Below are 108871 nucleotides of genomic sequence, written 5' to 3' on the forward strand. Positions count from 1 at the left end.
AGAGAGGTCTAAAGACATCAACTGGTAACTTCAATTCATAAAATACAGTGCCAAGTAAGGTTCTTTTGGCTTTTTCTCTTTCTTTGGGTATTTTGTTTGGAGGTTACAGTTTAAGGATAAGGTTTCTAGTTCAATGTATTTTTTAGGTTCCCAACATCAACCCTGAAGTCTTACTTTTCACACGAGTAACTTTAGTAGTGTTTTATGTAACCCTCCTTTTAAAGTCAGGAGTAGCAGAAAGTCTCCTTAAATGACAACAGTGATTTTCACTTTTTAAAAGGCATGTCCCTCAGTGGTTCTTCCCATCCGTCCCCTGCTTTGTGAGGCAAAGCTCTCGACAAAACACCCAGGGAGTGCACCAGTCAGTGCCCTCATTACCGTCACCACATCCCCTAAAATCCGTGGTGGCTCTGGGTTCCTCCAACACTATCTCAGTGAAGATAACCCTGCCTGAGAACTCAGAGCTCCTTTTCACTCCTGCAAGGACCTAAAATTAGGAGAGGGTCTCTGAAGGTGACCAGGAAGTTGGCCTGTGTTCACTGTGGAGCAGTTTACATGGTGAAGGGCATTTCCTGGATGGCTCCCACTGGAAGAAATGATCCCCCTCATCGAGGTTAAGTGTCACTTCTGATAGAAGCTCTAAGTCCAAATGAGTTTCAATTACGTATGATTATAGAGACCTAATATTACAACATCTAAGTGACCCTCACCCCCAGAGCAGCCAGTCTGGGAGAACACATCCACAAATAACAATGCTCCGTAGGTGATAAAAAGAATCTGTCTTTGAAAACAGTTTTCTGAGTTTGTGGCATTTTGAATATTCTGAAGGATGGTAAATCTCTCTCCTTCAAGGCTGCAGTTCACTCTGCTAACAATTCAGTCATCCAAGAGCAAACCTTGCAAGCCAGGTGCTTTGGTCAATGTGGATACTACAGATTTTCATCAACAAAGCGAGTGACCAAAGAATAACAACAAATTTTGCACAGTTCATAGACTTTTGCTCCAAAAGTGAGTGCAGGGGGTGGGAAAAAAAAAGTATTCAGACCCAAAGCAACATGTTTGGACGAGTATCTACTATTTATTGGCTGATCTGCAAAGCGCTGTGCTACACATCACACATTATTTCAGCTGTTTCTCACAGAAGCCCTCTGAGGTAGGTACAGAGAATGCAACAGTTTCAGAAAAATAAGCTGCTTGCCCCGATCACACTTCAAGGGACAAGTCAGTCCATAATATGATCCTAATCTGTCTCACACACCAGTACAACTCAACAGGGACAAAACTCATCTCCATGTATGAAAGATCCGTGTTTTCCAAGAGAAGCAGAATCACTTCATTTTATCATCACAGTAACAGTGGCATCACTGTCTGAAAAAAAGGTCTCTAAGCCATTCTTCCAGTTTACTGATTCTGCTAAAATGTCCTCAGAAATGGCATTATCAGTGAAGCTGCCCAACAAGCTCTCTGAAACAAAATGCCCAGTGAGATGGGACTTTATTTAAATTTAGTGCACATCACCCTTCTAGGACTTCAGGATGGAGATATCCCCCTGCATTGACAAGTATAACATCAGGTTTAACATTACCACTGTAGTAGTAAGACAGGAAAAAAACTTAGCCTTTCTCAGGAGCGGATTAAATACATTATAGTATATTCGCTCAGTACAACCTTCTGCAGCCGAAAAATGAAAGCAGTCCTTTGTCCCTTCCAGACGGCCATGTAATGATCCCCACTGGGGAAGACTCTGCATACAGCTTTTTATCATTTGTATAAAACCCCCATGTATGTGTGTGTATTTAAGCACAAAATCTTTCCCAAAAGGATACAAGAAACTAGTGACAGTGTCTGACTCCAGTGGGAGGAACTATGAGCTGGAGGATAATACAAATCACTTTTGTATTGACCCAGAGGAAAGTTATGTATTTAAACATTTTTTTACAACTAAAAAATTTTATGGACTGATTATGCATTGAAAAATTACAAAAGTAATTTCTGATTGCAGGAGAAAAACACAAAGTCTTATGAGAATCACTCTAAAGTTATAATGTATACACTTTTTTAATATAAAAATGCAGAAAATTTCCTTTATAGACAGTTTCTCATAGATCTATCATGTAATGTCAAAAGTATCTGTAATCGCATTAACTATGATTCTCATGACTGAAAAGAGATTGATCAAATACATCTAGAAAAAACAGGCACACTAGATTATGAATTCTACTGAAGACAAAGAACATTATTTTAAATACTTTTAAATTCCCCAATTCCTGATAGGATTCTCAGAACACAGTTTCTTGGTTAATGAATAGTAAATTGATTTATTGGTGAAATTAGCAACTATGGAGCTTCCTGATGATATAAAATCAGTAGATAATTCACAGAAACTAGCTTCCAGATTTTCATTTTAATTACTACTGTGAAACAACATAATTTAGTACCAAATGTTTAAAAACCCATTATAATTACCAGACTCTGAAATACGCATCATTTGGATCTCATCAACTACATAAAATTCATCCATTTTTCTTTTGAAAAAGGTAGTAGAAATCCCAAAGAATAAGGGAGAGACTACTAATTAAAGGTATGATAACTAATCGAGCACCATGCTTTCATTCTCAGGACCTCCCAAGAGGCTGGAAGGAGGAAGGAAGTAGTGAGGATGTTGGAGAAATAAGGGTTGCTCTTAACTTCTGGCCCCTTTTGTGCTGTGAGGCAATGCAAGGTCTAGCGAAAAAGAAAACTGTGGAGGCTGGAGATTAAAACAAAAGCTTTTGGTTCAAATGGTAAAGGAGGCCCTGGAGAGCAGTAGACTCAGTTTATCCAGAAGGCAGTGCTGGAGTTGGCTTCAGCAACTAGGGGGTTTCTTCTTGGCGTCCACGTCCTTTTTAATTTCTTCAAGTTTTTTAGCCAGGTTTGGTATCTTTAAAGAGAAAAGAGAATATCATCATTTTATGTCTACTTAGTCAGTATTTTTTCATTTTTCTTCCTCTAAAGTGAAATGGCTTCTTAACTTTCCTCTAAAAGAAACCTGATAAACAGCGGTGTTTCTTAACCTCAGAATTGCCTAAGAAAGATCCCTCCCTCCCCAAAAGTCAGACCCTGAGTTCTACTTCTGTATACCCACTGAACTCCCTCAATCCAGTGCCAAGCAAAGTTGTTCAGTTCAGTTCAGTCGCTCAGTAGTGTCCGAGTCTTTGCAACCCCATGGACTACAGCACACCAGGCCTCCCTGTCCATCACCAACTCCTGGAGTTTACTCAAACTCATGTCCATTCAGTCGGTAATGCCATCCAACCATCTCATCCTCTGTCGTCCCCTTCTCCTCCCGCCTTCAGTCTTTCCCAGCATCAGGGTCTTTTCAAATGAGTCACCTCTTCACATCAGGTGGCCAAAGTATTGGAGTTTCAGCTTCAACATCAGTCCTTCCAATGAACACTTAGGATTGATTTCCTTTAGGATGGACTGGTTGGATATCCTTGCAGTCCAAGGGACTCTCAAGAGTCTTCTCCAACACCACAGTTCAAAAGCATCAATTCTTTGGCACTCAGCTTTATGGTCCAAATTTTCTTTATAGTCCAAGCAAAGTTGTACATGTAAACAATAAATGTGACATAACTTAACAAGCACCTGCCTAGAAGACCACATGACTCCAGTTTAAGGATGACAGTTAATTCTCTTTGTCACACTAAAAACTTCACTACAAATCAAAAGTTAAAATCATGTCTTCTTTCCTTGTCTCCTTAAAAGAAACATTACATTTCAGGATTCCCATTCATGGGCAGTTGTGTCACCTGATTTTCAACTTACACATCTGTAAAGTGAAGCTAATACAACTCCCTACTTCACGGAATTCTGTCCTTACATGTGTAGCACTAAATGGATCCACCTCCAAACTACTCAGTCATCTCTACAGCCGGGTAGCAGGGACTGGAAAGACTGTCCAGTGAAGTCTCACTTTACGTGATTTTCCACAGAACTGTAAGACTCCCAACAACATTACTCTGCGCTAACAAACACAGCTCACGGTCACCATAAGACCACCTAAACTGATGGGATTTTGTTCTCTTAGGGTGAAATGTAGGTCAGGTGCTTCTGTGAGTTCTATTTTTTCAGACAATGGAAAATCTTTCTATAAAATTCAGGACTTTCCTCTCAGACCTATGGACCACCTTGTTTATGCTGGAAGGCATACTTTACTTCAAGAAACACAAGTTACTATACACTAGGTATGTGGAATCAAGGAAGACATGAATATGGTCACTTACGTCATAGTTCTGAGCCAGATACATTCCCACCACGTTGCCAAGAGTAAATCCAAGCTGTAAGAATAGAATAGGAAGAGTCACACTGGAGACTGAGTTCTGTGCCACCTGATACCAACCAGACGACATGGACAGTGTTCTTACCAAACCAGATGACACAGAGAGTATTCTCCTAAGGAACTCAGGACAGTTAGAAGACCTTAGTGCCCAGTCCAGAGGAGTGCATAGCATGAAGTTCACATCTTTCTTCTATAAAATAGGCATGGAAATATCCTCCCACAAGGTTAAATAGTATATGGTAGAACTAAACACATCGACCTTACAAAGACTTGGCTGTAAGTTCTAGAAACTCAAGCCAAAATCTGATTTTTGTTAAGAGCCACAGTTTGGTATTTTTTTAATGGGGGGTGGAGTGGTTATGAGATTTGTTATTTCTTGCTACATCAAGTAAAAAGTATCCAATTTTAAAAAGTATCTAGCTATATCATAGAATTTTAGAAAATGAAGGGACATTCACAGTTCAAGCTTTTCAATTTTTAAGAGGCACCTTGTCTAAGACATGAAGTAACTTGTTCAGGGTCTTTCATCACAGGAGCACAGGACAACCTAAAGCAGATTCACACTCAAAAACTAAAATATACAATGACAGAAAGCAAGAGACTGTCACACAACTGAAAGAGCGTATGGCTTAGCTCTCTGGCTTGGGTGGGGTCTAATGGGCAGGGCACTTAAGACCTGCAGAGACCACAGGTCCCCCAACCAGCTCTGAATCAGTGGCAAGAGACACATGCACAACCTTAAGAGAACTCACCCCACTCCAGTACTGTTGCCTGGAAAATCCCATGGATGGAGGAGCCTGGTAGGCTGCAGTCCATGGGGTCGCTAAGAGTCGGACATGACTGAGCGACTTCCTTTCACTTTCCACTTTCCTGCATTGGAGAAGGAAATGGCAACCCACTCCAGTGTTCTTGCCTGGAGAATCCCATGGATGGAGAAGCCTGGAGGGCTGCAGTCCATGGGGTCGCTTCAATCAGACACGACTGAAGCGACTTAGCAGCAGCAGCAGTGTTTATCTCACTGGGTGACTGTCTTCCTGAACAAAAACTGCTTCATGAAAATCCCTGCACACCAAAAGAGCTTCAAAGTTCCTTCAGCTTGGAGTTTTAACGATGATCTATAATTTCCTGCCTTTCCTCCACCCTGCCCTCAGTGGGCTTCCCTGGTGGCTCAGATGGTAAAAAAAATCTGCCTGCAATTCAGGAGAGCCAGGTTCAATCCCTGGATAGGGAAGATCCCCTGGAGATGGGAACGGCAACCCACTACAGTATTCTTGCCTGGAGAATTCCATGAACAGAGGAGCCTGGTGGGCAACAGTCATGGGATAGCAGAGAACTGGACACGACTAAGCATCTAACACTTTCAACCAATAATTTAAAATGCCCAACTGAACACATAACTTCTAATTTTATAAATTTGAACTTGCAACTGATTTTTTATTATTTTCTTTAGTTACTGTAGCTCCTAATAAATACACAGCAGAGGTTAACATAGAAAAATAAAGCATTGCACTTAGCACCAGTGGTTGAATTATCTTCAAGTTGGAGACGCATATGGAGACAGAACACAGCTGGATCCTTTCTAAGCCTTAAGCTTACTAAGGTTTAAACACCCATAATTTAAATGGGTTTGTTAGTAAGAAGCAGAAAAGAGACTATCAAGTCAAAACATACACTGTTTTCTGAACATTTGATTATTCAAACATAGCTTGTGAAATACTTTTACCAATGTGGCACCAAGAAGCCAAATGATTTTTTCCCACGCCCATGGGTTGAAACCAGGAAGTAAGAGGTTTTCCAAATCCAGAAAGAGTATTAAATTTGCTTAAAAAGAGAAGGGGGAAAAATCACCTAAGAATGTTAGCTCTAACACCAAACAGAAAGAACAGAAGGTTGAAAAATTTCAAGAAAAATAAATTGTGGTTCTACACTATCTAGCTGTGTACCTTCAGGCAAGACACTTAACCTCCTTGGTGCTATGCTGATTTGAGGCTTCTGACTTACAAAAAATTATACTAACCATCTTCCTTCCAGCTTCAAAATTCTAGGATTCTTGGTTCTTACCAAGTGTGTCTCAAAATGAATAAGGCAAATCTAAATATGATTTCATTTTGGCAATTTCACTAGCACCAGGGCAATTAAAAACAAAAACAAAAAAAAAACAGTTATTTGAAACACAAAACAAAAATCATGGGTCTCTAGACAAGTCATGAGTCTCTGGACAAGTCATCCAACTCGTTTCAAAATACTGCTATGTCTACCAATGGGATATTGTGAAACTACATACACAACTTAGAGAAATGGTGCACATGAAGAGAAGCTGGAGGAAAATGTATGACAGTAGAAAAGCATTTGTATGTTGTTCATGGAATACTCGATAGGCAAGTTTAGAGAGGTAAGAAATTTTAATCGGAATAAATAAAGGATTAAAAAAAATAACATCTGTATCTGAGGAACGAGGTGGCACCCCACTCCAGTACTCTTGCCTGGAAAATCCCATGGATGGAGAAGCCTGGTAGGCTGCAGTCCATGGGGTCGCTAAGAGTTGGACACGACTGAGCGACTTCACTTTCACTTTTCACTTTCATGCATTGGAGAAGGAAATGGCAACCCACTCCAGTGTTCTTGCCTGGAGAATCCCAGGGACGGGGGAGCCTGGTGGGCTGCCGTCTATGGGGTCGCACAGAGTCGGACACGACCGAAGCAACTTAGCAGCAGCAGCAGCAGCAGAGCTCAGGTCACGAATGAGCCAGAAGCCTCTCCACAGGGCAGGAATGCTTAACTTCCTCCAAGTCAAGACCTGGAGGCCTCCTCAGTGGTCCATCCGGATGGCTGGATTCTATCGCCACGGCCCCCCCACCCCCTACCCCCATCCCCAAAGTACTCCCTGCAGAGAAGATAAGCAGAAGGAAGGGAGTGCCTTCCTCCCAAGCTCAACACTAAATACATCCTGATTATGTCCTTTCTGCAATGATTCTGAGACTCTAGGAATATGTAGCTGCTTCTCACAAACATATTGGGGACAATAAATGGTAAAACACCAGAAGTTTGGGAACTGAGGAGTGACATGAGCAAAGCTACGTAGAGGACAAATGGGTGAGAAGAAATCTGAAAAGCATCCTCCCAAATACATCTGGCCTCTAAAGGTTTTGATTGAAGGATTGCAGTCCCTTATATACCAAAAATCAGTTTCATATCCAGCCCTGTGACAAGATTTCAAAATGGTCTCTTTTCTTAAAGAATTTATATGATGTACAGAAAGAAAAGCTACAAGTTAAGCACAATATTATAACAACAGACAGGACCCTGCACAGGACCTTGAATGTAACAGATGCATGAAAAACCAGAACTGGGTCATGCATTAAGTAACAAAATGAATGACACAGAAGTGCTTCTTTTAAGAAACCATACCTGAAAGAGATCAGTGTACCTCAACTTGTTATTAAAGGCTCTAAAGATGCTAAGGAAGTGTTAAAATTTAAACTGGCAAAGGGACGTGACTCTGGAGAATCAAGGTACAAGACAGGAATGACAATGTGATGACCTGAATAAAAGAAATAGGCCCAATGAGAAAAGAAGATTTGAACAAAAAATGGAGAGAAATACCAGTATGGAGAGCCAGGTGGGGCTAACTGATGGACTTCAAAAAACCAGCAAGCACGTTTAGTTCTCATGCCAAAGGGTAGGAAACCACTGCCTGCTCTTTACCAGCAGCAACGTGATGAAGCACCATTCTGTCAGCATTCACCTGACAGCTGTACCCAAAACAGCGGAATAGAGAGACAAGCAGAGAAGGCAAGCAAACACGAATGGTTTTTCTTCTTAAAAATCAAGATCAATGGAGTAGAATAAAGGGTCCAAGAATAAACCTTTACATTTATGGTCATGTGATTTTCAACAAGGGTGCTAAGCAGCCAATGGGAGAAGGATGGTCTTTGCAAGGAACGATGCTGGGACAACTGCATATCCACATAAAAAGGAACAAAGCTGACACCTACTTCACATCACAAACAAAACTTAACTCAAAAGGGATCAAAGACCTAAATATAAGAGCTTAAACTATAAATCTCTTTTAAAAATGGATAAATCTCATTTTGTCAAAATTTAAAGTGTTTGTGTTTCAAAGAATACCAAGACGGTGAAGACAACCACAGAATGAAATATGTGCACATCATGTATCTGATAAAGGACCTGTGCTCAGAATATATAAGGAACTCTTGACTGAATGATAAAAAGACAACCCAATTTTAAAATGAGCAAAGGATTTGAAGAGACATTTCTCCAAAGAAGAAATACAAACAGCCAACAATCACATGGAAAGATGCTCAACATCATTAGTCATTAAGGAAATGCAAATCAAACCCACAAGGTGCCTCATTACATCCACTAGGACGACTTGAATGAAAAAGATGAGCAAGTGCTGGCAAGGAAAGGCAGAAAATGGAACATACGCTGCTGGTGGGGATGCAACCTGATGCAGCCACTATGGGAAAGTCTTGCGAATCCTCCAAAAGCTGAGCAGAGTTACCATCCGATGCACCAATTACACTTTAGGGTATATAAGCCATAAAACTGACACAGGTATCTACACAAAAAAACTTGTACATGAATGTTCACAGCAGGAGTATTCTTAATAGCCAAATGGTGGAAACAACCCAAACGTCCATCAACTGGTGAATGAATTAACAAAATGTGGTGTATTCATACGATGCAATATAGCCATAAAAAGGAATGAAGCACTGATCCATGCTAAAACATGGATGAACCCTGAAAACATTATGCCAATGAGAGGTAGTCAGAAAAGACTACATATTATATGATTTCACTAAAAGAAAAGTCCAGGACAGGCAAATCCAGAGAGACACAAAATGAGTTACTGTCCAGGGTTGGGTGTGAGGGGAATGAGAAATGAATGCTAATGGTATGGAGTTTCTCTGGGAGGCAATGAAATATAGTTGTTGTTTAATCACTAAGTCATGTCTGACTCTTTGTGACCCCATGGAATGAAGCGTGCTAGGCTTCCCTGTCCTTCACTATCTCCCAGAGTTTGCACAAACTCATGTCCATTGAGTCAGTGATGCCATCCCACCATCTCATCCTCTGTCAGCTCCTTCTCCTCCTGCCTTCAATCTTTCCCAGCATCAGGGTCTTTTCCAATGAGTCAGCTCTTCACATCAGGTGGCCAAGGTATTGGAGCTTCAGCATCAGTCCTTCTGATGAATATTCAAAGTTGATTTCCTTTAAGATTGACTGATTTGACCTCCTTGCTGTCCAAGGGATTCTCAAGAGTCTTCTCCAGCATTACAATTCAAAAGCATAATTTATTCTTCAACGCTCAGTCTTCTTTACATTCTGTCAGATCCATAAATGACTACTGGAAAAAACATAACTTTGATATATACAAACCTTTGTCAGCAAAGTGATGTCTCTGCTTTTTAACACTCTCTAGGTTTGCCAGGGCTTCCCTTGTGGCTTAGCTGGTAAAGAATCCGCCTGCAGGAGACCTGGGTTTGATTCCTAGGTTGGGAAGATCCCCTGGAGAAAAGAAAGGCTACCCACTCCAGTATTCTGGCCTGGAGAATTCCATGGACTGTATAATACATGGGGTCACAAATGGTAGGACACAACTGAACAACTTTCACTTTCACAGGTTTGCCATAAATATCCTTCCAAGGAGCAAGTGTCTTTTAATTTCATGTGGAGCCCACGAAAATAAAATCTGTCACTACTTCCATGTTTTCCCCTTCTAGTTGCCATGAAGTGATAGAATCGAATGCCATGATCATAGTTTTTTTTTTTTGAATGCTGAGTTTTAAGCCAGCTTTTTTCACTCTCTTCTTTCACTCTTATCAAGAGGCTTTTTTTAGTTCCTCTTCTATTCCTCCAATTAGTGGTATCACCTACATGTCTGAGGTTGTTGATATTTCTCCCAGCAATTTTGATACCAGCTTGTGATTGATCCAGCCCAGCATTTCGCATGATGTATCCTGCATAAAAGTTAAATAAGCAGAGTGACAATATACAGCCTTAACGTACTCCTTTCCCAATCTGGAACCAGTCCTTTGTTCCATGTCTGGTTTTAACTGTTGCTTCTTGACCTGCATACAGGTTTCTCAGGAGATAAGTAAAGTTAGATATAAAAATTAGATAGTGGTGATTCTTGCACAAGTCTGTGAACATACCACTAAATCCAACTGTATGGTTTGGGAACTACATTTCAAAACTATTAAAAAAAAAATAAAGTAAGATTTGGGACTTTTCCGGCAGTCCAGGGGTTAGGACTCTACCCTTCCCCTACAGGGGGGCAAGGGTTTGATCCCTGGTTGGGGGACTAAGATCCTGCATGCAACATAGCCCAGCCAAAACAAACAGTAAGAATGGGTAGAATATCAGCTATATGGGACAAAATTGAGAAAATCAAAGACAACTTTGAGGTTTCGAGATTGGACAAAAGTTTAAAAAGAATGGAAATGTCAGATGAAAAAATGAGGACCATTAGACTAAGGCTTTGTTTTGTATATGAGAGGTCTACTGAAAATGTTGTCTGTCAATTTTTTTTTTTAAATATATAGACACATGAGGGGCTTAGTTACAACACTGTATCTCTTAACATAAAGAAGCACCAAGTCCTAAAAAGCAGAGAGTCAACTTCGAAGCAATCTGACTCCTCTGGATGATGCTCAACTCCTGCCCCCAACAAAAAGTTGCTATGTGTGTAGCTCCATAAATAAAGCTACAATTTTTATCTGGAAATGGTTACTGGCAATAATTCAGAATGAATACTACCTGACATGTCTGAAATAAGACCCATTAAATCACGTATTCAAAAAGTACACACCCAAACCAAGTTACAACATAGAATCTGAACCATCTTATATTTGCCAAGAAGGATTTATGAAATCTAAAAATAATCTGATTGTGTTTAGCAAATATAACTAGCATTCAAAAGGACACCTAAAAATGTTTCACAGTCTCAGATGAAAAAAACTACACACTGACAAGAAAACCAAAAGTATACATTATCTGACATTAATAAAAAGATAAACCGACAATTTTACTTCTCAAGCTTAGTCTCAGCTATAGAAGCTGTCAGAGGATCTCTCTGTTCCAAGGAAGCAGGGGAAAAAGTTACCTTTTTTGCGCCTTAGTCTTTTAAACACTCAACACTTGGTGTAGAGATAATCATCAAATGTTTAACAACTGCTTCAGTAACAATAAAACTCAAATTCTACCCCCCTCTACTAACACTACATAGAAGTACATTATTAAGGTGTAAGCTAGGGTTTATATTCTATACTTTTCCTTAAAGAATGAAGAAAGAAAAACAACCAAAAAAAAAAAAGCTATTAATTCTTCAATTGAGCCAGTAAATTAAACAGAGACATTCATGGAAGTTAGCCAGTAACACTCTGAATAGCAGGGCATCAGGTAGAACTGGTGTGACTATTCTCAAAGAAGCTAATTCAAATATTCAAATATCTTATGAATATCTGACAGTAGTAATCAAGTAAAAAAGGAGTATCTAATTATAAATAAATGAAATCAATCCCAAAGTACTAAGTGCCATTTGCTTGGGAAATCTAACTATAAAGTATGTTTCCTCTTCCTGTGACCTTTATGATCTATTCTAGAAAGGCAAGACAAAATAAAATATTGTACATCAAGAGGCAGTAAACAAAACACAGCGCATCAGCAAATGATCTGAATGGGCCACACAGATTAAATGCCTTGTGTTAGAAATCTAATTCATATTAACATATTAAAGGAGAAAAGTCATGATCACTAGATGGGGAAAAAGCACAATAAAATTCTATTGCCTATCTCAATAAAAACTCCTAAGAAATAGAAGTGACTGAGTAGAGTGAAAGTCGCTCAGTCGTGTCTGACTCTTTGCAACCCCATGGACTACACAGTCCATGGGATTCTCCAGGCCAGAATACTGGAGTGGGTAGCCTTTCCCTTCTCCAGGGGATCTTCCCAACCCAGGGATCGAACCTAGGTCTCCCGCACTGCAGGCGGATTCTTTACCAGCTGAGCAACAAGGGAAGCCCAAGAACACTGAAGTGGGAGGCCTATCCCTTCTCCAGTGGATCTTTTCGACCCAGAAATCAAACCGGGGTCTCCCACATTGCAGGTGGATTCTTTACCAACTGAGCTATCAAAAGAGTTCCATGAATCTGTTAGAAAATATAAGAAACACAAACATCCTACTAAAACCTGAGAAGCATTTCCACTCAAAACAGAAACAAAACTAGGACATTCACTCTACTTCTACTACAAGGCCTGACTTGAGAGTCAGAACAGGAGAGCGGGAAAGAAGTGGAAAAGAACACAGAACTGTCATTTTTGTCTTCCCTGGAGATACGAGTGCCTTCATAGTACTGCCTTCTCCGATTCACTGCGAAGTGAATCTACAAACTACTGGAGCTAAAAGGCAGACAAGGATGCTAGGTACAGAATCAATATTATCATTAGCACTTCTATACATCAGCAACAACTAATTCAACAGTGGTGAAATTGAGTCATCCTAAAACTAAGTACCCTTGCCTAGTTTATGATTAACCAACCTCTTTATCCAAAACTTCATTCCTGGCAACTCAAGACTCTCTGAGTCTGCCCATGTGTCTATCCACACATAGTGTACTCTTTTTCCTCCTAATCAACACTTGACTTGTTTCACTACAAAAAACAAACAAAAACTTCATCCCGTTTTCTTGTCCCGTCTGACCTCAACCCTGTGCTAAATGAACACTAATCAACCAGTGTTAGATGACTAAAGTTGTTGCTAATGCTGTCATTAATAAAACAAGGTCCTACTGTATAGCACAGGGAACTACAGTCAGTACCTTGTGATGAACCGTAATGGAAAAGAGTACAAAAAAGAATGTTTATTTGTATATATGTATGGCTGAATCACTTTGCTGTACAGCAGAAATTACCACATTATAAATCAACTGTACTTCAACAAAAATTTTTAAAATAGTATCATTAATGTACTAAAAGTGCTACTGTCAATAACATCATTAATGTACCAAAACTGGTGTTGTGCATATCATCACTAATATACAAACTCAGGTTCCTTCTCCAGGATAAGATGAGCTAACAGACTCCTGAGTCACAGGCCACAGAACTGTAAACCAGGGACAACCCTGACACCAAAACTACTACTAAGAAAGGTCACAGAAACATCATAAGACAATGGCCCCAGCTTCTTTGTTCTCCCCTCTTTAAAAGCCCCACTCTCAAAGACCAAGCTGGAGCAGATCTGAGCCTTGTGCTTGGTGCCCTGTAATACAATCCTTACTTTGCAGCAAACACTGCTGTCAGAGTTTAGTTTTCTGTACAACAGGCACACAAGCCCTCTGCTCAGTTATAATGTAATGATAAAAAAGATGTCACATGAGCCAACAACAAAACTAAAAAGGCACCTAGGCATACTGGGTAAAACTAAACACAGTAAAAGTGAAACAACAATAAAAAACTACTAAGCAGAACTAAAAAGTACCTAGAAAAAGCAAGACTATCACTAAGAAATTAAAAAAAAAAAAAAAAACTGATGAAAGACCCTAAATAAATGGGAAGATGGATCACAACAATGTAAAGCTTTCAAGAGTGAAGTCATCAGGATGGCTTATGGAAAAAGGTGGGAGCTGGGCCACTAAGAGGAGCTGTGAAGGGAAGAAGGCGGATAAGGGGGAAGTGGGACGACGTGACAGCAGCAAGGTCCATACCCTGGGGTGGACCGGTGAGATTAGCCCAGCAACCCACGTCAGAGGATACACGTTGAAGGGCGGTGGGAAAGGAAACCTTAAAAATCAAGTGACAGTGGTCGTGACTTGATGGGGAAGGACACAGGGACCTGCCACAGTTTCCGAGCACGTGAATAAGACAGATCATCCTGGATGCCTACTCTGGCAGCTGCGAGACAGGACAGAACCAAGGGGTTCAAGGGAAACACAACGAACCAGAGGCAACAGCCTTGCTATTCTACGGCCGATCAGATTATACTGGGAGTGCTATGTTTAAAAAAAAAAATTCAAAAACCAGAATATTCAGAGAAGGATGACCATAAGAAAGAGTGGAAGAAGTAGAGATGGACAGCCTCAAGACAAGACTGGTGGGAGCAGGGAATTAGAGAGCAGCACCAAGGTATTTTTCTTAAACAGGTAAAAGGTCGTCATGTGAACTAGAACTGCTTTTTAACATCAAAGAGTAGAACCAGGTAAGAAGACACTGACCAAAAGTGCAAGAGCACCTGAGAAAACGGAGAGCCTGCTGTAACTGGAGGTGACTGGATATGAACTGGATGCCTCCTCAGAAGCAGACTTCAGCACTTAAGTCTTAAGACTTATTCAACTAGAGAATCTAAAATAATTTCTCTAACTCATACCTAACTAGGCTAGTGCAGCCAGTCCAAGGATGGAAGGAAGAAGACCTGCTCTACAAACCTGGCAATGGAAACACAGAGACAGAACTTGTCCTAAGGTAAGTAATGAAGACTTGATGGCTTAAAGCAAAAATAACTCTGAGTGCTTACTATGCGCAAGGCAGCATTTTAACTCCTTTTCAGGAATTAATTCATGTTCTTCACAACCCTGTTAAAGCAGGTACTATTGCTGTTCACTTTATGTTGGGGAAACTGAGGCACAGAGCAGTTAAGTAACTTGCCCAAAAAATATACAGTACATAAATGTGCCAGACACAGCAAGTAAATGACATGAAGAATGAAGGAGAGAACTAAGTCGAGATTATGTCAATATTTCAAGTTAATGAAAGCCAGGGCTAGGGGAGAAAGAAGTTAGGTGTGGAGTGCGGGGTGGGGAGGGAAAGAGGTAACGGGTCCCCCACATGTTGGGTCTAAGAGGGTTGGACAAGAGATGTTCAGGAGGCAGCTGATGATGGGGAACTGAACTCAGAAAAAAGGACTCAAGGTAGTTTTGGAAGCGGTCAACGGAGGTGAAGGCAAAGCATGACAAGGAACACGTCCCCTAAGGGTGTTAAAAAAAAAAGTCAAGGTCTGAGACCTGAGAAACACCCAGAAACCAAAAGAAGGGAACAGCAGCCAGTACAAACCGGAGAGCTTAGATAAGGCAATTTCCCAACTGGTATGCCGAGATACTGCTGCTCTCGGCCCTTGGAGCAGCCAGGACCCGGGGCTTGCCACCTGTACTCTGTGCAGCTTCTTTCAGAAAAACAAGTCCCGGGTGGTACACTGTGTGAGAATACTGAAAAGCGCTGAGACGCGGGATCCAAAAGCTGAGGAGGACAGATTAAAGAGGAGGAATAAGAGTAACAGAGGCTGCTCCTGCGAGAGAGAAGAGAACCAACCCATCACCCCATGAAAGTTCAGAAGGCAGCACACACAAACCATCAGCAGAGCCCATCACACCAGGCTTCCCTCGAAAGGCTTCGAAAGCTTCCTTAAATCAAACCGTGGCTACACCATGCTGGAAGTGAGGAGGCCACTGCAGTAAAATCAAGGTGGAAAGAGGCGCCAGGACCACAGGAATAAGTTTCGACATGTACGGGATGGATAACGGGCAAATACTGTAATCCAAAGAGAAATGAGGAATGAAGAGAATATATTAATATAAGCAACACGATCAGGTGCAGTGGTCCTCAAATGGTGTTCCAGGAAATGACAACTGCAGGAAACATCTTGGAGGGTTCCGAAACGGGTGGTGACAATACACCCTCCAAGATATTTTCTATCCCATTACTTTCCAAACCTGTTCAGCACGACCTTTCTGAATCCATGTCCTTCCAGTTACCAATGAGCTACAGCTGAAGTAGGAGACTCAAGGACATCATCTTACACTTTGGGGCCCATACTGTTTTTAACCTGAGTGCTTCCTACAACTATAAGGCAGTAATTATTTCTACTGACTCCTAGTCAGGGCACTGGAGAAACTTCCAGAGGTGTAGCCATGTCTTGGTTAGGCAGTTCACTGTCAGGGATACCCTCTTTTGGTCTGTAAGATTGAAAAATCAACTGCCATCTCAAAAAGGACAGAGGGACACTTTTTCTTCTTTAATCTCTTTGATAAAGAATATAACAATTGGAACGAACACAACATTGTAATTACTCTCCAATAAAAATTGAAAAAATTAAAAAAAAAATCATCCCAAACTGGGAAATAAAACAAAAGGACAGCATCTCGTTTCAGCATGCTGGGGGGGCGGGCGGAGAATGTAACATTTGGGAAAGTATCTCATTCCAAGAGTACTCAGTTTCCATGGGCCACCTGGAAGGTTTTCAGAATACTCGACTCTTATCACTCAGAGTTTAAGAATCAAGTTTTGAAGGCACAAAAGCCTGGGAAGAAAGACTCTCAGGCTGAAATCCGGCAAGTCCTCCTGAAACCTTCAACAAGGCAATCTTTGCCAGAAAACCTGTTTCTAACTTAAGGAGAGCCATGAAAAATAATTTGCTTACTCACGGTAACACTCATTTTCCCCCAGAATGAGCATTCTGGAAAAATTACTTGTTCACCACGGCCTGACTCACGTATGTCAGCAACCAGCTATCCTCAGTCTGGAAGCTATAAAAGGTCTGAGGAGGGCTCCCTCGGTCTCTAACTCCGGCGGCTCACGAATTTCGAGTTTATTCCTGGCCCTCCTGTGTTCTCAAAGATGGCAACCAGCAGGGCTCCAAGCCGCGGACGGGGTACGTGTTTAAGTCGGGGGTGGGAGGGCCGAAAAGTCATTAAGGAGCCAACACAAGGAATGCACACAAAGCACGCGTGGCCCATCATACAACACCTTTGAAAAAACACCTACGCTCTGACACCTCAAAAGTTTTAGGGACTTGAACGGCGTCAGAAAAATGGTGAAAGGATATGAGTGAGGCAGAACAAAAACACCCACCGCCCACCCGGACAGGCGACGAGCAGGAGCCAGGGTTTGCGGGACCCACGCCCAGGCACCCCCAAGGCCGGCACGAGGCGGGGCGTCCGGAGCCCCCGAGAGCTCTGGGCCAAGCTCCGGGTCGCTCCTCGGCAGCTCCACTCACCAAGAACTGGAGCATAGTGTCGGAAAAGTGGGCGCAAACAGCGGCTGCAGCTCCGAAAGCCGTCGGGACCTGCCTCCCCCGGCGCGATGGGCGGCGCCCGCGGCCAACTTCCGGCTCACGCCCCGCTCCGCGCCTCTCGCCTTGCTTCACCCGGAAGCTGTTCCTGGCGCCCCCCGTAGTGGAGCACCTGGGGATCACCTGCTGAACTGCGAGGTGGCGAGAGGTCTGGCGAGAGGGCGCTGTGGCCCGGTAGGAGAAAGTCCCAAGGCCCAAGTCAGGCTGGAAGCTTTGAACATTCAGATTCTAGAGCCCAGTCCTCAAATACCGCTTCTATAAACCTGGGTCGGGGCCCAGTAGTCTGTGTGATTACCGGCATCCCAAAGACCAGTCTTTGAACTCCCTGACCTAGAAGGACCACAGGCAAAGCAGAATCACCTGTGGAGTTTTTGCGGTATACTCCACTGGGGCTTCCCAAGTGGCACTAGTGATAAAGAAACTGCCTGCCAATACAGGAGTCTCGAGTTTGATCCCTGGGTGGGGAAGACATGACAACCTGCTCCAGTGTTCTTGCCTGGGAAATCCCATGAACAGAAGACCCTGGTAGTCCACGGGGTCTGTAAAGAGTCAAACGCAACCTACTGATTAAACAACCACAGTTTATCAAAACTAAAACCCTAATAACTAGGAAGAATGTACTCACCTCTTTTTGATTTTCTAATTCCAGCAAACTAACACAGTAAAAGCAACACATTAAGATCCTATATTTATTTAGTATTGTTGAGGAATGGGCTGCGCTGATAGCTCAGTTGGTAAAGAATCTGCCTGCATTGCAGGAGAACCCAGTTCAATTGCTGTAGGGAAGATCCCCCGGAGAAGGGATAGGCTACCCACTCCAGTATTCTTGGGCTTCCCTTGTGGCTCAGCTGGTAAACAATTGAATAGATGATCTATGCTCCAAAAAATGATTGAGGAATAGGTGGCCTATGCTCCAAATGCTTTAAAAAACAAAAAACAACCATCTAAAATCTTTTTCAATCTCCTTTAAGGCTTTGCTGAAGAGCACAGGAAACATCCACATCCACCAGCCTCTCTCCCAGTGCCCCAGGGAACAATGCTGAGTCAGGTGTGCACCCTGTTAGCCTCCCCCTGTTATATTTATTACACAAACAGCATTTCTTGTCAGCCTTCAAAGCAATATACAGTACAGCTGCAGTTCTTCCAGCTTCTCTTTTCCACACACTTCTCCACTGCCCTAACTTCTGATCCCCATTCTGCTGTTAATTTTGGAAGAAATGGTGGCAAAACAAAATAATGCTCAGTAAATCCCAAATCTTAACTATCCCAAACTAGCTCTCTGTCCTATGGAAGGCTTCACATATCAGAGGGTTATAAAATGCTTTGATTCTGTGCCTCAGGCTCTTTCCTGATATTTCTGTGTTCATGCCTGTGTGCAACATGATAAAGCTTACCATATGCCTGATTAGTGGAGCAACAGTCAGGCTTACTGGAGAAGGAAATGGCAACCCACTCCAGTATTCTTGCCTAGAGAATCCTGTGGACAGAGCAACCTGGTGGGATGTTGTCCATAGGGTCGCACAGAGTTGGAAACAACTGAAGCAACTTAGCATGCATGCATGCACTGGAAAAGGAAATAGCAACCCACTCCAGTGTTCTTGCCTGGAGAATCCCAGGGACAGAGGAGCCTGGTGGGCTGTCATCTATGGAGTTGCACAGAGTCAGACATGTCTGAAGCAACTTAGCAGCAGCAGCAGTCAGGCTTACTATGTCTTGGACCAGTTACTTATTCATTCACATCTCTCTAAAAATGCTCTTTATTAACAGGATGCTTTGCAGTTAAAGATTGATGTTTGTCAGTGTTAGGCAATAGATTAATTTCAAAATATAACAATGACAAAGTCTTTTTTAAATGCCTAAAATGTCATGGACATTTTATTAAGAAAACAAATTATAGAATTAAGTATTAATTTTCTGCCACTACTTGAGGGTCAAGACTCTTTCCCCTCTCAGCAGTCTCTTCTATATACTGGGCTGAAATAATTGGTGACTGGAAAGTGGGCCATGGACTTTCAGATGATGTAGTCACATGCACATAAATACTACCAAGCAAGAAATAAGAATGCTAACAGCGGTCACCCTATTAACTATGTGTAAAATACAGGTAGATGATTAATTTGAAAAATTCCATAATTATTTTAGGGAATAAATACAAGTGATTATTTCATCATTTACATGCAGGAAAGAAAAAAATACCTTTAGAAAAGGGATGCCTTGACTTTGAGACATTTCTGTAACACACTGTATTAAGTATACTTTTCTATTAAAAAAGCACTATCATAAAACGTGTAATACAGCTACAAAGGAAGAAAAAATAGAGGTTTTTCAGACTATGCCTTTAATTTGGCATTCAGAATAATACCCCTGGGAAAAACCAGCACTGGGGAAGCACTGTTTGTTGAATTCCTGATAATGCTGACCATTTTCGAGATAAAATTTCAAGAGACTGACCACGTGTTTGTTTTTTTAAAAAGTTTTTTTTTTTTAAACTAGTGAGCACGGCACCAGGCAAAGAAGTTTACAGAAAAGAAGTCCATATATAAAGAAAGAAATATCAAAATATCTTCTGGTCATAATTTAGAAGGAAACTATAAAAAGGAGACAGTTTTCCCCAATTTGTCTCTTCCTCAGAAGAGTATAAGCACAGGCTCTCAGTTCCGTGATATCCTCAGCAGGCCTCGGATGCGTCTGACGAGAGCTTGTATGAAACTATAGCGAGATCGCACTTTTGAATACAATCCTTCAATGTCCAGAAGTTTCTTCTGTAGTGATTCTCCAAAAGCGCTGATAGCGTCAGCCAGAAGCTAGAGGTAACACAGGTGACACTTCATGATCAAGAAGTCTCAAATATTCCTTTTATTCTTTGTCTTCCTATTTAAAATACCTTTGAATTTTTGTAATGTGATCCTTTCTCAGATGCCAAATTAACTCAACATTCACATTTTCCACCCTGAAGTTTATTGGTATAATAGTAACATTTTTCCTTCTTGTTTAAGTACATACAGTTTTAGAATTGCTTTAAATTGCAGTTAACTGTTGATATATGGAGTTTCCAGACCATAACGCCTATTAATTACTGAACTCTTAACTACTTTCTAGGCACTACCCTGGCATCTCACACATGAAGGCCTCATTTAATTCTGACAAAACACTTCAAGGTTGAATTATCATTTCCATTTCTGAGCTGAGGAAATGGAGGCTCAGAGGCTAAGAAAGTTGCTCTGAGTCACAGAGCCATTAGGTTGCTATCCCAGAATTCAAATCAGGTCTTTGCATGCAACTGTGAAAACTATTATCTTACTCACATACCAGGCTTTCCCTTTGTACTTGCAAAAAAAGAACAAGAGTATGAGCACAGAACGTTACCTGGTCTATATCATGCTGGCTCACTGTAGTTAGCCCACTTCTAAAATCCAGATTGCTTTCCGAAGCGAAGGAATCTAGAGATAAAAGACACAAACTAGGTTTGCAGGTGTGTCTCCTCCACAGAAGAGAAGAACCCAATGACAGTGAACCACAGTGTCTGTGACCAGCATGGGTCAAAGCTGAGGACTCTCTTTTAGCTTTCAGTAAATGGAAGCCCCTAGGAAGCATTTCGATGTTCCAAGCCAGGGTTCTCAAGCTTTCCTTCTGGTTCCTGCCACTTAAGGGATCCAATACATGCTCATTAGTCACAAAAGATCCCTTTTAGCAATGAGCAGTGTGGCCAAGGCTGACCCATTTCCACTCCTCTGGACCAGAGGACTCTGGACCTGTGTCAGCCACGAGAGAAGCTGAGGAGCAACTGAAGACAGCCTCTAAGATGCTCTTGTGCTCTGCACAATTTCCCATGGACAGGAGGGAAATACAAAAACTAGCTATGCCAAGTAACTAAGTAGTTACCTAGTACATGCTTTGTAACCAAAACAGTCAAAAGTCGGTTGAGTGTAACTAGATTTTCAAGGTGCTAAAATGTGTAGGCTCCGTGGTTCTGTAGTGAATCCGTGGTTCACTAATTTTCAGAATACAGTTTACCTTGTAGCCTTCTGCTTTTAAATAAGGACCTGGAGGCAAATAAGGAATCCTGAGAATCGGTGGGTGTGCAGTGTAACAAGTAGTACTCCAGATGGCGCCAGAGAATAAACAGGCAGGTCTCTATGATGACTACAGCGGAGAGGCCAGATTCAAGGAAAACAATCTCATCACATGATTTTACAAACCAGTTTCTGAGACTGCACCATTCAGTGATGTACCCACAGCTTCAGTCTAACAAGCTGGTTGTAAGGTCTCTCCAGAAAGCAGCAAGCTGTGCTGAGAGGAAGGAGATCAGGCCCTGGGGTGCAGTGCTAGCAGAGCCTTCAGTGTCCTTATCTCCTGTCTAGACACAAAGTATCTGCATATATTATGAGTATTACTAGTTATTCTAAAGAGTAAGAAAAAATTTTCCATTTAGAAATATGTCAGGCATTTAACTAGAAAACAATAATAGTAATTATGTCCCTTTCCATTTGGTTCTGATACCCAAATAATGTGAGAATAAGAGTTCCTACATTTGAAGATTCCCTTAGAGGTCACCCTTCAAGCACCCTGCAGTCTCAATGACTGCATTAAGGATACAAGAACAAAGGGAAAGCAGTTTAGCTCGATTGTTGATCAGCTTCACCAAACGCCGTCTTGCTAGAACATATTTCTGGGCAGTGGAGATTTTATCAACACCAGCAGGCATCACTGACTGACACAACTTAAAAAAAAAAAATCAAACACAGTATTAAGAATGACACATATTGTAAAAAAAATTTAATGAAAATCTATTATAAGCAGTCATTTGTGATAAGTACTGTGAAAAACATTCAAGTGGATTTAAACATCCTTGACAAGAGTTTAGCATCTAGTTAGGAAGCTAGTAATTTAAAAAAACAAGAGCCAAAGAAGCAGTTGAATTCATAAATGAATGTTCATCTGTGGCTTTTTGAAAAAGTCCAGTCCCTCAAATAGATGTTTCCAATCTGTTGATGGGCCAACCAACCCTGAATTTCCTGTCAAATTAAAACAAAACGAAACAGTGCATTTTCAGGCAGTAAATGCCACACTGCCGTGGAGAATATCTGTAACAGCCATCAGGTATCTTCTGAAGAAACTACAAATGAGACTTGTAGAGTGTAACAAATGTACGATCATAAGCCAGAAACTCCCCTGGTCCCTCTCCCATCTGGCATACCTGCAAGCACAACAGGTCAATTTAACTGCAGACCCTGGGTGTGGCGCCAGGCGTGCTGCGGGGGTCTGGGGAAGTGCCACGTGCTCTACTGTGACACTGTAGCTCCTGCGAGTGCCAGCGTCACCCGTAAGCCACACACGAAGGGGAAGGGCTGCTGGAGGTAAACCACTCAACTTCGGAGATCACCTGAGCCCACTCAGTAACACCTGCCCCCACCTGTACTTGCTGGCTGTGTGGCTTTGAGTAAACCCTCTCCCAGTGCCTCAGTTTCCTCATTTCAGAAAGAGGAGGAGCAACAATATCTGCCTCATGTATTCAGGTGGCACGTGGAGCTCAGGGCTGGGCACATCATGAACTCTGACGTTCCCTAGAGTTATCAGAAGGATGCAACGAGGGAGTGGGCTCTGACTAGTCCAGAGGGCGACATGCTATAATTTGGAAAAGCTGGTGTGAGCCAGGAATGGCAAAGTGGATCAATAACCAGGCTGCCACACAGGCCGCCAGGAGGCCTCAGCACTGGCCGCAGGGCGTTCTACAGTTCAGCTGTGCCAAGTGGAAGGAAGGTGGGCTGCTTAGGGCGCAAGCTCAGTAACGCAGCCTCTGCAGTTACAGCAAGTGCCAGGGAATGGTTCTGGGTCATTGAGAGAAGGGGTCAAGTCTGACAGGCCATTCCATTTGTCTGAAAAATTCACTTAACAGATACTGAAGTTGTGGGAGGGACAGAGACATCTTACCTAAGGAGATCACTTCTAACTGAAAAAGCATCTGCAATAGAAACCTAAGTTTCTCAGCACAGATGTTTATAGTATAAATTACCAAACTCTTTATTCAAACGCCAACTGCCTTTCTACTGAGAAAAGCAGGTGGTTTTCTTGAACAGGTGCAACTTTCGGTCACTCAGTCAAGTTTCTACACTTATGAAGTGTGGTACTTAGGTGAGGGACTCTTCTTCAAGCCACCACAGAAGAGTCATTGGAGTTCCTTTTGTCTCACTGTATGCATCATCTTATCAGTCTGACACTGGTCCCCTGCCTTATCAGGTAAAGCACTGGTTTCTCAGACGTCTCCATTGCCCATTATTAAGATTCATACCTCTTTTATCTCATCTGGGGGAAGCTGCTCGACGTTCTGTAGCTTGTTGACACTCCGTCGATGACTGTCGTAATAGCTGAAGAAATCATTAGCGCTCTGTCTCAGCAGGTAAACGATAATGCCCAAACCAGGCAGGTGCCAGTATGGAACCACTGGCACTTGGGTATCTAATGGAGTTGATAAGAAAAAAAAACCAATGTTCTACCTACAGCCATTTTATATGAATTTCAAATGACCTGTTTTTTTAAAAAAAGGAAAGCCCAGGAATTTAAAGGCATGTAAACTATTATTAAAAACAATCCAGGACTACTTTTAAACACCACTAACAGCTCAAAGGTGTGGTTAAGAGCTACTGTAATGAGGTAGGTACATAAGGCTAGAGCCTTGAGACAATAAGTAAGTCTGGCTGATGGACACTGAGAAAGCTTACCCTTTACTGGGTGAAGACCTCTTTGAGAACTCTATGGAAGCTATACGCCTATACACCCATCTCTCTACCAGCCCACCACCCCATATGCACAGATACAGCTTACAGTTTCCTGACCCCAGGTGAGTAAGTCCTGCTTCACCCTATGGCTTTACTTATATGAATTCATTTCCAGTCTGCATCTTTCTGGTTGCTGAGTTCCCAGCTCAAAATCATTCTTCCAAACAGACAAGTAGAATACTAACTCATAGCTAAAAAACAGATAACAGAATTTTTAAAGTTTAATTCTTCCACCACAATAGTTCCATTTGGCTAGCAAAACAAAACGATCTGCCTTTTACGTGACCACTTTCTGAAGAAGGTGGAAAGGAACAATGTGATGCTGGAAAAACTGTCTGTAGAGGGAAGAAAAGCTAGAGAGCAGTAGCGTTATTCTAGACATGGTCTGTGTGGTACAAATAAAGCAATTTCCTCTTGCAACGAAGGGATTTCTTTGAGAAACACCTTAGTAATTTCAAGTTTAATTTGAGACAAACTTTGTTTAATGGCCCCAACTGCCATGAATACTGAGGGAGAGATCTATACTTGCTTCCTTCACTGCCATCTCCCTGAACTTTGCTCCAAAGTCGGATCTCACAGACCTTCACATGGAGGGAAAAAGAAGAGTCCTCTGTCAACGGATTTTGCCTAGACTCATCTGATTTGCCAGGTCTCCTTTCCCAGTCTTCAGTGAGGATGTGACAATCTTTATGACACAGGTCATCACAGAAAGCCTTCTCCTAGTGAAATTAGGTATGCTGGTCCCGGATAACATTTGTGAGACCTCGACTTGATAGGAAACTATCCACAAATATGATGGTCTAATGCTGAGCGTATTTCAAATTTCTTCAGGAATTCTTATACAATAATTTGCTCCAGTCTAGAAAATATTCAGAGGCACCAGACTTAGACATCAGATGAGGATGGCTCATGAGATATTTAATTACAGAAATAGATTCTGCGGGAAAGAGAATGAGGTCAAGGAAATAGAAGTGCTACAGGAAAGGGTTCCTTGATCACAAGGAACAGTAAATATACTAGAGGATAACAACAATACAAGAGCAATAATAAAAATAATAATAGCTAACACTGACGTGCTGTCAGGCACTGTTCTAAAGCACTTTATACTTATTAACACATTTAATCCTTACAATAATACACTAGAGGAGACCTTGTTATTACTTCTACTTTATAGACAAAGAAACTGAGTCACAAAGAGCTAGGTCATTTTTCTTAAGTCACCTGTAGAACTGGGATTCAAATCCAGGCAGTTCATCATCAGGCTGTGCTCTTAACCCTAGGTTAACCACTAGGTTAAACTGTATCTCTGTAACTATTCTAGAACCTACTGAATATCTACCCATTTATATGCCTAGAATTGGCAGAAAAGAATATGCTTATTAGTCCTTAAAAAAGTCTGAAGAAAAATAAATCCAAATTTATGTGGTCAATTGATTTCTGACAAAATGTATCAAAGTAATCAAACAAAAAGATAAATCTTTTCAGCAAATGGTACTAGACCTGGACACAGGCTCATCACTAGTCATCAAGGAAATGCAAATTAAAACCATAATGAGATATCACAACACACCAAGTCCAACAGCTGAAACTTAAAAAGACCAACAAACCAAGCACTGGCAAGGATGTGGATCAACCAGAACTCTTTACAAGGCTGGTGGAAATACAAAATGATTCTCATTCTGTAAAACAGAATGGCAGCATCTTACTTAGTTAAACGTATCACACAAGCCAGCAATTGCATTCCTAGGCATCTGATCAAGGGGTATGAAAACATATGTCCACATTAAGATCTATACCCAAATATTCATAGCAGCATTATTCACAACAGTGAAACATCTGGAAATAACCCAAATGTCTATCAACTAGTGGATAGATAAATGCATATGGAATACCAGCCAGAAATAAAAAGAACAAAATAGTAATACACACACATGAGTGGATTTCAAAAACACTGAGCTAAATGAAAGATGTCAAAACACAAAAAGACTACATGTTGTATGATTCTATTTATATGAAATTCTGGAAAAGGCAAAATAATAGACACCTTGACCAAAGGGTCAAAGGAAACAATCAAATGCAAAGGGACAAGAAGAAACGTCAAAGGATGAGGGAATTATTCTATATTTTAGCTGTGGTAGTAGTTCCATACTGTATAAAATTACAAAAATTACTCAAACAGTCCACCTAAGATGGGTGAACTCTGTTGTATTTAAATAATACTTCAATAAAATTCTCTTAATTCCATTACCTAGGACATTTATAACAGAGTAAGACAAACCCTAAAATGATTCTCAGAAATCTCAGATAGAATGTTTCTTGAAATTACCATCAGTCCATCACAATACAACCACCAAGATCCAAAAGGGCTTTTGGCCTTTGAGTGTCCCATGGAAAACGGCTTTAACCAATCCATAATCCTGCCTTAGACTCCTAACCTTCCCTACTGGGTCATTTGGAAATCACAGGCTACATGAGCCTACTAAGTATCTAAATTTTACTGTGCTATGGTATGGCACATACCATACATTGGTATCATACAAAATCCAATTGAGATACTAAAAATTCAGTTTAACATGATTTAACATATAAACTATCTGCAATATTTTCACACTTCTCACCTAGCTAGCTTAGTCTCCAATCCCAGACTCTATGGGGTCTCACACACTATATAAAACTATCCTCTCCCCACATGGCTCTTCCAGATTCATTCTCAGAAAATCTTAAATTTCTCTATTCTTTCAAGCTCTCCAGCCGTATCCACAGGTCTGACAACAGTAACTCCTTATAACTTCTTCTTAAAGAAGTCGATTTAAAAATTCCCCATTCATTACTGGTTTAAAAAAAAAAAAAGGTGCACCTTACTGGAGCCAACTAGAGGTTCTCATAATCCTAGCAACTTAATTCCTCAAATACAGAAAGAAAGAAGCAGCTCACCTTGGCGGGGCCCATCTCTGTTAATGGTTTCCGAAAGGCTAGGGGTGAACAGACACACAGCATGCTGGAAGGTAGGGGAACTCTGTAACATGAGTGATTGGCAATATTCCATGACATTGGCACAAATCTACAAAGCAAGAACAGCAGTAACAAAAATATCAGCTCCCCAAATGCCTCATCTCATGGAAATCCAGATGTGAAGGAGAAAAAAATTAAGACCAATTTGTAAAATTACAACAAAGTTACAAATCAATTTAAAAATTATCCACATGTACTGTTTTTCTCAAATATTTCCAGAAACGTTAAAACCTTAAAGAATAGTTACATAACTGTCACTCCTCTTACCTGCTGCATAGCCAGTTCGATCTCATCTTTCCTGCTCACTCTATCTCCCTCCACATTATCATCTTGAAATTTAAACTGACGCAGTTTGTCAGAGCCACCAAAGCGACTTAGTAGTCCTAAGCACTGGCGCTGAGGAAGGAAAAGACAAAAAATGAACAAAAGTTCACATCTAGCTGGATATGTTTAAAGTCAGTGACCTTTCTTGAGGGAGATAAAGAAAAAACTCAGCTCAGTGGAGAGTTAAATCCTCCTTAATGTTTCTGATTTCTGATTTCCAACTATGTCAACTATAAGTTAATAATACTAAAATTCATCTTTTTGCAAATGTATTTACTTGGCAGACAACTCATTAAAAGAATATTATTTTTTTTTAGCAGTTAACACTCACTAAAGTCTAAGTGTTTGCCCCAAATTTTTTGTATCATACCAAATAATTCCTTAGTAGACACCCATTAAATAAACACCAATCAATAAACACTGAGAAGCAAAATGAGATGGTGAACAGAAGCAGATCCGTGATCATTTTGTCTACTAAGGCTCAAATTTAAAGGCTCTGACTCCTGTGGCTTCTTCTGGAGATGTCATCAAGGAGTTGGGAACACAGAGGTGACCTTGGCAGATAAAATACAAAGGTCATTTGTTTGACATGTTGGTACTTTTCACCTGAGAATACAATCGTTCCTACAGTTCTCAGCAGGAAAGGACAAGCTTTGCAAAACTGCAATATGTCCAAAATCAGAGATGTGGGTTCCAATTGCAGGCACATGACTTTTTGCTATTTGTCCTGGGACTAGTTACTTAACTTCTTCAAGCCTCTGTGCTCACATTTCTAGAGTGATAATAGCAATTTTCACCTTGGAAGTTATTGTTTGGATTACCTGAGACACTGAATTATATTTAAAGTGCTTAGTATAGTGTTCTGCGCACAGGATGTGCTCAGTCGTGTCTGACTCTTATGACCCCATGGACTGTAGCCCACCAGGATCCCCCGTCCATGGGATTCTCCAGGCAAGAATACTGGAGTGGGTTGCCATTCCTTCTCCACCGCACATACTAAGTGCACAATAAAAATGTGTTTGAAACACTGGTATTACATATACACACACACCTATATACACATATATACCTACATGTTATATAATATCTACTTTAAACTCATGTTGGAGTAAGTTTGGATAAGGCAAAACAGACTAAGGAAACTGTAATATAAATTTATTTTGTCAAAACAGCTGTATCTATTTTGACAACTTACAACTGGCTGTTTGCTATGCTGACAGATAAAACAGATGCAGCAACACATTTCCAGAGGCCACCTTATGAAAGATGCATCAAAAATATTTTTTCATCCCCACCAATTAAAAACATTAGAAGACTGAGGAAAAAAAAAAAATCCAGAGTATTTTGGTCTGGTTACAGACAACACAAGCCCTTCTGGAGTGCTATCTGACAGTGACTCAAAATGTACTACTTACAGACCCTGGGTCCCAGAGATAACAGTAATATCACATAAAAATGTATACACTAAAAAGCTGATGGCAGCATTTTTCTTTTGGAAACTTGAAAAACAGTTCATGAAAAGAGGACTGGTTATGACAATTACTGTATAAAAACAATGGAATATAAATTCTACTATATAAATATAATTCTTCTGAGGCCCCCAAAAGTGAAGATGTCTAGATCAAAGCAGGCCAGGAGGCTCCCAGAAGGACTGTGATAAAATACTGAATTAATAAGCTATCTACTATGTTTGAATATATTGAAAGGAGACTACACAACTGGAGGAGAGTTTGAGAATAAATCAGAAGTACAAAAACCAAGCAAATAAAAACAAACAACATTTACTCACTCTAAGGAAAACATAATGTTTAGAAAACTAACATATGGTCCATCCATGGCTTATTTATAAATGACATTTACACAGTAATAACAATATAACACTAAATGTTAATCTAATCAAAATTATGATATGATTTGTTGAGTTGGGGGTGGGGGCATGTTATAAGAGATACACATATCATATGGAAGAATAGGAGTAAAGAGATCAAAATTCTTATCCTCTTTGATGGAAGGTTGATAGATGATTCTTAAAACTGGAAAATTAAATAGTAGCAACATAAGCAAATTATTTAGAGATATGAAAGATTCAATTAAAACCATTGCTGGGTTTACCCAAATTAAGGAAGCTATAAAAGGATCAGAGAGGATTGTTGTATTTTATTATAAGTTTTACTACTGCTCTTTAAAGATGTAAGAATCAAAAATTTTTTTAATTTAGAAAATAAAAAAGAAGTAAAGAATCAGCTACCTGGAATCTTCCAATATGTCCCTGTAGCTCCATTAGTGATCCTTCATTTACATCAACATCAAGTTCACTTAGTATACCTAAAAAATTTAGAATGTTTTTAAATGTAGTTTTGTAATTGACAAAATATAGACATTAAAAAACTAGGAAGAGTAGTTTTACTCTTTCACATTCTTTAATGCATGAATAGACACAGACTCTGCCATGAAGGAGGTTTGAGAAATATCTGACAACTTTACAGATTGTTAAGTGTACCACCACACGTTCAGTCATATGCAAAATAAATCTAGATTGGATCAGTGATTCAAAAGTGCATTTTAAAAAGTCTTTTGAAAAAAACCTATTTTTTATTTATAAATATAAAACAAAATTTTCTAAACTCCACAGTTAATTACTTTCTCATGAAACAGTTCAGAATATACAAAACACTAAGAATGAAATGCATTCCTTTTTTTTTTTTAATTCTTCTATGCATCATTTGATTTTTTTCCTTTTCCCTTAAGCAAAGTATAACTTACACATACAGAAAAAAGCTTCCATTCAATTTTTCAGTTTGGGCCCACTACAAAATCCCTAAATTAAGCTGATCAACCTTTTATAGTACCATGGATTTCCTTTATTTCTACTGAGCCCTCCAAGTAAACCCATGGGCCATTATTCCCATTGGTTTATTTCTTTGTTCCATTACTGCAGCCATACAGAGAACCCAGGTGACCCTGTCCTAGCCACCCTAACTTTCTATGTGTTTTCACAATCCTTTTAACCCATTTCTTACTTCCAAGCATACGCTTCATAGCACATAACCCAGAACCTTATCCTTTGTTCCTCGTAATGACAAGCTCTCCTTTTTAGATTTCCAAGCCCGTCACAGACCTACAGAGGACACTCGCATATCTGGCAGGTGCTGTCACGTTACCTCACCTGCACTCCCCTGCTCCACTAGATCCAGTCCCTTCCCATCCTCCACCTCCACTTGGAGTCTGCTCCCAAATCACTGTATTTAATTATTTTCTAACATTACTCTGCCATAGAGGATTTTTCCTCACTATTTGAAAATGTGTTCAGGTCTCCCTTGTACGCCAAAACAAAGCAAAATCAAGCAAAAACCTCATTAATATCAAATTCTTGAAATATTTTTTCTACATTTGCTGCTTCTGATTTTTATGCCATCCTTTCCCATTTTAACCTCTTGAGAGTCAGAGTTTGCACTTAACACTTTGGCTTTTTCCTGTTTCTCCTTAACCTTTCTTATCTTTTCAACCTGCCTTGCTCTTCCCCAGTTCTTTCATTCCTCCTGCTGACTCTATTTAAAGACAAGCAATTTTTAGATTCTTTTTTTTTTTTACTGCACCACGCGGTGTGCAGAACTTCCCCAACCGGGGATCAAACCCGTGTCTCTGCAGAGGAAACACAGTTTTAACCCCTGGACCACTGGGGAAGTCCAATTCTCAGATTCTTAAGACTTCTGCTACAAAGCGTCTCAGTACTGTGGACCATATGTATCCCCTCAACTCTAAAACACTTTACAGAATATCCATGGGTCACAGATAAAAAATTAACCTCCTAAGTACTTGAGAAGGTACAACGTATCTGGTACTGGGCTAGCATTTTAAACAAAAACATAGGATGAAATTGTAGGATAATACAAAACCATGCATGTAGCCAAGGGCTGAACTGGGAGTAGGGTAACAGGAACATAAATTCTTTTCAAAAATGATTTCAAAACATTAGGAGGTACTTGGCATTATCTTTTAAAATTATTTTAAAGAGTATATACCAAGTCTACCAGCTCAAATATACAAAAATGTATATGTAAATACATACATACAAAGTTATTAAATGCCACACTATTTGAAAATTTTAAAAAGACTGGAAACAGTCAACATGTCATAGAGGTTTGGATAAATACCTCAGAACTGGAAAACTATTCTGCCAATTAAGGAGTGAGGTGGGAACTATATATGCTGATGAAAAAAGTTCACCAAGACATAATGGGCACAGGGGGCGAGTTATAGAGCAGTGTGTATAGTATGATTTCATTTTGCAGGGAGGAAAAAATTTTTACACCACATACAGAGAAACCACCACAAAAATAAAGTATAAACTGATAATCGGTTCTTTCCAGGGAACAGGGATTGCTATGTCAGAGTGCTTTTACTCTATTTTATTTGTTTGAATTTATCATGAGCATGTTAAAATACGTTGAGCTTTTCTGAATGTAATTTTAATATGGTGACAGGGTCAAATGGGCTTTTCTGAATGTAATTTTAATATGGTGACAGGGTCAAATGCAAAATTCAGAATGTTTCAAGTATTTTTAAAAAGCAATGAAAGGAAATTCATCAAAAAAATCACCTTGCCAGAGTATCTGATAAAAGGCTCATGGCTTCTGGATTAAGATGGCAGAATGAAGTAGAATCACAGAATGTCCCTTCTACAACCAACCTACGAATAAATGAAATTCACCAAAAAAAGGAAAGGCGCCACCGTATACCACAAATACTGAAGAATGGTGGTGGTTAAGGGAAAAAAAAAGATTGAAAAAATTCCAGGGGAATAAGTAACATGATTCATCGCATGACCCTCATCCCAGCCCTCAGAAGCAGTACGGAGGAAAGAGGGTAAGCCAACAAACTCTTGCAATTTACAAAGAAGCATATTAGACTGATGATGTAAATTAAGTAATCAGGAGAAATCCAAGTAAAAGCCATTAGGAAGAGAACCACTATACAGCACTATGGGACCACAGTAAAGGCAAGTAGGCTGGCCTGTCTTGGCATCATTCAAGGCCACCGGAATGAACTGGGGAAATGACCATAATAAGCACACAGGACTAAAACACGACAAGGTGAGGTAGAGTTGACCCTGGGATCTCCTCAGAATGAGCACAGGCTCTGAGTACCTTAATAAACACTGCACTCAACCCTGCCAAACTCTTCCGCCCAACATAAAGGGTTCAGGCACAGAGGAATGTCCAGAGAGGAAAAAATCTTGGGGTCATTGCGGCAGAATCAGGGGTTGGCCTCAGACTTCTCCACAGCAACGTAAAAATGGAGGCAGAATAGCTGAGTAGTTAAGCACACAGGCTCAGAAGCCACGGCTCCTGGAAAGCCCTACAGCATTATCCGTGTGACTTGGGACAAGCGAACCTCTCTGTGCCTCAGTTTCCTGACCTGTAAAAGCTGGATAATAAAGGTTCTAACTCTCAAGACTGTTGTGATGATTATATCAATTAACATGCTAAGTGTCTAAAACACTACCCAGCATATAAATGCTTAAAAATGAGTTATTGTCATTAATATTAGGCCATGCTGTCATTCAAGAATAAGGCAATCTTCAGATGCTCGTAAATATTAAAGAATTCAAGGAATATTATATATTTTTTCTTGGGGAAGAGGACCTCAATACAAGTTAAAAATTCCAAGAGATAAATCAAAAGAAAGAACTCAGAAATGGTGAAGTTGTAAGAGGAAAAAAAAAACAACTGGTGCATTTCTATGAATCCAGTTAAATATACAAGTAAAATTAAATAGCTGAAGGTATTATGGTTCCAGAACTGAATGAAAATTATATTTACTTCACAAAGTAAAACTATAAATAAACATAACGTGAGGGGGGAAGAAGCATAAAATAACTCACACTTAATCTTTCACATGGAGTTAGTTGATTCTGTCTAAAATTCATACGTAGTAAAACAAATTTTTTTAATGACCAAATTATCTTACTGATTTATCATAATCTTTTCTTAATCATAGCGATCTTTTAAGAACTAACATCTCTTGTAGGAACTAACATCTCTTGTACACCTGTATTAAAGGAAAGTCTGTCTAGAATTCATCAATGTCTTCAGTTTCTCTTCAACTAGTTTTTCATCTGTAAAGTTTATGTAAAATTAAATAGCTGCTTTCTAAAACTGCATGCAAAAGGCATCCCATTTTCATATATTATCTCTATATGTCTGTTTCTTTCCACCATGCCCCCTCACCCACCAATACACACATACACATCAGACACTGGCTAAAAAGCTACTTACTGAAAGTTAACATTTGGCAATTTCTAGATAATGGGATTTGAGCGTTAATTACTTTAACTTTCTGAATTTTTTATACTGACCATAAACCATTTTTACAAACATATGACTTCACAAAAGGTAGTTAACTTTGTTAGTTCCAATCTCAAATAAGTCATATATAGCTGCAAAGTAATAACAACCTCATTCTACTAAGTGTATGTCTATAAAGCCATTGTTTAAAAATTCAACATAATCAACTCACCAGGAAGTGCTGCTTTACTTATGATTCCCGTCAGCAGAGCCAATTCCTGCAAAGACCCTGCACTAATGTCCTGACAGCGCAGAATTGCTTGTATGGTATCTGAATGAGAGATGAGAAACTGCAACACCTACCAAAGAAAAAGAGAGGGAAAGGAAAAAACAGAGGTGGAAGAGTAGAAAAGTATATTATAAATTTATATCCATCGGTTTAATAACACTGACGCAATAATGTAATGTAATGAAGAATATTAGATAAACAGTTGTCCTTTGTATTTACATAGTTTATTTCTTCAAGAAGCCAACATTCGTAAGAAAGCTCAAGATAAGGATTATTTCCAAGTTTAGAAATTTAATACACTTAAGAGCTATTGCAGAAGAGTATAAAATAAATTGGAATGACTGCATAAAAACCATTATCTGACCCGTACTTTATTTTAAAATTTTTGTCTAAATGGATCTAGAACATGAATTTAAAATGAATGTGTATAAAAACGACTTTCTGAATTCAAGCTGGCTCTATGAAAGTCTGACTAGTGTGATACGGGAACAATCACATAAAAGCTTTTGTCTAACTCTCCTTTTGATATGGTGAAAATAAAGGCGATACAAACCTTGACCTCCAAACTCTGCCCTTCCAGCTTAGCGTTTAACAGTGTCCCATAACAGAGGACTCTACTCTTTTTCACACCCAAACATCTTCTCAACTAGATTACAGATGCCTCAAAGGCAGGGACTACACCACAACAGGTTGAACATTTGAATCTCTCAGGAATTGTGCCCCTTTATTTTTTCAATATAGATTCCTGGCCTCAGCCCATCATTGCTGGACATGCAACTCAGTAATCTGTATTTTTTAAAGAAGCTATTCGGGTAATTATGCTATGCTCAGGTTAAGTTTGGTCTTATTTCACATCTACTAAAAAATATTAATCTCAATAAAGTAGAAGGCAGAGTCTTTGCATGTTAAAGAACTAACTCAAAGGCCACATATGAAAGGGATAGAATGTCACCAAGACCAATGCTGTATAAAATCAGGTGCCGCACTAGAAACAGCAGCATTCTATCTTGGTGAGGCAAGCCTAAAGACTGATGGCAGGGAAAGCAGATAAAATCACCATAAATTATTAGGACACAGTTTCTGAGAGTATCATAAGAACAGAGCAATACAATAAAAAATGGCAGATTCATGAATGATAAGCCAAATTAACTAGCGAAAGGCTAAATTGTATATTGCATTATTAAAGAAATAAAGAAACATATTTTTGAAGATTTCCCTGGAAAGCACTGAAAATAATATCACAACTAAATGTAGCGATACCATCTATCTTTTGTATTTTCTCTAAGGCCTAATAAAGTGTATAGCATTCACTAATAAATACGCGGTTAAATTACATTTTAGAAATCAGTTTATTTCTATCACAGTAACTGCTTCCTTCTATAAAACAACTGATTTAGATCCCTTGCTTCCCATCTCACTATTCTATTAATTAGCTGAAGTTCAGAGCAAAGTACATGGGCCTAAGGAAATCTATGTGAGCTGTCCATCTTCTGCATTTGTAAAATAAAGGTTTTGTACCTGATGATTTCTGCACTAAGGTTCCTCTTACCTGCCCTGCTGCCTGCAAGTGCTGAGCCATGCTGGACGTAAGGATGACCTGGCACAAGCGAAGGGCTGGAAGGAGAATCTGGCGGTATCGGTCTCCTGGAGTAGGGATGAACACTGGGGGGTCTCTCATGCCAAACACGCTTGATTCACACCCAGTCGACAAGGAGACAGCAACAGTCCAAGAGTTACGGCACATCCCAACAGTCCCTGACCACCCCCACGGCAAACAACCACAGGCGACTGATTAAGATGCGACGCTACTAACGAGGACTCTGTATCCCACATGTACAGTGAAGACAGTTATGTGAATCTTGAAAAAAATCTTAGTAAAGAAGACAAAATTCCCCAAACATACTTATTCTATTCTAAATGTTCCCTTAAGCCATAGAGAAACAGAAACAAAAGTTGCTTTCTCCAAATTTCCCTCATGTACACAAAGCCAAAAAGGAATCTACATTGTCTATTATATAAAATAAAACAAGATTTTAAAACCTAAAATGAGGTTGTAAAATAACTTAACCTTTAAGTTTAGGTCTCAGAACCACTGTATTAATAAACTATTTGCTTACTGTGAATATTTTATTTAAATTTTTGGACCAAATAAAATGATTGCCTGTTGAGAAGGGAATGAAAGCAGAATATGGAAATAAAAAGAGATAACAGAAAGGCTTTCCAAAGATGGGCAATAATAACACATCATGAAGGGAGGAATATAAATAACTTAATCCCCTTCACCTAAGTTGAAAGTAAAAACTCACATGTTTAAAACTTCAGAAAGTGATGTTAATTTTTCTCAAAGTAAAATATGTCTATAGCTAAACCTGAAAAACTCAAAACATGCAATTTGGCAATGGATCTTTTGAAGCAAATTACTAAAACTGAAATAATGTTATTTGATAGTAGGCGGGTAGGCTACATATAGGCTTAACAATGTCAGAGCCACGTAGACAAAAAAGAAAAAACATCCACATTCAAACTCAACTGAGAAATCTGCTAGTTTGGAACTTAAAATAATTTCGTTTGAAGCTTTCAAATTAGCAAGCAGTTGGCAAAATGTTAAAATGAGAAAAACATAAAATATTACTCAAGTCATCAAGAAAAGAAAATCCACCACAAATTATAATTTCATTACAGGACTTTAAAAGACAGTATAATGGAAAATATGTACTTGCACTAAACAGAACAATCAAGTTTGGAAAAGTAACATCTACTAACAAAATGCTCTCCCATCTTCCTCTTATATCACTGCTCTAAAATAAAAAGCACTCGCCTCCCAGGCGGTGCTAGTGGTAAAGAAGCTGCCTGTCGGGAATGTAAGATACACATGTTCAATCCTTGGGTCAGGAATATCCCCTGGAGGAGTGCATGGAAACCCACTCCAGTATTCTTGCCTGGGGAATCCCATGGACAGAGGAGCCTGGGGGCTATAGCCTATGGGGTCACAAAGAGTCAGACACGACTGAGCACGCAGAAATGTCTCTACTCACTTTTACCCTGACTAGCAACTTTCATTTATTAGCATCAAATGGCAGGGGGGGTATGACCAAACAAAACCATCAAGATGAGAGTACTGCTCAAACAGAATTATAAAGGGCAAAATTATGTTTGAAAATCTTTTTCCTTAATGAACCTTTACTGGTAATTTAAAAAAAGCCAAATGATACAGACACTTACCCCTGTGGGTCCATTTCTGGGCGCATGTCATAGACTTGGCACTGTGCCAGCCTCACAATCACGCCAGACCTCAGCAGCTCTAAAGCACCCTGCTGAATCTTGGCCACTCTTGTGAGAAATGCCTAAGAAGTTACAGAACAAAATTCATCAGTACAGAGATCGCAGTCACGGGTCTCATTTAAAAACGAGGCTTTCTCATAGCACATTTCTTCTTTAAGTTGAAGTATAGTTGATTTACAATGTTGTTTTTATTTAATTCTTGGCCACACCCTGAGGCATGTGGGATCTTAGTTCCCCGCACCCCCTGCACTAGAAGGGAAACTCTTAACCACTGGACCACCCCACCATAGCACATTTCTAATCTGTAATCATTGGTGACTAGCTAGGAAGGGGCACATTATACCTCTATGGCTTCCCTTGTGGCTCAGCTAGTAAAGAATCTGCCTGCAATGCAGGAGACCTGGGTTCAATCCCTGGGTTGGGACGATCCCCTGGAGAAGGGAAAGGCTACCCACTCCAGTATTCTGGCCTGGAGAATTCTATGGACTGTATAGTCCACGGGGTTACGAAGAGTTGAGCATGAACAAGCGACTTTCACTTTCACCACAGGATCTTCATGAGGAATAAACGGTAGAGCATATCTGAAGTGCCACACAGGCCTTGCGTGGGTTACGCATTCAAGTAAAATCATCACATGGGCTTATGCAGGGCAGGAAAGACTGTTTTGCTCACAGCTATATCTCTACTACCTCACGCAATACCTGGCATGTAACAGATATTTAACAAATAACTGTTGAATAAATGAAGGAGGGAGGGAAAACAGAATTAATGAAGAATCTAAGATTTTAGTGCTTCTCTTATTGTGACATTCATGGTATTTTTAAGCAGGAGGAAACAGAAATTAAAACAAGATTTGGAGGAAAGGAAATTAAATATATATACTAGAGTGAAAAATCCTGTGCTTAAAGTAGAGCCAGCACATCTACAGTGGAACTTCCTCAGGCAACCGGCACAGGCTGACTTTCTTCGGGAAGGTCATGCATGCTCACTCTCCTCCTCAGGGAGCACTGAGTGTCACATGGATCTGGCATCACCAGCAACAGGAGTGAGTGAGCAGCAGTCTCAGCACCCAGCCAGCCTTCATAGGACCGTTTCAGCTCAACTCCGCACGCTCAGAAGATGCATTCCTAGCACATGTACCCAAATTTAAAACTATTCAGAAATGATTATGGCAGGTATGATAAAAATATTAGAAACATAGGCCATGTTCATTTTCTTTAATATAGCTTTAACCTCAACAGGAAATGACCTGTTGATCTAACCTCAAGTGAACACAAAGCCTTACCATTTTGGATTCATAAGTATATAGGGCTTTTAAAAGGGGAGGCTGTGGAGTGAGTAAGCTCTGCAAAGTACGGTCATCTTCTACCAAGCTGTCCACCAGCACCTTCAGATAGCCACTGTTAGACAGATACAGGAGCCACTGCTGCTGCTTATCCACGGAGACAATTCGATCAAGGAGAGCCAGCGCCAGCATCTGAAGGAAGAATAAATCAAAGTCCAAAATGTGGAGATGGCTACCAAGTCAACAACAGTAACTCCCTTTACCTGGAAATGTTTAGAAGTTTTCTTACAAGGAGAACTGTTGCATGCAATACAACTCTCTCCTTTTTTTTTTTTGAGAAGTTGAAAGCTATGTATCCAGAATCTTGATTTATTAATAAAAGGAAAATGTTCAGGGTAAAGCTACATTTCTGAAACAAAACCTAACACATTAAAATAATAGCATTAAACATATTTTAACAGAATCTAAACATTACTTGTTGGAGGAAAGGAGGAAATTGATTTTTAAAAATAGCATTTTCCCCAATGAAGTGTTACATGCTCATTATAGAAAACACAGAAAACAAACAAACAAACAAAAAAATATATGGAAAATACACTAACTGATAAAGACCACTTTGGCCTATTTCTTCCCAGATACTATGTTTTTAACATAATTAAGAGCACACTACATGATTCAAAAGCTATGTGATTTTCCACCAGTAGGAAATTATCTTCTCAATATATTATCACCAGTATGACATAATATTTTAAAGATACATAAATGTAAATATTTCTCAAAAAAGAAGAACAAGATATATTCAATATAAAAGCTATTTATCCCCATTCTCTTATTCAAGGATCTTTATTAACCAGCACCTCTGCTGTTTCTACCAGTATAAGGCAAATCTCAAAATTAGCAAAAAGATTATTCTGAGGGCCCAGTCTGAACTAATAGGGATTATTAATGTAAGTGAACGAAACATATGAATAAACAAAATATAAGTTTCAAATTAGAGTAAATAAGAAAATTCACTAAAATATATTACAGAAAATAATTCCTAGTATATAACATCCATTTGAAAAGCTGATCCAACTTATGCCTTAATACAAAGTCAAAATATCTGTCCAAGTACAATACTGAGCAGGAGTTACTGTACCCTTCCAATCTCATGACCATCACAAGCATCTCGACAGACCACTTCCATGAGGGCGGCACCATAGCTCTCGATGATGGCTATGTTTTCTCGCTGTAATTTACTAAACACATCTTCAGGGGCAGTCAGCCTTTCCCACATGGTTTTCTTGGCTAAAGGGTTACAAAAGAAGACATATAAAACACTCCAGCAAAAAAATAGCTTGCTAACTGAATAATTACACCTTATACATTTCCATTAATGCCTGCGCACAAAGGCCCATCAACCAATGAGTCTGGGCAGGTAAATTTCAAGAATACAATGCATTATTCCATGCATATACACTAAGATAACAATGGCATTAGGAAAAGGAGAAACTATCCTTAAAGAAATCAAAATGAATTAGAGGCTCCAGGAGAACCAATTCCTGTATTTATTCTGCTAATTGATCTGGTTTTATCTTTTATTGAGATCTATGAGAATTTGGCTACAAAGGATCAGGTACAAAGTAGACAAAGATCTGCTTCCAAAAAGCAGATATTTTATTCTTTTATACTTTTTAATTGAAATACTTACTAAAAAGGAAAATGTATACTCATTATGAAGACAACTTAAATTTAATTCAAGGTACAATGGTAATTAAAGATAGTATTATAAACTTTACATAGATTTCTGGAAAAAAGTTTCATAAATATACTATATAAAGCAATATAGCTGAAACTAACTTATGATTTTCCCCAACTAGGATAATGGCATCAGTTTTCAAACTGAGGAAAAATTCTTAAGACAGGGTGCTCAGAATGGAGAATAAAACAAAGCAGACATAATCATGAAAAATAATGCCACAATGTGGTCTATATTTCACTATAAAGTCTGCAGCAGGCAAATCTTCAGAGTTTTAATATTTTTCCCTAAAATATTTTCACCACTACTTTAGTTTTATTTTAGTCATATTTCATGTCCAATAGTGTCAAAGGAGGGTATGAGATTATAAATCTTCTCAATCATGTCACTTCCTTAGGTCATCTGGTCCCATCTACTTTTCTATTTCACCTCCTTCCATTCTCCACCTCCACACTACCACCACACTAGCCATTCTGTCCCTCAAACTCAGCACTTACTTCAGTCTCAGGATCTTTGCACCAACTGTTCTCCATATTCTTCCCTAGATTGTAGCTTGGCTACCCCAGCCTCTATTCAATATCACTTCCCCAAATACACCCAATACTCCCTCCTCCCCCATCCCCCACACAACATATCACAGTACTATTTTATTTTCTCCACAGTACTTATTTGCTAGATTTACTAAAATAACGTTATTTGAGGGGGAGATGGATTTCCATGCTTATTCCCTGTCTCCCCACATTGACCACATCAAACATAAGCTTATTAACAATGGGATTGTGTCTTGTCTACTTAGCACACAAGTAGAAGCTCAAATACTAATCATTGACTGATCGACAGATTAAAGGAAAGTTTAGAAACTCTGCTCCAGGGAGGCCACCAGATGCCCTCGGGGGGGAGTTCCATGGTGAAAGGGTTCTCAGGAGCCTAGTCTGAGGAGATACGGCTTCTCCTGTTCTACACACAGAACTGCCACAAAATTATGTGAGTTGAGAATTTGGGCAAGTCTGAAAGCCACCGCTTTACAGGTTTAATGCTTTTTAGCCATGAATTCCTTAGTTCAAACATTATGATTGAAATGAGGGTAAAGAGATGCTGGCATATCACTCTAGAGATTCTTCCTCAAAACCCCTGAGGAACCCCTGCAAGAACCTTGGGGCCTCATAGTGAAATCTGAAAAACAAGGGATTACAGAAGATCAGTTAAGTATCCAAGAAATATTTGATTTCAAACTGTGAACAGATCTCAGAGTTCCAATATTGACAGCACTACCTAGAAATAAGAAAAATCTAATTCTTTCTTTAAAACGGGTAACAGACTTGTGGTTGCCAAGGAGGAGGGACGGAGTGGGAATCTGAGATTAGTAGATGCCAACTATTATATATAGAATGGATAACAACAAGTCCTACTGTATAACCCAGAGAATTATATTCAATATCTTGTGATAAATCATAATGGAAAACAGTTTTTAAAAAAAGCCCTTTCTTTAAAATCTTCATTTTTTAAGAAGATAAATTAATTCATTAGAAGTCACCAAAATGATTTCTTCTACTCAATCTGTCCCTTCTTCCAACATACCATATAAATCACTGCCACACATACTTTCCTAAACTACGAACTTATCAAGTTACTCAAAAATGTTAAATGTCTATTGCTTCATTCTACTAGCTCTAACACTATAGTTTCATTTCCAAGGTCATTAATAATACGGTCCCATCATCTCAAATTGGCTTAATTTGCTATCAACCCTCTCCCCTGCTTATGGCCTGATTCTTTACTCCCTCCTAGTCTGGGCCTCACTGAAAAGCCCCCCATTTATTCTTATGTAAATGCAACCTGACCAGAAAAGTCCAGCAAAATCCTTCATTTCCTTTCTCCTTTTAAATCCTATAAAACTTGTAATTTATAATTGGGGTTGGCAAACTAAGGCTGGTGGGCGAAATGTGATCTCCCACCTGTTTTTGTAAATAAAATTTCAATGTAACATAGCATATGTCTCTGGCTGCTTTTGCACTATAATGGCAGAGTTAAGCAGTTGCAGCAGAGAGCACACGGCTTGCAAAGCCTAAAATTGTTACTATCTGGCCCTTTACAGAAAAAGTTTGCAGGCATCCACTCTATATCATCCAATTTAAAGCTTATTGTTAAGCCTTAAACTTATATATATAAGCACATATACTTAAACATATATATAAGCACATATACTGCCATTTCTACTAGGATATAAGATTTTATGAAAGCAAGAACCCAATTCATGCTTTCTGGAACAACTTAAAAAACTTAAAACCACCAAATGATTACTAATTTTTGTTTGTATTGTGAAAACTAGAAATAAGCTAAGGGTCTAAAAATGGGTAGGGCATTTGCTAAATATCCATAAGTGGCAAAATCCATAGAGGCATTAAAATGTTATTAAACGAGAGGGGAAAAGCTCATAATATACTAAGTAGAAAGAAAAAGGAAGATACAAATAAATCAATACAAAAAGATAGTTGGCTATAACCAAAATGTCCTGATAGCTATCTTAGAAGGGTGGAGTGTGTGACTTTTCTCTTCCTTTCATTTATTAGTATGTGGCTATAACCAAAATGTCCTGATAGTTATCTTAGAAGGGTGGAGTGTGTGACTTTTCTCTTCCTTTCATTTATTAGTATGTCCTAAATTTCCTTCAATCAACATTTATTTTTAAATAAAAAAGAAAAGCTAGATGCTATTTTTTTAAATACCTGATTATTTTCAGTCAGGTTCTAAGGTCCTAAGATCTGACTCAAGTTGTAAAACAAAAGGAGTGGTGAGAAATGTACATCTAAATTCACATCAAGCAAAAAGTTTGCACCTACTACACACCAGCTGTAGTTGGTATTTTTAAGTCACTTATTGGAGTTGGATTCAAGAGAACAGAGTCAACAACAGGCAAGATTCTCTATGAAATCCTTTCAGTCGCACCACTTCATGACCAAAATCACAGGTGTACTTAAACTATGATTCTAGATCATATTAACACCTAGACCATAAAAACTGAAAATCTCACAGTACGATTCTCAAAACTTTAGTAACAGCAATAGATCATCTTTTCTAGTCTCCTTTAAAAAGATGACTGGATACTATAATTTCATAAACAAAGAACAAGAAAATTCTTATCAAAAGTCACAATAGCCCAAAAGAATTATGAGCAGAGCAGAAAATTCATCATTCTTACTATAATTTCTGATTCTTATTTACTGAATACTATCAACTTGTCAAAACTAAAAAGAAAAGCCAATTTAGAAGAAAATAGAACATATGAGAAAAACATAATAAAACTACTTAAAATTGCAACAATAATTTTAAAATAAAGAATTCAAACTGACATCTTCCATACAGCTCATCAATCAATTACAAATTAAAGTTGAATGATAAGCTCCTAGAGAATAAAAAGTTAAAAACGAATCTGGTTTAAAAGCAATAAAATCCATTTTACGGAAATTAGAACAAAACAGTCAAACAGGGCTAATCTCAGAAATTAAAGAGGATGCACCTCCACACTGAGGTGTTAACATAACTTTATAGGTTGGCTTTATCAACTTTTAGTGAAAACATTAATCTGATTAAAAATATGCTGAAAATATATATCTTTGTCATTATCAATCTATTTTTAAATGTGAAATGTTTTTACAATACTAGAGTTTAAGAAACAGTTCAATAAAGAAATCAAGAATATAATAATTGTGGTTCATATTAAACATTTAAGCTCTGGTCAGATTATCCACCTTTTGTTTCTAGTGGTCACTGGTAGAAAAGAGAGAAAATAAAAAGTGAAAAGAATAGAGAGAGGTATTTATGACAATAATAGCTATCAGGAATTACATATGCAAAAGAAATGTCAGATTTCAACTACACAGTTCTTAATTAGGGAAACACATAAGATTCTCCAAATAATTTTGTCAAAAGACATATTCTTTGGTTTCTCCCCAGATATACAGCATTGCCAGCTCAAGGCGATAGGATCCACCCATAAGGATTTTCAAAAAATTAACTGTATGTTTAAGAGACATTTGAATTTCCTTTTCCTTAAACAGTCTGCTCATATCTTCTGCTCATTTTTCTGTTGGGTTATTGATTTGTAGATGCCCTTTACTTATTAGACTTCCCTGGTGGCTCAGACGGTAAAGTGTCTGTCTACAATGTGAGAGACCTGGGTTCGATCCCTGGGTTGGGAAGATTCCCTGGAGAAAGAAATTGCAACCCACTCCAGTACTTTTGCCTTGAAAATCCCATGGATGGAGGAGCTTGGTGCAGGCTACTATCCATGGGGTCGCAAAGAGTCGGGCACGACTGAGCGACTTCACTTCACTTATTAGAAATTAGTCACGCATGAAATAAGTTACAAATATATTGGTGACATTTTCTACCAAATTACAGTAAGGAAAAACTACAGATTACAAAAAGATAAAATAAAAAGATGAAGATGTGATGTTCCAAGATCAGAAGAATTCTGTTACAAATTGAGAAAACTGAATTCTAATTCTCAGATGTCACATACAACCAAGTCACTTAACCTCTCTAAGTCAGATTCCTATTTTACCAAACAGGGAAAATGGCTGCCCAGTATTCAATATATATGGTTATGTAAAAATAAAGTAAAAGTGGTATGAAAAATTAAGTATGTAAACATTAAAATTCACTTTTGGTTTTAAAACAACAGAAGGTATGTACAGTGTCTTGCACAACAATATGTGCTCAGTAAGAGTTTTTAAATTTAGTATTTCTAATTTGAAAATTAAAAATACTAGTATCTAGAAAATACTTTGCTACCTAAAACAAGTCAAAATAAGCAGTAATTATGACTAAGAAAAAAACTAATTAAGGGATAAAACTGCTCCAAAAACAGATCATTTGAAAATTAAAAACAAAGGAGAATTTTCTTTTATGGTCACATTGCTTTTACCACATCTTGGTAATAACTTCTTATAAAGCATGTTATAAAGCTCCACCTAGTGGTTATGTGATGATTTTTGCCAATTCAACTAAATCCAATGCTAAAATTTTTGTAAATCAAGAGGAAAATGGGGGAGGTATGCTGGCAGATTATCGCTCTTAAAAAGCTCCTATTTGTTTAAAAACTTTCTCTGAAGTATTATTTTTAATGACCTAAAACTACTTTTGTGCATCATTTATGCCAGTAGGACATTCCCATAAATGCATGATCTGGCTATTACTACCTTCTAAGGATATTATACAAAAAATATAGCCAGTAAAGAATAATATGAGATAATCTGAGTCTTATACACAGAGTGTATAAGAATATAAGTGTTTTTAAGAATCTGTATATAAAACAAATACTTATGAAGGTTATAAGAAGGTGCCTATGACAAGTTCTTAAATATCAGTGTTAAGTCTGGCAGAGTATTAAATCTTTTGAACAGTTAAAAACATTTTCCAAACATGGCAATCAAAGAATATATATAATTACTCTTATTTTAAAATGCTAATTATATGGGAATTCTGTGGTGGTCTAGTGGTTAGGACTCCATGCTCTCACTGTGAAGGGCCCAGGTTCAACCCCTGGTCAGGGGACTAAGATGCCACAAGTGAACAGCATGGTCAAAAAAGAAAAAAATACACACACACACACACACACACACACACACACACTCTCTCTAACTACAGTTTACAAAGCCTCTATCGTTATTTTAAATACGTAGACCTTCTGAGCAAGAAACTCAGCTCTGTGACATTTACTCAAGAAAACCTTCACATTAAGTACAAAAAGACTTATGTATACTATTGATGAGAGTTTAAACTGGTAGAAAGCCATTCGGTAGAATCTGTTGAAATAAAAAAATGCACATCCTCTTTCACATGCAAATTCCACTATAAAGTATCCTTCTTGAGAAATATATAGTCATATAAAAGAATATTTGATGCAGCATTTTTGTAATAGTAAAAAATTAGAAACAATTTAACTACTTATGAATGAGGCAAATGATTAAATGTTACTTCTATACTAAACTAAACTAAAGAGCCTCTTGATGAAAGTGAAAGAGGAGAGTGAAAAAGTTGGCTTAAAACTCAACATTCAGAAAACTAAGATCATGTCATCTGGTCCCACCACTTCATGGCAAATAGATGGGGAAACAGTGAGACTTTATTTTTTGGGGCTCCAAAATCACTGCAGATGGTGACTGCAGACATGAAATTAAAAGATGCTTGCTCCTTGAAAGAAAAAGCTATGACCAATCTAGATAGCATATGGTTTTTCCAGTAGTCATGTATGGATGTGAGAGTTGGACTATAAAGAAAAGAATTGATGCTTTTGAACTGTGGTGTTGGAGAAGACTCTTGAGAGTCCCTTGGACTGTAAGGAGTTCCAACCAGTCCATCCTAAAGGAAACCAGTCCTGAATATTCATTGGAAGGACTGATGCTGAAGTTGAAAGTCCAGTTCTTTGGCCACCTGATGCGAAGAACTGACTCACTGGAAAAGACCCTGATGCTGGGAAAGATCGAAGGCGGGAGGAGAAGGGAGCAACAGAGGATGAGATGGTTGGATGGCATCACTGACTCAATGGACATGAGTTTGAGTAAACTCTGGGAGTTGGTGATGGACAAGGAGGCCTGGCGTGCTGCAGTCCATGTGGTCACAAAGACTCGGACACGACTGAGCGACTGAACTGCCTTGACTTCTATACTGCAGAATGACAGCTATTTTAAAAGACATGTACTTTTAATGGGACCAGAATGAGCAGGAGTTAGAAAAATATGTAAGCTAAAGTAGTATTTGAAGGTTTGTGCTTACATTCCTTTTGTACTGTTTCCACTTTTTTCCTCTTTTTTAATGTGGCTGCCCCAGGTCTTAGCTGCGGCACACAGGCTCTTTAGCTGCAGCATGTGGGCTCGAGTTCCTGACCAGGGATCAAATCCGGGCGCCTATATTGGCAGTGCAGAGTCTTAGCCACTGGACCACCAGGTAAGTTCCTATTGCCACAATTTTACAAAACTAAACATTTTCCTTTGACTTTATAGTAAGGACTTCAATGACTCCGTAAAGACTCATTTATTATAGCTTTGCTTAGCCAAAAGGTCAAAAGGTGATTAAAAAAAAAACATTTGAAGTAACCGATCTCTAAAAACAGAAAAGATTAGCGCTTACCCACTTCTAAGGTGTCTGGCTCATCCGGCCTCTGGGCAATCTGCAAGTAGTAAAGCAGGGAGCCATACAGGTGCGTCCGCACTCGCTGGAATCCACCGCCTAGGAAAATACAGCAGAGTAAAAATCTTGTTTCAAATTAAAGTTAAAACAAATACAGAAGTCGTAATTTGTAGAAAATTTAGACGAAAAAAGAAAAACCTGTCTTCAAAATGAAGTCTAACAGTTTCTTCAATATGATGTGAAGTGAAGAATCTCCAATAGAAGCAAACCCCACCAGTGGGTTCTCTGTGGGTGGAGGTGAGGTGAACGAGCTATCGAGACTGAAAGCACAATGGACCTCTCCAGGCCCCAAGACTAAGGGTTGCTTCTGCTCCGTGCGAACGGCTTGGCTCAGGTGAGCAGTCAGGGTGAACACAGCACCTGCTACCACAGGCATTAATTCCTGCGCTGCTTCATCATCCAGGATCTTAAAGCAGAAAGACAAACCACAGTGAGGGCCCTGCTTTCAGCTACAGTCATTAACATGTCTTACACATGCAGCTTCTCAACTACCAAAGAATTTAAAACTGCAATTGTACTATTCAAAGATAAAAGCTAATACATAGAAAGAAATTTAAATAGGATGCTGAGTAAAATGTTCTTAACCAGAAGGGAGCCCTAGCAGAATTCCCCAGAGGTTTTTAATGGAAATTAACATAATGGCCTCCCCACTAGAGCCTCCCATTTAATAGGTCTAGGGTAGGGATCTGTCATGTAGATTTTTTAAAAAGCTCCCTAGGGAATTCACACACACACACACACACACACACACACACACACACACACACACACACACTGTTTGAGAGCCATTATTGTACAGTTACAATAAAACTTTCCTTAAGGAAAGTTTTAACACTGGCGTTGCACAACTCTATTGACTCCAAATCTAAAATGGAAAAAAAGGTGGGGTAAACTATATATTTAAATGGGATCAAAATTTGTTCAGCAGCATACAGTAATTTAGGAAACGTCACCTTATCATGCACATCTTGTAAAAGATCACGAATAATCAGTTGGCGATCCTCTGCTTGAATGAGGTCCTGGGGACAGGCTGTCAGGATAATTTCTACCAGCTGCCTCCATGACTCCAGAGCATGCCGTTTTGCATGAAGACACTGCAACAGTTTGTTTCTTCCTACAACGTACTGGAGTATGGTGCTAATTTCCTACAGCCGCAGAAATTGAATTGCAAGGTTAACACTAAGACAAAGTCTTACCAATAGACTGCTATTTTTAACCCTGTCAGTTAATCTGAAAACATTTACAGTATCCTCTGGAAACCTTCCCATGCCTGCTAGACAGCAGATTAACTTTTTATGTTACACTGGTGGCCAGAATATTATTATTTTTCATAAAAAATAATAAAGCTCTGTGTGCATGTGTGTATGTTTAAGATAGGTGGCAGAGGTGATGTGGGTGGAAATGAGTTTTTCACCCCATCTTCTTTCTTCTTTCAACTGTCTATTATACTTACTCTGTAACACTGGTGCTGCTGCTGCTAAGTCGCTTCAGTCGTGTCCAACTCTGTGTGACCCCATAGACGGCAGCCTACCAGGCTCCCCCGTCCCTGGGATTCTCCAGGCAAGAACACTGGAGTGGGTTGCCATTTCCTTCTCCAATGCATGAAAGTGAAAAGTGCAAGTGAAGTTGCTCAGTCGTGTCTGACTTGTAGCGACCCCATGGACTGCAGCCTACCAGGCTCCTCCGTCCATGGGATTTTCCAGGCAAGAGTACTGGAGTGGGGTGCCATTGCCTTCTCTGACTCTGTAACACTAGAGTTCCCTAAAACCCAAGTTCGACAGCACGTTTCCTCGATGTGTCTTCTATTTCTTTGCCTCTGGCTTTGGCCTAGCCAGCTGTGTTTCCACATATGTGGTCCTTCCCACTGGATCTCTGACCCCGTAGCTCTCCATTTGTGATGACAAGTGACTCTTCCCTCACTGACTGGGAACAAGTAAAATCTATTACACAATATGAAAAGGTTGTAAATCCTCAACTAGCTTAGCAGAAAAGATATGGTTTTTATTCTGGCCTCCAGACATTAACTTCAGTTCAGCTTTTAACATTACAAAGTCAAAAGTGAAAGACTCCATTTCTATCAGATCCACTTCACAATTGTAAAAAGCATATCAGAACTCTCAAAGAGGCAGGATCCAATCATGCCTGTGAAATGATTAGAAAAGTCTGTGCTTAATTTGCATGTAAAACACATATTAGAATATCTTGGGTCATGCTGGCTCAGTGTGACGAACTCCACTGTGTATCTGTGTATATGAATAGAGCAAAATGTGAATGCTTTTAACAATAATAAAATGGCAATGATGGGTGACTTTTAATTTTTAAATAGTTTCCTAATAATGAATTAGAAGTCAGTTCACTGTTTTGTCATCTAATTGGCGATTTAAGTAGCTTAAGGAGTTAAAAGTGTCAGCAGGGCTTACATCCATCAGGAGAGGTCTCTGTCCTATGGCTGCCATACCCTGAAGGGCGTTCACTTCGGCCACAAGAACTCTGTGAAGAAGCTACATAATTGAGAGAAGGGAGAAAAATAAGATCATTCCCGACATTGGTACAACAATAACCTAGCAGTTACTTTAAACTGCCCTAGAGGGGAAAGTTTCAGATAACTTTATATATAATTTAACTGTGGTACCGTCCAATTTCTGTCAAAAACAGGAGGGATCCCTCACATTCCAGAAAGTAGTACCAAAGAGTCTCTGTGGCAGGAAAGTTGGTCCAAATGCACAGGATATCTTCTTCCTACTAGTCAAGTCATTACCACCTACCTGGTAGAGAGTTAAATAATTAAAACCACCCCAGAGTGACAGCTGGGTGGCATGACTACTAACACAAAGGAGACAGGAAACCTGACAAAGAGATAAAATTAGTGCGACCTATTCAGTTTTCTTTCCTTGCTGCTTGAAAACTGTAAACCACTGTCTAATAAACCAACACCTCTATAAGAAAAAAAAAAAGTTATTTTTTCCTAATGACTCCAAGACTGAACCACTTGATACTGCACACACTCTAAAGCAATGCTCACCTTGACATTGCAGACTGTCTGTCCCCGTAAATTCTTGTGTTCACAGTTAGCAATGACTTGTTCAATCTGGGCCCGATCAAAGAAATCCAACTGCAAAGGCTCAGGGATCTCCTGACTGAAGTCAATGGAGTCGAGAATATTGAGAATTTTGCGACGTACTAGAAATAATGAAAAGTCGTTTTATTTTAGCTGGGACATTGAAGAGAAAAGCAAACCACAGTACTCCGCTCACTCTCAAAGACAGTACTATATCTATGTTCAGAAAGGGCCTCAGTCTGGAAATTGAAGATTGTATTGAAATCTAAATTGGATTTTATTTCTAACACATTCATTTGCAAAAATGTTTTTCCCATGCTATCATCTTGCTATAAAAAGTTTTTTTTGTTGACAAATAATTTTTACATAGCTTTTCAACATCAGTTCAGAAATTGCAGATACAGGCATTAATTACCTCCTGAAATTTTAATCAATTTAATATATACATATCTAGCTTCCCTTGTAGCTCAGTCGGTAAAGAATTTGCCTGCAGTGCAGGAGACCCGGGTTCGATCCCTGGGTTGGGAAGATCCCCTGGAAAAGGAAATGGCAACCCACTCCAGTATCCTTGCCTGGAAAATCTCAAGGACAGAGGAGCCTGGTGGGCTGCAGTCCATGGGGTCACAAAGAGTCGGGCACGACTGAGCGACTAACATTTACTTACTCACTTACAAATTTATTACAAATCCAAAGAGCTTCACCTTTTGTAGAAGTGTCAAAGTGCAGGAACCCAGAGACAGATCTATTTTCATCTTCCATGCCTCCTTCCCCATCTGTTGGAGCATCAGTAATAAAAGATCAGAAAAAGAACACATTCATAAAATTTATTTGGAAATAACAAATATCAGGTTATTTTATTTCTATGTCATTGTTTCTAGGTCAAAGAGCCCCTTGCAAATGGATAATTAAAATGCAAAGATGACGAGAACTTATCAACAGCATTCATCTAATTCTTTCTGTTTCTATCAGATCCACTTCACAATTGTAAAAAGCATAATCAGAACTCTCAAAGAGGCAGGATCAATCATGCCTGTGAGATGATTAGAAAAGTTTGTGCTTAATTTGCATGTAAAACACCCATTAGAATATCTTGGGTCAGGCTGGCTCAGTGTGACGAACTCCACTGTGTATCTGTGTATATGAATACAGCAAAATGTGAATGCTTTTAACAATAATAAAATGGCAAAGACGGGTGACTTTTAATTTTGTGTTCTCAAGGGAAAAAATTCTAAAGGCAGAAAGAACACGTTTGGCCTACAATCACAGACTAACCATAAGATTCAGATTTGCACTTGCGTTCACAAAGACCAGTCAGCAGCACGACAATACAAATGCCAACATGCACATGTTCACCTGAGTAGGGCTTCACTGGCATGTCATCCAGCAGGAGGTGCAGGAGCCTCTGGGTGTGTGAGCGCTGGCGATTCAAAGAAGTCACCCTTAGTTCTATTGAGGCAGTCTTCATCAGCCATGACATCTGGTTCAGCATAGATATTTCATATTCTGGAATTTAAATATATATGTTTAGTTTCCCAGTATATGACACAAAATCAGAACAGACATAGTCTGTAACTTGTCAGTATTTTCCCATGTAACATAGTCAATGATTTATGAAACTATGCACCATAATAATTTGTCACTCTGTAAAATTAAAAAAGAAAAAAACAGATGCCAAGAGAAAAAATAAGCCAGTGTATGTCTATGAAAGGTAAGCAAAAGCAACTGAAGAACAAAAGAGAATCAAGTTTCTGTTGCTAGAATAACTTCACACAGATCTAGAGAATTCTGGATCTATCATAGTTTGACATTAATAGAGAATTTAATACTTAAAAAGATAATCCAAGTACTTCTCAACTATTTATCTTGGCAAAAAAAGACTACCATAAAATTTGATTTTTATTTCAGAAAAAAATACATCTTAAAAACTAAAATAAATACATAATTTGCATAATTTTAAAATGCATAATTTTCTGCTATCTTGAGATTATCAACACCATTTTGGTCTAACATATAGTTAGGATTGGGAATCACTTATACAATAAAAGTTTTTGAATCCGATGTTATTGTAATATGCCTGGCTTTGAAGTCCTAAATTATGAGTTTTATAAACATACAACGCTACTACTACTGCTAATAATAATTATAAGCAAAGCTACATCAATATTTACAAAGTAGATAGCAAGATAGGCAAGATAGGAACTCTTTTTTCCAATTAGGAATGAAAAAGGGTTTCTTAAAAATCTTGTTATAAACAATATATTGGGGTTAAAAATAACATATACTGATTATGAAAATGAAGTCAAACTCTTCTGCCATTAGGTAATTCCCAAGTCTCTCACACCATACCCTAAGAAGTAAAGCAGGGGCTTCCCTAGTGACCCGGTGGTAAAGAATCCTGCTGCCAATGCAGGAGACACGGGTTCCATCCCTGATCTGGGAAGATCCCACATGCTGACAAGCAACAACACTTGGTGCCATAGCTACTGAGCCTGTGCTCTAGAGCCCTGGAGCTGCAACTACCGAAGTCCTGGCACCCTAAAGCCCTTGTTCCACAACAAGAGGAGCCACCTAGTGAGAAGGCCCACTCACCACAGCTAGAGAGAAAAGCCCTGCAGCAGTGAAGACTCAGCACAGTCAAAAATAAATAGAAGCTTTCTAAAAAATCCTTAAAAAGCAAATCAGAGTTGACAATTACTAGTAATGGCAACTTATGAAATCTGTGAGCCTAGAGGTCCTAAAACATAAAGACGATACAAAAAAACTTTTAAAAAACCTCAATAAAACGATTACTGGCTAGATATAATACGAATGAAGAAAATTGTTATAAATTGATCAAAAAGAAAATTACATAAAATAGAATCCTATAAAACACAGGAAGCCTGGGTAACTGTGTGACCAGGTCAATAAACTAAAGGTATAGTTTCTATCATAATTAGCTTCCTATTTTTCATTTAAAGACCTGATCATACACAAGAAAACAAAACACAGATTTTTACAAAACAATTTCACTCAAAAAAATATCCAAATTTCTGAAATCTTATGTAAATATTTTCTTAAACACAATTTTAAAATTTTGATAGTAAAAATTCCATCCTTAACAGGCTATTTGAAAATAATTTTATGCTGGCAGTTAAAACATCAGGTTTCTCAAGCACAAATTACAAAAACAACACAAGGGAACACAGAAGCAAAGTAATAAAATGAGGACAGAATTCCACAAATTCTAAAACTGCTACCCCAGTTTAGTTCAGTTGCTCAGTCGAGTACAACTCTTTGCGACCCCATGGCCTGGCAGCACGCCAGGCCTCCCTGTCCCTCACCAACCCCAGGAATTTACCCAAACTCATGTCCATTGAGTTGGTGATGCCATCCAACTATCTCATCCTCTACCATCCCCTTCTCTTCCCACCTTCAGTCTTTCCCAGCATCAGGGTTTTTTCCAATGAGTCAGTTCTTCATATCAGGTGGCCAAAGCATTGGAGCTTCAGCTTCAGCATCAGTCATTCCAATGAATATTCAGGACTAATTTCCTTTAGTATGGACTGGCTGAATCTCCTTACAGTCCAAGGGATTTTCAAGAGTCTTCTCCAACACCACAGTTCAAAAGCATCAATTCTTCAGCACTCAGCTTTCTTTATAGTCCAACTCTCACATCCATACATGACCACTGGAAAAACCATAGCTTTGACTAGACGGACCTTTGTTGGCAAAGCAATGTCTCTGCTTTTTAATATGCTGTCTAGATTGGTCATAACTTTTCTTCCAAGGAGTAAAAGCCTTTTAATTTCATGGCTGCAGTTACCATCTGCAGTGATTGTGGAGCCCAAAAAAATAAAGTCACCCACTGTTTCCACATCTATTTGCCATTGAAGTGATGGGACCGGATGCCATTATCTTAGTTTTCTGAATGTTGAGTCTTAAGCCAACTCTCCTCTTTCACTTTCATCAAGAGGCTCCTTAGTTGTTCTTTGCTTTCTGCCATAAAGGTGGTGTCATCTGCATATCTGAGGTTACTGATATTTCTCCCAGCAATCTTGATTCCAGCTTGTGCTTCATCCAGCCCAGCATTCCACATGATGTACTCTGCATATAAGTTAAATAAGCAGGGTGACAGTATACAGCCTTGATGTACTCCTTTCCCGATTTGGAACTAGTCTGTTGTTCCATGTCCAGTTCTAACTGTTGCTTCCTGACCTGTATATAGGTTTCTCAGGAGGCAGGTCAGAAAGTCTGGTATTCCCATATCTTTCAGAATTTTCCACAGTTTTTTGTACTCCACACAGTCAAAGGCTTTGGCATAGTCAATAAAGCAGCAGCAGGTGTTTTTCTGGAACTCTCTTGCTTTTTCCAAGATCCAATCAAAATTTGATCTCTGGTTCTTCTGCCTTTTCTAAAACCAGCTTGAACATCTGGGAGTTCATGGTTCATATACTGCTGAAGCCTGGCTTGGAGAGTTTTGAGCATTACTTTACTAGCATGTGAGATGAGTGCAATTGTGTGGTAGTTTGAGCATTATTTGGCATTGCCTTTCTTTGGGATTGGAATGAAAACTGACCTTTTCCAGTCCTGTGGCCACTGCCGAGTTTTCCAAATTTGCTAGCATATTGAGTGCAGCACTTTCATAGCATCATCTTTTAGGATTTGAAATAGCTCAACTGGAATTCCATCACCTCCACTAGCTTTGTTCATAGTGATGCTTCCTAAGGCCCACTTGACTTCACATTTCAGGATCTGGCTCTAGGTGAATGATCACACCATCGTTATTATCTGGGTTGTGAAGATCTTTTTTGTATAATTCTTCTGTGTATTCTTGTTACCTCTTCTTAATATCTACTGCTTCTGTTAGGTCCATACCATTTCTGTCCTTTATTGAGCCCATCTTTACATGAAGTGTTCCCTTGGTATCTCTAATTTTCTTGAAGAGATCTCTAGTCTTTCCCATTCTATTGTTTTCCTCTATTTCTTTGCATTGATCACTGAGGAAGGCTTTCTTATCTCTCCTTGCTATTCTTTGGAACTCTGCATTCAAATGGGTATATCTTTCCTTTTCTCCTTTGCCTTTAGCTTATCTTCTTTTATCAGCTATTTGTGAGGCCTCCTCGGACAACCATTTTGCCTTTTTGCAGTTCTTTTTCTTGGGGATGGTCTTGATCCCCTCTTCCTGTACAATGTCACGAACCTCAGTACATAGTTCTTCAGGCACTCTATCAGATCTAGTCCCTTAAATCGATTTCTTACTTCCACTGTATAATCGCAAGGGACTTGATTTAGGTCATACCTGAGTGGTCTAGTGGTTTTCCCTACTTTCTTCAAGTTAAGTCTGAATTTGGCAATAAGGAGTTCATGATCTGAGCCACAGTCAGCTCCCGGTCTTGTTCTTGCTTAGTATATAGAGCTTCTCCACCTTTGGCTGCAAAGAATATAACTGATCTGATTTCGGTGTTGACCATCTGCTGATGTCCATGTGTAGTCTTCTCTTGTGTTGTTGGAAGAGGGTGTTGACCAGTGTGTTCTCTTGGCAAAACTCTATTAGCCTTTGCCCTGCTTCATTCTGTACTCCAAATTTGCCTGTTACTTCAGGTATTTCTTGACTTCCTACTTTTGCATTCCAGTCCCCTATAATGAAAAGGACATCTTTTTTGGGTGTTAGTTCTAGAAGGTCTTGTAGGTCTTCTTAGAACTGTTCAACTTCAGCTTCTTCAGCATTACTGGCCGGGGCATAGATTTGGATTAACTTCTTTAGCATTACTGGTTTAGGCATGGACTTGGACTTGTCTAAATGCTACCCCAAAATGTTATAAAATTAAAATCACTCAACACAGACTTTACACATTTGTTTTAATAGTAAGGGAGAAAAATGTCCTACCTTTGTTAGAAAATGGCAAATGCTGCAATTGAGAAAATAAGAAGTCCTGGCTGGTTCTCAAGTACCTCATAGTAGGACCAGACGTATCAGAGCATGCACATAACTGGTAAATCACCTACAGAATTACAGTAACATAAGAAAATCCCCAAATCAGCTTTTTATATTACAGATTTTAATAAAAAGGTTGAACTTAAATCTACTAAGTGGAAACTAAGAACCATAAACAACTAAAGCAAAAAGGATAAACACATGTATATATAAAACAAAAACAGAGTAACAAGCAGTTCTTAGCACACTAACTCAAAATATACTGAAATACAACTGGAGAATGCTAACAACATTCTTAGAGGACTAATCTTAAAATCACCCTAAATATATTAACATATATACATGTAGTTAAATAGTAAGTTTTAGTATTTTAACTATTATTAGCAGCAAATTACTCGGAAGTAACTTCTAAAAACCAAGGTTATATATTAATTAGTTGATATAATTGTTGGGATCTAAGAATCCCTTGTGGGAATTTAATCCTATGTATCCCCAAAGAGCAATGGTTCAGTATTCACCAATTCAGTGTTCTCTGTGACTTTATAAAATTAGTAACAACTGAATGTAAATTCAATACAGATCTAGAAACACAGTCTTAAGAAAAATACAAAACAGCAAAGCATAACTAAAGACATTGAGTAAAGCAGAGCAAAAAAACTGGCAACAACCTAAGTGTAATTTATATTGTAGCACATAGAAAGTATCTCCCCTCCCTCGGTGGGAGGGAAGAACACAAAATTGTAAATATATATTTAATATATACAAGGAAAAGACAGGAAGGGAACACAAGGTAAAGCTTAAATACTTGCAGACATATGCTTGTCTTTCAAACAGCCTTGATATTATATTGTTTTTGACACTATAAATACTGAACTTCTCAAAACAAAAGTTATTCATATTAGATGTTAAGTTAAGAAGATACAAGAACAGATGCTCCAAGATATGGGGGAGGTAATACTGCTCGAGGGAGAATGACAAAGAAAGTGAATTCCAAAAGCATGACAAACCACTCTACAGGGGTTTGCCTGACACCCTTCCTAGTTTCCAAGACCAAGTAGGAAAACTCTCCACTGGTCAAGAGAAGACAGCAAAGACACAAGGCTCAGTGTCTGCTCTTCACTCAGACGGCCTTGTGCTGCTGGATGATAAGTGTGTCAGTAAGGCCCAGAGTGTTTCCCTTTCACATAATTACATTTATTCTTAAACAAGCTCTTCTTAGAGCTTTAATTTTTTTCTGAAACACAGTGAAGTATAAACCTAGAGGTAAAGGATGCCTCTTTGGTTAACAACAGAGCAGTGCTTCTTGTTAAAAATGCAGATTCTGACCCAGAAGGGCTAGAGTGGGGCCTGAAATTCTGCACTAACAAGCTCCCAGGAGGTGATGCTGCTGATGCTGTTCCACATTTTGAGTCACAGAACATATGTATTAAACTGGCAATCTGTTGGTTTAGACGTGATTTGTTTGGCTGGTACAGTGTTTAGGAAAGTAGAGGATCTGACAAGCCAGGGTCTGCATTCCAACAGGGAAAAGATGAGCAGGGGCTGAGGAGCAGGGTAGACGGTCTCCAGTCTGCTGGATTCTCCTCTCCCCTGGCCCCTCTCCCCACCTATTTGTCTTAAATCTGGTTTTATTCACTTCTTACACCTGCCTAACTCCTTTAACCCAGATGATTAACCTTATCAATTGCTTCTACCTAAGTACATCAAAATCAGTAACACTGTGCTAAAATACACGTCAAGTTTGTTCCCTCATCAAGGGATTCACAGGAAGACCGAGCTGTAGTACTGAGAAGTGAAGTTTGGAGAGCCAGAGGATAGAAGACAGTAAAGAATAACAAAAAGGAAAATACAAGAATAACAAAAATCTCCAGGTTACTAGAAGTTAATGACACATTTCTTACCATGAAAATGAGAATCAGGGTGTCACTTAAAATGAGAAATTAGTTGTATCTTATAAAGCCTAGTTCTTAAAATACTTATAATGTGAAGAAAACAAGAAATAAAAGAATAAAACACAAGTAAAACAAACAGTTCTCAATAAAGTTTAACTTACATTAATTTGACTATCTATCTACCACCTTACATACAGCTATATGTATAATGCTCATGGTTCTTAAAAAGTACTTTCACTTACATTCTTGCCTTCTCATTGAAGTCTCACAATAGCCCATTTCACAAATTTAAAAACTAAGAGAAGTTTCATGGCAGACCCAAGGTGACTTAGCTAGTTAAGGGGCAGAGACAGGAACCAGAGGTTTCTGACCCTAATCCACTTACTCTCTCCACCAAAAACAAACAACTTGAAACACAGCATCCTTGGAAAATTTCTGTATCAACTGGTCTAAATCCATCCCTTATTTTTCAAGAGATCAACATACAGGATCTTGTAGATCTATAAGATCTTGAGTTTGTGCTTTATGGATTTTACCCATAAATGAAAGACTGGTCAAATCACTAGATGAACTCATTTCAACTCAGTCCTACTGTGGTACTTGCATATCTGTGATGGATTCGAGCATAAGCTTCTGCTCATAGGTGCTACAAAGTCCAGCCCTCTGTATACCTGGTAACACAGCTCAGCGAGTTGAGGGGATTCCTTCACGGCCAGTGGGCCTGTTCTCCCTTCAGTTCCCTTCTCCAAGATGTTCAAGATGGCGTGAAGGCAGGTCCGAGGGCAACCTAACACTCCTGCATGAAACCAAAAGAAAATTCAGCTTCTCTTTTCAAATTTTGGCATTAAAAACCTTAGAATACATTTATAAAACTTAAAGTTTTGTACACATACACTCTACTGTAAATATCGTTTCAAATACTGATACAGAAAATTTATTAAATACTAATTTTCCAAGGCTTAATTTATCTAGACTTCATCTAAATCCCCAAAAAATCAACCTGTCACATAATTTTTCATACATTATTTCTTTCAGTGAATTATCCCACGAGCTCAGAATTCAATACACAACCGTTTAGCAACAAATATGAAAAAAAAAATAAATGGCTATGTGTCTTGTGGCGATACCTGGGTCTTGCAGGTTTGTGGTACTGACAGGTTTCTTTAATTCAAAGCCCAACAGGTAGAGAGCGAGATTGGGTGGATTGCGTTCCAGAGAGGTAATGAGAAGATTCAAGATGTGGATTCTTGTTTCATGACGGATTCCAGCTAATTTCTTTTCAAGTTCTGAGCCTAGACGTGGAAATAACACAGCAATAAAAAGTTACCAAGGGTCAAACTGAAAAATATAAAACTTGTATCTCAAACCTCAGATGTTTTCTTTAGCTTTAGTTTACTTGATTAGCTATTACATTAAGTTCAGATTTAAGACATTTCCCAAAAGTCTATTTACTGTTATGCTAGCAAATTCTCAAAATTACCTATGTCACCACTAGACATTCAATAGTTTTTTTATTTACATAAAATAAAAAATACACGTTAATCTAAGACATACCCTCTTCTAGACGTACAAATTCTTCTGTATCTTCACTATCCAAACACTCTACAAAACCAGCCATCAGCTTCTGACTTACACTCTGAAATCATATAAAGATTTTAAAATGACAAGTTATTAAAAGGTTCTAAGTATTAGAGAAACTATAATATGATATATAATTATAAATGCTTGGCTATAAAGACAAAAGGCAAATCTGCTCCAAGGAAAGTATTAGGTTTTAGCTACATTTTTAATTAATATAAAACTCAGTTCCTTAACTGAGTGCCATTTAGCTTGCTATAGAAATAAGTAAAGAGGACTTCACTGGTAGAGCAGTGGATAAGAATCTGTCTGCCAGTGCAGGGGACACAGGTTCGATTCCTGGCCCGGGAAGATCCCACATGCCATGGAGCAACTGAGCCTGTGTGCCACAGCTACTGAACCCACGCTCGAAGGCCCATGAGTGGCAACTACCAGAGCCTGCACACCACAACTCCTGAGCCCACGTGCTGCAACCACTGAAGCCTGTGCACCCAGAGCTAGCGCTCAAGAGAAGCCAGCACAATGGAAGCCTGTGCATCACAACGAAGAGCAGCCCCTCCTCTCCACAACTAGAGAAAGCCACACAAAGCAGAACAACCCAGCAAAGCCAAAAGTAAATAAAGACAAGTAATTTAAGAAACAAAAACTTTTAAAGTTTATGGCTTTTAAAACTTGCTTCATTAATTTTCTTTCCCAAAGAATCAAACTAGTTTTTAAAAACAATAACATTAAATTGCTATTTCATAACCTCTTCATTATATACTCTATGCTATTGATCTTAACTAAAATATAAAATAAAATTCTCATTTTTTCTCTTTAGAAATGTATTACTTACACCAGTTTTATATTTTTGGGCTGAGAGATTAGATACTACTCTCTTTCCTTTAAGAACTCTATGTATGTGTGTGTGTGTGTGTGTACACACTAAGTCATGTCCAACTCTTTGCAACCTCATAGACTATAGCCCTCCAGGCTTCTCTGTCCATGGGATTCTCCCCAGGGATTGAACCCGTGTCTCCTGCTTGGCAGGCATATTCTTTACCACTGAGCTACGTGGGAAGCCCTTAAGAACTCTAGCAGGATACTAAAACTGGTAATAATTCAAACTCGAACACCAATGAACTGAAAGTCTGCATCCAAAGTCTTCTAATTAATTATGTGGCTTCATGAACTTCATCCAAAAACCAGATTAGACATCTAAAATTTACTATAAATAGTGGTTCTCAACCTGGGTGGTACTGCCCCTCTAAAAGGCCCTTAGAATTATATGAGAGCATTTTGAGTCTTCAGGACCAGGGACTGCTACTCAAAGACAGTGGCAGGGGACCAGGGATGCTAAAAGTCCTGTATTTGAGAGACAGTTACGCTCAAAATGAAGATATGTCCCACCCAAAACACCAAAAGAGTCCCTGTTTCAAAATACCAAAACCCAATAGTATTCGTCAGCTAGCTAGAGCAGTAATTTCCAGCATAAAATACACAAGGGGAGGAATGTCTATAAAGAGAAAGAAAAATAACAGATTCTCCAATTATAGCTATTCAGTGAATAGAAAGAGAACTAGACTAAAAGAAGAAAACATCTAAAACACTCTACAGTGTATCAAATGAAGTGACACAACTGTGGGTCACCAAAAAGCCACAGAGGCTTCCCTGGTAGCTCAGTGGTAATGAATCTGACTGCCAATGCAGGAGACACAGGTTCCACCCCTGTGGAGTGGGAGATCCCCTGGAGAAAGAAATGGCAACTCACTCCAGTATTCTTGCCTGGGAAATCCCATGTACAGAGGAGTCAGGCATGCTACAGTCCACAGGGTCACAAAGACTTGGACATGAGTTAGCAACTAACCAACGGCAAACAACAACAAAAAAACACCACAAAAGCAGACAACTCACAGCAGTGAAATCAAAACTGCAGAGGCTCACTCAGCACAGAGGCAACTGAGGAAGAGTGAAACAAAGGATGCAAAAAACAGACAGAAGGCACACTTACAAACCTCACCCGCCCTTTAACGTGCTTGTGGAAGCACATTAAACGGTCTCCTTAGGCCATACAGTTACATACTATAATAAGTATACATATTAAGAGTATCCCTGGGAATGGTATTATCGTCAAACACAAATCATAGCCCAGTACATGGTAGGCTTTCATCCATCATATACAAATATACTTACTCTCAGAATTTTCCCACATACAAGAATAAGATGTATTCTGGATGTACCAAAAAAATAATAAGAAAAGCAATAACAAAATCAGTTAGTTACCTGGTCATGTGTGAAATCTCCAACCAATTTTATTTGAATATTGGAATTGCAAGAGATACAGCAGAGGATCTTGGCACTTTCAAAAGCCAATTCTGGATTAGTATTGCCATGATACAGGTATCTTTAAAACAAGAAAACATTTGAGGATCAATGTGATGAAATTTTTGCTTCTTACTATACTCAATACAGAACATTCACAACCAGGGCTCTCCTACCCATACTGCACTTTTAAGTTAGACAAAGGTTTCCCCTTCTATCAATAACTAGATGTAACCTGTTATGGGGGCTTCACCAGTGGCTCAGTGGTAAAGAATCTGCCTGCAATGCAGGAAACACAGGAGACTTGGGTTCAATCCCTGGGTTGGGAAGAACCCCTGGAGGAGGGCATGGCAACCCACTCCAGTATTCTTGCCTGGAAAATCCCACGGACAGAGAAGCCTCGCGGGCTACAGTTCAGAGTCGCAAGGGTCAGACAAGACTGAAGTGACTGAGCAACCTTGTTATGGGTTGAATGGTGTTTCCCCAAAATTCACATGTTGATAGCCAAACCCAGAATGATCTTATTTAGAAAGAGTCTTTGAAGATATAATTAACCAAGTAAAGATGAGACCATTAGGGAGAGCCCTAATTCAATGACTGATAGCCTTATAAAAAAGGGAAAAGTAGACACAGCCACACACACAAGGAGAATGCCATGATGTAAAGCTGAAGGCAGAGACTGGGATGATGTGTCCACCATTTACTGAACACTAAGCACTGCCAGCAAACGACGAGAGGCTCAAACACACACAATGAAAAGTTTGCTCCCCAGCCCTATATTCCCCAAACATCCAACTTCCCTACAGGAGACAGTATTAAGATTTCGTCATTTTGTACTTTGAAATATTTAGGGCACAAAATAAATTAGAAAGAAGAAAAAGAAATTACAAGGTTCAGAGTCATTAAAATCAGAGTCAGAAGAAGACAATAATAAAATGAGACCAAAAAAATGCTTAAGTGATGCCTTACAGATCTGATCACATTTGGACATCAAAGTTAGAATGCCATCTGATTCACGTCGTCATTTCTCTACCTACACAAGGAACTCACCTGGCAATGTTCACCACATTATCTGCCTTCTTGGTTCTGGGATTGATTCCCTGCAATAGCTGTTCTAAAGGAGAGACGATCAGAGCCAGCTGACTCTCTCTCAGCAGATCCATGAAGAGGTTTTCCTTCTGCAGAGTAAGATTGAGAAGTGCAAGGCAATGCTGCACTGCTTTCTCCAGGTGCTTCTTTCCTACAGAGCAAAATCAAAGTTAGAGAGTTCTACACGAATCTCAGAAACTCAGAATCAATTCTCAGGAAAACAAGAAAAAGGGGAAGTTCCAGATTCAAAAAGTCCTCAAGTCTTCAAACCTTTAGCAGTTAACTTCACAGAACTGCTCACTCAGACAAGTCACTGTAACTGTTGTGACTCAGATTAGTTTAATGCAATGGCTTCTCAGTAATTTTTCCTGCATTCTTTCCCTAATTATTTAGAACAGAGTCCTCAGATGGGAGTGAGTCTGGCCCCAGAGGACATCTGGCAATATCTGGAGACTTTTGATTGTCACAGCAAGGGATGCAGTACAGGCCTCTAGTGGGTAGAGGTCTACAACACACAGGACAGCCTCCACACTAAAGAATTATTCTGCCAAAAATGCCAGTGGTGCTGAGGCTGAGAAGCTGATTTAGAATAATACATAACCACCGTGGAAAATGTGGAAAACAAAGAGGCAGAAAATATGAACAAGGGCTACATAGAGTGCCACCATTCACACTTAAAACTCATGGGCTCTGGAGTCAAATTACCTAAGTTCAAATCATAGCCTTGACCCTGGAGAAAGATGAGAAACCCCTTCATGCATCGATTTCCTTATTCATTAAATGGAAATAATATCATCTACCACACAGGCCTTTCATACAGATTAAATATATTAATACATGTAATGAGCTTTTAAAATTGCCAAGTGCATAGTAAGCACTTAATAAATAATAATAACTTATAGTAATAGTAAATGAAATTTATTGAACACTACATACCACACACTATAGTAAATGCTTTTACAAATACAATGGAGAAAACAAAACAAAAAGTACTTTAAATTTAGAGATGTTACAGTTGTAAGAGAGAACTATGATTACCTACCAAAGACCCTGCAATAAGACAGTTATAATGAGAGTCTCTGTATTTCAGTCTGCTTTCACTTTTAATTTACTTTCATGATATGACTCACTAAAACAACATGTAGATACAGAGGAAATCTTATGGTGAAAAGAAGTTCAGAGGTCATCTACTTCAAAGCTTCAATTTACACACGACAAAAACAGCAAAACTGTTTTCAAGCTATGGCGACATTCAGGCACATACCAGGGAAAGGAGCATAGGTATCAAGCTGTTTAACACCTTCCTCCAGTAAACTAAGGGCAAGCTCCAACATGGGTGACTCATTCAGAAGGTGATACATCAGACTAAATCCCGGCGGCTTATAGGCTATTATTTCTTCTCCTAAATAGAACATAACATAGTCCAAGAGATGGTGAATTAGTATTCTTGTCACACCCTTTTTATGAAACATGAGATTCGTAAATTAAATAATATCTAAACAAATGAAGCAAGCTTCAACTTAGAGACAGTGACCCAAACTATATACAATGGTTATTTCCACAAGGGCTGATCTGCACATAGTAGTTGGTTCACATGGTACACTGATATGTTAACTCATTAATCTGTAGGCAATGTTCTTACTCTTTCATTCGGTGAAATTTTACTTTATTTTCTCTTGCTTAGAACAATCAAAATGACTAAAACAATGTAACAAAACACATAAAACTATAATTTAGTTTATAACCAGAAGTAATTTACATCTTATGCATAGTAACTTATAAATTATAAATAGGTTTATAAACAGCTGACACTTTGTTTGAAAGTGACAGAATTAAACTACCTTGTAGTTCCACAAACTGATCCACAAAATCTTCAAGTTGAGGTTCATAATCTCTGAGCAATTTATAAAACACCTCCAGAACAACCTCAGCAACTTCCCACTACAGAAAGACACAAATATTTCAGTAACAATAACAGTTCAAGGTGATAGACTGGGTAACTTTTTCATCCCTCTCACTTTCCTCCAGAAAATGTGTGAAGCCCCTTTTCTACTTTGTTGAAGCAATATAGAAAGCCCAATTCATTCTGCTTTGTTTTGCTAAAGGACAGTCGACTGGTTAGTTTTTCAAGGTAAAACAGGTATAAAAAAATTAGTAAAAGAAACATTTCTAAAAAAGAAACATTTCTACAGCAGATATTTGAGCTTTGTTAACAAATCTAAAGCACCCAATATCTATCCATATAGGATTCCATTTATAAATTAAACTTTATAAATAAATTTAGTTCATAAATCTACCTCAATTTATAATGAAAAACCATCACGTTTGAACACTTCTCCAAAAGCGTCAAACATTCAGTTTCTCTAAGGATCTCAGCTGGACAGGATCTGAGAAAACATCTCATCAACTCTTATTCTGCAGGTGAAGTAAGGGAAGCTCAGAGCACTGAATGATTTCCCGAGACCAGAAAGCTTGGCAGCCAACATGCTGGAGGTCCAGCCCCACACTTCTAATTCCCAGAGCAGTGTTCACAGCTCTAGCCAAAGTTAAGAATCACTGGTAGGCTTCCTCCAAATGACCTCATCTTTACCTCTTTGTTTAAAATGTTTTTAAAAGCTATGTAACACTAAGGAAAAATATTTATGCCAAAGGGAAAATATACTGTACAGATGTAACTGTACAGACAGTAAAATTAAACTGTTTAAAAATATCTACTACATAAAATTTTAATAAGGCTGAGTCTAGTAACTGTAGACAGTGGTTTTTAAAATTATTACTTTAGTCATTATTTCCACTGCATATAATTTTATCAAAGCAGATTTTTAAAACTATGACTATGACAATCTTAATTTTAAATTATTTTAATTACTCATTTTTCTCTATTTTCTAAGTTTTCCAAAATCATTTAAATAAAAAAATGTTTATCACCACATGATAATGGACTTTAGGATTACTAAATATATATGCTGCCTCAAACACTGTTTATATTTATTTATCTCAATCCAAAGCACTGTTTTTGTGACAAGCTAGTGTTCTAAAATACAACAACATAAATTAAACCTAAAAAAGACTTTCTAGTGAAATAAATTCAAAAAATTGAGGGAAATTTTCTTAGGGTAATATGTTAGGAAATCATTGGTAGCTGGAAGAGAAGCAGTGCTAGAAATATAAAAATGAATGGGTGAAAAATACTAAGCACAGAAAATGAGTGGCTTACTAAAGCTCTAAATCCTTAGGTCATACTGACCTTTTTAGGAAAAAGCAAGTAAGATATTTAAAAGAAATGCCAAGAAGTATCAGAACATTTTGTTGAAGAGACTGCAATTGTTAGCATCCATTATCCATCTTAAATGACTTTTATTAATAAGGCATGACTGCTACTAATGCTTTCATCCAATAAGGAAATACATGTTAATGTTGCCTTTAGTGGAGAAGGCAAAGGCACCCCACTCCAGTACTCTTGCCTGGCGGATCCCATGGACAGAGGAGCCTGATGGGCTGCAGTCCATGGGGTCACTAAGAGTCGGACACGACTGAGCGACTTCACTTTCACTTTTCACTTTCATGCATTGGAGAAGGAAATGGCAACCCACTCCAGTGTTCTTGCCTGGAGAATCCCAAGGACGGGGGAGCCTGGTGGGCTGCCGTCTATGGGGTCGCACAGAGTCGGACTGAAGCGACTTAGCAGCAGCAGCAGGCCTTTAGTAAAACATATACCCCTGTTGGTATTGATTTTTAGCCACATGAGAAGCAAAACTTATAAAGCAACTGACAAAAAATAAACTTCAGCTATCTGGGACTAAATATTAGAAACTAACTATGTCCAATAATATGGCAATGAAAAATAAGCTATACGAGATACAAGTAATGATTATGCAGTCATTAAAAAGACTCTTCTCAAAGAATCTTTAATAGCATGAAAAAAATCCTCAAATACTATGTTTAGTGGCCAAAAAGGGATATAAGCTAATATTACTAAATGTTTCAATTTAAGTAGATATGCAAAGGAAAAAGAATAAAAGCAGTTATCCCTTCCTTTGGTAACAAGATTATGGGTGATGTAATTTCTTCACATATTTTTCTGTATTTTCCTAGTTTCCCAAAGTAGCATGAACTAAATTATTTTATAATCATTAATACAACAAATAAACCCAACAGGTTCAAAAACGGCAAACTATAAAAATAAACTAGAAATGTCCCTGTAAGGTATTCTGTCCGCGAGGGTATTCTGTGAACCAATAAACAGTATTATAGACTAAAGTGAATTACATCAGAACCTGAAAGGGTCTCTTACATAGCTTAGTGGTTATGAGCTTAGATCTGGAATCGGAGTCCTAGATTCAAATCCTGGTCCTGGACCTTAGGCAAGTTCCTTAACCTTGCTAAGCCTCCATCTGTAAAATGGGAATATTAATAGTACCTGCCTCTCAATACTATTATAATTACATAAGATGATATATACAAAAGCTCAGTTGTGAGTTTACTACGAGACCAAATATGAGCATAAATGTCAGTGTTCCCTCGGCCTCTCTCCAAGGCTTATATATCTAATGAACCACAGTGTGCCTTCCCACTAAGCCAAGACTCCACAACCCAGAAGGGCTACTTACTAACCAATATTAATTGATGTGCAAGTTAAAACTTATTTCAATCCTTAATCATCTCAATAAAGGACAGTGTATTTCCAACTGCCAAAGGTATATCATTTTTGGTTCAATTTTGGTCAAAATTTGTTCAATTACGGATTTAATGACTATGACTTCATATCAATTAAATGGTGGTGATGGTTGGTGATTCAGTAGTTAAGTCATGTCCTACTCTTGCGACCCCATGGACTGTAGACCACCAGGCTCCTCGGTCCCTGGGATTCTCCAAGCAAGAATACTGGAGTGGGTTGCCATTTCCTTCTCCAGGAGATCTTCCCAACCCAAGAACCAAATGTGGGTCTCCTGCACTGCGGGCAGATTCTTTACCAACTGAGCTATGAGGGATGCACACATTTTTTTTTTTTTGGTATAACCAGACTCAAATCTGAAAATTACATGAGCAAACTGGGAAAAAGTTGAGAGAAAAACTAAGAACAGAAATTTAGAAAACAAGGACTTCTGAAGATAAACTAAAGAAATCAAATTTACGTGGCAAGGGTACTTATCCTGCTTTGAGCACGAGATGTGTTCTTGAAAATGCATAATAACCCTCATTTCTTAAATTGTACTGTATTTTATAAAGCAAATAGTAACACTCTCCCCTCTTTGAGACCATGATCAAAGCATCATCATACAAAAAGCCAGCAGTGTGCTTCTCTGTTATAAATCAATTAAATTACTGATCACTAAAGTCAATGCTTTGGTTTTAATGCTTGAATGTATTTTTTAATACATTTAAACCAATCAGACAATGGATATGTCAGTGTAAGACTATAAATTTTACTTTCAAAAGCTAAAATGAATTTACAGCATCTCATACCTCTAATAAAAGAAAAAGCAGCAATAAAATAAATAAGGAGACAAAAGTTTTTCTCTGAACATAACCTTTTCAGCTGCTCTCCGGTAAGCCCTTGTACGGAATCGGAGAAACACAGAATCTCGCAGGAACTGCAAATAAGGGTCAAAACCAGGGGGCCGCAGTCCAGCACCCAGATTAGAAGGAAAGGAGCTCTCCACCAGGATACTAATTAGCTGGCAAAAGGCGCGAGTTAAAGGGTATTCTTCACACCGGGATTCTATTTCATTTAGTTCCACCTTCCAAAGAAAAATAAAGGAAATTCAGTAACATAAAACCACTAGCTTTAAAGTGCAAAGCATTTTTCAGACTTTAACTCATTACTACCGGTATACTATCACACTCAAAGACCCACAAAGACATTACCATTTTTCTATTTAGAGGTAAAGATACAAAAGTTAAAAACAGATATCAAATGTTTCTTTTAAAAAAAAGAGGAAGGGGGCATAGAGAGAAAAAAGGAAACTTAAACAAGTAAATTGACACTTCACAGCTGACCCAAGTAGCCAAATTAAACTGAGTTCAAACCAAACTTTCAGTCTTGATGGCTGCCACTAACATGCTTTTCCAGCTCTGAAACCAAAAGTGTTTTGATCTCTTTCATAAAGTTTCATCTACATTTCAACACAGAAAATCCTCAAATGAAAACACATCAAATTTGAAAACTACAGAAACTTAATACGGTAAGAATATATTTTTCTTAGTCTTTTAATCATGTGAATGCATGACTATAGAATTTAAACTAAAAGGAAACTTTTACCTCAATACCAATAGCTTGCCTCTGGCTTGGAACCCGAACGGTCTGCAGTATCTTAAAATAATAAGAAGAATGTGCTGTTAGCAGCATTCCTCATTGATCAGTGAAAATCAGTGGCTTTCAATAATATAATAGTCACATACATCACCCACCACATCTGTACGTCTTAGTGTCGATCAGAAATGACAACCGAGAAGTCTCCAGTGAACTTTCATGAGCAACTGTGTCCACATTCAGGGAGAACTTCCAATTACTTGGGCTTCAGAAAACTGGTAATTTCTTAAGTGCACACAAGATGTATTTTCAACAAATTTATTCTCAGATATTTTAGGCATAAACCTTAAAAGGATTTATGGGATGAAATCTCACCAATGTTCAAGACACTAGTCTTTTTCACAACCAGCCCTACTGTTGGCACCAAAAAAACAAGAAGTAAATTTGTTAAGAACAGGTCTCTTATGTGAACAGAAGTTTTGGGTTAAGAAGTTCTGTCCTGACCTTGCTGGAGGCATAAATAGTCTGGTATATAATAATTATACTCAATGTCAATACTTTATTTTTTGCAAATTCCACTATTAGGTGTAATCCTCTTTAAGGAAAAAAAAAAAGCCTTATCTAAGACAGAAATGTCTAAACCCAATCACACATATCTCAGGAATAAAGAAGCACTAAGCACTCAGGACTGACAGGATGTGGTCCACTGGAGAAGGGAATGGCAAACCACTTGAGAACCCCATGGACAGTATGAAAGGGCAAAAAGATAGGACACTGAAAGATGAACTCTCCAGGTCAGCAGGTGCCCAATAAGCTACAAGACATCAGTGGAGAAATAACTCCAGAAAGAATGAAGAGACGGAGCCAAAGCAAAAACACCACCCAGTTGTGGATGTGACTTGTGATGGAAGCAAGATCCGATGATGTAAAGGGCAATACTGCATAGGAACCTGGAATGTTAGGTCCATGAATCAAGGTCAAACAGGAGATGGCAAGAGTGAACATTGACACTTTAGGAATCAGTGAACTAAAATGGACTGGAATGGGTGAATTTAACTCAGATGACCATTATATCTACTGCTGTGGGCAAGAATCCCTTAGGAAAAATGGAGTACCCATCACAGTCAACAAACAAGTTCAAAATGCAGTCCTTGGATGCAATCTCAAAAACGACAGAATGATCTCTGTTTCTTTCTAAGGCAAACCATTCACTATTATAGTAATCCATGTCTATGCCCTGACCAGTAATGCTGAAGAACATGAAGTTGAAGAGTTCTATGAAGACCTGCAAGATTTTCTAGAACTAACACCCAAAAAAGATGTCGTTTTAATTACAGGGGACTGGAATGCAAAAGTAGGAAGTCAAGAAACACCTGCAGTAACAGGCAAATTTGGTCTTGGAGTACAGAATGAAGCAGGGCAAAGGCTAATAGTTTTGCCAGGAGAACGCACTGGTCATAGAACACACCCTCTTCCAACAACACAAGAGAAGACTCTACACATGGACATCACCAGATGGTCAACACCTAAATCAGACTGATTATACTCTTCTCAGCCAGAGATGGAGAAGCTCTATAGAGTGAGCAAAAATAAGACTGGGAGCTGACTGTGGCTCAGATTATGAACTCCTTATTGCCAAATTCAGACTGAAACTGAAGAAAGTAGGGAAAACCACTAGACCATTCAGGTATGACTTAAATCAAATCCCTTGCAATTATACAGTGGAAGTGAGAAGCAGATTTAAGGGACTAGATCTGATAGACAGAGTGCCTGAAGAACTATGGATGAAGGTTCATGACACTGTACAGGAGGAGGGGATCAAGACCATCCCCAAGAAAAAGAAATGCAAAAAACCAAAATGGCTGTCGGAGGAGGCCTTATAAATAGCTGTGAAAAGAAGCGAAAAGCAAAGGAGAAAAGGAAAGATATACCCATTTGAATGCAGAGTTCCAAAGAATAGCAAGGAGAGATAAGAAAGCTTTCCTCAGTGATCAATGCAAAGAAATAGAGGAAAACAATAGAATGGGAAAGACTAGAGATCTCTTCAAGAAAATTAGAGATACCAAGGGAATATTTCATGCAAAGATGGGCTTAATAAAGGACAGAAATGGTATGGACCTAACAGAAGCAGAAGATACTAAGAAGAGGTAACAAGAATACACAGAAGAACTATACAAAAAAGATCTTCACAACCCAGATAATCACAATGGTGTGATCACTCACCTAGAGCCAGACATCCTGGAATGTTAAGTGGGCCTTAGGAAGTATCACTATGAACAAAGCTGGTGGAGGTGATGGAATTCCAAATGAGCTATTCCAAATCCTAAAAGATGATGCTGTGAAAGTGCTGCACTCAATATGCCAGCAAATTTGGAAAACTCAGCAGTGACCACAGGACTGGAAAAGGTCAGTTTTCATTCCAATCCCAAAGAAAGGCAATGCCAAAGAATGCTCAAACTACTGCACAATTGCACTCATCTCACATGCTAGTAAAGTAATGCTCAAAATTCTCCAAGCCAGGCTTCAGCAATACGTGAACCATGAACTTCTAGATGTTCAAGCTGGTTTTAGAAAAGGCAAAGGAACCAGAGATCAAATTGCCAACATCCGCTGGATCATCAAAAAATAGAGAGTTCCAGAAAAACATCTATTTCTGCTTTATTGACTATTCCAAAGCCTTTGACTGTGTGGATCACAATAAACTGTATAAAATCCTGAAAGAGATGGGAATACCAGACCACCTGACCTGCCTCTTGAGAAACCTATATGCAGGTCAGGAAGCAACAGTTAGAACTGGACATGGAAAAACAGACTGGTTCCAAATCGGGAAAGGAGTACGTCAAGGCTGTAGATTGTCACCCTGCTTATTTAACTTATATGCAGAGTACATCATGAGAAACGCTGGGTAGATGAAGCACAAGCTGGAATCAAGATTGACAGGAGAAATATCAATAACATCAGATATGCAGATGACACCACCCTTATGGCAGAAAGTGAAGAACTAAAGAGCCTCTTGATGAACGTCAAAAAGGAGAGTGAAAAAGCTGGCTTAAAACTTAACATTCAGAACACTAAGATCATGGCCTCTGGTCCCATCACTTCATGGCAAACAGATGGGGGAACGGTGGAAAGAGTGACAGACTTTATTTTGGGGGGCTCCAAAATCACTTCAGATGGTGACTGCAGCCATGAAGTTAAAAAATGCTTACTCCTTGGAAGGAAGTTATGACCAACCTAGACAGCGTATTCAAAAGCAGAGACATTACTTTGCCAACAAAGGTCCATCTAGTCAAGGCTATGGTTTTTCCAGTGGTCATGTATGGATGTGAGAGTTGGACTATAAAGAAAGCTGAGCTCCAACGAATTGATGCCTTTGAACTGTGGTGTTGAAGACTCTTAAGAGTCCCTTGGTTTAAAAAAAAAAAAAAGAGTCCCTTGGATTGCAAGGAGATCCAACCAGTCCATCCTAAAGGAAATTATTCCTGAATATTCATTGGAAGGACTGATGTTGAAGCTGAAACTCCAATACAGTGGCCACCTGATGCAAAGAAGTGACTCATTGGAAAAGCCCTTGATGCTGGGAAAGATTGAAGCCAGGAAGAGAAGGGGACAACAGAGGATGAGATGGCTGGATGGCATCACCGACTCAATGGACATGAGTTTGGGTAAACTCCGGGAGTTGGTGATGGACAGGGAGGCCTGGCGTGCTGCAGTCCATGGGGTCACAAAGAGTCGGACACGACTGAGCGACTGAACTGAACCGAAGCACTGAGGACAATACTAAGTGCTGACACGCTTCTGAATGAAAACAATGAAGTATCAGTACTGAAAGAAAAGTGGCCCAGCGTCTCCCCGCACATATCAACTTTCTTCATTTTTATAAAGTATCATTAACACCTTCAAGACACATATGTTAGAAATCAACTAGAATGCTGCTTCAAAACAGTAGCTTCTACCAATGTGTCTGAATCACAGTTTCCCTTATGTCATATTATTTTGAAGACAAATGCAAGTTCCACCTAACCATTTCTCTAGAAATATCTCTATAGAACACATTCTTATTTTCCTTTTTTACTCCATCATTTATAGAATAAGTCCATCTTGACATAAAAATTCCAATAGGGCTTATATCTAAAGAAATAAGAATTGATAAGACACTTTACTTGACTGTTATAAGACAGGAAGGGTCACGGAAGGAAGCAGTTAAAAAGAAAACTAGGCATCCCCCACATTTAATGAGTACAGATGACTTCTGAAGGCTTATTGCAGGCTGGTACCCAAAGACAGACTTGAGGAATTCTGTCCATTTATTAATCTTACACACACTGAATAACAAAGTCTTAAGAAAAAACCAATCTCTAGTAACCCAGTAAAGTTGTCAACTGATCCAAGAGAAAAATCCAAGCCTATTAGTTTCTGAAGTCACGCTTAGTACCAAAATCATAACTTTCCATTCAGGAAGTTCACGGTGTACTTTAAGTTTCAAACAGATGCACTTGCTTGTACAATAGTATCAAAACTCATTTCCAAACTGCAGTAATGTAAATAAGAGAGCACACAGTACTACCTGAGTATACTCTAACGACTGCCAGAGAGAAGCAGCAATTTCAGGAGATTTTCCAAACGCTGCAAGTGTCTTCAGTAGTTCGGCCTTTAGTACAGGAGGGATACTGCACTGCAGGAGGCCCAGAATCACCACCACGGGCGTCCACTGAGGATGCTCACAGAGTGCCAAACGAGCATTTTCACTCTGTGAATTGAACACAAAAAGATCAAGACAGGCTTTGCATGTTTAAAAGCTAAGAAAAATGACCGGTAAAATCATCTAAATTGCTAACACTTACACTGAGTATTCACAGGCTCAATTAACACGTACTGAAACAGAGCAAACGCTTGAACTCTACCAGTAGATCAAATCAGATCACAAATTCAGTTAACATAAAAAAATGGAGAGAAAAATAGCTTTTACTGAATTACAGCTCTAAGACTAGAAAACAATATATACAAATGGAGATAAACCGTCTTCCAGGGTCACATAAATCTTACCTAGGCATTTTAAATCCTTTCTGGAACAATGTCATATATAAATGAGAAAAATGCCTTGTCCTTTTCTGAGAAAAAAAATAGAAATACACACACACACACACATAGTACCAAGTATCACTCTAATTTAATTCAACAGCAAATAATTACAAACTTTATGTTTTGACTGAATAATGTTTAGCATTATTGGAAAAACCAATAAAGTTAGAAGACACTCTTCCTGTTCTTCTGAGAGAATGTCAGCCAAAGGAACTTAGCTTTGCACTAGTGAATAACAGAAACAACCAGAAGAACAAATGGGACCTAATTAAACTTAAAAGCTTTTGCACAGCAAAGTAAACCACTAACAAAATGAAGACAACCTATATACAGAATGGGAGAAAATATTTGTAAATGAAATGACCAGTAAGGGATTAATATCCTAAATATATAAATAGCTAAATACAAACAACACGATTAGGCTATTATTTTCATACACGCTTCTGGCAGTAAGCAGGGAATACCACACCCTTTAAAGGTGAAGAAACAAAGAACTTAGAAGAACAGAATGCCAAATATAAATGCTAAATTTATCGCTTATAAGCTTTAAGCACTATAAGAAAACTTGGGGGCTCCTTAAAATGCCACCATGTTAGAATACAAATAAAATTATACTGTACTCACATGAGGCGGGTGGGTTACCTACCCAAGTAATGATGGTAGATGTCAGCTGCAGAAAAGCAATCAACCCATCTTGCTCCTTCTGGGTGATACCGCGTGAAGGGAGGTGACGGTACTGGACACTATCGGCACTCGGAAGATCCTTCCGGAGGTGCTCGTGGTAAAGCATCAAGGAGTGAAAGAAATGTTCCCAGGAAACAGGACTGCCACCTGCTCCCTGAATATTTTCAACTGTAAAGAAACACAGCACAGAATTTCCTTTCAAAACTGTCTAAGTACCTGCTTGGAAATGGAGGGAGAAAATAAACATAAAACAATACATTTTGTTTGCCTTTGTCCTAGATATGTTGTGTGTTGAAAATCGGTTAGAAATCCTCTGTAAACTAAAACTCTGGATTAATTTTTCCTGGGACTAAGACATGGGTAGTGCCTATGCAAGTACAAAGGCAAATTACTTTGGATGTCAGTTGCCCTGCCCTGCCCTGCGTGTATGCTCAGTCATGGCCAGTGCTTGGCAACCCCATGGACTGCAGCCCACCAGGCTCCTCTGTCCATGGGATTTCCCAGGCAAGAATACTACAGTGGATTGCCATTTCCTTCTCTAGGGGATCTTCCTGATCCAGGGATTGAACCCACATCTTCTGCATCTCTTGCACTGGGAGGCAGATTCTTTACTGCTGAGTCACCTAGGAAGCCCTGAATATCAGTTACCTACTTCTAACCCAGGACGTTTCTCCGTGTTGTCATGTAACTATTCAGGGCTGCTTTTCCCATGAGCAGTTCCCAAATGTGGAGCTTACATTAAATTCCCAAAGAGATAGATAACTACAATCTTGATTAGCAGATTACAGTACTCTATTACATACTAAGCACTGAGAATAAAAGCCTAGCAGACAAGACAAAGAAGCCTTAACAAAAGGGTCAAAACCCCAGTCTTGGAGTCAGGCAGATCTCAATTATGGCTTGCCTATGCCTTGTGACCTTAAACTACTTCACTTTGCTAAACCTGTTTCCTCAAATGTAAAAATGAAAGTAATCTACCTGACAGATATTTAATAAATATTTGTTTCTCTTCCCTTTTGCACTATCTTTGGTGTAGTTGGCGGTTAGTCACTAAGTTGTGTAGGACTTTTGCGATCCCGAGGGCTGGAGCCCATCAGGCTCCTCGGTCCCTGGGATTCTCCAGGCAAGAATACTGGAGTGGGTTGCCATTTCCTTCTCCAGGAGATCTCCCCAACCCAAGAATCGAACCCAGGTCCCCTGCACTGCAGGCAGATTCTTTACCAACTTAGCTATGAGGGATGCACACATTTTTTTTTTGGTATAACCAGACTCAAATCTGAAAATTAAATGACCAAACTGGGAAAAAGTTGAGAGAAAAACTAAGAACAGAAATTTAGAAAACAAGGACTTCTGAAGATAAACTAAAGAAATCAAACTTACGTGGCAAGGGTACATATCCTGCTTTGAGCACCAGATGTGTTCTTGAAAATGCGTATTAACCCTCATTTCTTAAACTGTACTGTATTTTATAAACAAATGGTAACACTCTCCCCTCTTTGAGACCATAATCAAAGCATCATCATACAAAAAGCCAGCAGTGTGCTTCTCTGTTATAAATATAATGTATACGCCCAGTAGAACCCAGCACAAATAACCAAATGCTTTAACAAGTAGAAGGATACTGAATGTCATGACAAACTTAGAAAACATCTAGATTTTTCTTACCATGACTGCTCCCATTGACTTTGAGCAGGCTGAAACAGTAGTGGGCACACTGGGGCCCATTGGCCAATCCCTGCAGCATCTTCAAGTAAGGAATATAAATAGTTGGAGGCAACAGGTCACCCATTTGCCTAACAAACTTTGACAAGACAACCTGAAATACAGAGAAGCCAACAGTTTACATAAAGCATAGCTTAACTTTAAGCCAACATGGAGTAGCCAATAAAGACTACATATGAACCAAAACTAAGTACTCTCATTTAACTTTCCCCAAGACAAAATAATCTGGAATTCTATTATGAAAAACTGCATTTCCAAGGTTATCATTAGTAATTTAATGCAACTACAGAATATCTTTGTGAACCCAACGTACATCTAAATGCCACAAACACAAACTACTGCTCATATTCTAAATATGTAAAACAATTGAAGAATTTACTCATCTAAAATTAACCAGCAAATTCAAAGATACACTTAGAACCCAGAGTTCCTAAACCCCACTAAAACTTAGTATGAAGATCTAGGATCCTGGAAGAATTTTTGATAGTAACCTAAACATACTGTTTTATCTTCTTGCCGATACATGTTTCTATACTGTTCTTTAAGTTCACTTCTTAGGTTTCTCTTTTCTCCTGCTTAAGCCATAAATCTATTATCAACAACTAAATATATTACTTAGACTAATTAGTTGGAACCCAAACCAAAAATGTCACACATCTCTGGAAATTTTTGTTAAATCTGTTGTGTTTAACAATGATCTTATGATCATATAGAAAAATATCCTTATTTTCAAGAGATATTAACAACCAATGAGAGGTGAAAAAGTCATGCTGCCTATAATTTACTTTAAAATAACCCAGCAAAAAAAAAAAAAGCAGTAGAAATAACAAGAGCAGAAGTAAACACAGCAAGATGTTAACAGCTATTAAATTAAGATACTGGGTGTTCACTATAATTATTCTCCCATATGTTTGAAAATCTTCATAATGGAAATTATTTTAATCTCTAAAGAATTTTAATAAATCCTTCCCTGAAATGTATTTTTTAAGTGAGGAAAAAAGTGAAACAATAAACGTAAGAAATACAGTTTAAAAAAGGGGGTCTTGACCTTTGCCTCTTAGCACAAATGAAAATTATAGTCATGGCATGAAACCATTTAAAATAGAAAATCCCAAAAAGATGAAGACAGATATGGTAATCCCTCTGATTTGCTAATGCATAACATATTTTAAAAGTTAATACAGGATAGAAAATGAACTTTTTCCTACACTATCTACTGACTCATAGGCATTTTGGCATTAATTATAACTTCTGAGCCTTTTTCCTTCAGTATTTGTACCTCTCCTATCTTACCCAACTTGCTAAGAAAGATGGATATTCATTGTTATGTCTACAGAGAACAGAATAAGCTAATAAATATTAATTTTAATTAGTCACTTATTTAGTCATACACTTATTTAGTGACTCACAATGAAACTAGACACTTTTCTACAACTAATGATTCAATACATAGCTAGCATCTAATAAAAGGCTGACTGTATACACTTTGAAATGATCAGATCAATTTGAGAGTTTCCATTTCCTTAAATAAGTATAAACACCTAAAGGTTACAAGTGTTCATTTTGCATGAACAGCAATAACATGAGGAAAATACCACTCTTCATGTTTTAATGATTTCCAAGGTAAAAAGTAGGAAAACCAAGAGCTCACCTGGCGTTGAGGGGGTCGCTGGTGAGCCACTCCAAGATAAGAACCCAGGATAGTGGAAGTCTGAAGAGGCTCTGACGGACACCAGTATTCCAGGGCAAGTTCCAAATTGAAAGGATTCTTTTTATACAGCTCACCGATCTGCAAAGTGTAAACAAAAACTGTGTGAAAATGTCTGTAACTCAAAAACTACTTTTAAATAAAAAGTTACATTTTATTGAATTCACCTGCATGTTTAAGATATTAAGCCTGAACCTTTCCAAAGTTAGGGAAAAAGATCTGAAATTTTCCAAAGTTAGGGGAAAAGTAACAGAGAGAGGGAGATGATGATCCAATATAACAACTTACCAAGAGCATTAAGTGTTCCAGATCCCTTCTAAGCGAAATGGGGGGATCGTTCCCCATCTGCATACTCATGTGAATCATTCGAGCATCTTCATCTGCCCGATTCCTCAACTGCTTCACCTATGAAGTTTATTACAGGCAGTTCATATGTAAATTTATTACATGGGTTAATAATAATGAAACAGAAAATCAGGCAACTAAGTTATTACATAAAAGAAAAATATTGTTTAAATATCAACTCCACTTTAGTCATGGAAATGAATATACCAGGAATTTTATTACAATATTATATTATCTATGATTTCTAAGATCTTAAAACTCAGTGCAATTCCCACTATAGATAATTTTAACTACAGTGTTTCTCAATTACTGACATTTTGGGCAGGGCACTTCTTCACTGGGTTGAATGATTCTGAACATTTAGCATTCCTAGTACTACTTAGCGGAGAAGGCAATGGCACCCCACTCCAGTACTTATGCCTGGAAAATCCCATGGACGGAGGAGCCTGGGAGGCTGCAGTCCATGGGGTGGCTAAGAGTCAGACATGACTGAGCGACTTCACTTTCACTTTCCACTTTCATGCATTGGAGAAGGCAATGGCACCCTACTCCAGTACTTTTGCCTGGAAAACCCCATGGACAGAGGAGCCTGGTAGGCTGCAGCCCATGGGGTTGCTAGAGTCAGACACAACTGAGTGACTTCACTTTCACTCTTCAATTTCATGCATTGGAGAAGGAAATGGCAACCCACTCCAGTGTTCTTGCCTGGAGAATCCCAGGGACGGGGAAGCCTGGAGGGCTGCTGTCTGTGGGGTGGCACAGAGTCAGACACGACTGAAGCGACTTAGCAGCAGCAGCAGCAGTAGTACTACTTAGTGACTACCAATATTGACTACAGTCAATATTAGTCTAGACTAACAATTAGGAAAAAGTTAAAGCCTTAACCTTTTCTAAAGCTTTATTTCCACAAATATAAAATGAAAACATTTCTTTCTACTCAAAATTTTCAGCATGTCAGTCTATCATGTCCTTCAAGGCTGATGAGGTCTGAAGTTATCTGTTAAATTCTCCTTGACTATTCTAGTCGAAGTGAGCTATCCTTAGCCTAAAAGCCACAGCAATTTACTGTCTATACCTTCGTTTACTTCCTATTACTATCTATATTTTTCTGTGTGTATTTTTCTGTATGTATCTTATTTCTCCAACTAGATTATATATACATTCTTTGCTGGCAGGGAATGAGTCTCCTACTTATTTGTCTTCTTTACAATTCCCAGCATAGTTACCTGGAACACAGGAGGAATTCAATGAACACTTGATTTATTATAGGATGAGTAAGCACTTAACTCTGTTTGCTAAAGACCCTGATGCTGGGAGGGATTGGGGGCAGGAGGAGAAGGGAATGACAGAGGATGAGATGGCTGGATGGCATCACCGACTCGATGGACATGAGTTTGAGTGAACTCTGGGAGTTGGTGATGGACAGGGAGGCCTGGCATGCTGCGATTTATGGGGTCGCTAAGAGTCAGACACAACTGAGCGGCTGAACTGGAACTAGACTCTCTCTTTTACTTCCTGCCACCACTTCCTTGGCACAAAATGGCACACAGAAATATGCTATGAAGGAACTGTCTGAAATGGCTCTAAGAATCCCTTTCTGGAACAAAGCTATAGCTCCAGCACTTTATTTAAATGTAACCTCACACTAGAGGTGGGCAGGGCACCTGGGCCTTATTATTTAACAAAAAAAAAAATAAAGAAAAACTAACCTTTGCATTAGTTTCTTAAACCCATTACCTGTATCTATGTGGAGGTCCATTTTACACACTACAATTAAGTGTTTAAACATTTATCTACAAAACTGGAGATTCTCCACTATGCATCTTCCAAATCATGTATAAATAGCATTAAATAAGGCAACCTTAACACTGATTCCTCAGGATAGCACGGAGTTAATAATTTTCTGCCCACAGAAGCATTTTCACTTGCTTACTACTTTCTCATTATAAACCACTCTCAATGTCAAATATTACTTCCTTTTAGTTTGTTCTCGGTTAATGAGTCTTATATTATCTTCTACCACTCTTACTCACCCTGCATTATTACACTTACCTTCATTGGCATAAGTGCCAAGAAATCTGTAATGAGATTGTGGATTCTACGAATGTAAAATTCCTCTTGATAGAAGTTTTCTGACACCACTACAGATTCAGTGAGGAACAGGAAAACGTTGTCAGCAATTGCAAGCTCTGCCATTGCTTCATCTGCTTCTGTGAATTCAGCCAGAGCTAGAAATGTATTTAGAAAAATAGCACATGGAGGAAAAGTTACTAGATTATAGTACTTCATAATATTCTCCTGATAGGTCAAAATTCAGATCTCTTCTCAACCTTTCGTTTGTGTATATTTTGAGTTACACACAAAATAAGACAGTGTGTAACTGTAATTGACTAATAAACCCCAAAGAACTACCAAAAAAGTGCATTAGAAAACCATCTGCTCTTCACAGTAACATTAAGAGTGATAAAAGAAAATAAACACTTAACAGATGTATGATGTAACACATATGTAGTCAGAAAGCTATTATCAAAATATTAACAAGTTTAAATGATGCCAAGGCTTTAATCTCAATGAAATGAACTGGATCATTTGGCAAAAGTCTTCAGTCAACAAGTGAAAATCAAAAACATGACCACTTAAGCAACTCTATTAATTTGGTAAACAAGTAGCAAAAACTGAAAAACTAAATAAATCTTAGCCTAAAGACAAAGTGGTCTATTTGTAATATTTTTAGCTTTGTACTTGGAAAACTTTAAACAGATAAGTGAAAAAAGAGAAAACAAGTATAATGAACCTCCACATCCCCAACACCTAGCTACAATATTAACCATTTACGATTAACTTTGTATCATTTAGATCTCCATGCATTCTTCCTCTCCACTTAATTTAGACTGAAGTCTATACCAATGGCACCCAACTCCAGTACTCTTGCCTGGAAAATCCCATGGACGGAGGAGCCTGGAAGGCTGCAGACCATGGGGTCGCTGAGGGTCGGACACAACTGAGCGACTTCACTTTCACTTTTCCCTTTCATGCACTGGAGAAGGAAATGGCAACCCACTCCAGTGTTCTTGCCTGGAGAATCCCAGGGACGGGGGAGCCTGGTGGGCTGCCGTCTCTGGGGTTGCACAGAGTCGGACACGACTGAAGTGACTTAGCAGCAGCAAATACCAGACAATTCAACACTATACTTCTAAGTATACAACTCAAAATGGCACTTAAAAAAAAAGGGAAAAAATTAACCACATATGTAATGTCATTAGTATTTTGCCACATAATTCAAAATCAAAACTACAGTCAGTGGTCAAATTTACAACTGTCCCATAAATGCTATTAAAGATTTTAGTTTTGTCTTTTTGCTTCTTCTCTTCGGGCAATTTGTTAGAATCTGTATCCAAATAAGGTTTATACACTGCAATTAACTGATACATCTGTAGGCTCCTCTTACATCTTTTTCATTTTTCTCTTGCCCTTTATTCTGCTGAAAAAACTAAGTCTTATATTGTAGCATTTTTCACCATGTGGGTTAGCATTGCGTCCCAGTGGTATAGTTACTATATTCCTTTTCCTCTTAAAAATTGATAAGTTTGATCTTAAGCAGCTTAATTGATTACATTCCATTTTTTCAGTAAAAGTGTATCATGGGTGATGCTGCATCTTTCCATCAAAAACTACATTGCTGTTCACTTCTTTTAAACTTTAAAAATGCTAGGTAATTTTGTGATAATCTGGCTTTGGAAAATAACTGTTAAATAGCTTATTCTGTTTCACTGTCATAGAGACCAAATATGATCTGTTCCTTAAGGTACATTTTCAATGCCTTGGAATAGATATAAACCAGGATATTCTCAACCAGAGGGAAAGAGATTGGCTGGTTTTTTTCTTTTTTTGTTTATATACTGTTTGGCATTTTGAAATAAAGCCTGTATATCTACCCATATTATACAAACTCGAGAACAAAATAGTTTCTTAATTATTTGTTATTACTACTAATAACAATTACTGAAATGGTTAATTAAATATATAATAACAATAATAATTAGTTCCAAGTCTTCACTTGAATTCAGAAATACTAGAATTAAGAACTACTTTTTAAAGACTACTTAGGCAATAAAGTACACTAATACATTAATGTAAAATGAGTTTTAATGTCTCAAAACAGTACACAAAAATTTTATAGTTTAATAAAACTCAAAATACACTTTTATAAAATAATGTAATAAACACATATGATAAAATTTACAGAAGTCTATAATAAAGAGTAGAAAACAATTTTTCAAAATTCAGATCTTGGTAAAACTTGTCTGGATTCAAGAAATCACCATTTCTGCAATATAAGATAAGTTATTCATTTTTTCTAGTAATTTTTAAAATATAAATTAACAGAAAAAAATTTGTATTTAAAATGTTCATTATAATGCCCCTAACTTCAAAGATTATGAAAGGATATGAGCACGCAAAACCAAAGAGATTAAGTAGCCAAAGATCTAGGACTTGAAACCAGGTCCACATTTCTAGACTATTCTTATCTACTATTCAGTAATGAAGTACAGCATATTCTATGTGCCCCTCAAGATTAGGGCAATGGTACAGTAATTTACAGTATATGAATTTAATTAACTATCACAAAGCTACTTAAAAGTACATAGGGTCATTTTATGCCCCAAAAGTACTGAAATAAGACTCATAAATGAAGAGGCATAGTTAAAAAACAGAATTTGTACATAAATGTAAATGTCTAATTAGCCTTTTATCAGCTTTAATATAAACAACACTCAGCCAAAGAAAAATCTGTAAGATAAAAAAAGCTTTCCACAGCCCACTTGGGAGCAACATGAGACTAGTGAACATGTTCTGGAATCACACAATTGACAAGCTCCTGGAATCTGCGGACACTCTAAAACTAGAAAACTGACGTGCATGCTCAGCCACTCACTCATTTCCCACTTTTTCGACTCCAGGGACTGTAGCCCTCCCACCAGCCTCCTCTGTCCCTGGGATTCTCCAGGCAAGAATACTGGAGTGGGTTGCCATTGCCTCCTCCAGGGGATCTTCCCAACCCATGGATCGGACCCATGTCTCCTGTGTCTCCTGCACTGACAAGCAGATTCTTTACCACTGTGCCACCTGGGAAGCCCATGGACTGTAAATTTTAATAAAATCTTTCCAAATTTACCATAAAAACCTACAGAAGTGACAATTTCAGGGGCTTCAAATGACAACAAAAGCTTATTTCTCATCCTGTTACAGTAAACCACTAGTATGATGATAAACCACGTGCATGATGAACATACACGGCAGAAGAGGATACGCTACAGCAGAAAACATCGTTAGAAGTCAGAATTCCACATCCATTACTGACTGAACCAAACACCTCCTAACACACTGCATTTTTAAATAATACTAGTTTTTAATCTGACACAATGTGAGAAAAATTTGTTTGTGAACAAACCCAAGAAGAAAAAGTTAAAATACATATATATGTATGTTACACTGTCATTTTCAAATTTCAAACTCTTAAGAAAAAAAGAAGCTAAAAGAGAATTATCACTAGCTACAAGAAAGGGAAAAATTTTTTTTGAATAGTTTCTTTTGAGAGACAAGAAAAAAAGGAAAACATTCATTCACCACAACTCTAAGTATCTTCCTAGGCTCATGTTTAGACTTGTCAAATGTCACACCTTTTCTGAAATATTAAATGCAGATACATCGTTTCTCATAAGAAAATGACCTACAAGCAGTTTACCTGTCACATCAGGCAGCTGAGATATCCCCCTCAAGGCCAGAGCCCAGGCAAGCCTCACTGTGGCTTGCAGCCCTGGCAGCTTCCAAGGCTGTGAGTCCTGAAGGCGAGAGTGAATTGTTGCGATGTATTGTCTCTCTGTCAACAGCGGAAGTTGATGAATCATATCTGAAAACAAAAACAGACACTATACCAAAAAGTAGAGAAAATTTCCACTTTTGATGTATAGGAATGATATCTAAGAATAAGAAAGTCAGAGAATTTCTATAAAAAAAGACTAAACATTAATCTTTGAAATAAGTACACTATTGTAAAAACTGTACAAACTAAAACTGAAAGAAATGACAATAATCCTAAATTTTAGTTTCATTACTTTCAGTGATTTTTTTTTGGTAAGTGTTCTATTAACAAATTTGAAAAAAGTTAAACAGCCACTCATTTTTTTCTGTGCACTAATTCCAAAATATAAACCAACATTAAAGATTAAAGAAAGATACTTTTATGAGATAAATAATAGCCTGAATTTAAAGTATTAAAAAGAAAACCCTGACCAAAACAAAGCATGCCAACTGCAAACATGCATCTAGTCTGATTATAACATAAATGAAACAACCAAATAATTAAGGTATTTTCAATTATACTATGGTACTTCAAAAAGCACAAGATCCCAAATAAATCTAAAATAGTGGGAAACATCACTGATCACCTACAAATTTTATTTTGCTTCATTGTTTTCTTATTTTTTGTTTTGATGTCATTCTGTGAATAACTAGTTCAGTGGTTCCAACCTTAAACCAGAAAGAACACTTTCTTTAATTTTCTGTATTTTTAAAGTTTATGTCTACTGTTATACATGAATTAGTAATTCACTACTCCCATTAACAAAGATATTCAGAAAGATCAACAAGTAATTAAGATGAGATAATCCAAATAAGTACCCCAAGCCTATGAAACTTCCCATTCTATTTAGCATTTCAAAGTTCCAGCTTACAAACTTCCATTAACACAGCCAACACCCACTTAATTCTGTGCTTCATTTCATTCAATACAGGAAATCTGACCAATGCACTAACTGGCAGCATTCCTATATGAGTAGCACAGGTCAATGGACGTGAGTCTGAGCAAGCTCCAGGAGATGGTGATGGACAGGGAGGCCTGGCGTGCTGCAGTCCATGGCATCGCAAAGAGTCGGACACAACTGAGCGACTGAACAACAAAGCACAGGTGCTGCCTGTGATGTGACATGACGTATCACCCGACAATTCGACTGGAGGTACGGGATAGCTGTGTTTTACATAAGCCTTTCCTAACGGCTAAGGATGATCTCCAAAGACGAACGGGAACCGTCTGTTCTCTTCACATATCTAATGAAAGGCTGGGATGATACAATCAAAAGCGGACAGGGGATAACTGTCGGAATAATTATAAATATTTATGACATTAAATGGGCTTCCCAGGTGGCGCTAGTGGTAAAGAACCTGCCTGCCAAGGCAGAAGACATAAGAGAAGCAGGTTCAATCCCTGGATTGGGAAGATCCCCTGGAGGGCATGGCAACCCACTCCAGTATTCTTGCCTAGAGAATTGCATGGATGGAAGAGCCTGGCAGTTAAAAGGGTCACAAAGAGTCAGACGTGACTGAAGCGACTTAGCATGCACGCATGACATTGAATAGCAATAATCTTCCTTTGTGAGAGTCATTTTTAAGATCCTCAGCTCTAAGCAATAACATTTATAAGGTTGTTGTTTAAGTTGTTTAGTCGCTAAGTCATGTCTGACTCTTTTGTGACCCCATGGATTGTAGCCTGCCAAGCTCCTCTCTCCATGGGATTTCCCAGGCAAGAATACTAGAGTGGGTTGCCATTTCCTTCTCCAGGGGATCTTCTCGACCCAGGGATCGAACGTGTATATCCTGCACTGCCAAATGGATTCTTTACTGCTGAGCCACCAGAGAAGCCCATTTACAAGGTTAGCAAGAGAAATTCTATCTACTTCACAGAAAACAACATCAAAGATGATATGTTACTAAAAATTATAGTCATCCTCCCTTAGAATGTAAGGTTTAAAACGTGAATAAATAATAAACAAGCAAGTTATGCATGCATAATTCACAAACACACATTGCAAATCCTTTAGCCACTTTCCCATTTTAAAATCCCAAACGATAAAAGAAACATCAAACGGGGTTGAAATTACTTTCAAAATGTGATCTTATATCTAAATATTCAAATATGGATGCATTACACACAAAGGAATAAACTTTACAATTTATATTTTAGTTGTTAGACTGTCACCTTTCTTAAATGTCATCTCCACAATTAAATCTGATTTTTTAAAATAAATGTATTAATGGATACAAAGTTCACTACCATCACGTTCCTCTGTGCTTTCTTCTATAAAGCTGCTATCGAAGCAGTACAAAAGCGCCATAAGAAGAGCCAGGTTCACTGCATCCAACGAGCCATTGGCCTCAACCGTCACTCTTTCCAAATGTCCGATAAGGAGGAGAGTGTCATCTTTGCCTAAAGGTGACTGGCAAGCCCAGGCGAAAAGGCTTTCTGCCAGAGACTGCCTGCACTCCTTGATGAGATCAGAAACCTAGAAATAAAGGTGAAGGTGAATGATTATCATTATAAATGAATTACTATGAAGCCTGATCTTATTCCAAAGTATCAACTATCTATTATAAAGGTGAACTAAATAAACGTATCTGAGTCCATAAGTGACCCTAAAACCTCAGCTTTCCGATTCTGAAATCCTAACTCCAGTTTCCTCTACAGGATAACCAATTTCTTAAAGGCCTCATTCTAGAAAAAGTGCTAGCATGGCACATAGTGACTAGAAAGAGACTGAAACAAGTGCACGTCAATGTCATGAACTGACCACACTTCAGTGTTATTAATTTTCCTACGCATGTATTAGAAGAATGTTCTGGCTGACATGGCTTTTCTGCCTTCAAGATCTGACGCAGACAACTATGAATTGACGCATCTAACACTCACCTCTTTCCGATGTTTTTCACTACCCAGACCTCTCTCACGCTGCAGTTTCTCAAACTCATTGTTAACATCAATCTGTGACACCAGAGTAAGAACTTTGTAAGTCAATCCTTGCTCCATCAGCTCATCAGTAAACCGTGTTGTCATAGAAACGAGCTCTGGACTGTGATAAAAAATCAAGTTACCATGAATGATAGTGTTTAAACTTCCTCATCACATGGATATAGCAAATACTCTTTTGACAATAATGTTGGATAACTGGAAACAACCAGGATGAGTTATAACCTAGCTCTTTTCATTGTTTTCAGATCACTGTGTTTCAGTAAACTTCTAACCACAAATAACTGAGTAATATTTCATTTTTAAATGAAATAAAGCAGGTTTAAACTCTTGTGTTATTCCTGGCACAAAAAGGGAGGGTTTATTACTCAACTTATGTTATACATACCAAAGACAAAGTTTTGTTTCTAAAATTATAATTCTTCAAGCAATTTCTAATTAAGTCCTGAAATCTTAGCATGCAAACAGACCTGAGTTCAAGGGTCCATGTCTTTCCTCGTCGGGACTGTATCAAGGCTTTCAGGGAATTTGCAATGCACCGCTTTCCATCCCAGTATAAAAGAACAGCTACTAATCCTCTGGTGAGGCCAGGAAAATGTGGCTGTTGGTGCTCTCCTGGAAAAGGAAGTTGAGAAATAATTTAGGAAGTAAACATGTATGTGTTTAGGCTGCGACAAAAATCATGATACCAATGCTCAGTTCAAAGAAATTATGAAATCTCAGGGTTATGTATGGATGTGAGAGTTGGACTGTGAAGAAAGCTGAGCGCCAAAGAATTGATGCTTTTGAACTGTGGTGTTGGAGAAGACTCTTGAGAGTCCCTTGGACTGCAAGGAGATCCAACCAGTCCACCCTAAGGGAGATCATTTCTGGGTGTTCATTGGAAGGAGTGATGTTGAAGCTGAAACTCCAATACTTTGGCCACCTGATGCGAAGAGCTGACTCACTGGGAAAGACCCTGATGCTGGGAAAGATTGAGGGCAGGAGGAGAAGGGGACGACAGAGAATGAGATGGTTGGATGGCATCACCGACTCGATGGACATGGGTTTGGGTGGCCTCCGGGAGTTGGTGATGGACAGGGAGGCCTGGTGTGCTGCGGTTCATGGGGTTGCAAAGAGTCGGACACGACTGAACGACTGAACTGAACTGAAGGGGCCCTACCTCAGGGTTTAAGGGGCTCTACTTCAAACACCTATCCATCGTTTTATTCCCTTTCACATAAAATCTTTCAAATATTTTTAAGATTCTTCCCCTAGTAAATTAAATAACCTTTTCTTATGTTTCTACTTTTACTTGCTCTTTTGCACTACTCCCCTTTGAGTAAATTCTACTTTGTCTTTTCTGAACAACCTTGCCTACAGTTTCATTTCCTATGGTTTTCTTCTACCCTTGGCCCAGTCACTCCTACACTCTCCTCCCTTCTCTTCCCCAAATTTGTCTCACTGCCTCACAGTTCTCACAGGCGACTTCTGCCCGGCTGTCCCTTGTCTTCTGAGCGCACACCTACTCCACCTGACACGTGCCTAATTACTCTCAACAACCACTGGAAGCCCCGTGATCTCTGCGGACTTCTCTACAACCTGAGGTCAATTTAAACATCTCCCCGCTGGGCCGTCCCCAAACTTTGCATTACTGCACTTAATGGGGCAAAATTACTGGTTTCTATGTCTTTCTCAGTTATTAGACTATCAGCTCCTTTATGTATAGTGTAATAATTTCACTTATAATAACTTATAAGCTAGCTGAGGTTTTATTCATCTTTATATCCCTGGAATCTTAACACAGTGCCTGACATATAATATGCACAGGAAAAATATTTGGTAAATTAAGTTTTGAATTCAACTCACAACTGGAGCATGCCCAGTTAACATCTCCATCACAGAATGGGAAAATGACCTTAGTCATTCTCAATATCTTACTTCTTTTAATATAACCTTAGGTCAAAAGCCAGATATTATTCTGGCAGCTACATGGTTATCTTCAGATATATTAGACTGTCTTTCAATTAAAATGTCCACCTGGCTTCTTCACATGGCTCCCCAGCTATGACTAAAATGAACTACTTATTTTACGGAAATTTCAATCTTTTTTCTATATTGCAGCAGGACAAATCATTTCAGTTTTTCCAGATACTATAATTCTTATGCTTAAAGCCCCTGCCAACAACTTCCCACTGCAATTAGAATAAAATCCAAACAATGTTCACGGCCTGCAAGACTATGATCTGACCCCTATGATGTCCTTGTCTTCTTTCGCTCTCGCCCTCATTCATGATGTTCTGCCCACTGTGGTCTTTGTGTCCTTTGGCATGCCTCTGCTCGCACCTCAAGCTCTACAATCCCTGGAACACCCTTCCCCAACAAGTCTGGTACCTTGTCATCATACAGGTTCCAGAGCGAAGGCTCCAATCTCAGAGAGGCCTTCCCTTAGTACACTCCTTACACAGTTCCCTCTACCAGCCCCCATCTCTACCCCACTGCCGTGTTTTACTTCCTTCCTAGAACTCAGTATTATTGACATTATCTTATTCTTTACCTAGGAACTTCCCTTGTGGTTCAGATGGTAAAGAGTCTGCCTTCAATGAGGTAGACCTGTGTTCAATCCCTGGGTCGGGAAGATCCCCTGGGGAAGTATTATATTATGCCTGGAGAATTCCATGGACGGAGGAGCCTGGCAAGCTACAGTCCGTGGGGTTGCAAAGAGTCAGACCCGACCGAGCAACTTCACTCAGTCATGAATATTCTTTACCTATTCATTGTCTGAATCACCCCCTCCAAAAGAAATGCCAAAAAAGCAGTGACCTTACCTTCTTACTCCTTGTATGACAAGAAATGCTCTGTGCTATAAAAACGTCTGAGATGCAGTCAGCTATTCGTTGCGAGTCAATGACCGAGAAAAAGTCTATCTTAAAACAGTTAAATTTCCTTAAACAACTCTGACCACTAAACGAAAGCCTTCCCATTAGTCAAAGATAAACAAAAGGCAATATTGTGAATATCAAATACACTGCATCTTTAGAAACTACTGCGGAATCTAAATGGTGTAATATTTGAAATTACAAGCGAATAATTGTATATGTATGTACTGCCTGACCATAGGTTAAGTGTCAACCTACCAGCCAAAAGAAGTTCAACAGCTGCCAGTTCTCCAATATCAAAAAGGTCACTGAGGATAAAAGCCTCTTTAATGAGCTGTTCGGGAAGAAGTCGGGTTCCCTGTTGACCCTGAATGGCAACTCCCTCTGTGCTGGCTTTCTGAACCTTCTCATGTTGTTGAACGTTTTTTGGCTACAACAGTAAAAATAAATAAATAGGATCATTTCATGAAAATGGCACATGGAAACAAGGTGTTAACTGTTACCTAGAGAAGTTCATTCACAAAGCAGTCTGACAACAAGACCAACAGTATTTCTTATCATATGATCTACAGTTAGAACTTTATGAGGTAACATTTTACATCACTTTCAACTTTTTACACTATGATTACCTTCTTCTTTTTTTTTTTTTTGATTACCTTCTCAATAACTATTTCTGCTCAACTTGGAAAGGTTGAGAAATCACACAAAACAGCATCCAACTTTTCAATTATCTAAGGAACTTTCCAATAATATCTTTAAGAAGTATAAAAACAATCAATCTTCAAGTGGAAGACAGCAAATGGAAATGAATTGCTGAATTAAATAGGAGGACTAATGATAGCTTGTTAGTATGTTATTTTAAAATGTAGTCTTATTTGCAAAAAGATTTACCTGCAAATATTTAACATATAACATAGTACAGAATTACTTGATGGGCCATAAAATCTTAGGTATTTCTACATTGAAAAAGGCCATATAGTCATTTAATCCACCTTCTCTATTTGCAGAAGGGAAAAACTGATGCCCAGAGAAGTCAGGTGGCTTGCCTATGGTCACACAACTCTTCAGTGGGAGAGCCAAGACTGGAACTCAGTTCAACTGGCTCCCAGGCCAGGGCTCTTTCTGGTAAGACAAACCCATAAATAGCTCTTAGATAGCCTTGCTAGTGTATAAAGAAAACTGTCAAACAGCAGGGAAAGGAGTTTCCAAATATGAACCCCCACTGCTGAAGTAATCTACTCCTCATTGAAAAGTATGTCAAGATGCAGTGATTAACGATATGTAAGAATTAACTCATTCAGTTAACACAATTTACATAACGTTATAAAGAATTAAAATGTTGAAGTGTACCTGAAAATAAATAAAAGAATCAACCTTACTAAGTTTAGATGGATTAACTGCAAGTCAGAAATTCCAAGAAGGCTTCTATTTCCGGAATATGTAGACCTTCTAAAATCGTATTCAAATACTATCAAGATACCTGCTAGCTAGAATTAAAAGCTATATTAACTTCCATGGAGAACAGAAAGAAGAAAATAATTGCTCCTAGGTAATCTTTAGAAAAAACTTTAATCAATAGACTAGAACAAGTAACATATTGCATTTAAATGCATTAAGAATTTACTTGCTCCTTCAATCTTGAAAGGAAAAAGCAAATTCAAGAAGCAAAAAAAGAAAATCTCCTACAGGATTTCTGAACAATGAGATGAAGTCAGGTTTGTGCTTCTTCAAAATCATGTCAAGGAGGTGGACCGCCTCAGGTTGTCTTCTCCAAAGAGCATTTCCCACAGTCTGCCAAATGTCTTTGTAAGGGCCCCACAGACTAGCGGCTTAAAGGAAAAATGAATAAAAATCAGCATCAAGTAGAACATACATTTGGAAAAGAAGGCAAAGTTATTGTCTATGCATTTTAGTCACACTCACAGAAACTTTTAAATATAAGGCATTATATATACAAACCAAACATTAATATAAGAGTATTAGAATTCACAAGCAATAACACAAACATCATTTTACCTAACTTAATACAAAGTAAATCCTGACTTTAAACTGAAGCATTAGTGGAACCTGGTTTTGTCACTTTATTAGTTATGTGACATGCAGTGAGAAACTAACCTCTCTGAATTTCAGTTTCCTTATATACAAAATAAGGACATCACCTGCTTCATAAGGTTGAATGGACTAAGAATAAACTAAGTAAAACATACAACACAGTGTCTGGCATATCACAGTCACTCAATAAATGTAACTGCCTTTCCGTCCCTCCCTATCATCCAGAGGAAAAGCAGGAATGGGGGGAGGAGGAACCAGAGTCTGTAAAACTTAGAAGCTGAAAAAAAGTATTTTACTTTGCCTGGGACACTAGCTGTTAAAAAACAGCATAGAAATACAGAATTCTTCTGTAAACTCATTTAATAAAGAATCACATTTTTCTTTGTAAAGATACTAAGAATAATAAATAATACTTACAGAGCTATTGCTATGTGCTACTAAGTACGGTTTGAAAAAAATGACACAGAAGCCCAAAGTTTCTATTTGCAAACAATTAGACATGGTACCCCTATATGTTAATAAAGACTCTGAAAGGGAAACTAACTAAAACTACTCACTCACTCAAGTGATGCACTAACTATAGCTCAAACCGTGAAGAGTGGGCTGCAAACATGTTTAACTGATATCTAAGAAAACACAAATCCCACTAAAGTCACCAGGACAGTCAGAATGACATGCAAGATAACTGTAACCTAACTAAATGCATTACAATCTTATGAACAGTGTTGTCAGAAGGCAGCAAAGTACTGTGCAAAATTTTTTAAAGGGATCTGTAAGAAAGTAAAAGTCACACAGTCATGTCCAACTCTGTGACCCCATGGACTATACGGTCCATGGAATTCTTGAGGCCAGAATACTGGAGTGAGTAGCATTCCCTTCTCCAGGGGATCTTCCCAACCCAGGGATGGAACCCAGGTCTTCCACATTGCAGGTGGATTCTTTACCAGCTAAGCCACAAGGAAGCCAGATGTGCAAGAAGAGGACAGACTAAACCAGTCAAGCTGGAGCATCCATTCACTGGACTGAGGGCCTTCCACGTGCCAGGGACTACAGAGCAAGCAGAACAGACAGGATCCCTGGGCTTATGAACTTATGGATTGATGAGAAAGACAGGCATTAAATGCAGAATTCAAAACACAACCAACAGTATAATGAAAGGCATGATGAAGAAGTAGAGTCCTATGAGAACATACAAAAGGAAGCATCTAGCTTGATGTGATGGGCAGGGAGGAAGCTGTGTCAGGTCTTTGCTATGGGGATGTGATCGAATGGGGATCAATTGTCTCGATCTTACATAGAGAACAATCACCCAACTCCAGGCTTTGCTTTTCCCGTCTCGACCCTAAACTTGCCAATCTTCTGATGGAAAATACAGCATGTCATATAAACTTTCCAGAATAAAATGTGCTCAGGAAATGAGGACCCATGCAGATGTACTTCCCACTAAAGATCAATTAATTGACATACTGGTGTACATATCTGTCTGAGGGTGAGTAGAGAAAATAAATTACTGGTATCTACTGGACTCTGGATACAACTAACAAATATCACAGCTCCAGGCCTGCCAAGATGAGGACCTGACCCTGGATCCTGGTGACTGCCTATGAGGGGCCAGTTGGATAGTGGCTACCTGACTTCCCTAGAGATCATTTTCTTGGCTCTTTCCAGCTGCTGAGGACAGAGCAGGTTTGAGCCTTGTTTTCCTGGCCAAGATGGAATTTTTCCCATTAGCAAATGGGCAAGTTTCAAGTAGTAGATGACAAAATGCACAGATGCTCAGTCACTCAGTTGTGTCCGATTCTTTGAGACCTGGTGGACTACAGCCCGCCAGGCTCCTCTATCCATGGGATTCTCCAGGCAAGAATACTGGAGTGGGTTGCCATTTCCTTCTCCAAGGGATCTTGCCAATCCAGAAACTGAACCTGCATCTCCTGCATTGGCAGGCAGATTCTTTACCACTGAGCCACACGGGAAGCCCCAGAAGACAAAATAAACCTGGACAATGGTGTGATGGACAGACTAACTAGAATATGAAGTGTCAGGACCCAAGGACGATCAGTAGGTAAGTTACTCATGAGGTGATGGAACCTTAAGCAGGATGAGGGCAGTAAAACAGAAAGGCTCGAGCTGTTGGTAGAGTCAGAACTGGTTCCTGATTGGCACGCAGTACGAAGGAAAGTTACCAAAACTGACTTGTAGGAACTTCCTAGCAGTTCAGTGGGTACGGCTCAGTGCTCCCAAAGCAGGGGGCCCGGGTTCAATCCTTGGCCAGGGAACTGAGTCTCACATTTGGCAACTAAGACCCAATGCAGCCAAATTAAAAGAAATAAATAATTAAAAAAAAGAAAAATGACTTGTAGGCAAATGTGAAAGTTGCCTAACCACAAGTATTTTTAAAATCTGAAAAAAGCTAACAAAAATAGACTGTCTGTAAAAATAATACTTAATAGAACCTCTGATGAACGATTCTTTGCAGTACACATAGCTTAAATAAGTTCAGTGAAATCCAGAGAAAATTCTACTTCCCTCCTTTTATGGGAAGGCATCCAATAACAGATCAAAAATCCCACCTATTCACTCATTCGTCATGGACTAGATATGCATAAGCTCTCAGTGTAGTGAGGAAGCACATTTCCCACAGTCACACTTCAGGGCAATCTCCAATATGGGGTAAGGGCTACGACAGTGAAGCACCCGGGCAAAGACCGCACAATAGAGGAATGTGACCTTGCCGGGGAGATCAGGGAAGGCAAGGATGCACTGAGCAAGGGATGGTTATTAGGCTGAAATGCGAAGGATAAAAGGGGGAGTGGAAGGTGGTAGACATAACACAACAAGGAAAAAGGACAGCACATGGGTTTCCAAGGCAAGAGGAAATGCTGCTTTCTCAAACTGCTGAAAATGCCAAGAGAGCCAGAGTACCAAGAAGGGTTCGCAAGGAGGGCAACTGGCACACCATGCAGGGCTTACTAGCTCCTGCTAAGGATTTTGGTCTTACCCGTGAAGATCAAGTGAGAAAAAGATCTCACACGTCTGCTGGACTTACTGAAACAGAAAAGCATGTAAAAGTTGAGAGCTGTTTAGGAGGATGAGAACAGACTAGAGAGGCTTCCCTGGTGGCTCAGCAGGAAAGAATCTGCCTGCCAAGGCACAAGATGCAGGTTCAATCCCTACATTGGGACGATCGCCTAGAGAAGGAAATGGCGACCCACTGCAGTATTCTTGCCTGGGAAACCCTATGGACAGAGGAGCCTGCCGGGCTACAGCCCATGGGGTCGCAAAGAGTCTCATGCAACTTAGTGACTAAACAACAAGATACTAGAGTGGGTGGAGGAGGAGAAGGTATGGAAATAGTCAGTGAATATTGATGAGTGTTTGAAAGATCTGACTGTGAAGAGGAGCAAGAGGACGGTAACTGGGGTGCGGCATGAAATCAAGAAAGAGGGCAGTTGGTGGAAAGAAAAGGAACAAGACACAGAGGCAAATCGACAAGAGGAAGGAGTAACAGGGATAAGGCTGTAAAGGGTAGCATCTACCTTAGACAGGAAGACACAGGGCAACTGACTCAAGGGTGTAGATATACCTACCTTTCCAAGTTTAAGGGTGAAAAAAGAGTTCAAGCCTTTTGGCTTCTTTCTGTGTGACTAGGAGACTAAGGGATCGGTTGGAGGTTAAAGATTTGATGAGCATGGAAAAGGTCTGAAATAGACAATGCTATGAACAGGACAGGGGTGACCAGATAACCCTCCAAGGATTGTCAGTGTTAATGGCTGCTTACCCACAAGCCTATAGGTCTACTCAGCCAGGCTGACATGGGTCACAGTACTAGTAAACCATGCAGCTGAAACTCAGGCATAGGTCGTTGAACTCTACAATCTAGTTTTTTCCCTTTCTACAATTCTAAGATGTTTAAGTTTTTACTTGAACTATGATAAAAAGCACATAGCATAGAATTTTCCATCTTAAATGTTTTTAAGTATGCAGTTCAGTAGCATTAAGGGCAATCATACTGTTATATAACAGATCTCCAGAACTCTTTCATCTTGCAAAACTGAAATTTTGTACCTGTTAAACAAGCCCTCATTTCCCCCTCCCCCTCAGCCTCTGGCAACCAACATTTTTTGCTTCTGTGTGACTACTTTCAATCCCTCACATAAGTAGAATTATACAGTATTTGTCTTTTTGTTACTGGCTTACTTCACTTAGCAGAAAGTCTTCAAGGTTTTAGCATAGGACAGGATTTCCTTTTCAAAGCTGAGTAACATTCCATTATAGATGTGCAGACCACACTATTTACCCATTAACTTGTCAATGGGAGTTTGGGTTACTTTCCTGGACATCTTTTTTTTATTTTTAACATTCTCCTGGGACTTCCCTGGTGGTTCAGCGGCTAAGACTCCACACTCCCAATGCAGGGGGCCGGGTTCGATGTCTGGTCAGGGAACTAGATCACACATGTCACAACTAAAGATCTCGCACGCCACAACTAAGACACAGTGCAGCCATATAAATAAATAAGTATATATATATTAAAAAAAATTTCTCCTGACTCAGCTCTTAAAAATGTTTCCTTTCTATGTGGCCAATTAAACACTCCTGCCACAAGGCATTATTATACAATCTATACTCTTTGCAGCTGTTGGCAACAGCAATTTCCTTCAATGATTTATGTTTAAGAATAGTAACTTACAATGAGTATATATACTAAAGAAAAGTATGCTAAGTCGCTTCAGTCATGTTCGACTCTGTGCGACCGCACAGACGGCAGCCCACCAGGCTCCGCCATCCCTGGGATTCTCCAGGCAAGAACACTGGAGTGGGTTGCCATTTCCTTCTCCAATGCATGAAAGTGAAAAGTTAAAGTGAAGTCGCTCAGTCGTGTCCGACTCTTCGAGACCCCATGGACTGCAGCCCACCAGGCTCCTGCATCCATTGGATTTCCCAGGCAAGAGTACTGGAGTGGGGTGCCCTTGCCTTCTCCAAAGAAAAGTATATAACCACACATATAACATGCAAGACTTGTTTTAAGTTTACATCTGGGTGGGAGGGCAGGACAGCAATATTAAGAAAGTAACTTCACTGCTAACATTTAGATACATGAAAATTCTATGTAATGAAATGAATTAGGTTTTGCTTAAGCAGGGCTTCCCTGGTGGCTCAGATGGTGGAAAACGTCTGCTGTAATGCAGGAGACCTAGATTCTATCCCTGGGTCAGAAAGATTGCCTGGAGAAGGGAATGGCAACCCACTCCAGTATTCTTGCCTGGAGAATTCCATGGACAGAGGAGCCTGGTGGGCTGCAGTCCACAGGGGTTGCAAAGAGTCAGACATGACTGAGTGACTAACACTTTCACAAGTAGGATCACGTAGAAATTTAAGTATCAAAGACTGGCTTCAAGGGGAAAAAAAAAAAAAACTGGCTTTAAATCATTAGCTGTATAACCTTGAAGAAGTTAAGTACTCTAAGACTCTTATCTCCAAATCTGTAAAATGATGTATTTAATACCAACTACCCCAGAGCTGTATAAGACAGACTAAATGAAAGCACAACTCTAGGTCTAGTGCCTGGAAAATAGGAGGTGCTCAATAAACAGAATTCATTATTACAAAATAATTTATCATAGTGGTTCTGAAAGGGTTTGATTTACAAAAGTCAGATTTAGACAAGTTTTCAAAAATATCATCATGTGAAAAGAATAAGTGAAAAGTGAAAGTCGCTCAGTAGTGTCCAACTCTTTGTAACCCCATGGACTATATACAGTCCATGGAATTCTCCAGGCCAGAATACTGGAGTGGGTAGCTGTTCCCTTCTCCAGAGGATCTTCCTAACCCAGGGATCGAACCCACACTGCAACGCAGATCTCCCGCATTGCAGGCGGATTCTTTACCAGCTGAGCCACCAGGGAAGCCCATGAAAAGAATGTATCAGCAACAAGAAAAGACTGTACAGAGACAGAAAAGGCGCCCAGCAAAAGAGTCCTCTTGAGTGAAATGCTCTACAAGCATTTATCACCCAGATATGCTCTTAACTACCCATGAAGCTTAGCACGGCTCAATCAAGGCATTCTAAGCAGGAAATTCTTCATTTCCCAGGCACGTTTCAGGCGCCACAACACTTCTGGCATCCTCGGCCCGCCCACTAGGCGCCTGCAGTGCATCCCAGGAATTGTGACAATCAGAATGCACCCACTCTTTCAAACGCCCAGGTGGGGACAGGGGTACGGGTGAGGAGGCGGGGTACTCGCCCGACTGAGAATTGACAAGAGAACCCAATCCAAGTCCTTCAAACTTTCTTCTCTCCCTTCTAGATTCTGCCCGTCCCCGACGGTCTACTGCTCCAAGGGTTCAGGAGCATCAAGGGACGGGCCACAAAAGCCAAGTCGGGAGTCACGGCACTCTGGACCACCTTCCGGATTGCAGGCTTCATAACCAAGGGACCTTGCTTTCTGTAGAACTACCCATCCACCCACCCTCCCACCCAACCTAGAGGGGCCCCAGCGACTATTTTGAGGTGGGAGTTTTCATTTTAAGCCTGCGCTCGTGGCTGAAAAATATCTCCGGTCTCCTGGCCCCATTGCCAGAGACTTGCAAATCCTGCAGGAATTCGGACCGCAGACACATACTGGGATAGGTAATGGAAGGCACTAGACTAGGCCCTGGTTATGAGAACTGCCCGTCCTGTTCCAGTGGACCAAGCCTCCCTGTCTCGAACCTTAAGACCCAATTCTAGGGCTAGAGCCGCAGTGCCGACACGCGCCATTCAAACTGGGGAGGGGCGGGACTCTAGCCCCGAAGCTAAGGAGAAGCGGGCACTTATGCACAAGTGGGGTCGTGGACTCCGAGAAAACTCACTGCCTGGGTCTCTCCCTAAAGGACGGGTCAGCACCTTGCCCACAGCTTGCATTCTGCCCCGGCCGCACCTACCCGAGTTTACCGCCAACAGAGTCGCCATCTTGGAGGCGCAATAACGGAGCCCTCCTGCCGCACGGAAGCCCCAGAAGAGGGTGAGGCTGCCCGGAGCGACGCCTGATAAGGAAAGTACCACGCTGTCCTTCTCGAACTGCACTCTCGACCGACCCAGGCGTACGGATACCCGAAAATCTGCCCTGAGTCACAGACGTCAATTTTCGCTGGGATTATTCCCATTCAAGTAAAGGCGAGGGCAACTAGTTCGGAGACGCGGGGTCTTCGAATTGACGTCCATCGTGCAGTGCATTCTGGGACTTGTAGTTCTGTTTCTAATGATTTCAGTTGGTTAGCTAGGGACTTCTCTGAAGTCCCGGGATTAAGACTCCGTGCTTCCACCGTAGGGAGCACAGGTCGATCTCTAGTTGGGGAAAGAAGATCTTGCTTGCCACGAAACTCATCCAAAAGGAAAAATAAATAAAAGGAGAATTTTTTTTTTAAAAAGTCAGTTCACTGAAGCAGAAAAAGATTAGTTATTGAAATGACACCCACTTATGATATTATGAAAGCCGTAAATTCAAATAATCTTACTTTAAATCTTCTTGCATCACTCCCTTACTTTGGGGAGTTGAGTAGGATGTACGGTGACAAGCCTCAAAAAGCAACTTGACCGGTTACAAACTAAATTTTCATTACATTTCATCTATATACCAAGCATATTGTGTGAATATAGTTGCATGCAATTAAACAATCATAATTTTTTATTATGAAAATTTCAGATGCGTACAAAATTAGAATAATGAATGCTCAGCTTAGATAACTGGTCAATTCCTGTACCCCACTCCCAACATGAGAGATTATATTGAAGCAATTTCCAAACATATCATTTCATAAACACCAAATATCTTCCTGCCTAAGCACCTCCAAATAGCCGGACCTTCTTTTTTCACTTGCTGAATTTTAGTTTGCTAATTTTCAAACTAAAATACAGTCTTTACCATTTGCTATCACATGCCAGATATTTATTAAGAATTTATCAAACAACAAGGCACTACTGTATAGCACAGGGAAATATATTCAATATCCTGTGATAAAACATACTAAAAAAGAATATGACAAAGAAGGTAGGTATATATGTGCATAACTGAGTCACTTTGCTATACAGCAGTAATTAACACAGCACTGTAACTCAACTACATTTCAATAAAAAATAAATTTAAAAAAGAATTTGTTTTAAATTAAAAACAAAATATGCCAGATATTTATTCAGTTCAGTCACTCAGTCGTGTCCGACTCTTTGCGACCCCATGAATCGCAGAACACCAGGCCTCCCTGTCCATCACCAACTCCTGGAGTTCACTCAGACTCATGTCCATCGAGTCAGTGATGCCATCCAGCCATCTCATCCTCTGTCGTCCCCTTCTCCTCCTGCCCCCAATCCCTCCCAGCATCAGAGTCTTTTCCAATGAGTCAACTCTTCCCATGAGGTGGCCAAAGTACTGGAGTTTCAGCTTTAGCATCATTCCTTCCAAAGAAATCCAGGGCTGATCCCCTTCAGAATGGACTGGTTGGATCTCCTTGCAGTCCAAGGGACTCTCAAGAGTCTTCTCCAACACCACAGTTCAAAAGCATCAATTCTTTGGCACTCAGCTTTCTTCACAGTCCAACTCTCACATCCATACATGACTACTGGAAAACCCATAGCTTTGACTAGACGGACCTTTGTTGGCAAAGTGATGTCTCTGCTTTTGAATATGCTATCTAGGTTGGTCATAACTTGCCTTCCAAGAAGTAAGCGTCTTTTAATTTCATGGCTGCAGTCACCATCTGCAGTGATTTTGGAGCCCAGAAAAATAAAGTCTGACACTGTTTCCACTGTTTCCCCATCTATTTCCCATGAAGTGATGGGACCAGATGCCATGATCTTCGTTTTCTGAATGTTGAGCTTTAAGCCAACTTTTTCACTCTCCACTTTCACTTTCATCAAGAGGCTTTTGAATTCCTCTTCACTTTCTGCCATAAGGGTGGTGTCATCTGCATATCTGAGGTTATTGATATTTCTCCCGGCAATCTTGATTCCAGCTTGTGCTTCTTCCAGCGCAGAGTTTCTCATGATGTACTCTGCACATAAGTTAAATAAGCAGGGTGACAATATACAGCCTTGACGTACTCCTTTTCCTATTTGGAACCAGTCTGTTGTTACATGTCCAGTTCTAACTGTTCTTCCTGACCTGCATACGGGTTTCTCAAGAGCCAAAAGCTCTATACAGTCAACAAAAACAAGATCAGGAGCTGACTGTGGCTCAGATCATGAACTCCTTATTGCCAAATTCAGACTTAAATTGAAAAAAGTAGGGAAAAACCACTAGACCATTCAGGTATGACCTAAATCAAATCCCTTATGAATATACAGTGGAAGGGAGAAATAGATTTAAGGGACTAGATCTGATAGATAGAGTGCCTGATGAACTATGGATGGAGGTTCGTGACATTGTACAGGAGACAGGGATCAAGACCATCTCCATGGAAAAGAAAGGCAAAAAAGCAAAATGGCTGTCTGGGGAGGCCTTACAAATAGCTGTGAAAAGAAGAGAAGCGAAAAGCAAAGGAGAAAAGGAAAGACATAAGCATCTGAATGCAGAGTTCCAAAGAATAGCAAGAAAAGATAAGAAAGCCCTTCTTCAGCAACCAATGCAAAGAAATAGAGGAAAACAATAGAATGGGAAAGACTAGAGATCTCTTCAAGAAAATTAGAGATACCAAGGGAACATTTCATGCAAAGATGGGCTCAATAAAGGACAGAAATGGTATGGACCTAACAGAAGCAGTAGATATTAAGAAGAGGTGGCAAGAATACACATAAGAACTGTACAAAAAAGATCTTCATGACCCAGATAATCATGATGGTGTGATCACTCACCTAGAGCCAGACATCCTGGAATGTGAAGATAAGTGGGCCTTAGAAAGCATCACTACGAACAAAGCTGGTGGAGGTGATGGAATTCCAGTTGAACTATTCCAAATCCTGAAAGATGATGCTGTGGAAGTGCTGCACTCCATATGCCAGCAAATTTGGAAAACTCAGCAGTGGCCACAGGACTGGAAAAGGTCAGTTATCATTCCAATCCCAAAGAAAGGCAATGCCAAAGAATCCTCAAACTACTGCACAGTTGCACTCATCTCACATGCTAGTAAAGTAATGCTCAAAATTCTCCAAGCCAGGCTTCAGCAATACGTGAACCGTGAACTTCCTGATGTTCAAGCTGGTTTTAGAAAAGGCAGAGGAACCAGAGATCAAATTGCCAACATCCGCTCGATCATGGAAAAAGCAAGAGAGTTCCAGAAAAACATCTATTTCTGCTTTATTGACTATGCCAAAGCCTTTCACTGTGTGGATCACAATAAACTGTGGAAAATTCTTCAAGATATTTATTAGAAATATTTATTAAGAACATTGTTGTCATTACATTATCTCACTTAATCCCTGAAATAATCCTACTAGGGAAATATAATTATAGCTACTTATCTCAGAGATGTTTTATGTACCTTACAACCTCACTTTCTCAACTCCTCCTGCATTTCACTGAGTTTGGGACAAATTAGAATTTATATTCCCATTTTACTGTTGGAAAAAAAAATAATAATTTAGACAAAATCACAGAGTATGTTGTTGAGAATAACAAACATTCATTCTTTAGAATGAATATATGGAATGACACAGTGTACATTAGGTGGAACACAACAGTCAGTGGTAATATTTTTGAAAGTCATTGTCAAATAGAGACAAATGCCAGATTGCGATAAAAGTGATTTTAAGGCGAGAAAGGGAAGAGCAAATGAAAAGGTAAAGGGATTTTTCCTGAAGTTTATCACGAAAGTGAGAAGAATTTTGAGCAGAAACTTGGCAGGAAGTAGCATTCAAAGATTTTCTTTCTCAGCACAACTATTATGAGCCTTCCCCTCACACTCTTTAAGCCCACACATTTCCCTCTTGGTAGATCATTCACGTTCGATGAAGGAACTCTTTAAGTTCCTGCAACTCCCCCTCGCCCATCATCTCATGGACAAGCATGCTCTCATAGGTTTCCCCAATCCATAGCAATTGGGGTATTGGCATTATAACTCTCGTAAAACTGTTCTCAGTATGGTCACCAGTGATTGTCAAATCTCACAAGCACTTTTCCAAATACCATAGAAATTCTTTTCTCCCTTGACTTGTGGGGTACCACTCCTCCTGGTTTTCCTCCTGTCTTTATAGTTCTTTTTTAAATAGTTATTTCAAAATCTCCTTTATGCCCTTCTCTTTCTCTTCTCATTATTAAATGTAGTTCTTCCCTTTTGGTCATCCCAGCCAGGATTCTTTTTTTTTTTTTTTTTTTTTTAATGTTTATTTACTTACTTATTTGGCTGTGCCCAATCTTAGTTGCAGAATGCAGGTTTGTTTGTTTTTTTTAGTTGGGGCATGGCAACTGTTAGTTGCAGCATGTGGGAATCTAATTCCCTGACCAGGGATCCAACTTCAGCCCGTTGCACTGGTACTGGGTGCGCAGAGTCTTAGACTTGGCCCATCAGGGAAGTACTCCACCCCCCACCAGCCTCTATTCTACCATTCTGCATACTTCTGGGAAATCTATGGCTTCTTAAAGCCACCTGCTTGCTGATGAATTTTATATCTTTAACCTGGCCCTCTCTCCTAGCATTCAAATTTGTATATCCAACTTGTCCACCGCACACTTTTATTGATTGTCATACAGGCATCTCAAAATTAATTGATCCAAAGCTTAAATGAGCACCTTCTTTCATAAAACTCAATCACTTGAGTTGCCAAAGTCACACACTTGAGAATCATTCCATATTCTTCCTTCGATTGCCATATCCTATTCATCTTGCCTTGTAAATATTTCTGAAGCCCTTTTCTTCTTCTCTGCTCCCTGTGCCATTGCTGCATGAGGCCTCATCATCTTATACCTGCTATTTCACAAGAGCCTTCTCACCGGTCTTCCTAATTTCCATCTCACCCATTCCCATGGTCTCCCAAAGTGATATTCAAATACGCAAATCACATCATGTGCTTGAAGTGAAAGTTGCTCAGTCATGTTGGACTCTTTGTGATTCAAAGGACTATACAGTCTATGGAATTCTCCAGGACAGAATACTGGAGTGGGTAGCCTTTCCCTTTTCCAGGGGATCTTCCCAACCCAGAGATCAAACCCAGGTCTCCCGCATTGCGGGCAGATTCTTTACCGGCTGAGCCACAAGGGAAACCCTAATCATGTGCTTGCCCTAATCAAAATTTCTCAGAAACAAACAAACAAAACTTCTTAAAGACCTAGTCCCTAAGGGTAACATTGGGAACTTCTTAACAAGGCACTCATGCCATTTCCTGATCTGGTTCCATCCTCTTCTTCAACCTCCCTAGCCTTTTTCTTCCTCAAGTGCCCTTTTTACTCTAATCACTCTCAAGTATTTGTTATTCCCCAGGTACAACATGCTTTCTTGTACCATGTACTTGTGCAGCTACTATACTATCTGCCTAGAATGTCTAGCTTTCCTTCTTCTTCCCTCTGTCGACCACCCACCAAGTTATCACCACCCACAACCCTGGATTCAAGGCATTATGTGATCATCTGCCACACTGATGACTCGCTTGGACCAAAAGTGTAAGTAACACTGAGTGAGTTCCAAGTCTAGCATCTGAGAGGCCTTGCTGCTTCCACTTTTGCTTTTTTTTTTTTTTTTTGCTGCTCTGAGACATCATGAAAGGAAATCCCAGCCAGCCTCCTTGAGAATGAAAGACCAGGAGAAGAGAAGTCTAACTAGCCTCCAGCTAAACCAGCTAAGAGTCTAGACTTGAGTAAGGCCATCTCGGATCCTCTATTCCTAGTTGAACCATCACTTGACTGCAAACGGGTAAGTGAGTCCAGCCCACATTTTGGAATCATGAGCAAGTAAAAGGCTGCTGTTTTAAGCCACAGTTTTGTGGTTTGTTATGTTCAGTAAACAACTGATTTCCTCCCAGAGAGCACAACTATGTCTTTTTATATTTGCGTTCCCTTCTGCTGCCACATCCCTAGCTTACAGTCACAACTCAGGAAAAAACAATCTGCAGAACCTGGTGCTTCCAAGATCTACTGGCAGGGAGAGAGGACTCGTACACGCAAGTGTGGCTAAGAGTACAGAACCTAGAGCTGGCTTCCTGGGCTCAAATTCTTACATATGAGCTGTGAAACCCTCCTTAGTGATTTAGTTTTCTCATCTGTAGATGGGGGTGATAAGATGAGCATCTACATTGTAGAGTCGTTAAGAGACTTATTTGTAAAGTGCTTAGACTGTGCCTGACCTTCAGTGCTATGTGAGTGTTTTTTAAATGAACTTTTGCTAAGGCAAAATAAGTGTAAGTGGAGGTACAGTCAACTACTTCAGTTCAGTTCACTCCCTCAGTCATGTCTGACTCTTTGTGACCCCATGGACTGCAGCACGCCAGGCCTCCCTGTCCATCGCCAACTTCCCAGAGTTTACTCAAACTCATGTCCATTGAGTCAGTAATGCCATCCAGACATCTCATCTACTTAGGAGGAATTTAACCAAGTTGTTGGAGTACACCACAAACATGAAAGCACCCAGCCATTGAACAATTTGTGATTTATCTGGGGAGAGGGGTAGGACTGTGCCCTAGTCTAACTGATCTGTTATTTGTAATTTCCTTCCTTGCTCCAATTTATTGAGTTTTAACTGTACACACAAAAGTCTTTGAAATCTTAAAATAAGAAAGGTTAATTCTTTTTTCCTTTTTTTAAAAAATGAGGTATAATTACATACACCATATTAGTTCCAGGTGTACACCATAATGCCGCAACACATGTATGTACTGCAAAATGATCATTCATAATAAATCTTGTTAACATGGTCACCATGTTACAGATTTTTTTCCTGCAATGACAGCTTTTAAGATTCATTCTCTTAACAACTTTCAAATATGAAATACAGTATTATTAACTATGGTCATCATGCTATAATTCAACCCCATGGCTTATTTATTTTATGACTGGGAAATGTGTACTTTTGATTGTCTTCACCTCCACTCATCCTCCAACTTCTGCCTCTGGCAACCACCAATCTTTTCTTTGCTATGTATGAACTTGGTTTCATATGGTTTGGGTTTTTTGTGTTGTTTTGGGGGAGGCCCATTTTTTACCATGCCACGTAGTTTCTAGGATCTTAGTTCCTCCACCAGGGACTGAATCTGGACGTTCATGGCAGTGAAAGCAGAGTACTAACTACTGGATCACCAGGGAAGTCCCAAGATTTCATTCTTTTTAACAGCTAAATTATATCCCATTATATATATATATATATATATATATATATATATATATATACACACATACATATAATATAGCATTTTCTTTTTCATTTATCCATCAATGGACATTTCGGTTGCTTCTACATCTTGGTTTTTGTAAATAAGATTGCAGTGAACCTGAGGATGTACAGAGCTCTTCTGGACAGCTAACTCTTATTTGGAGTCCAGGGAAAATTACATGAAGAAAATGGCACTTGAATGGACAGATGCTAGAATTTTACATGGTTGCGAGAGCGTATGGGGCTGGGAGAGGGAACAGATCACTGAAAAAGTGACAAAGCCCAAGTTTTCATATTTACAGATCTGCAACAATTCCTCTGGACAGGCCTTAGACATTGAGGTGAGTTTCAAGTTCTGAGATTTTCCATATCCAGCCAGTGAGGACTCCAGGCATGATAGACTCACCATCATGTTTGACCCCAGTCAGTAGCCAGCTGTGGAAAGTTTGCAATGGCAGAACTATTAGCCGTGGAACACTGGCAGAGGAGGAAACAAACCTTCCCCAGATTTTCCCTGAGAGAGTCACAACCACCATGCAGCAAATAATTCTGTGTAAAAGCTTCCCTTCAAAGGCAGGATTATTCCTATTGCCTCCTAATTGGTCTTCCTGCTGCCAGTCTCACTCATGCCCACTCTATCTTCTGCACCATAACCAGAGGGACCATTTCATCCTCTCCCTAAAACCCTCCGAGTTCTTGTCAGTGCCCTGAGGGCAAGTCCACCCTTCTTACAGTAGTTCAGTTCAGTACCTCAGTCATGTCTGACTCTGCGACCCCATGGACTGCAGCACACCAGGCCTCCTTGTCCATCACCGACTCCCAGAGTTAACTCAAACTCATGTCCATCAAGTCAGTGATGCCATCCAGCCATCTCATCCTCTGTCATCCCCTTCTCCTCCCGCCTTCAATCTTTCCTAGTATCAGGGTCTTTTCAAATGAGTCAGTTCTTCTGATCAGGTGGCCAAAATATTGGAGTTTCAGCTTCAACATCAGTCCTTCCAATGAATATTCAGGACTGATTTCCTTTAGGATGGACTGGTTGGATCTCCTTGCAGTCCAAGGGACTCTCAAGAGTCTTCTCCAACACCACAGTTCAAAAGCATCAATTCTTTGGCACTCAGCTTTCTTTATAGTCCAACTCTCACATCCATACATGACTACTGGAAAAACCATAGACTCAACTAGACAGACCTTTGTTGGCAAAGTAATGTCCCTGCTTTTTAATATGCTGTCTAGGTTGGTCATAACTTTTCTTCCAAGGAGTAAGCGTCTTTTAATTTCATGGCTGCAGTCACCATCTGCAGTGATTTTGGAGCCCCAAAAGATAAAGTCTGACACTGTTTCCACTGTTTCCCCATCTATTTCCCATGAAGTGATGGGACCAGATGCCATGATCTTCATTTTCTGAATGTTGAGCTTTAAGCCAACTTTTTCACTCTCCTCTTTCACTTTCATCAAGAGGCTCTTTAGTTCTTCTTCACTTTCTGCCATAAGGATGGAGTCATCTGCATATCTGAGGTTATTGATATTTCTCTCAGAAATCTTGATGCCAACTTTTGCTTCTTCTTACAGTAGAGCACAAGGCAGTTCACTATCTGCCCCTTCAGGCCTCCTTACTTTAATCTCACACCTCCTCCCATAAGGCTCGTTAGTGATGACTGTGGTTACTTAGATACAC

The 108871-nt window shown here is 39.2% G+C and overlaps 2 protein-coding genes across 2 annotated transcripts; both read right to left on the reverse strand.

The window, feature by feature from the left end:
• Nucleotides 1-1439: 1439 nt before the first annotated feature.
• STMP1 (short transmembrane mitochondrial protein 1) lies at nt 1440-17706 on the reverse strand. The gene is made up of 4 exons (XM_005903640.3): nt 17701-17706; nt 17331-17609; nt 4266-4319; nt 1440-2920 (listed from the first exon to the last, which is right to left on the reverse strand). The coding sequence occupies exons 1-4, from the start codon at nt 17704-17706 to the stop codon at nt 2846-2848; spliced, it is 414 nt and encodes a 137-aa protein (XP_005903702.2). The 3' UTR covers nt 1440-2845.
• A 1619-nt stretch (nt 17707-19325) lies between these two features.
• On the reverse strand, nt 19326-100053 carry NUP205 (nucleoporin 205). The gene is made up of 43 exons (XM_005903639.3): nt 99850-100053; nt 92560-92702; nt 91132-91303; nt 88486-88630; nt 87959-88118; nt 87326-87554; nt 84962-85126; nt 81268-81443; nt 79159-79275; nt 78814-78951; nt 77106-77256; nt 75403-75608; nt 74242-74424; nt 69684-69734; nt 68953-69162; nt 65263-65362; nt 64686-64823; nt 63383-63572; nt 62294-62414; nt 60008-60089; nt 59581-59745; nt 59125-59249; nt 56514-56628; nt 52001-52150; nt 51349-51420; nt 50612-50769; nt 50010-50090; nt 48543-48734; nt 47728-47995; nt 47530-47628; nt 39799-39947; nt 38661-38852; nt 37316-37437; nt 35643-35781; nt 34037-34163; nt 29766-29842; nt 27461-27589; nt 27116-27242; nt 23695-23861; nt 22002-22125; nt 21420-21548; nt 20772-20845; nt 19326-20209 (listed from the first exon to the last, which is right to left on the reverse strand). The coding sequence occupies exons 1-43, from the start codon at nt 99875-99877 to the stop codon at nt 20057-20059; spliced, it is 6039 nt and encodes a 2012-aa protein (XP_005903701.2). The 5' UTR covers nt 99878-100053; the 3' UTR covers nt 19326-20056.
• Between the last annotated feature and the right edge of the window lie 8818 nt (nt 100054-108871).

The sequence above is a fragment of the Bos mutus genome, chromosome 4, assembly GCF_027580195.1.
Source record: "Bos mutus isolate GX-2022 chromosome 4, NWIPB_WYAK_1.1, whole genome shotgun sequence".
Taxonomy (NCBI): domain Eukaryota; kingdom Metazoa; phylum Chordata; class Mammalia; order Artiodactyla; family Bovidae; genus Bos; species Bos mutus.

Coding starts and splice junctions, on each gene's coding strand:
- STMP1 (XM_005903640.3), bottom strand. Junction 4,320..17,330: donor ACACTATGCTCCAGTTCTTG/GTGAGTGGAGCT, acceptor CTATTCTTACAG/CTTGGATTTACTCTTGGCAA. Junction 2,921..4,265: donor ATCTGGCTCAGAACTATGAC/GTAAGTGACCAT, acceptor TTCTCTTTAAAG/ATACCAAACCTGGCTAAAAA.
- NUP205 (XM_005903639.3), bottom strand. CDS start 99,877: ATGGCGACTCTGTTGGCGGTAAACTCGG. Junction 77,257..78,813: donor AGCGACCCCCTCAACGCCAG/GTGAGCTCTTGG, acceptor TCTGTATTTCAG/GTTGTCTTGTCAAAGTTTGT. Junction 63,573..64,685: donor TACCTATGCTCCTTTCCCTG/GTATGTGCCTGA, acceptor TTTGCTCTGTAG/GAAAGAAGCACCTGGAGAAA.